General features: G+C 40.5%; 3 protein-coding genes and 1 non-coding gene across 5 annotated transcripts; 2 read left to right on the top strand and 2 right to left on the bottom strand.

The window, feature by feature from the left end:
• Positions 1 to 29,125: 29,125 nt before the first annotated feature.
• On the bottom strand, positions 29,126 to 29,197 carry Trnad-guc (transfer RNA aspartic acid (anticodon GUC)). Its single transcript has one exon. It is a non-coding gene; the product is annotated as a tRNA-Asp (tRNA).
• Positions 29,198 to 29,571: 374 nt separating this feature from the next.
• On the top strand, positions 29,572 to 71,177 carry Lta4h (leukotriene A4 hydrolase). Of its 2 annotated transcripts, XM_047551254.1 has the most exons (19): positions 29,572 to 29,816; positions 35,375 to 35,505; positions 37,096 to 37,216; positions 40,262 to 40,330; positions 41,873 to 41,977; positions 42,941 to 42,993; positions 48,466 to 48,538; positions 48,797 to 48,937; positions 49,770 to 49,793; positions 50,353 to 50,423; positions 55,648 to 55,759; positions 56,324 to 56,468; positions 58,292 to 58,395; positions 58,898 to 58,968; positions 62,889 to 62,943; positions 66,672 to 66,767; positions 68,760 to 68,842; positions 69,475 to 69,579; positions 70,959 to 71,177. In XM_047551254.1, the coding sequence occupies exons 1-19, from the start codon at positions 29,658 to 29,660 to the stop codon at positions 71,074 to 71,076; spliced, it is 1,836 nt and encodes a 611-aa protein (XP_047407210.1). In that variant the 5' UTR covers positions 29,572 to 29,657; the 3' UTR covers positions 71,077 to 71,177. The 2 variants fall into 2 exon arrangements, with proteins under 2 accessions (XP_047407210.1, XP_047407211.1); XM_047551255.1 differs by lacking the exon at positions 68,760 to 68,842.
• A 3,759-nt stretch (positions 71,178 to 74,936) lies between these two features.
• On the top strand, positions 74,937 to 96,957 carry Hal (histidine ammonia-lyase). Its single transcript, XM_047550154.1, has 20 exons — positions 74,937 to 75,575; positions 76,217 to 76,277; positions 76,381 to 76,408; positions 76,883 to 76,957; positions 77,057 to 77,129; positions 77,219 to 77,285; positions 77,567 to 77,604; positions 78,282 to 78,407; positions 78,847 to 78,986; positions 80,787 to 80,834; positions 81,452 to 81,599; positions 82,318 to 82,413; positions 82,509 to 82,567; positions 84,059 to 84,139; positions 86,931 to 86,996; positions 87,073 to 87,238; positions 87,934 to 88,068; positions 94,333 to 94,441; positions 94,541 to 94,610; positions 96,155 to 96,957. The coding sequence occupies exons 1-20, from the start codon at positions 75,329 to 75,331 to the stop codon at positions 96,290 to 96,292; spliced, it is 1,971 nt and encodes a 656-aa protein (XP_047406110.1). The 5' UTR covers positions 74,937 to 75,328; the 3' UTR covers positions 96,293 to 96,957.
• A 5,018-nt stretch (positions 96,958 to 101,975) lies between these two features.
• Amdhd1 (amidohydrolase domain containing 1) lies at positions 101,976 to 125,122 on the bottom strand. The gene is made up of 9 exons (XM_047551689.1): positions 124,786 to 125,122; positions 119,575 to 119,681; positions 117,760 to 117,824; positions 115,934 to 116,211; positions 113,924 to 114,149; positions 111,190 to 111,314; positions 104,265 to 104,358; positions 103,456 to 103,616; positions 101,976 to 102,636 (listed from the first exon to the last, which is right to left on the bottom strand). Exons 1-9 carry the CDS (start codon positions 124,920 to 124,922, stop codon positions 102,549 to 102,551), a joined length of 1,281 nt encoding a protein of 426 aa, XP_047407645.1. The 5' UTR covers positions 124,923 to 125,122; the 3' UTR covers positions 101,976 to 102,548.
• Between the last annotated feature and the right edge of the window lie 19,057 nt (positions 125,123 to 144,179).

Raw genomic sequence — 144,179 nt, 5'->3', positions numbered from 1 at the left:
ACCTGCTAGGACTGGTGTCTTACAAGATGAGGAAGAAACACATAAGACATGGTCTCTTTCTCTCCGTGAACAAAACAGAGCAGAGGCCTCTGAGGACCCAGCAAGGAGGCAGCTGTCAAGCCAGGGAGAGGCCTCTCCAGACATTAGCCCTGGTGCCACTCTGATGCTGGGCATCTGGCCTCCAGAACTGGGAGGAAATAAATGTCTGTCGTTGAAGTCATCCTGTCTGTGATACTTTGTCTTGGCAGCTGAATGATACATACTAAGTGGGGGAAAAGGAAAATGTTCATCACAGGAAAGAGCAGAGAAGGAGAGGCAGAGAGAAGAAAGGCCTCCTCCCCCTGAAGGTCTGAGTGAGGTGCAGCTCTGGGCCTCAAGTCTGGTGTCTGTGCTTCCTGGAGGGAATTTCGGGGAATTTGATAGAGAAGTCCAGTGTTCTGTTAGGTCCTTAAGTGAGTCTCTACTGCCACCTGGTGGCAGCATCCTTAGCCCCCATCATTCCTTCATTCAGAAACACCCGAGTGGCTGCTCTGGGCAGGTAAGTAAACATTGGTGAACATCAACAAACACCCATTATGTGCTGAGTTCTGCCCTAGAGAAATAATTTAAGCTTCATTACAACCTTCTGAGATAAGTATTCTTACCCCTGTATTACAGAGGAGAACAATGAGATTCTGAGAAGTTTGATAACTTGCCCATGAGTATACAGCTGATAAGTGAAAGAATCACATTTTGAACCAGGGAGCCTAACTCCAGAATCCTTTACAAACACATTCTTTGCCTCCGAAGATATTACAGGGTTTTTTTTTGTTTGTTTGTTTGTTTGTTTTTTTGGGGGGGGCTTGTCTTTATTTAAAGGTAGGTAATCATTTTAAAGGAGTTGTGTAAAAAAAAAAAAAAAAAAAAAAAACTAGTAATCTAAAATGGCAGTCTATCATTTTATGCCTTCAGGATTTTGGTTTTGATTTACTATCAAAAATTTTTCCCTTCAGGTAAAAGAGGTAACACTGAACTGACTCATTGTGCATCCACTAGGTTAGGCTGCTTCCCAAACTAAGAAGGTTTCAAAACATAGAAAGTCTACATTCTCTGGAGCATTTCTGCACAACAGAGAGGAACAGAGGAGAAATAAATAGAAGGCTGAGCAGGAGAGGGAAGACATAGAAGAAAGTTATAAAACTACACTATCCAATATGGTAGCCACTAAACATTGCTTAACTTATAACTGGCTAAATTGTGTTAAAATTCAATTCTTCAATTGCACTAGCCACAACTCAGGTGCTCAGTAGCCACATGTAATGCTTCCATAATGAAATATGTGAATAAAAACATGAATAAAAAACATCTCCATCTGTTACAGATCTCTTATCTTGGAGAATGAGGTCTTCCCCAGGCCTACTCACCCAGAGCCCATCTCCTAGCTGGGAGACTGGTCAATGTCAAAGTCGGAGCAGAAGCAATAATCCCAGAGCTAAATAAATGGGAGCTGTTTTCCTTCTGACCTATCTCAGGACCAGGAAGGGAGATGTTCAGCTTACACAGACTTGGCTACTTTCTTGCAGGAGATGATGCAAAACTAAGAAGGTCCTCATGCCTCCCTTCCAGAGTCCTGGAGCTGGTCACTGGGTGCTGCTGCTTACACCTTCTAGTGGTCTCAGGAGTGCCCTCTTCACTAGCGGTTAGAAAAGTCACCTCCCAGATTCTGTTTTGATCAGGGCCTTCCCCGGTAGCCGATGCTCCATGAAGTTGTCCAGGAGTCACCTTCACTGAAAATTGAATTATGTGGACCCCTAAACCCCCAGCCTTGTCCTTAAGAGGACCTGAAGGTATTATTTAACAAAAGCTCCTTTCTGTGATTTTCAGGCTCATTTGCTCATATGGGAATCTCAGATTCTCTAACATTAATTTTTCCATTTGTGATAAATTGGCAGAGATGGGTGATTAGACAGGTAATAACTGGCTGGCAAAAATAAAATTTTAATTTAGGGTGATTGCTAAAGAGAAACTTACTGAAATACACACAGACGCAAGCATGCAGATCAGGGTGGCACCCAAGCTTTAGCTATTGTTCCACCTGTTTAATATCACACCTTGCTAAATCTTTGTCTGGCCTCTGTCCTTCCCTTTCACCTTTCAACTTGAGAGAGTCCCGTGGTCATGTCTTAAATCAAGTTCATTAGCCTCCCTACCAATGCCCCTTATCTAGAATCAGGGCCTCAGAAAACACCCTCAGCTAAATTCATACCATAAATATTTAATGAGCATCTGCTGTCCTTAAAGAACTTTGGTCTAGTAGAGAGGCACATTGGTAGAATGAAAGAGCTTAGATATATAGACACATACACCATGAAATAAACATGTCTATTGCCTAATATTCCTGTAATTGCAAATGATAAAAACTCAAACTGGCATAAGCCAAAAAAGGGGATTTGTTAGTGCATAAAATACAAGACTCTAGCTTGAATTCAGGCGGCACATGATCCAGAGGATCCAGCAGTGACTCTCCCTCTTTTTCCTTTCTGGCTCTGTTCATTCTGGCTTCATTCTCAGGCATGTGGAGACAAGAAATCAACTGGCAGCTCCAGGCTTACAGTGGAAACTCATGTTTCTTTCCAGCAGCTTCTGCTAATTCTCAGGGTTCACTATAATTAGACAGATGTTGGTCACATGATCATTTCTGAATGTGGTGTTCTTGTTTTTCTCTTTCTTTCCCCCAACTCCTGCCTTTTCCTTCCTTCCTTCCGTTCCCTCCTTCCTTCCTTCCCTCCCTTCCCTCCTTTCTTCCTTCCCTTCTTCCCTCCTTCCTTTCTTCCTTCTCTGGAGATTGAACCCAGGGGCCTTTTACCACTGAGCTACACCCTCAGCACTTTTTAATTTCTTTTGTTTTGAGACAGGGTCTCAGTAAGTTGACCAACCTAGCTGTGAATTTGCCGTCTTCCTGCCTCAGTCTGAGTGGCTGGGGTACAAGCCCCCACCAGGCCCTCTTTGGCATTCTGATTGGCTTCACTTTCATCACATGAGCTACCACCTCCAAAGTACAGGATGGGCAGGTGGGTCACAGCACTGCTACCAGAGAAAGAAGACTGGAAGCTAGTGTTAAAAGAAAAACTTTAGATAAACTAAATTTAATGGAGCACCTTGGAGCAAAGAATGATTCATGATTCAGGAGCACTCAGAACCAGAAGGGGTTCAGAGAGTCCACTCAGCAGTGTGAGCAGAAAGTTTTCATAGGCTGAACAGAAAGAAGCATCTCCCTTATTTGGACATAACCTGATCAGCTAGCTGGTTGCCTATGAGTGGATTTAGACATAAGTTATTTATTGCAAAAATATATTGCTAAATTAGGTTTCAGTTTGTTAGGAAGGAACTCAAGAGTACAGAGAGCCTCAGGCCAATGGCTGATTTTTTAATACCAGGTAGACAAAAAGTAGCAATGTCTCTATGGTATGAGCAAGACATTAAGAACACAACCAACAGGGACCTAGATCTGTATGCAAGTCACAGAAGGCTTCAATCACAAGGTAAATCCAAGTTGACTCTCAAGAAAGAAGCAGGAGCTTGCTGGACAGGCAAGGAAGGGGTGAGAAAGGAGAAAGGGGATCCCAGTGCAAGAATGGCTTGCACAGAATCACAAGAGAATGAACTGTCTGTCTTTTTGTATCAGGTAAAAAGCCTGATTAAAAACTAGGCCCTGGAGTGCTTGCCTAGAACTGGGTTTGATCCTCAGCACTGCATATAAATAAATAAATAAAATAAAGGTCCATCAACAACTAAAATAAATAAATAAAATAGGCCCTGGAGCTAGGGTAACTGGCTCCGATTGCATCCCAATTCCAAAATTGACTAGCCATGAAATCTTGGCTGGTTATTTAACTACTCCATGCCTCAGTTTACCCATCTGGAGCTAATAGTACCTACCTCTCAGGGTTCTTATCAGGCTTAATTGAAATGTTTTAATGTGTTTAAAGCACTTAGAATAGACCTGGAACATAGAAAGTCCTGATAAAATTGTTAAATAAATACCATAAAGTAAGTATGGTTATTAATTAATGCTGGACTGTAACCTACGACTATTTGGTGCAATGTATTAAAAATTTGGTTTAAAAAAATCAAAACAAAAGAACAACAAAATTCTAACTAATGATCATGTATAGAGGTAATTTTGTACACATATTCCGCTTCCTTCTTATCTGTAAATTGCCCTCCATTCATACCATTGTCAAACTGTTATCCCCCAGTTCCACATTTTATAGGAAATATGGTTTGTCTTTCCGGCTTTTGTTTCTGAAGGTCTAATCTCACAGACTTATTTTAGCAAAATGTTTCTCAATTTAGCCCACCAGTTTTTGGGGGACAACAGCTGGGTCCAAACAATCAGGAAGAAGGGGAATTTAACAGAATGTGGACAACCTGTCCTGCCTTGTGTTCATTTGGTAAATTTCAAGCTCTGATCTTGGGTCAATCTTTTTGTTCTTCCCCGTGTGTATTTTCCCAGTGTGTGTGTGTGTGTGTGTGTGTGTGTGTGAGAGAGACTGTGACCAGATGTTCTCAGTATGTTTCATTCTTTGGAAACCCTCCAATCTCAACCCTTAAGTAACAAAGACTTTCAAAATGGTCTAAACAAAAGGAAATGTATTTCATTCGCAACATTTCACGCAGTGGGGGAAGAGAGGAAGTCAGAAAAAAAGGCCTGCGGTCGGTTGGGCCAGGGTGCAGGGCCGTGCAATAAGAGGATGTGGCCCAGGGTCATGTCGTCTGAGTTTGAGCCCTAGCTCTGCTGTTACAAGATGAGAAACTGGAGCAAGTTACTTCTCTGTTGGGAGTCTCAGTTTCCTCCTCTATAAAATAGGGGTGGTAATGAAATCTACCTCATGGCAATCGACAGCTCCCAAGTAGGCCCCAGAGATGGCCACTCCTTGGTTCCTATTGAATCAGGGTTGGTCTGTGTTACCAGTGGAATATGGCAGAAATGGTAGCATGTCACAAGACTCGATAATGTTAAAGTCTGGAAAGAGTTTTCTAGCTGCCATCTCCTCTTCTATGGGATAGGAAACCCCAGTGATTCCCTGTCCTGACTGCCACACCAGGGTGGAGTGGACAGGCTCAGTGCACATTGGTGTCTTGTGTAAAGTGTGATGAATTCATTCTCCTTCAGAAATATGCCTGGGAATTCAAGAAGTATGTGTTCATGCACTTGGGTTGCTATAACAAAATACTACAGACTGAGTGGCTTATGAACAGAAACTTATTTCTCATAGTTGTGGAGGCTGGAAAGTCCAAACTCAAGATGCCAGCAGATTTAGTATCTAGTAAGGACCCATTTCCTTGTCCACAGCTGGTGTCAGCTCACTGCTATGTCTGCTCATGGTGGAAGGACAAGGCAGTTCTCTGGGCCCTCTTTTGTAAGGGTGCTAATCTCATTCATGAGGCCTCCACCAAATGAATCTAATGAGTTTTCAAAGGTCCACCCTCCCAATACCATCACCCTGGGTTAATATTTCATTTATGAGTTTTGGGAGAACATAAACATTCAGACCATAGTAAAGTGTGTATTATTTTTCTGAAATTGCTTTTTGTTTCTATCTTTGCTCTTTACCATCAAACTCATTGGAAGTATTTTTCCCTTTCAATTTCTCATTCAAACTTTGCACATTCAATTCAGGAGAGGTTTTCAAAGTGTGATGGACACATGCATTAATTAAACGTGTGAGTGTAGGCAGAAAATATTATATCTCTAGTTTTGTATTCATAACTGGTCTATTTCACAGACATGACTTATGAGATATACTCACACACAATTATGTTTTGTTCTTCTACCACCTTTTAAGTTGTCTCAGTGAGATAATTTTTCCCCTATCCAGAATAAAACTTGGTGCAAATTCATGATTTTTCTGGATGTGAAGGTAAATCAAAGTTCTGTGGTCTTGTACCCCCAATCCAGAAGTTAGAATTAAGCATAGGGGTTTTAAAAATGGCAGACTAGGGGAGGTTGCTCTCCTGGCTTCTCCGTGGTATGGAACCAAGAAAGAAGACAGGCAGCTTCTCCACAAGGTGGGTGAACAAAAAAAAGTGGTGGGGTAATTTACTGGAATTTAAAAGTGGACATTCAAAGCAGATTGGGGACACAGGAGGTTGGGTATAATAAAAAAGAAAGAAATTTCCAGTGGCATAGCCACTGCCATGGCCGGGCTGGAAGCACCAGCCAGAGCAGTCCCTCCACAAGCAAAGTGGAGGGATAGGGAATTAAAAGAACCTGCATTTTGGGAGGCCTGAGGGGTATCTGGGTATGGAACATTTAAAGATCAGGGACATTGCCCACCAAACTGAAAGGCATGCTGCACGGTATCTTCATGAAGGAAAGAAGCTGCCAGCTCTCCAGGCTTCATGTGGAGGGAGCTGCAGCTGAGGGAGCTGATTCCTGGCACACTTGAGTGTGGCACAAATTACAGACCTAGTAAACACACACTGCATGACATAGGGTGTGCTTAAGCGACCAGGAGAAAAAAAAAAAATGTGGAGATTTACACAGGGGACAACTGGTCAAGGAAACCCACCCAGCTATACCCCTCCCACTCCAATCCGGCTGCTTGCAGGACTGGCTGGGAGACACATGTCTGGCCAGGAACTCAGAAAGGCATGGGTGGGAGAGAGTGAGTTTGGATACTGAACCAAAGACCAGGAAACGTGGGATCCACAGGTAACATAGGGGATTAAGAATTGGCTCCCCCGCCACACAAGCGGAACCCAGTAGCGATCCCCAGGTACAGTCTTCCGGCACGCATTGGCAATTTCTGGTCCCTGGAGGTGCACTGCTTTAAAAGCTCCAGACCAAATGGCATTCAGCTAAGAGCCAGGAGCCCACCTAAGCTAAACCCTGCCTCCAGGAGTTCAACCTCTGGGATGACGTCTCTCTCTCCAGCAGTCCAGAGGGTAGAGCACCATACTCCAGATGACCCCCCTACAACTGCTGAGAAGCTGAGAATCTTTTGCACTCCAATGGAAAGAATTCTTTAACTTTTCATCATGATTTTTTTTCTTTTTTCCTTTTTTAAAAAAGGTTTTCTCTGTTTAATTGTGACCTTAATGGTACATGGACATTTATACATATTATATTTGTTTCTTTTTCTCATTTTTAGCATTTTTGAAGTCAGTTATTTTTCATGGATAGTGTTTTTTGAGGACTAGGATATTTGATTAGTATATTTTAGCTTTGTATTCTTTTTAAAAAAATTTTACTTTATATATATTTTTCTCTAACCTGTTTCCCTTGATTCTTTCTCTTTTCTTCTGCTAATAGCCAATCTCTAATGTCCTCTCTTTCACTCTTCCTTTAATTTTTTACTTCTGTCTTCTCTCCTCCTCCCTCATAATCATCATATCCTCTCTCACTTCTGTTTTCTCCCTGTCCACCATTTGAAATTGTAAACCCTTTTACAAACTTGATGTTTTTATTGTAGGCAATAACTGGTCATATCATTTCTATTTATTGTGATAATTAGCATTGTAGATGTCACAGTAGGAACTCTTTGGTTTAGTGTTGTATATTGTTTGCATTAGTTGTTGTTATTACTTGCCTCCCTCAAAACAGTGAGGCACTAGAAACCTTCACGGACACTGTAAGTCCACAGGGTAGACACTCTACTGCCTCAGATCCATAACAACATGAAAAACATGGGAACAAATCACCCCAAACAAACCAAGATATTCCAATAACAGAAACAATTGACACCACAGTGGAAGAAATGTCAGAAAAAGAGTTTAGAATATAGTACATAGTTAAACTGATCTGCAAAATAAAGGATGGTATATGGAGTAAAATCAGAAAATACAGGAAATGAAAGACAACTTCAATAAAGAGACAGAAATTCTGGAAAAAAAAAAAACAATTTCAAATCCTTGAAATGAAGGAATGAATAAACCAAATTAAAAATTCAATTGAAAGCGTCACCAACAGACTAGATCACTTGGAAGACAGAGTTTCAGGCAATGAAGACAAAATATATAATCTTGAAAACAAAGTTGACCAAGGAGAAAAGATGTTAAGAGACCATGAAAAGAACTTGCAAGAAATATGGGATAACCCTTAAAAGAGAAATTTAAGATTTATTGGGATAGATGAAGGCTCAGAGATACAAATGAAAGGAATATACAATATTTTCAATGAAATAATATCAGAAAATACCCCAAACCTAAAAAAATGAAATGGAAAATCAAATACAGAAGGCTTACAGGAACCCAAATATGCAAAAATACAACAGACCCACACCAAGGCACATTATTATGAAAATGCCTAACATACAGAATAAGGGTGGAATTTTAAAGGCTGACAGAGAAAAATGACAGGTAGGGCTGGAGCTGTAGCTCAGCGGTAGAGCACTTACCTTGTACATGTGAGGCACTGGGTTTGATCCTCAGCACAACATAAGTAATAAATAAAGATATTGTGCCCATCCAGAACTAAAAAAGTATTTTAAAAAAAGAAAGAGAAAAGGCAGGGAAGAGGGAAATCAGTCCAGATCTTAGCTGATCTCTCAATCCAGACCCTCAAAGCTAGGAGGTCTTGGAATAATACACACCAAGCTCTGAAAGAAAATGAATCTCTAGAATACTACACCCAGCAAAACAAAGCTTCAGAATTGATGATGAAATAAAAAACCTCCATGATAAGCAAAAGTTAAAAGAATTCACAACTAGAAAGCCTGCACTACAGAACATTCTCAATGAGATATTTCATGAAGAAGAAATGAAAAATAAGGGCAAACAGCAAAGGGAGGAACTATACTAAAAGAACAGTGAATCAATGGAGAGACTAATGCAAATTAATAACCAGAAATAAAATCAAAATGGCCTAGAATACAAATCATATCTCAATAATAACATTGAATGTTAATGGCCTAACTCATCAATCAAAAGATAGACTGGAAGATTGGATTAAAAAACAAGACCAAACAATATGCTGTCTCCAAGAGACTCACCTTATAGGCTGAAGGTAAAAGGATGGGGAAAAAAGCATATCACTCACATGGATCTTGTAAACAAACAGGGGTTTCCATCCTCATATCAGACAAAGTAGATGTCAAATCAAAGTTAATCAGAAGGGACAAAGAAGGACAGTTCATACTGCTTAAGGGAATTACACATCAACAAGACATAACAATTATAAATATTTATGCCCCAAACAATGGAGCATCTATGTATATCAAACAAACCCTTCTCAATTACAAGAAGCAAATAGATCACAACACAATAATACCAACTGACTTTAACAGATTTCTCACCACTGGATAAATCTGCCAAACAAAAACTAAGTAAAGAAGCCACAGAACTAAAAAATACAATTAATAATTTAAACTTAACACACATATATAGAATATTTCATTCATCAAGGATTGAATACACTTTTTTCTCAGTAGTCTGGATCCTTCTCTAAAATAGAGAAGGATATCTTAGGCCACAAAGCAACTCTTAACAAATAAAAAAAAAAAAAAGAATAGCTTGCATCCTATCAGATTACAATGGAATGAAATTAGAAATCAACAATAAAAAAAAAATAAAAGCTACTCTAACACCTGGGAACTAAATAATATGCTATTGAATGACCAATGGATAGCAAAAGAAATCAGGGATGAAATAAAAAAAAATACTTAGTGGTAAATGAGAATAGTGATACAACATATCAAAATCTCTGGGACACTATGAAGGCAGTGCTAAGAAGAAAGTTCATTGCCTTGAGCTCATTCATTAAAAAAATAGAAAGTCAACAAATAAATAACCTAACATTACTTCTCAAAGTCCTAGAAAAAGAAGAACAAATCACCACCAAAAGCAGAAGATAGGAAATAATTAAAATCAGAGGTGAAATCAATGAAATTGAAACAAAAGAAACAATCCAAAAAATTGACAAAACAAAAAGTTGGTTCTTTGATGCCATCCAGCGGAGTCAATTTGGCGCGGGGGACAAAAGAGTAGCGAGGCTCTTGAATTCGGAACAGTTTATTGATGAATCAGGAAACCTGGGAACTGGGAACTGGAACCTCCAACCTCCAACCTCCAACCTCCAACCTCCAACCTCCAACCTCCAACCTCTAAAAAAACCCCCGACGCTCCAGGAGAGTTGGCTTATGTCCCCTCCAAGAGGCAAAGGGTAGGGCTGACGCCAATTATGCAAAGATTAGGCGAGAGCTAGCTGCCCAATCATGGTAAAGGTCAAAACAGCAGGCACGGGCAGGAGCACCTGTGCACATGTTGTGTGCATGGACTTAATTAGATACGGCCAATGACAAATCACCTGGGTGTGCTTATGCCAATCAACCTCCTCACCACCGATGTGATCAAAGCAACCTCTGGCTGGTTGCCAAGCCCCATCCCGGTGCCTTCCGCACCGCATAGCCCCCAACAGTTCTTTGGAAAAAAAATCAATAAAATTGATAAATCCCTAGCCATACTAACAAAGAGTATGGAAGAGAAAATTCAAATTACTAAAATTCACAATGAAAAAGGAAATATCACAATGGATACTACTGAAATACAGATGATACTCAGAACCTATTTTTGAAAATTTATACTCTAATAAAATAGAAAATCTTGAAGACATCAACAAATTTCTAGAGACATATGACCTACCCAAATTGAATCAGGAGGACACAGAAAATTTAAACAGATCAATTTCAAGCAATGAAATTGAAGATGCAATTAAAAGCCTACCAAGAAAGAAAAGCCCAGAACCAGATGGATTCTCAGGTGAGTTCTACCAAACCTTCAGAGAAGAACTTATACCAATCCTCCTCAAATTATTCCATGAAATGGAAAAGGAGGGAACCCTTTCAAACTCATTCTATGAAGCTAGCATCACCCTAATACCAAACCAGACAGAGATACATCAAGGAAAGAAAATTTCAGACCAACATACCTGATGAATATACATGCAAAAATTCTTTTTTCTTTTTTCTTTCTTTTTTTTTTTGCGGTACTGGGGATTGAACTCAGGGCCTTGTGCTCGTGAGGCAAGCACTCTACCAGCTGAGCTATCTCCCCAGCCCTACATGCAAAAATTCTTAACAACATTCTGGCAAACTGCATACAGAAACATATTAGAAAGATAGTGCACCATGATCAAGTGGGGCTCATCCCAGGGATGCAAGTTTGGTTCAACATATGGAAATCAATAAACATAATTTATCACATCAACAGACTTAAAAACAAGATTCACGTGATTATCTCAATAAATGCAGAAAAAGCATCTGACAAAATATAGCATCCATTCATGTTCAAAATGCTAGAAAAACTAGGGATAGTAGGAAAATCCTTAAAATTGTAAAAGCTATATATGGTAAACCCAAGGCCAACATCATTCTAAATGGAAAAAGATTGAAAGTATTCTCTTTAAAAACTGGAACACGACAGGGATGTCCTCTTTCACCATTTCTATTCAACATATTCCTGGAAACTCCAGCCAGAGCAATTAGAAGAAATTAAAGGGATACAAATAGAAGAAGAACTCAAATTATTCCTATTTGCTGATGACAAGATTCTATGTTTAGAAGACCCCCAAAACTCCACCAGAATACATCTTGAACTCATAAATGAATTCAGCCAAGAAGCAGGGTATAAAATTAACACCCATAAATCAATTGCATTCCTAAAAATCAGTGATGAATCAACTGAAAAAGAAATTAGGAAAACTATTCCATTCATAATAGCCTCAAAGAAAATAAATGATTTGGGAATCAATCTAACAAAAGAGGTGAATGATCTCTACAATGAAAACTACGTAACACTAAAGAAAGAAATTGAAAAGAACCTGAGAAGATGGAAAGTTCTCCCAGGTTCTTGATTAGGCAGAATCAATATTATCAAAATGGTCATACTACCAGAAGCACTATACAGATTTAATGCAATTCCTATTAAGGTTCTGATGATGTTCTTCACAGAAATAGAAAAAGCAGTCATGAAATTCATTTGGAAAAGATAAGAGGCCCCAAATAGTCAAAACAACCCTCAACAAGTAAAGTGAGGCAGGAGACATCACAATACCAGATTTTAAATTATATGACAGAGCTATAGGAACAAAAATGCATGGTATTGGCACCAAAACAGACATGAAGAACAATGGTACAGAATAGAGGACATAGAGACAAACCCATATAAATGCAGTTATCTCACACTAGACAAAGGTGCCACAAACATATTGGAGAAAAGATAGCTTCTTCAACAAATGTGCTGGGAAAACTGGAAATCCATATGTAATAAAATGAAATTAGATCCCTATCTCTCACTCTGCACAAAACTCAACTCAAAGTGGATCAAGGATCTAGGTTTTAGACCAATACCCTGTGCCTAATAGAAGAAAAATCAGGCCCAACTCTCTTAGGAACTGAATTCCTCAACAAGACTCCTAAAGCCCAAGAAGTAAGATAAAGAATCAATAAATGAATGCTATCAAACTAAATAGCTTCTTCACAGCAAAGAAAACAATCAATAACGTGAAGAGAGAGCCTATAGGATGAGAGAAAATCTTTGTTACTGCATCTCAGATAGAGCATTAACCTCCAGGATATATAAAGAACACAAAAAAATTAATACGCACCACAACAAATAACAACCCAGTCAATAAATGGGCAAAGGAACTGAACAGACACTCCACAGAAGAAGAAATGGTCAACAAATATATGAAAAAATGCTCAACATCTCTATCAATCAGAGAAATGTAAATTAAAACTACACTTAGAATGGGAATTCTCAAGAATACAAGCAACAATAAATGTGGGTGAGGATGTAGGGAAAAAGGCACACTCATACATTGCTGGTGAGACTGCAAATTGGTGCAACCACTATGGAAAGCAGTATGGAGATTCCTCAGAAAACTTGGAATGGAACCACCATTTGACCCAGTTATCCCACTCCTAAACATATACCCAAAGACTTAAAATCAGCATACTCTAATGATGCAGCCACATCAATGTTCATAGCAGCTCAATTCACAATAGCTAAGCTACGGAACCAACCTAGGTGTCCTTCAACAGATGAAAGGATAAAGAAAATGTGGTACATATACACCATGGAATATTACTCAGCCATAAAGAAGAATGAAATTATGGCATTTGCTGGTAAATGGATGGAGCTGGAGACTATCGTGCTATATGAAATAAGTTAATCCCCAAAACCAAAGCCCAAATATTCTCTCTGATATGTGGATGCTAACTCATAATAGCAGGGTGGGGGCAGGGGAGGAGTGGAGATTCACCAAATTGGACATAGGGAATGGGGGGGAGAGAGGGGGAATGGGAATGAGAAATACAATAAAATGAATTGAACATAACTTTCCTATGTGCATATATGAATACATGACCAGTGTGACTCCACATCGTGCACAACCACAAGAATGGGAAGTTATACTCCATGTATGTATGATATGTCAAAATACATTCTACTGTCATACATCACTAAAAAGAACAACAAAAAAGTACCAACAATGCAAGAGGAAAAAAAAAAAGAATTAAGCACAAGCATCTCAGTCAACCCAGACCACCATGACAAAACACCAAAGATCGAGTGGCTTAAACAACTGACATTGATTTCTCATTGTTCTTGAGTCCAGGAGGTCTGAGATCAATGCAACAGCAGATTTGGTGTCTGCCAGGGACCTTCTCCTGCCTTGCAGATGGCTGCTTTCCTGCTGTATCTTCACAGGGTGGAGAGAGGAAGCTCTGGTCTCTCTTCCTTTTCTCATAAGATCACTAACACAATCACAGGGGCTGCACCCCCATGACCTCATCTGAACCTAATTACTTCCCCAAACCAAAGGCCTTCCCTTCTAAGACCATCATCTTGGGAGTTAGAGCTTCAAAACATAAATTTGGGGGGATGCAAACATTTCATTTGGCCTACAACATTCTGCCCCTGGATTCCCCAAATTCATTTCTTTCTCACAAGCAAAATCACATTCATTCCATCCCACAGTGTCATAAGTCTTAATTCATTCTAGCATCAATTCTAAAGTGCAAAGGTCTCATCTAAATGTGATCTAAATCAAATATGTGGGACTTGAGATGCATCCTGAGGCCAAATGCCTCACCAGCTGTGAACCTGTGCACCCAGACAAGTCATGTGCTTGTCTGGTAGGAAAGGCATTGGACAGATAATCCTATTCTGGATAGAAGAAACAGTAAGGAAGAACCGGGTGATGGGCCCCAAGCAAGACACGAGCTAGCAAGGCAAACTCCAGTTGCCCTTAAGGCTAATAATCCTCTTTGGCTTAATGGATGCCCTGTCCTCCAGTCTCACTTCCAGATTTACGGGGCGGGTGTGCATCACCTCCATTGTTGGGGGGGCACGCCCACTTCAGCTTTGTGAAGCACCGCCCACATGGCCTTCTGGAAGGCCCCTCCCACATGACTCTGCTGGGGAGCAATCCCAGTCTGTGAAACTGAAGTAGAGGCAGCCTTGTACCCCGGGGCACAGGCTCTGGGCCTGTGCTAGGAGTAGCATCCCTGAGGATCTCTGAAGTGCTTTCTAGGTCATTCTTCTCTTTTCTCACAGGGGACTTCATATTCACAACTCTACCTCACCCTGTCTTGTTTTCTCTGTTCTCTTTAGTCTCATCTGGCACTTTTTGTTGTTGTTGTTCTAATTAGTTCTACATGACAGTAGAATGCATTTTGACACATTGTACACAAATGGACCACAACTTCTCTTTTCTCTGGCTGTACACAGTGCAAGAGTCAAACCTTTCGTGTAATCATACATGTACATAGAGTAAGAATGTCCATCTCATTCCACCATCATTCCCACCCCCAGACCCTCTCCCCTCCCCTCACTCCCCTCTGCCTAATCCAAAGTTCCTCCTTTCTTCCCTCCACCTGCTCCCATTATGGATCAGCATCCGCATATGAGAGAAAAAATTTGGTCTTTAGTTTTTGGGGATTGGTTTATTTCACTTACCATGATATTCTCCAACTCCATCCACTTACTTGCAAATGCCATTACTGCACTCTTTTTTAGTCTGAGTAATATTCCATGGTGTATATATACCACATTTTCTTATCCATTCATCTATTGAAGGGCACCTAGGTTGGTTCCATAGTTTAGCTATTGTGACTTGAGCTGCTATGAACATTGATGTGGCTGCATCACTGTAGTATGCTGATTTTAAGTCCTTTGGGTATAAACCTAAGAGTGAAGATAGCTGGGTCAAATGGTGGTTCTATTCCAAGTTTTCTAAGGAATCTCCACACTGCTTTCCATAGTGGTTATACCAATTTGCAGTCACACTATCAATGTTAGAGTGTACCTTTTCCCCCACATCCTCACCAATATTTATTGTTGCCTGTATTCTTGAGAATTGCCATTCTGACTGGAGTGAGAAGAAATCTTAGAGTAGTTTTGATTTGCATTTCTCTAATTGCTAGAGATGATGAACATTTTTTCATATATTTTTTGCTTGATTGTATTTCTTCTGTGAAGTATCTGTTCAGTTCCTTTGTCCATTTATTGATTGGGGTATTATTTTTTTGTGCTGTGTGTTGTTTTTTGAGTTCTTTATAGATCCTGGTTATTAGTGCTCTATCTGATGTGCATATGGTAAAGATTTTCTCCCATTCTGTTGGCTCTCTGTTCACGTTATTGTTTCCTTTGCTGAGAAGATTTTTAGTTTGAATACATCCCTTTTATTGATTCTTGACTTTATTTGTTATGCTTTAGGAGTTGTGTTAAGGAAGTCAGGTCCTAAGCTGACATGATAAAGATTTGGGCCTACCTTTTTTTCTATTAGGTGCAGGTCTCTGGTCTAATTCCTAGGCACTGTTTCCATGGTATCATCTCGTCTCTATTCCTGGCTTCTGTTGAGGTGGCTGATTTGGTCTATGGTTCACATTGGCACTGATCTCTTTCTCACAGGTTAAGTCAACCACACCTTGGTATTCTCTTATGAATGTGCTTTATCACTCTTTGCCTTATACTCAGGTTAAGAATTTTCCAAATCTTTAAGTTCTGCTTCCATTTTGCTTAGTAGTTCCTTCTTTAATTCATTTCTCTATTTTCACATTTTACTGTCAGTAACCAGGAGGAACCAAGCAGTTCCTTCAATGCTCAGAAATGGCCTCAGCTAACTATCTTACCTCATGGTTTATAAGTTCTATGTTCCACAAAACACTAGAACATGTACACAATTCAGGAAGTTCTTTGCACCTTTAAAACAAGGTTCTCTCCATCATCCAGTAACATGGCCATAGTGTCCCACTGAGACCTCGTGGGGTGCACTTCCCTCCCCCATACTTGTGTCAGCACTTTGCCCATGACCCCTCTTTCCTTTCTAAGTCTTGATCAGAAGCATTCTCAGCTTTTCCTAAAACATACCTCAAAACTCTCCCACCCACTTCCAAAACTGCTTCTTTGTATTTATGTATTTGGTACAGTAGTACCTACTCCTGGTATTGATTTGTTTTTATCAACCTGGGCTTTGATGACAAGCGATAATGAATAGGAAGCAAGAATTAATAATACTATTCCAAGGTGGGCATGTTAACAAACAAAATAATGATGTCAAACCAGATCTGACAAGAATGTGGCCAACCCCAGCCTTGTGCACAACATAATTACTAATAGCTATTTAAAGTAAGGAATTACATTTACTGTCATTGACAGTGAATCTTGCCCTCAATGAATTTTGTGCCTTGTGATATTAATTATATTAGCACATGTAAACAATTGGCAACATTTTTTTTTTTAAATTTGGCAGTGCTGGGGATCAAACCCAGGACCTTGAGCATGCTGGACAAGCACTCTACCAGAGTCACATCCCCAGCCTAAAAATTTGCAAACAAACATTTGTTTGGGAGAACCCCAATTTTTTTCTGATATGGATGAGCAGTTTACAAATTAGACACCCTCACTTTATATTTCCAGAAAGATGCCCACTGATTTTGCCATTGAAATCTGACAGTACTTATCCGCTTTTCCACGTGGATATACAGGATCCCTGACTTACAATGGTGCGGCTTAGAATTTTTCAACTTTATGATGGTGTAAAAGTGATATGCATTCAGTAGAAACTGGACTTTAAAATTTGAATTCTGATCTTTCCCCAGTCTAGCAATATGCAGTACCATACTCTCTTATGATGTGGGACAAGGTACAGTTCTCCCCATCAGTCATACAATCATGAGGATGAACAAGTTTTACTCTACAGTGCACTGTGCTATGAGGGGAGATGCTCAGCAGGTAAAGTGCATTAAGTGCATTTTTGACTTTACGACATTTTCAACTCATGATGGTTTCATTGGTGTAACCCTGTTTTGAATTGAGGAGTACTTGTGTATTTATTTATTCAGTCTCCCACACTGATATCTAGTGTTTTCACTTTACGGTCCCCATTTCCCAGTAAGCTTAAGAACCCCCCAGGGACACATGGGCATCCATGTGGCTTGATGTCTGAAGATGTCTGACGATGCCACAGAGGGTGTGTTTATGCCTCTGGAGTTCAGGAGTTGTAGAGTTAGCCCTCTCCAAGTGGAGACCAAGGGGTGCAGGAGCAGAGAGCCAGGAGAAGAAAAAGTTGAAAAACTCAAAAGAATCTGGAAGGTTCTGTTGGCTTCCATAAAAAGAAGATATAAAAGCCCAATCTATCAAAAATATCAATATTCAACTTTATATTATTGCCAGCTGGGTAATGTCACTCAAAAATAAAGAGGGAGCAGTTAAGGAGTGAGGGATTGAGAAATCCTGGGAAGCTCATTCTTCTCCACCAAACCACCACCTTGGCTTCCAGACATGCCTCTTCTTTGTGCCACCTTTCCTTTCTTTGTTTCTCCCTCCTTCCCTACTTTGTTTTATACCCTTCCTCTCTACCGAGGATCTACTCTGTGGTTTGTACTGATCTAGACGCTATTGGAGAATTGTAAGAAGCTGTTCACCTTAACTTCTTGGGAAAGAGGAAGACAGAAGTATAAAGAAACAAATCCACACTATCTGAAAGGACATGAAATGTGTGTAGCGCATTCTTGTGACGTGCAGTAGTGATATTCTATAAAGCTGCAGTACATGCTAAGTTAGTGAATCCTGAATCACTGCTCCCAGGGAAGTACAGCAGGTTCCTGTGAGCCTCTGGTCACAATACTTTCTTCAACTAATCAATACATAACCTCGATTGATGGGTGCTTCTGTTTAAAGAGACTTTATGTAACATCTAGCCTACTCATTAACACTGCACCCAGAGCCAGCGGAACATAACTCATGCCTGAACATGGCTTCCCTAACGTGTGTGTTCATCTGAAGCACAGGCAGCTTTCCTACACTTACAAGCCCTAGATAGCACTCAGCACTCACTTGGAGAACCATGCAAACAGTAAAATCACAAACAAAACACACAAAGATACAAAGAACAAAAAAGGCACTAGCCTGTAAAAAGGGGCACTTGTTTGTAATCAAAGAGCAGAAACAAGGCTGGTCTCACCGAGACTGCCTTTGGTGTCGTGAATCTTCACAGCTCTGAGTGTGTCTGTGGATGACCACAGAGGCTCTGGGAGCAGATTGTAGGATAACAAATAAGTTTCTATAAGTAGGCGAATTTGCAAATACCAAATCCATGAATAAAGCAGATTAGCTCTATATTTATACACATATTATGTAAAGTTCATGATCAGAAGAATTAAGGATCAAAAGAAAAAGGAAATATAGTGGGGAAATATTTGTGGAGAAAGAAGGCAGGGAACAGAGGTGAGCGGAGTGGGAACGGAGGGCCTTCTAGGATCATGACCCAGATGGGTAGAGCTGAGCCAGGTTCTGTGTCTGGGACAAAGGAAGGAAAGACACCCTGGGGAAAGGGTTGCTCTGGAAGTCAAGGGAAAGCATCTTGGCAGGGAGGTGAGGCCAGGTCTAGGGTCTGTGCAAGTGTGTCGCTCAGTCCGCAGGGTACAAAGCCTCAGGGGAAATAAGTTGAATTTATTTTTAAAATTGAGATTTGTTATACGATGTGCAAAAGACACTATGATCAGGTACTGCACATTTCAGTGTCACTGGGTAGGCGGATCCCAAATGTTCTTGTCACAGAAGGTGTCAAATGTTTGAGGACACAAATGATTGATTGGCTTGGTCATTCCACACTGTATTAAAGATTCATAATATCACTTTATGCCCCATAATTATACACAGCCATAATCTGTCAATTTATAAAAAGAAGGAAGGGAGGGGTGGGAGAGGAAAGGAAAAGAAAGAAGGAAGGAGGGAAAGAAGGAAGTAGCTAGTTTCTCAAAATAGTAGTTAGTTTCTCAAATGCAGATTCATAGGTGAGAAGAACATTTAGGAGGAAAGCCTTTTGGGTTGGTCTTCATTCACGAAAACATTCCAAGAGCAAGTAGAAATAACCTGCTCTGTAGGCAAAGCAAGAGAAATTGGGCCTGGAGTCGAATAATTCAAGACAGAAACATGGCTTTTGAAAGAGAAGCCATGACAAACCCTTCCCACGTTTTAGGTTCTTAGAACAAAAGGTGTAAGTTTCTGCTGTGAGGAAATATCATGGCTATTAAGTAAGAAAAGCACAAGCAGAAGAGGAATCTCTGAATCAGGAAACAAACAAAAAATGGTATAGCCGAGCTTGCAATCAGATGCACCTAGAAAAGAAACGGAGGTAACTGAAAGGAAAATAAAGTAGGGTATAGACCAGCATTGGCAAAGATTACTTTCTTTAACTTAAAAACAGCCCCTCCCCTCACTGGCTTCAGCCCAAGTTGGGGGGTGGGAGTGTGTGTGTGTTGGATTTGTAGAAAAACTACAGCTACAGAACCCAGTTGTTGCAATGGATGATTTTGCATTGGCGCAGCAATCCCGAAGGAAATTTCCTGGCATGGCTTCAGCTGTCCAAGCTTCAAAGCAGCACATCAAAATCTGGCTACAATCTGTCCACCCACAGACACACATTGGAATGTCCATCGCAGCGCCTGTCGGGAGCCGTGATTTGAATTGCGGTCTTTGAACTGTCCCGCCACAGGAGCGCGCCTCTACTGGGAACTCCTGGTGCAAAGGCAGGAGTGAGACTTCCCGGTTGCTATGGTGACACCCTGTTCAAAGGAGTTTCTGTGCTTGCCACAGGACTCATCATGACCCTGAATTTGGATGCCAGCTTCCAGGGGTAGAGTTATGAGCACAAAAAGTAAATTATAACTGGCTTCCCTGAACTTCGAACTTGGTCCTGTGTAAAGAAACTTTCTCATAAAAGATCCTTTCGGTGTTAAAAACCCACATAATAAACATGCTGAGCTGGCTTGTGTCACTGCATCTCCATCATGGTGTAATGATCCACCTGGTCTCAGTTTTCTCTCTCTGTGTGTCTGTTTGTCCTTTCTAATCCCCCATCATTCCCTGCCTGGTTTCTGAATTGACCACAGTGCAGGTCGCAGAAAGCACCACTCATAATAACCCAGAATCAGGCTGGGCACAGTGGTAGATGCCTGTGATGCCTGAGATTCCAGAGGCTGAAGCATGAGGATCGCAAGTTCAAGGCCTGCCTCAACAACTGAGGGAGGTCCTGTCTCAAACAGAAAAAAGAGCTAGGGGTGTAGCTCAATGGTAAAGCCCCCTGGGTTCAGTACCCAGTACCAAAAAAACCCACCAAAAATCCTAACAAAACCAAACTCCCAAAAAACCCAGAACCAGAAATTACCCAAATGTCCATCCACTGTAGAATGGACAGAGAAATCAACACCACACAGCAGTGAGAAAGCACAACCTGCAACCTGGAACTATACACGGCAATATGGAAGAATCCTATACACATAATGCTGAGCCAAAGGAGCCAGGTATGAGCATACATACAGGATGCTTCCACTTATATCAGGGAAATATAAGCAGGTCATATGCACACCACAGGCAGTGGTCACCCCTAGGAAGCAGGATGACTGGAAGGGAACCTATGTGGAGCAGCTAGTGGAGTGGAGTAATGTTTCTAATCTGGGTGCTGCTTGTACTGGTGTGCTCAACTTATAAAGTTCAGTGAGTTAGTCACACTAATGTACACTTACACAATGAAATTCCCCTCAAAGTTCATGTGTTAGAAACTTTATCCTCAAATTTCATATTAATGGTATCTGGAGATCTTTGGGAGATCATTAGGATTAGAGGAGATCATGGAGGTGGAAATCCATGATGACATTAGTGACTTTATAACAAGTTTTCACATTTGGTTAGCCTTGTACCTTCTGCCATGTTTGAATGAGACAAATGGACCCTCTTACCAGATGCCAGCACCATGCTTTTGGACTTTCCAGTCTCTAGAACCAAGAGCCAAAGAAATCTCCATTTTTACTACATTACACTGCCCCTGGTATTTTTAAATAGCAACAGAAAACAGACTAAGGCAGATAGTAAGCTTCAGTAACAATGCTTTGAAGTGTCTACCATTAGCAAGAGGGTAGCCAGTGCATTTGGCGTTGCAAGCAAATATACTGCCTCGTTGCATCAGAAGACAAGGGTTCAGAGGGCACCTTTTTCTTTGTCTCATGGTCAATACTGAGTAAGGCACTGAATAAGAGATTATCTAGAACTTCATATAAAATCTCATTCACTCATTCATTCATTCATTTACACATTTGTTCATTCATTCAACAAACAAGCTCAGAGAGGGAAAATACACAGTCCGGGGCTTAAGGACACGCCATCTAATAGGGGAGAATGATGGTTATTCCCAGTGTGGTAAGTGCTTTGCTGGGGACAACATTAGTTTATTAAGGAAGTACTGATATGGTGGTCAAGGGCAGTGGACCCCAAAAGAAGGGGTCCTGACATAACTGATAAACTCTTGAGTGAAATTTCTTCTAACTCCAAAAGTATCCTTTGAGTCTCCAAGGCAGTGGTGTCATTTAATAGACACACAGATCACCTGGGGACCTTAAAATGCAAATTCTGATTTGTTGAAATCGGTATTTCTGAGGAGGCTTCTAGGAGGTGCTGATACTGCTGGTCCTTAAACACACTTTGTGTGGGGAAAGAGATAAATCATGCTCAGGCTCCAACCCTGGCAAGTTTGACAATCTATTTCGCTTAAGCCAGTTCTGAAGGGCACAAGCAGAGAAACAAAGGCAGATTGTCTGGCAGGGATCACTGGTGACTGTAGAGGCTCTCCAGACTCTGCCTGCTGTCAATCATGGGCATGAAGCAGGAGTGGAGAGTTGGGAAGGGGAATCCCCTTACGCTGTTTTGTAAAATTGGCAGAACTTTTGTCTCATGCTTTTTCATTTCTGGCCTCCCCAGCTGCCAGAACCTTCTCTTGACACAAAGAGCAGATGGGAGACGTGAATATAAATATGGAATTCTTGCATGAGGCTGCACAAGCAAAAACAGATTTAACAGTAAAATGGAGAAGTGGGTCAGTGTTGCCTCCATCATTCCGTAAGCTAAACACAAAGAAAAAGGTGGCTTAAATCATTTTCTTTATTTCGTCACTCATTGGAGGGAGGAAGGGAAGGGCATCACCTGTACCTTATTCCCTTAGGGAAAGAGATTCTACTAGACTCCAGTCCAGACTGGAGGGAGAGGAGGCTGGAAGGGGAGGAGGACAGACCTGCCAAGGTTGGGGAGAGGGGTCAGAGGAGGAGGAGGGGGCACCACAGCCTCCAGGCTTGACTCAGAAAAGGCAGAGCGCATGGGTAAGGAGAGCTGGGTGCAGCTCACCCAGGGCTTGTGGGGCCATCTCAAGTGGAGGCTGCAGAGCGAGCTGGGCCCGTGCTAGAAAGCATGAGTAAACAAGAAGCCAGGGAAGGCTGTTTGTGTTTGTGGCTTCTGGCCAGTGACCTTTATTAATTTTTTTAATATCAATAAATAACTTTTTGGAATAGGAACTACATTCACTTACATCAAAACGCCAAAGGCTTAAAAGGTGATTCTGTTGAAATATCTATTTCTTGCCTCTGTTCCTTGGCCACCCAACTTCCATTCCCCACAAACAAATGATACCATGAGTTTCTTGAAAATTCTTCCAGAAACATTTTATGTGGGTATGGGCAAATGTTTCATATATTCTCTTCCCACCCTTCACACAAAAATAGCAAGTCATCCATAAACAGTATTTTGTCACTCCTTGGAACATGCTGCTCCCTTATCTTTCTTTAATCCTGACTCTAACCGTCTTTTCACCTTGTCTGTGGACTCTACCTCTTCACTGTCTCTCATCCCTCTGGGTCCCCTCCGGCTTTCATGCTCTTTTGGCTAAGTCCCCCCAGGCAGCCAAGCATGACTAGAGAAAATTCACCCAATAATGCTGGCCTGCTTCGTGTTAATTCCTAACCAAGACCCTCCAGCGGGCCCTTATGGGTGCTCAGCAACCAAACTAACCCAGTTGGCCTCCCATTCTCCTTGACCTTACACCTTCTCTTCTCCCCTGGAACTTCAACACCACACCATATTCTCCCCCAGCCACATTCTCATTCCTCCTTCATGGATAAAACTGACCCACCTGGCATCTGTGCCAGGAGCACTCCCCCTCCTGTGCTTGTGGTGACTGTATGCTCCTAGCTGAAGCCACTGTCTTCACTTATGGCCTGGATCACAAGCTCAGGTGACCTGGCAAGAACACGGCTCCAGCCTTTTCCCCCACTTCTCTCCTACAGCAGAGGCTCCACCTCAGCTGGAATATTCCGAACAGCCAACAAACACACTTTTATTTCTCTGATCTTAACTAAATCCCCTCACCAGCTATGATCCCATGTTTCTGATCTCCTTTACAGCCGAACTCTTCAAAAAAGAGTTATCTACATATACTCTAATTCCTGTTTCTTTCTTTTCTCCTCAAAGCTACTTCAACTAGGCTTTCATTGCCTGTGTTTCCCTGCCATCTGTCAAAATTGTTCTTGTTGGGGTCACCAATGACTTTCAGGTTGCTAAACCCAAAGGTCAATTCTTAGCCTTCATCTTATTTAGCTGCCAGCAGCATTTGACGCAGCTGAACGCTCCTATCTTCACTTTGCTTTTGAGACACATACTCCCTTGGTTTTCCTTCAACAGCATGGGCTGCTGTTCCTAGTCTCCCAAGTTAGTTTTTCTCCTCCCTGTACTATCTGTATGACAAGCTCTCAATTGGTATCTCAAGTTCTGTCCAGCTTTTCCTCTGAACTCCAGTCTCATATATCCAGCTGACTGCTCAACATGTCTCCTCCCATGATGGACAGACACCTCAAACTTACTATGTTGAAGACTGAACTCCTGGGTTGACCCTTCCCTACCCCAATCTATTTTACCACAATCTCCCCACCTCAGCTAATCAAACTACATTCTCCCAGTTTCTTGGACCCAAAGTCTCAATATCAGCTCTGACTCCTCTCTTTCTCTCATACTCCATTCCTAAACTGCTCAGACATCCTAGTAGCTCGTCCTTCCAACAGTACGCTGAATGGGACCACTACTTAGCAATGCTCCTGCTGAATCCTTGGTCTAGGCCGCCACCATCTCTCACCTTAGAACTGCTCCCCCTACTCTGTTTTCCTGTAATCATCACCAATAAAACTCTCAAAACTGAAAATACCTGCATGTTTGTCTTTTAAAGCAACAAGAAAAGAAGGTAAGTAGGAGAGGTAAACTTGAAAATTTACTTTTTCCTCTTGTTCACACACAAGAAATGAATTCCGTCTTTCATTTCAATATCACAAAAAGCACACAAATGTACTAATTATATATTGTTGATGATGGGTTATTAAAATTCTTGGACAAATTTTTCTTTTAAAAAACCTTACATTGACCTATTAATTCCTTGGATTGTATGTGAAAAATTCTAGTATTTGAAAATGGAGGGCTGGGGATGTACCTCAGTGGTAGAGCACCTGCCTAGCCTGCATAAGGCCCTGAAGTTCAATCTCCAGTACTCTTAAAAAGAAAAAAAAAAAAAAGAAAGAAAAGAAAAGAAAAAGAAAAACCCTAAATCAAAAAATATAGAGCACATCTGCTACAGATGTTGGTGAGACCTTGGAAGAATTTTAAGGAAGATTATTAAATTAAAAAGAATGTTGTAGTAGATAATATGAAAGACAAGAAAAAAGACCTATCTAATGCATAATAACATTTTTCCAGATGTATGTAGTAATCCACGACAAAGTGGTGGCAAACTGATAGACAAGGGCAAGTTCAAGGTATGAAACTGATAAACTCATTCAATTTTAACCAGGTATCTCAGTAAAAATTGAATTGCTTGTGAGTGAAAGAAAATAAAAAATAACACTGTCTTAAACAAAGGATGTTTACCTTTCTCCCAAATAAAAGAAATCCAGAGCAGTCCACATGGGGAGTCCAAGAGCTATTTTCAGTTCATAGCTCATTCTATCTTGCTGCTCCACCATCCTCAGTAGATGGCTCCAACCTCATGATACAACGTGTCACTTAGAGCTCTCCACCATCCTCAGTAGATGGCTCCAACCTCATGATACAACATGTCACTTAGAGCTCTCCACCATCCTCAGTAGATGGCTCCAACCTCATGATATAACCTGTCACTTAGAGCTCTCCACCATCCTCAGTAGATGGCTCCAAACTCATGATACAACATGTCACTTAGAGCTCTCCACCATCCTCAGTAGATGGCTCCAACCTCATGATATAACCTGTCACTTAGAGCTCTCCACCATCCTCAGTAGATGGCTCCAAACTCATGATACAACATGTCACTTAGAGCTCTCCACCATCCTCAGTAGATGGCTCCAACCTCATGATACAACATGTCACTTAGAGCTCTCCACCATCCTCAGTAGATGGCTCCAAACTCATGATACAACATGTCACTTTGAGCTCTCCACCATCCTCAGTAGATGGCTCCAACCTCATGATACAACCTGTCACTTAGAGCTCTCCACAATCCTCAGTAGATGGCTCCAACCTCATGATACGACCTGTCACTTAGAGTTCTAACCAACAAGTCTACCTTCCAGATAACCAAACAGGGAAAGAGGTTTTTGTTGTTGTTGTTGTCTGTTTTGTTCTGTTCTAAAGCTCCTTTTAAGGACACTTCCTAGGAGTCATCATTGGCACTTCCACTTATGTACCATTGGTCAGAACTTTGCATGAATGCAAAGGACGGGAAATGTACCCTTTTTCTGGGCAGCAATATGTCCAAATAAACAAGGACAAGTTTACTACTAAAGATGAAAAGAAATGGGGGACAAACAGATATATAATCTGTATGGGAAAGAAGAAAGGTCTATTATTAAAGAGCGTGTGCAGGCATTGGATTAACTAGTAGGGTTTCACACCCCCAGAATTATTCTTTCCCAAATACATTTCTGCTTCTGGCCCATTCCTTGATTCCTGTTATGTATACTTCCCCAGTCCCCATTCCTCATGCTCAATCCTACCATTTTTCCTGCTAAAATCCTTCTCATCTTTCAAGCCCCAGCTCAAATGCTATATCATCCATAAAGTTATTCCTGACCCTCCCCAAAAGGATAGAAGTTGACCCTCTAGAACTTCCTGTACAGTGTTCCACAGGCCTTTGCTTTAATTTTAACACCAAGCTGTTTAATGGCCTTGGTACAGCTGGGTCCTAGAGTGCAGATTATCCAGTAGGTAGAAGAGTCTTCCCCAACTCTTTTATAGGCAGCAAAGTATAGTAGAATGCACTTAATACCCATATTATCTGCAAATTACACTGAACATTTAAAAAAAGGACAGGACTATGTGAGGTGTGGGGAATGTGAAGAATTTATACCTTTTAAGGGAAGTGTCAATGAACCAAATGAAATTTCCTGTAAATGCATTTCCAAACATGATCTTGCCTATTGTTGCAATTCCTTTTTAGAGGCCTAATTTGGTATGACCTGCTTTGCTGGAGAAATATTTGTTATTTCTAACTTCTTAGTTCTTCCTAAGAGAAATATTCAAATTATCAAAACGGACTAAATGAAAGCCAATAGTTATGTCAACACTAGTTAACAGGTAACATGCACTCATTCACATTAATAATCTCATTTCATCTTTCAACAACCCCACAAGGAACAGGATCTCAATTATCTTGAGGGGATGGAGGGATTAGGTAATTTTCCCAAGTGAGCAGCAAAGTTAGAACACTTCCTGTTCATATGATTCAGTAAATGTGTGTATTATTTTTCATAGAACTTTATACAGATCATTTTTCTCATCCTTAAACATCTGCTTTGGTAGACAGGCTCTGATATAACCCTAATTTTATAGATATAATGGAAACCCTCATTTTTTAAACCATTCTGAATCTACCACTGGCCATAAATAACACTCTGATTATTTGTGAATTGCTATCATTGTACATTCCATAATCGGGAACCAACCATATCTTAGAAAATAATTCCCATTGTATAATTATCTTTTGATAAACCTATTAATCAGTGGAGGAATTCATCTGTAGTTATCTGTGGGTATTTTTTCTTGAACACAAGTAGTATAAACCCTTGGTAATCAATAATGGAAGATGATAATATTGTCATTCACTTCATTAAAATAATCTATTCTTTTTCTACACTAGGTAAGAAAAGTAATTTGATTATATATTATTCAATTAAATTAATTTTACTATATGACATTTGTTATTCTAGATTTGGTGACCTCAAAAAATGTCTGCAAATGTTGATTGTGTCATAGATTCTTAGGGCCTATGAAATTAGGACCTATGCACATGTAAGGTATTGGATTTTATAATTTGGAATGTTTTTTGTTTTATTTTGCTTTCCGTACCCAGATGTATGGCATCTTCTTCTGTTGCAGGAGCCAAATGTAATTGTTAGTCCACTTTTGATAAAGAACTGGACTGTACCAGGGATTGAGTTGAGCTCAATCCCTCAACTCTCCCTACACTTCAATTTCCTCTTCTCTGGAAACCTTTCACCTCTATACCTAAATATGTTCCAGTTTCTCTTGCCCCCAACAAGTAAAAACCACTTTCTTAATGCTGCCTTCCTCTCTAGCTACCCCTTTTGACTTCCCTTCTTACACTGGTGAACATCTTGACAGAGTGACTTATGCTCTTCTTCACCTTTTCTCTTCCAATGCTAAAGCCACTACTCTAGAGCTTCACCTTCAACCAAACTACAAAAATACATAAAACCACTGCCTTCCCTACCCTGACTATATGGCCAAAATCAAAAGAGAATTTTCACTCCTTCCTTTGATGGCTTTTGACTTTGCTGGTTGATTCTTTCTAGTTTATATCACAGGGTTCTCTTCCACTAGTTACTTTAAAAATTTTCCACTCTGGTGTTTTCTTAGCTTCTGACTTTTTTTTTTACTGCTATTCTCATAACACATTCTCCTTGGGTTGGGGTTACCCACTGTCATAATGCCACCCACCACATGATGGGACCTGATATTTCCCCAGAAGTATGTAACTATATCCACCTTATACTTTCCCAGAGTTGTGGATTTAAATATTCAAGTGAAAGGACATCTCTGTTTTGACTCTCATAGATTTTCAAACTCCATGTGTTCAAAATGGAACTCAGCCTCGTCCCTTTAAACCTGTCCTCTCCTTAGAGTTTACTACTGGTGAATGATTCCAGTCACTGATGCCAAAAACCTGAGTTGCCTTAAGTTCTTCTCCATCTGAGAATGCACTTAACCTCTTAAGTATTCACTTCTTCTTTTCCATCTTCACTTCTTCTCTACATTAGATCCCACCATCTTCTGCCTGAACTATGGTAGTAATTTCCTAACTTCTCTGAGACCTCATCTTCATTCTCTGAATACTCTTTGTAATATAAAGCTAACCATACATGCCACCCCCTTGCTTAAGTTTTCAATGTGCATTCAGGATTAAAGGCTCGGCTGTTTTAAAGTTCTTTGAAACCTGTTCTCTTCCGAGACTCTGTTCTTTCCAACCCTGAGGCTCCGCCATAAACACAAGGCATTCTTCACCCTCTGTGGGAAGGATCCCAGAGTTGATCCAAATGTCCCAGGTGGCACTCCCATTGCCACCGGAGCTTGTTTCTATCACAGAATTTTCGAATTACAGTTTCTAAAAGGGGAACGTTGGCTTATTCTGTTTTAGATCCCCAGGATCTGTAAGTGTGCACAAGAAACACTAAAGTATACGAAAAAGAGCTTACTTGTATCGGGTCGCCAGCATGGCAAACCAGCAAACAGTAACAATGTCACCTCTCCGTGAGGCAAAAGGAAAAAGTACGATCCGTGCCTCCCCGTCGGGGAATCGAACCCCGGTCTCCCGCGTGACAGGCGGGGATACTCACCACTATACTAACGAGGAGTTGCACAGGAGCGACTCTTCTGATAGGCTTTTTATCTCTCTCCATCCCGCCCCGCCCTCACTGCTACGGCTAACAGAAAAACATTCATTTGTTGCCGTCGTAGTTTCCACCGAAGTTGAATGGAACTAAAATGGAAGTGCTTTCTGTCTCTCGGATTCACTTATCACTCCCCCAGCCCACCCCTCCACTACCGCCCAGCGCTCCAGAAGCCCACCGATCCCCAGCACCACTCCTAACACGCACGCTCCCAAGTAGCCTAGCGCATGCCTGCTCGCGCTGCACCACGGGGCTGGTAGTTCCGTCCCGCCGCCCCTCGTTCTCCTCCGACTTGTAGGTACTACGTTTCCCGGCGTGCCCTGCGAGTCCCTCTCCCCTGCCTCCTCCGGCTCTGGTTCTCAGTCGAAGTCCGGCCGCTGAGTGTCTGAGTCCGTTTCGGCGTACGGCGGATCTCCTAGAGCCATGCCCGAAGTCGTGGATACCTGTTCTTTGGCCTCTCCGGCCTCAGTCTGCCGGACCAAGCACCTGCACCTGCGCTGCAGCGTCGACTTCACTCGCCGGGTGCTGACCGGGACGGCTGCGCTCACGGTCCAGTCTCAGGAGGACAATCTGCGCAGCCTGGTACTGGGGCTTCTGTGTGCAGAGGCCACTTCTCCCCGCCACCCTCTTCTCGCCCCCTCGCCCCTCATCGCGGTTGGCCTAGGGATCTCCGGCTCCCCTCGCCGCGGCAGTTCCCCAGCCCCGCGCGCGGGTCTACTCCTCCTCTTTACCCCAACTCATCTCAGCGTCCCCTTCCTCAGCCCCGTCAATCCCGAAGACCCTGTCCCCGGTGCCTGGTCACGTCCCCCGACGCCCGCCACCCCTCCTGAAGACCCTCTGCCCGGTGCCTAGGCACGTCCCTGCGCCCCTTCCATGCCTGTCTTCGCGCTCATCTTCGCAGCAGCCCCCGCTCTCCTCAGCGTCCAGTTTCCCAGCGCTGCCCGCCGCCCCGTGGCCTCCCGGTTTCCTCGGGCCCGCAGTCCAGAACTCCCTGCTCAGGCCCCAGACTGCTCTCAGCCCCCAGATCCCCTTCCTCGATCCAGTCTCATCCCGCTCTCCGAGCCCGTATCCTGTTGATCCCTGCTCCCACTAGTACTTCCCTCCCAGGCACCTTTTTTTGTAGCCAGCGGGTCTGCGGGTTACTCGCCCTGTTCCTCGATCTCTCTGCCTGTCGTTCTCAAGGCTCTTGGGACTGCCAGGCCCAGATCCTTCCTTCCTCCCTGCTTTTGAAAATTCCAATCTCTGCTTTCTAAGCGGAGGTGCAGCTGCTTCTCTTGAGGGTCTTTCCTACCTTTGCTTCTCATCATCCTTATCTTCTAGTAATTTAAGGGGCAGGATAGAGTAATCAAGTTTTCTAAGGATGACTCAGTATAATTTGTTAATAGTTGGTTCCGAGGAGCAAGTAATGACTGCACTTCTTGGAAGATAACGTGCTTCTGTAAGCTTTCTAACCATTTAAAGATTTGTATAGATTCATAAAATATTCAGTGATTTTATCTGTGCCTTTTAACCTATATTCAGTGTTCTTTCTCATATTGTCTGATGAAAAACATTTAGAAATAAAAGGGATGTGAAAAGACTGGCCATATTCTATCTCCTAACCAGGGCAGGATGGTACACGTTGTATTTTGCAAGGCAATATTATGTTATCTACTAAAGCACAGCAGTAAACCATCAGATCAGGTATTGAGGAGGAAAATTAGTGTCAAATAAGTGGACAAAATTACAAGTGTAGATAAGAATTGTTAGGGTTTTTTGTGTCTCTTATTTGTATAGTCTTTATTTTGAGTTCATTAATATGAACTAATAAAGCCCTTAACTTTCTTACTCTTCTGTATTGATATGTAATCATCAAAAGTACTATAAGAAAGAAAGAAAAAAAGTATTATAAGCAAGGAGGTGACTGTTTCCTTGTAGATTGCACTTTGATCTTCTTGATATACCATACTATCTTTTATTGCAGGAACAGCCTTGCCCTAGCAGGGCTGAAGTTAAGTCCTGTATCAATGCACCTCTCCTTTATTAATAGAAAGTGAATTTTGCTAGCTCATCACTGTTTAGTATGACCTTGCACTGCTCTCTCTTTTGTAAAAATCAAAAGCTTTACTTCTGTTCCATGAGTAAGCAAGAGTCAGTAGGCATAAACTTGGAAAACTTTGAAAAGAATATCCCAGTCTAAAAACTTGCCCCTTGTTTTTACATTTCCATATCTAGAGTAAAATACGATTTTAAAATAATGATTTCTGGTTAGCATGTCTGTTTAATAAATTAGCTGGAATTATATTAATGTTAAATTTTGTTTAAGGAAGATTATTTATAGTACACAGTAACATCTGTATATATTTTTTTGCATATTTATGACAATAATTTGACACCAAGAGCTTGGTTTTATTTATTTTATTCATTTGAAGTGAGCTCATTTCTTTCCTCCACAAGATTAGGCACTCTTGAATGTAGGGACTGTGTTTCATATCTTTTTATATTTTAATTTTATAGCGTAGCACTGGAAAGCAGAGGACACTCAGAAGTTTGGTTAATGGATGAATTCAATTAGAAAGCAATGCCTAAACTTAATATGTGCCATATTGATAATAGCGCTATCTTGAAGATGAGAAAGCATTAGACCTCACCACCACCCACAGCAGGACCCAGTACCGGTACTGGGTGAAGAGACATCATGTCTTCTTTTCTGTTCAATTCTGTGAATCCATGATGCTAGGAATCTTGAAGAAGCCTCTAAAAAGAACTAATTTCCAGCTTTCTAAAATCCTTTTGAAGTTTTGGTTTATTTACACTGAAGTTTGGTATTCAACATTCATGATAACTTTCAAGCATGTGTTTCTTTCATTGAAATTTTCAATTTTATTTAGGTATCCTTTCAGTTGATGACTCAAACAGGGCCAAAGTCACACATAATTAAATGTTGGAATCCAGGAATTGAGCATAGTTCTTTCTGACTGCAAAGCCCCTGATTTTCAGTATATGGCTGAACTGGGGCTTACATCAAGGTGGTTTTGGTTTGGTTGTGGTGTTGGTTTTAACACATAAGCCTGTGGTTTTTTTGCATCACTGCAGACTGTAGATAACAAGTAGAAAACATAGAGACTTACTAATGAAGCATAAGGATTTCTGTTTTAAACCCTGATTTGTGCCAGGAAGAATCTGAGACTGCTTAAAATAACACAGTATGATAAGATTAAAAATAATTAAGAAGTTTGGAGGCAGAGAAAATAAAGATAGTAGAAATAAGACACATGGTATAAAACCCTTTACACATAAGAAGAAGTGGATTACAAAGTTGACATGGAACTTCCCACCATTCAGTATGAAAAGGGAATCAATTATGTTCCATGATAACTGTCCAAGTAGTCAGAAGTACAATTCTGTTGTATTCAAAGAGGACACTGAGATATAGTAAAGTATATTCTCAATAACTACCTGCCATAAGTAGGGTTGTTTTTTATAACTATATGTACATATCTTGACCTTGCACATAGTTTGTACTCAAGTACTAATTGTTGAAAAATACTAATTCTAACATCTATGTAGTTTCCTTTGTTTTTCTTATTGTGTTTTGACCAATTTTTAATGGCACTTATCAGAGAAGTTTGAAGAGGAAATTCTTACATAATTTGCAAATGAAGATTAAACCTAACAGTTGAGATATGCAGCTTAAAAATTGCATTTTCTGTTTTCTTTTGGTCCAGAACCTGCTTCATGCATTAATTGAAATCTACTATTTTTCATGCACTGTACTGAACCCTGGGAATGGAAATCTAAGTAATGTTCTCTGTCAGTTTAAGCACCTTCAGTCTAGTAGAGAATGAATCATTATGACGCGATACAACAAGTACTATAGCAGAGTGTAGGCCCACTACTATGACACACATTGAGGATATGAAAAAGATTTCACAAAAAAAAGAGTTGGAATAACCAACTCTTCTGATTCTGAACAGATATGAAAAATTTTGGCAATTCAAAAAATAGAACATACTTCACTGGGAAATGATTCAGTTAATTTGTCTTTATGGTTATAAGGTCTGAATAAGATGGGTTATGAACATAGATATTCAAATTACATTCCTAAAATAAATTAGATACTCAGAAATATGTACTAGACTATGAAAAGCAAAGGAGTAACAATTATTCTTAAATAAACCATATATTTTGAACATGCTACTGTAGCCAGTTTTAGTTAGAGTTAGGGTAACACTTGAGAACCTCCAAAAGAAAGTAACCTGAAAGAAGTAATTGCCCATTAGGAGGAAAACAGATGATGCTCATAACAAATTTGACTGCAAAGGAAGGAAGGAAGGAAAGCTATAAGAAAATTAAACAGATGGCAATCAAATTCAGTGATTGCCCGTGTGATTTTTTTTTTTTTTTTTTTTTTTTTAATCTGGTCACCGATGGTTAACTAAAATTTTTAAGAGAGGTGGCTAGGAAATGGCTGTTTCTTGGCATTCTAATGCCCAGGGCTTTTCCAGGCCAGGTATCAGGGGAGGGGAAAAAAAAGATGCCAGAGGTAGGGAGGTGAGGTAGAAGGGAGTTCTACCAGGTCTGACTTAGACAGTGGTAGAAGGAGAGAAAAAAAATGTGAAGACAGTATGAAGAAAAAACCTGATTGGCTATGTGAGATTGGGAAGTGAGATTTACTGTGGCTTGAGAGTTTCAGGCCTTAGGTATCTTAAGGAATTCCACTGAAAGAATAAAAAAAAAAATCAGAGGAGATTAGGAAAATGGTTTCATTTTCGGAAGCCTGTTGAATATGAGGTGGTATGTCCCATGGAAATGTTGGGTAGGAATCAGCAGATGTATAGCTGACATCCTGGGCCAGGGTATAACTCTGGAAGTAGAGTGGTAGTCATGTGTGCTAAAGAGATATTAAATGAAGATGTGGACATGTGTAAGAGGCAGGGGGTGAAGAAAATGAAAGGCTGAAACATTGGGGCATATCTGTATTTAAGAGTTAGAAAGAACAGGGAGAGAGAAGCATTAGACAAGAAGAGGAACCATTTACGTGTAAAGGTAGAGAAGCCAAGGAAAGGGTTTCATCCAGGTGTCATGGTCCTCAAGAGCTATGAGTAGACAATAGGTCAAGGTCATTGGACAGATAAAAAGATCCGTGAACCAGGGAAACTGCCTTTTCAGTATCACAAGATCTAGACCCTAAACTGAAAAGGAAGAATGGTTGATGAGGAAGTAGAAGTGGCAGCCATAGATTGCACTTCTTTAGGAAGGAAGGAGGGGAAGTAGAAAGTTACTGGGTAGAAGGATCAAGTGAAGTTTTTAAAATATTGTGAGAGGTTTGTTCAGGTTGTTTGGCAACAGTTTCTGGTACAAGAAGGTTGAAGATTTCAGAACAAGAGATTACTTGAAAGATGAGGAAAGCATTTGGTTTCTGGGGCTCAGGAATGAAACTACTCAAGACACTGGCTGCATTCCTTCCTGCCAAGCAGTTGTTAATTGGCAGTAGCAAGAGCATAGGGTCATTTGGTCAGAGTTGCCTTATAAAACTTAGCTTTCACTAAATAACACATAGTGATACACAGTCCGTTTATCTGCCTAGTGAGCGCCAAGGTTTGTTTTAATTTTTGGAAATTAAGTACTTAAAGAGTACACTATTATGTATGAAAGTACACTGTAGGAGTTGGACTATATGAATTTTAGGAAGAGATGTATTGTAAGATAATATTGAGGCAGGATAAAAGAAACTTAAAGATTTTTTATAACAATTTCCAGGAAGGCTGGGGATATAGCTCAGTTGGTAGAGTGCTTGCCTCGCAAGCACAGGGCCCTGGGTTCAATCCCCAGTACTGCAAAAAAAACAATTTCCAGGAGACAAAATTAAAGGGATTTTAATTTAGATTGACTTGTACTTAGAGCCTAAAATTTGTGTGACTATCCTAGAATTACCTAACAATATGTATACCAACCTTAGATCCCAAAAGTTTTTAGGAAGTTTAGATTCTCAAGAGATAAACTTCATACTAATTTTTTTACTCCTATAATTTCACTCTATCTTTTTTCTCTATAAGCAACTCATTTTACAATCAATTATAGTTAACCTGTATCTTGTACTAGTTTCTTCTGATGGTTTAAAACTATTTTATTATTTAAAAATATTAATTTGACTTTAGATTTTGGATACAAAAGACCTTACAATAGAAAAAGTGGTGATCAATGGACAAGAAGTCAAATACACTATTGGAGAACGACAAAGTTACAAAGGATCGCCGATGGAAATCTCTCTTCCTATTGCCCTGAGCAAGTATGAGTGCTATCCTTTTTCTTTTACAGCTGAATAATGGCAAAAATGTATTTTAAGATAAATTAGACATTTTTCCTCTTTTGTGTTTGCTTATATATGTAATAATTGGTATGCTATTCCTACTGATCTGTTCAGATTTAAGTTTTGTAGTAAAAATTTATGTTCTTAAAATACTAAAGGAATTTATTGCATAAAACTCTCAAGAATGGGACTTTGGGCACTGTGACTTCTTTAACTCCTCATGTGGAGTAATGACAGGGCATGCCGTCCTAAGGAGGCCTTTCAGGGTAACCTGGAGCTGAGCACCAGCAGCACACTTCACCCTTGTCCCAGAGCCACCTGCTGTTATTAATGGAATAATAATAATGATGCCAATCATAGAAGTGTTAACTGTGTGCCAGTCTTGGGTTAAGTGTGTTCTTTAATCCTTACAGTAATCCTGTAAAGTATGATCTTCATTTTACAGATAAGAAAGGGAATCTCAGAGATTAAAGTAACTTTTGTCAAGAAAATGGCAACTGGAATTATCATATAAGGAATCTCTCTAAACCCTGGATACACTGGGGAGGGGAAAGAGGATGAAAACTATTGGCCTAGAACAAGGGTAATCTACCCCCAACTTCCAGTGGCCAAAGTTTTCTGGCCTTCTCTTTCCCTTTAAGAAAGAGAAAGGAGATGCCCAGCATAACTTATGAAAATATCATTAACCCCATTCTGCAGATGAAGAAACTATGGTGTAAAGAGGTCAAGTAATTTGCCCACATTTACAGCTTTAGTACATGGTGGAGTCAGGATTCAAACCCAGACTGAGACTGGACTGCTGGTCTCCAGAACTCTTATTGTTTTCTCATTAGCAGTGCTTCTGAAACTAGTGGGGTGAAGGACTAGTTAATATTTTCTCTAGCCTATCATAGACTGATGTTTTTGTAAAATGCAGTAAATATGAATTAGTAGGAAGAAGAAATGACGAAAGAGATTATATTATTAGATTCAACAGACAAAAATGACACTATGAGACTATAGGGGGTGTAGCTTAGTGGAAAAGCACTTGCCTGGCACATGTGAGGCACTGGGTTCGATTCTCAGCAGTGCACGCACACATACACACATACACATGCACGCACATGCGTACACGCGCATAATTCATAACAAACTTTAAAAAAAAAAGTTTCTAAATGCTTCCTCTTAATTTCTTGACTTAACATGTTGCAGTTTACAGATCAGCACTGCTTCGTATTGTGCCCTGGATAGTCAAAAGTTCCACTACCACTGTGGTAGTGGAGCTTCCAAAATTATTTTTGCCACTTCCTCACTGTCATAAATGTATGATAATAGTATCACAAATACATAGTATGTGAAACACTGTGGGGCACTCAACTAATACATCTTCATTAGCACAGTAGAATGTAAAGGACCCACAGAGTGGCCTTCTGGTAGGAAAGCAAACTTACCTAGGGTGTAGTATTTTTAGAACTTTCAATCAGTAACAAGACCTCATACGATGTTATTTATATTATTCACTGTATGTAATATGAATTCAAATTTTAGTTAGAATTATATTCTACTAATATGTTGATTTGTTTCATACAGAAATCAAGAGGTTGTTATAGAAATTTCTTTTGAGACATCTCCAAAATCATCTGCTCTTCAATGGCTCACTCCTGAACAAACCTCTGGAAAGGAACACCCGTATCTCTTTAGTCAATGCCAGGTAAAAAGGATTCTAGAATGATGTATTCTAGAATGATGCAGGAAATTCCCAGCTCAAGCAGTTTAATGAAGCAAGGCAGACAGTGGTCTTATGAATATATGGGTCTTATATAACATATTGTCTATTTTATGTTATAAAAACAAGATACTAATTTATATCTCTCGCTATTAATTCATGTATTTTTTTTTTAAATAAGTGTCCTTTAATTTGGAAACTATCTACATTGGTGTATTTGATCTTATTTATATTTACATCCCTTGCACCTAGCATAGAACTTGCCATAGAGTGGAAACTCAATAAACGGTCATAAAATGCAAGAAAAAACATTAGTAAAACAAAAGTAATAAGTACTGATCATGAAAATGCTAACAGTAAAATGGAGGAAAGTGAAAGATCAAATTCCTAACCATCTCTGGACATTATTCTCTGGAGGTAAAACACCATTAAGTTTGGAGTGCAGCTTTTCCAGATTTTCCTTATATGTTTACAGATGTGTTTATTATGTAAATATATTAAAGGTACTTTTAAAATGATATCATTTAACTACTTCTGTTTTCCATTTTCAAAGTAAAGACAGATAAACTGGGTATAGTGGTGTACACCTGTAATCCCAGTGACTCAAGAGACTGAGATAGGAGGACAATAAGTTTGAGGCTAGTCTCAGCAATTTAGTGAGACCTTGCCTCAAAATAAGAAAATAAAAAGTACTAGGGATGTGGCTCAGTGATAGAGTACCCTGGGTTCAAGCCCTACTTATCCCCAACCCCAGTTTAAAAAACAAACACATACTAAGAACAAATAACCATATAATTAGAGATAATCTGCCACAAGGATAGTAAGTATCAAACTGTCTTCTGAAAGAAAAAAAGATCTAATTTTGCTAATAATCAATTTATGATTAAAATTAAAGAAACTCACTTATTACATTTTACTGTATTTCTAGGCACTGTGTTAGATACTTTGCGTATTTAATCCTCCTCTTCCTGTATGATAGATATCATGTTAGGCTCACGTTTGACTCAAAGTATATAAACAATGAAACATGATTTAGACACATTTACCTTGTAGGGCTACTTAAAGTATCTTTTTAATCTAAGAAACATTCAGTAATCTGGAAGAGACACAATGTTCTAACAAGAATATACAAATCGTGTACTCTCTCTCTCTCTTCCTTTGTTTTGGCAGTAATGCAGATTGAGCCTAGCTGTGCTCTATCACTGAGATACATTCCCAACCCTTTTTATTTTGAGACAAGGTCTTATAGTCACTGAGGCTGGCCTTGAACTTTTGATCCTCCCACCTGAGCCTCCCGAGTTCCTGGGATTACAGGCACATGCCACCATTCCTGGCTTTATCTCTTAATAAGACCTGATTTTCAGTCGATATTTCTCATAGAATATCTATAAGTTAAAAGCAAGAAATGTAATATTTGTTGCCTGGGGTAGTGCCTCTGTGGGAGAGCACTTGACTAGCACATTTGAGGCACTGGCTTGATCCTCAGCACCACATAAAAAATAAATAAATAAAATAAAAGTTAAAAAAGCCATATAGATTTATTTTTAAAAAGGAAATATAATATTTGTGAGTAACTAGAATGTATATTTTAAATATATTTTTTCTTATTGGCAGTAACATTTGAAACATAGGAATGAGATTTCAACTAAGTTAAGGAATTGCAGTTGGCAAGAAACATGTAGATGTAATTTTGTTTAAAGAATTTGCTTACAGTTGTTCTTTATGCATATTTGCCTGGGTTTGTTCCCATCCTATGAAATACATATAAACACCCCCATCGGAAGTCCAGTTAGGAGGCCTGATCTTGAAGCCTTTTTTTAGGAGAGAGAACCAGGTGTATCTTCTAGTCCTTGTTAATTCATCTATAAGTACTCTGGGATCTCATGTCTTTGGGGAATCTCCTAGATCTGGTCAGAAGGACTGGAGTCTGGGAGTTTTAAGAAGTCAAGGATTTTTAACAGCTTCACAGAGGAGTGTTAGTTTTCTTTTAAGATCAGTAGACTGTCTCATTGAAACTGGGGTTCCTTTGCTTCTCAGAGATAGACACAGACTTATGATAATAGGTCAGCTTATGAAATTGTAGGTTCTCTGGCTTTTTTCTTGATAGAATCAGCTTGTTGTGGAAGCAGAGAAACATTTTACAAAATATGAGAATGAATATGTTTATATGGTATTCATAAATAGCATTTTTTTCTCCCTCTTTTTAAGTTTCCTGTTGTTACTTTCAAAATGTGCTGTAAGATGAAATGTCAAGATGTTAGTTTCATTTCTCAATGTTTTCCTCAGAACACTGGCATTTCATTAGATGTTAATAACTAACCAGAGAAAAATGGATTTCATGTTAAAATTAGTGTGAAGAATCAGGTTTCTTTCTTTTCTTTCTTTCTCTCTCTCTCTTTTTCTTTTTCCCCACTGCTGGGATGGAGAGGGCTGGGGAGATAGCTCAGCTGGTAGAGCGCTTGCCTTGCAAGCACAAGGCCCTGAGTTTGATCCCCAGTACCGCAAAAAAAAAAAAAAAAAAAGACCCCAAAAGACCACTGCTGGGATGGAACCTAGGGTACATGCTAGTCAGGGCTCTACCACTGAAGTACAGCCCCAACCCAAGCAGGTTTCTTTTTTTGTAGGTGTTTCTAGAACCTTCGGAAGGCTAATGTTCCTAGTAACTTTCTGAGACAGAAGTGTAATCTGCTGTGGTTGTCAAATTTATTTTGTTATGGAGTCCTAATTCTCCAGGTTCCTCAGAACTTCTCCCTGGGCACTGCTACAATACAGAACAGTCAGAAACACTGCTTAATAGTTGACTTCATGCTTCAACTGAAATGTGAGGGTCGATCCTAAATTAAACGGGAAAATCTGATTTTTTTTAATCCACAGATCTATTTTTGCTATTTTAAGAAACTCAAGAGATGAGAGAGCTAATTTTGTTTTTAAAAAGAATATTTCTAAGAACAGTGCTGTAATTTTAGTGTTTTCCTAATGACTCAGTTTAGGAGAAAGGGAAATAACTATTTCTTTTCCTCCCGCTCCCAGGCTATCCACTGCAGAGCAATTCTTCCTTGCCAGGACACCCCTTCTGTGAAACTAACCTACACCGCAGAGGTAAGCATCACAGTTGTTAACTGAATTAAATGAAAAGTAAATGTGGTTTAAGTGATAAGGACGATAATCAAATTTTTTGCACTAGAAATATCTACTTGAAATATGACAAGAGCCTATGGACCTCATTCTGAATCTCAGTTTTATAGGCAGTTTTAAACATTGAGTGACAAAAGAAAATGGATACCATTCTCATTTTATAAAAGGAATTCATAATTCTGGATCTAAAAACAAGAATTGAGGACCTTCCTTTTCAAACCTTTAAAAATTGACATTTGCAGGATTAAAAGTTTTTATAAATGCATTCGATAGCCCTGTAAATATCTATCTAGATTTCCTAATGGGCATATATTATGGGCTTCTCTCGATACATTTCCAATTTATTCCTGTTGGAGGTACTGCTAATCTTTTGGGAAAAAAGTAGACTGCAGTTAATAACACCATCCCAGAGGCTTGAGCTGCTTAAACCAAGTACAGAAAATGAGGCTCAATCTGTATTTATGGGGCTTCTTGATTCCCAGATCATCCCAGAAACCACATCTAGTATAATGCTATAGAATGTTAAACTTGGAGGCAAAGAACCCTAGGTTCTGGACTCTTCTTCACTGATGACCTCAAGCAAGTCTTACAACCTCACAACCTGTCTGTAACATGTGTCTATCTAAACAAAGAGAGGAAATGAAACCAAGTTAGTTCCTAAATGCTGATTATTGTAGCATTGGTTCAAGTGCTCCAAATTCTGTGCCTGTCTCCGTCAAAGTTCGGGGCCCTAAGTCATAAAAAAAGAAGGGACAGTCAGTCATGTGCTGGAATATATGCTTGCTAGATCTTAAAACCCAAGGGATAGTCCTTTATTCTGACATTTATAAGAAATCAAACTTTCAGAATCAGGGAGCTAAGTTACACACTTAGGTGACCCCATAGTTTACCCCATAAGTATATTTTCCATATAATTTTCCAGAGAAAATTGATGTCACCGTTTTTGGTAATAAATTTTAGTTTCTTACAGTTTCTACCTTCAAAAGTTCTATTATATAACCCCAAGTTTATGTTTTATATATAAAGTTGTTCAAAACTGTTCTGTCATACAATGAGTATAGCATTTGGCTTGGAGGTACAGAGGGGAGCTGAACTGGTGACTTCCATAGCCAGGCATGGTGCTGGGCTCTTCATTTCTATTATTTATTTCTTACAGCAAACCTGTGAAGTTTCACCCATATTTAATGGGGAAGTTGAGGCTCAGGGAGATTTTTTTTTTCCCCAAGTGTACATAGTAGATTGCAGAGCTTGGATTTTAATCTAGTTTGTACCAAAATTGTGCTCTTAATATGCAGAGATGGATGGTAGGTATTTCATGTTTGTTTTTAAAGAAGCCAGTTTTACATATTCTTTCTCTTTATAAAACTAACAAATATGTACTTTTGAGTTGATAGTCTGTTTACTATATGGATAGTCGAGAAGGAGAGAAAAGATTATTTTACATTATGTAGTTTGATACATAGGCCCTTTTATTTATGACTAGAATTGACTTTTATTTTTCATTAGGTGTCTGTCCCTAAAGAATTGGTGGCACTTATGAGTGCTATTCGTGATGGAGAAGCACCTGACCCAGAAGACCCAAGCAGGAAAGTATACAGATTCAGCCAAAAAGTAAGATCACAGCATCTAGTGAACTGCAAAGAGCTTTTACCCACCCAGAGAGCAAAAGAACTCTTGAAACGTTTCAAAAGTTTAAAGAACAGCTTTTTTTTTTCTTGTTTTTATTTTTCTTTCGTGCTTTTAGAGGAGTTTGTTCCATTTAGAGAAGGTGTTATGTTGAAGAAACAGGTTACTGGGTAGGCATAGCAAGAAAGCCCTGATTCCATTTTCTCTCAGTCTAGTCAGGAGCAAGCCTCCTCTTTTAAGTAGTTGCATGTTTGCTTGCTGTGGAACCACTGTGTGATCTTGTGGCTGTTTAGGGTGTTTACAAATGGAAGAGCTGTCTTAGACTGAGAAAGAGCTGTGTTATCATCCTGTAAGTTAAAATTTCTATGCAGCTGGTAATTGGACTTGTATCTTTGACCTTTAACAAACAGAATGTGGATGAATGTGTGTGTGTGTGTGTGTGTGTGTGTGTGTGTGTGTGTGTGCGTGCATGCATCTTTTAATAACTGATTCACCAATGGACAGTTTTGCTCCAAACCCAGCTTCTGGGTTTCTAAGTTCCTATAACTTTGGCATCCACTCATTGCTGGTTTAAAACATAAAGGAATTTTTTAAATTAAAAAAATGAAGTTTTAAAAGTCAAGAAAAAAAGCATGAGGAAAAAGTACAATTGCTTTCTTATGTTACTTTTTTGAGAAATGTTTGAAAGTACCTTTTTAAGGCTATGTACAAACATGGTTTTCACATGTCAAAAGCTTTCCTTTGTTGGAATAAAAGGAAAATAGATGTTTTGAAATGTTTTGCATTAAAATTTTGAGCTATTTGGCCCCTTAAAAATGAGAACTATTTGAGAAGTACAAAAGGAAATTTGAAAGGGAATTTACTTGATTTGAAATATGAATTGTCTGACCCTGTATTATTTTTAAAACACTAATCCAAGCATGTGGTATGTGTCTTTGTCCCCTTTAGGTTCCGATACCCTGCTACCTGATTGCTTTAGTTGTTGGAGCATTAGAAAGCAGGTGAGCTTTTGAACAAATTTTGAGGTTTATGGGCACCTTAAACCTCTGTCAGGATTGATAGGTAGCCCATTTGTGTTTTTCAAGATATCAAGCTGACAGCTCTAGAAAAATTCAAATCCAGTTGTAAAATGTTTGGCCACAAACTTTAAACTAAAAAAATCTTTACTACCTGCCTCTTACATTTTTCCAGGTATTATAGAATAAGGTAAGCATGCTCTTACCTTTGGTTTGACATCTACTTTCTAATATAAGTTTGAATGAGTCGTTTCTTATAATCTTCATTTTCTCATTCTAATTATAAATTTTATAATTATAAAATCTGCCTCTTCAGCCTTATAGGGTGTTTATATTAAACAAACAAGATAAAATACATTAAGGCACTTGGAAGCCTATGAATAGTATAGAACTATAAAATATTTTATTAAAAATTTTACCAGTAGCTAGAGTTTTACCAATAGCTAGAGTGCTCTTTCTTCTTGTTTGTTTTTTCTTATTTTTAAACAACTGAAGATTAAGAATATTTATAGTAACCATGATCTTTAAATTACTAGAAGTGTGGGCACAATAGAGAAGTCAGACAAACAAATTTAGGTCTCATCTCCAATTGTTCTTAGCTACATCCTTGGACAACTCACTGCCTCTTTGAGTTTCATTTTTTTTTTTTTTAACCTGGAAAACAGAAAATAATATGTATTTCAAAGAATTTTTGTGAGAATTAACAGACCTAACATATGTAAAGCAGGCTCTTAGTAAATGATCATTTTAGTAATTTTCATAGCAATTGCCCTTTACAAGCTCTTATATCCTAACTCTAGTGCATTTATCTCATTGTTTCCTCAACTCTGTGGAGTAAATACGATTATTTGTTTCTGTTTTACCAAGAAGAAACTGTTGCTCTGTGAGTTTATTAACACAACGTGGAAATGTCAGAGCCAAGACTCAAACCTAGGTGCAGCTAGACCTGTACTGTCCAGTAACCAGTTACACTGCATACATGATGTTATCGAGCATTTGGAATGCAACACATCCAAATTGAAATGTGCTAGATACGTGCTAGATTTCTGAAGCCATATAAAAATGTAAAATATTTTAATTTTTTTATGGATTGCATGTTGAAATGATAACATTTGGGGTCTATTGGATTAAAAATTGTTATTAACATTAGTTTGTTTCTTTTACTTTTTTTTTTTTTTTTTGTAAACAAATGGGATACATGTTGTTTCTCTGCCTGTACATGGCGTAAAGGCATACCATTTGTGTAATCATAAATTTACATAGGGTAATGTTGTTTGATTCATTCTGCCATTTTTTTCCCTTCTCCCCCACCCATCCCCTCCCTCTATACAGTCCTTCCTTCCTCCATTCCTGCCCCCCTCCCTAAACCCAACTCCAACCCCAACACTAACCCCTCCCACCCCCCATTATGTGTCATCATCCACTTATTAGCGATATCATTCTTCCTTTGGTTTTTTGAGATTGGCTTATCTCACTTAGCATGATATTCTCCAGTTTCATCCATTTGCCTGCAAATGCCATAATTTTATCATTCTTTATGGCTGAGTAATATTCCATTGTATATATATATACCACATTTTCTTTATCCATTCCTCAATTGAAGGACATCTAGGTTGGTTCCACAATCTGGCTATTGTGAACTGAGCAGCTATGAACATTGATGTGGCTGTATCTCTGTAATATGCTGATTTTAAGTCCTTTGGGTATAGGCCAAGGAGTGGGATAGCTGGGTCAAATGGTGGTTCCATTCCAAGTTTTCTAAGGAGTCTCCATACTGCTTTCCAGAGTGGCTGCACTAATTTGCAGCCCCACCAGCAATGTATGAGTGTATCTTTCTCCCCACATCCTCGCCAACACCTGTTGTTGCTTGTATTCTTGATAATCGCCATTCTAATTGGGGTGAGATGGAATCTTAGGGTGATTTTGATTTGCATTTCTCTTACTACTAGAGATGTTGAACATTTTTCCATATGTTTGTTGATTGCATGTAGATCTTCTTCTGTGAAGTGTCTATTCATTTCCTTAGCCCATTTGTCGATTGGATTATTTGCATTCTTGGTGTAGAGTTTTTTGAGTTCTTTATAGATTCTGGAGATTAGTGCTCTATCTGAAGTATGATTGGCAAAGATTTTCTCCCACTCTGTAGGCTCTTTCTTTGCATTGCTGATAGTTTCCTTTGCTGAGAGAAAACTTTTTAAGTTTGAATCTATCCCAGTTATTAATTCTTGCTTTTATTTCTTGTGCTATGGGAGTCCTATTGAGGAAGTCTGGTCCTAAGCCGACATGTTGAAGCTCTGGACCTACTTTTTCTTCTATAAGATGCAAGGTCTCTGGTCTGATTCCGAGATCCTTAATCCATTTTGAGTTTAGTTTCGTGCATGGTGAGAGATATGGGTTTAGTTTCATTCTGTTGCATATGGATTTCCAATTCTCCCAGCACCATTTGTTGAAGAGGCTATCTTTTCTCCATTGCATATTTTTGGCCCCTTTGTCTAGTATGAGAAAATTGTATTTATTTGGGTTTGTGTCCGTGTCCTCTATTCTGTACCATTGATCCACCTTTCTATTTTGGTACCAATACCATGCCGTTTTTGTTACTATTGCTTTGTAGTAGAGTTGAAGATCTGGTATTGCGATACCCCCTGCTTCACTCTTTCTGCCAAGGATTGCTTTAGCTATTCTGGGTTTTTTATTCTTCCAGATGAATTTCATAATTTCTTGCTCTATTTCTGTAAGGTACATCATTGGGATTTTAATTGGAATTGCATTGAATCTGTATAGCACTTTTGGTAGTATGGCCATTTTGACAATATTAATTCTTCCTATCCAAGAACATGGGAGATCTTTCCATCTTCTAAGGTTTTCTTTAATTTCTTTCTTTAGTGTTCTGTAGTTCTCATTGTAGAGGTCTTTCACCTCTTTTGGGAGATTGATTCCCAAGTATTTTATTTTTTTCGAAGCTATTGTGAATGGGGTAGTTTTCCTAATTTCTCTTTCTGAAGATTCATCGCTTATGTATAAAAATGCCTTAGATTTATGTGCATTGATCTTATATCCTGCTACTTTACTGAATTCACTTATGAGATCTAAAAGTTTTCTGGTGGAATTTCCTGGTTCCTCTAAGTATACAATCATATCATCAGCAAATAGGGATAGTTTGAGTTCTTTTCCTATTCGTATCCCTTTAATTTCTTTGGTCTGTCTAATTGCTCTGGCTAGAGTTTCAAGGACGATATTGAATAGGAGTGGTGAAAGAGGGCATCCCTGCCTTGTTCTAGTTTTTAGAGGGAATGCTTTCAGTTTTTCACCATTTAGAATGATATTAGCCATGGGCTTAGCGTAGATGGCCTTTACAATGTTAAGGAATGTTCCCACTATCCCTATTTTTTCTAGTGTTTTGAGCATGAAGGGGTGCTGTATTTTATCAAATGCTTTTTCTGCATCTATTGAAATAATCATGTGATTCTTGACTTTAAGTCTATTGATATGGTGAATGACATTTATTGATTTCCTGATGTTGAACCAACCTTGCATCCCTGGGATGAAACCCACTTGATCATGGTGCACTATCTTTTTAATATGTTTTTGTATGCGATTTGCTAAAATTTTGTTGAGAATTTTTGTGTCGATGTTCATTCAGGATATTGGTCTGAAATTTTCTTTCCTCGATGTGTCTCTGTCTGGTTTAGGTATCAGGGTAATATTGGCTTCATAGAATGAGTTTGGGAGGGTTCTCTCCTCTTCTATTTTATGGAATACTTTGAGAAGTATTGGAATGAGCTCTTCTTTAAAGGTTTTGTAGAACTCAGCTGAGAACCCATCTGGTCCTGGACTTTTCTTTGTTGGTAGGCTTTTGATGACTTCTTCTATTTCATTACTTGAAATTGGTCTATTTAAATTGTGTATGTCCTCCTCGTTCAGTTTAGGCAATTCATATGTCTCTAGAAACCTGTTGATGTCTTCGAAATTTTCTATTTTGTTGGAGTATAGATTTTCAAAATAGCTTCTAATTATGTTTTGTATTTCAGTCGTGTCTGTTGTGATATTTCCTTGTTCATTCCGAATTTTAGTAATTTGGGTTTTCTCTCGTCTTCTCTTTGTTAGTGTGGCTAAAGGTTTATCAATTTGTTTATTTTTTCGAAGAACCAACTATTTATTTTGTCAATTTTTTATATTGTTTCTTTTGTTTCAATTTCGTTGATTTCAGCTCTCAGTTTAACTATTTCCTGTCTTCTACTACTTTTGGTGTTGGTCTGTTCTTCTTTTTCTAGGGCTTTGAGCTGTAGTGTTAGGTCATTTATTTTTTGAGTTTTACTTCTTTTATTAAATGCGCTCCATGAAATAAATCTTCCAGTTTCTTTTGCTTTTTTTTTTTAAAAAAAGTGACTACTGGGCAATTTCAAATTATATTCATGGCTTGCATTCCTGGCTCTTACTAAATTTTATAGTGGTTAGCACTAATTACCATTGATACTACACTCATTGTTGTCTGCACACCAATAGCTTTGGCCTTCTCTGGGAGTTGGTTAGAAATCAAAATTTATATTTAAAAAGTGTCCCAGATAATTTATATTCACATAAGCTTAAGAAGCACTGTTCCAGAAACTCCTGCCTGTGGGGCAGAATGCCAAGGCAAAATCTTGTTTGAGATATAGTATCAAATAAAATGTTTAAGACAAAATTTAAATGAAAAAATACTTTTGAGTTCTAACACTGTAGGTGTGATACATAGTTCTGTTTGTTTCTTCTTCGTTGTCTTTATTGTAAAATATACATTTTAACCTTTTGTAAGTGTGCAGTTCAGTGGTGTTAAGTGTGCAGTTCAGTGGTGTTAAGTGTATTCACATCATTGTGAAACAAATCTCTGGAACTTCATCTTGCAAATCCAAAACTCTACCCATTAAACGACTCTTTTCCCTCTCCCCCAAGTATACTTTCTGTTCCTATGAATTTGACTACTTTAGATACTTCATGTAAGTAGAATCAGAGTATTTATCTTTTTGTGACCAGCTTATTTAGTGTGACATCCTCGAGGTTCATCCATGTTGTACCTTTTCTGTTTGTTTCTTATATGAGAGTGTTCAACTTTTAAGTGCATAACAATGTTTTTATCTTGTTCTGGAGTAATCTTTTTTGAGCTACAAGAAGGGTTTCCATGGTTGTGATTGAAAGAGGAAACTAGGTCCCTAGAGATCTTACAAGAGCCAGTAAGCTAACCTTTGGGGACACCTCATGTCTTGGTTTTTCTTTTACTCAGACTGGGCTTCCATAGAGAGCTGCATGTGTAACAGCAGGTTTGTATCTCAGGCCATTTAAACTCATCTCTTCCCAGGAACACATGGTCAATCCAATTCCACTTAATGAGAGCCTATGTACAAGATTTAAAGTCCTTCCTAGAACCAGGTAAATGATTTGCCTTGAATTTTTTTTTTTCATATAACTCTTTTAATTTTGCAGGCAAATTGGCCCAAGAACTTTGGTATGGTCTGAGAAAGAGCAAGTGGAAAAATCTGCTTATGAATTTTCTGAGGTTGGTCATATTTCTAAATAATTGTAGTAGACAGGAAATTGAAGATTTTGAATGTGATAGGATGGTTTTAAGTAATATAGTGAAAGAACCAAGAATGTCTTATTTTGTGTGAATTTGAAGTTACTACATTTTTTTTTATCACTTTTGTTTAAAATAAGCCTCGTTAACTCATAACCTTCATAGAAAGCAACATACACTTTTAAGAAATTATTTTGGCAACAATTAAGACATACAAATATGTATGCATTAATTTTTCAGACTGAATCTATGCTTAAAATTGCAGAAGATCTGGGAGGACCGTATGTATGGGGACAGTATGACCTGTTGGTGTTGCCCCCATCCTTCCCTTACGGTGGCATGGAGAACCCTTGCCTTACTTTTGTCACTCCTACTCTCCTGGTAAGTGTAAATATTTCTTATTTGAAATTCAAATTTCCTCAAAAATAAATAGGAAGAACTTTAGACTCCTAGTATATTTTTTTAAATATCTTTCCTTATTTATAGAACTCTTGTTTCTTATTTTAGTACTCATTTTGGTTATCAAATTTCACTCTTTGAAAGAATATGATTTTTCCATGTGAGGAAAGAATATTTTGTTCACGGTATTTAGATGTTGGGAGCAGGGATGCTATGTAACAATAGTCCATTGATGACTTATGTATCCAGAAAAAGAAATGACACCATTTACAATTGACACAAAGGTACTAGTAAAACAAAAGCAGAAGCTAAGTGCAGTATGTATAGGAAAGGATTAGGCCCACAGTCTCTTGCTGTATTCTATATGCCTTGTAAGCTACTTTGAGTCCTTCTAGAACTAAATGACTAATGGAGTAGCAGCTAAATAAAAATGAAATACACCACAGAATACAAAGAATCCTATAAGCTTTTCTGAAATATATTGCAGGTGATAAGGAGAGAAAGAACATGATGGGTAAATAAGAGCAGATATACAAAATGGAAGTTGAAGAAATTCCTGGAAGTTAGTGAGAAACCAGTATACTGGCCCTCCTGGCAGTAGAAAAATTTCTTAGGATTAGGAAAAGAAAGAATGATGCTGTTTTTTAGTCCTGGATTTTTTTTTTTCCTCAATGTTTACCTCTTTTGACCATTTGAACTGCCATAGTAGAGTGGGCTGTAAATGCCAGGATACTAGATGGAAGGTATGCAGTCTTTAAAATATAACCTGTAATTTGATTACTGAAATACTAAGATATTTTCTCTCTCTTTTTAGGCAGGTGATAAGTCACTTTCCAATGTAAGTCAAAATTTCTGATTATGATCTTTTCCTCAAGAAGTATTAAATAACTGACTATAAAATATACATGGTATTATAATATTTAACCTGGTTATGAAAGATAACTTGGGAATTCTCCTCACAAGACACTGTTATGCTAAGAATTAGATTTAACAGACCTAAGAAAACGTAATTCACATCAAATATTCAATGAGTGATACATTCATTTAACAATATTTTTTTCTTTTCTGATTATTTTAATTATGCCATATTTTTTTGGTTAAATTACTTTTTTTTTCTTGAACTGAGTAATTCCCTGAATGAATGAATAAATATACACACACATGGTTTTTTTATTTATTTTTTTCTTTTCTTTTCTTTTTTTTTTTTTTTTTTTTGGTGCTGGGGATTGAACCCACATGATAGGTGACCACTCTACCATAGAGTTTTATCCCCAACCCCTGATATATATTTAAAAGAATTGAATAATGAGGGGTTAAAAGAACAGGAATGCTTAAATAATAGCTTGTTTTAGAATAAGGCAATCAATTTTACTACTAATCAATACTATTTCCCTTAGGTTATTGCACATGAAATATCTCATAGCTGGACAGGAAATCTAGTGACTAACAAAACTTGGGATCACTTCTGGTAAGATTTTAAAAATTTATTTCTTCATTCTTGTTACTGACTGATTTCTTTCCCTGCCTGCCTCCCAACACTCAGTTGTTTTCTCCATGTCTCTTGTTTTTTTCTTCATCACTTTGATCACTTTGGCAAGCAGGGATTTTTTTTTTTTTTTTTAAATTCTGTAACACTTGTCATGGTATTAGATATAGTCCAGGTGTTCAGTTTATGCTTGTTTTTAAGTTCTAAACATAGTCACATTTTAATACATGGACATGTAAAACCAGAACCGTGGCTTAATTTTCCCTGTTGTCTGATGGGCTGAACTTCCCATTTCTGAGTTGACTGCCTAGGAACCACACTGGCATTTTGCTTGGTCATGTTTTATAATTGCTATCCATAGGAAAGCCAAAAAGAAAGTGGTTTTTTTCAAAAAATATTTTAATTGATGCATTAGAATTATACATAATAGTGGTGTTCATTTCTTATTAGAGTTTTAGAGTTATACATAGTAGTTGGGTTCATCCTAACAAACTCATGCATTCCTGGTTATCAGTTTCAATCCATGAAACCCACCTTTTTCCCTCCACCTTTTCCCCTTCCATCCTCCCTCCTCTCCCATTCTCCTTCCTCTACTCTTGATTTCCTTTTGCTCATCTGTTAATTTATATTTGATTGATTCTTTTTATTACCCTATCCTTCTCTTTACTTTTCTTTCATTTTACTCTAGCTTCTGCATATGAGAGAAGACATTCAACCTTTGAGTTTCTGAGTTTGACTTATTTCACTCAGCATGGTAGTCTCCATTTCCATCCATTTATTGGCAAATACCATAATTTCATTTTTTTGATGTCTGAGTAGAACTTCATTGTGTGTGTGTGTGTGTGTGTGTGTGTGTGCATACATATACATATACATATCATATATATATGTTTCTTTTTTTAATTTATTTTTATTGTAAACAAATGGGATACATCTTGTTTCTCTGTACACAAAGTAGAGGCATACCATTTGTGTAATCATACATTTACATAGGGTAATAGTTTTCGATTCATTCTGTTATTTTTTTCCTTCCCCCCTTTAATCTATTGTCAGTCATAATTTGCTCTTGTGAATTGATTCCATAAATTAGCAGTTGTGAATTGTGCTGCTATAAACATTGAGGTGGCTATGTTGCTAAAGTATTCTGAATTTAGGTCTTTTGTGAAAATACCAAAGCATGGGATAGCTGGGTCATATGGTTCCATCCTTAGTTTTTTGAGGACTCTCCATACTGCTTTCCAGAGTAATTGTACTAGTAAGCGTTCCCACCAACAGTTTACAAGTGTACCTTTTCCCCCACAACCTCACCAGCATTATTGTTTGTATTCTTGACCATTGCCATTCTGACTGGAGTGAGATGAAATCTTAGTGTAGTTTTGATTTGCATTTCCTTGATTGCTAGAGGTATTGAACATTTTTTCATTTATTTGTTGACCATTTCATTAAGGAGTTTTGTATCTGTGTTCATCAGGGATATTGGTCTGTAGTTTTCTTTCTTTGATATGTCTTTGTCTGGTTTTGGTCTTCATAAAATGTATTTGGTAATGTTCCATCTCTTTAAATTTCATGGAATAATTGAGAAAGATTGGTGTTAGTTCTTCTGTGAAGGTATGATATAACTCAACTGAGAACCTATGAGGTCCTAGGTTTTTCTTTTTTGGAAGGCTTTTAATTTCTGTTTCAATTTCATTACCCAATATTGGTCTGTTTAGGTTTTCTATATCATCCTAATTCAATTTAGGGAGGTCATATGTATCTAAAAGTTTGTCAGTGTCATCTCTGATCTTGTTCATTTGCATCTTCTCTCTCTTTTGGTTAGTTTGGCTAAGGGTTTGCCAATCTTATTTATCTTTTCAAAGAACCAACTCTTCATCTCATTGATCCTGTATATATATATATTTTTTTTAATCCTCAATTTCATTGATTTTGGCTCCGATCTTAATTATTTCCTGTCCTCTACTGGTTTGGGGGTTAGTTTGTTCTTTTACCCAAGGCCTTGTGGTGAAGCATAAGCTTATTTATTTAGGCTCTCTTTAATTTTTTAATGTAGGCACTCAGTGCTATAAATTTTCTTCTTAGAACTGCTTGCATCCTGTCCCAGAGAGTTTATTATGTTGTATCTTTTTTCTCATTCATTTCTAAGAATTTTTTCATTACTTTTCTCATTTTTTCTTTGATCCATTTCATTGAAGAGAGTATTGTTCAATCTCCATGTGTTTATATGGTTTCTATTATTTTTCTTGCTATTGATTTCTAGCTTCATTCCATTATGATCGGACATGGGATTATTATATCAGGGGTTTTTTTGTATTTGTTGGGGATTGTTAATTTTGGGGGGAGATTTGTTTGCCTGTTTTCTCAGGTTTTCAGACATCTTAGACTTGGATATCAATTGAGGTAGATTCTCCTACCTCTCTTTTTTTCCCCCCTGTGTTCTTTTATGTATAATTATCTTATTTGTCCTGGGACTTCTCTCTGTTGTTGATATATGAATAGATGCTAAGGAGTGGGACCTGAGTTCCCTCTCCGATTGTTCCTCCTTAGGTCCTTTTGCAACCTCACAGAAAGGGACAAATAAATAATAGTAACAACTGTTGCAAACAGTACATAGTGTTAAACACCTAGTTCCTACTATGATGTATTCAACATTAATTATCAGCAATAAACAGGAATAGTGGTTTCAGCAATAGTCAGTATTAAAAACAGTAACTGTGGTAGCTGGAGTTGTGGCTCAGTGCTAGAGTACTTGCCTAACGTGTGAAGCACTGGGTTCAATCTTTAGCACCACATATAGGTAATAAGATAAAGGTCCTTCAACAACTTAAAAAAAAAAAAAAAAAAAAAAAATATATATATATATATATATATATATATATTTAAAAAAATAACCATGAACTAAAGCTTCTGGTTTTAATGTAAACAGAAGGTGTCAACTATATCCTCCATAGCAGTAATAATTATATTAGCATTAATGGTGGGAGCAAAAGTTACATAAGCCAATTAGTTCTGAAAGATGGTAAAAATATAGTTAATTTGGGGGAAAGAAAATGTGTTAGGAAGTTAGAAAAGAGTTTATAATTTCAAAAAGTGAACATTAGTATGCAGAAGAGATGTATCAGGCGATGTTTATATGGAAGGAGGGGAAAAAACAGATTAAGGTCTGGGAGAGAGGGAGAGAAAATAATAGAATTTGGCTGTTAGCAGAAGAGAAAAAGAGAGACAAGAGAAATAAACAGATGAAAATAATGCAAAACTAAACCAAAGTGTATAATCCAAAAAACCCAAAAGACAATGCTAGGAAAAAATAATTACATTAAAAATGCTAAAAATGAGAGGAAAAAGAAACAACTAAGTGTATGTATTGTGTATATATATATATATATATATATATATATATATATGTATATGTGTGTGTGTGTGTGTGTGTGTATGTATCCCACACAAACATACACAGAAAGAATAAAAAAATAAATATTTTTTTAAAAATCCACCAAAATTGTAGAATGAAGGAACTGTCTCCACTGAGGTAGTCAAAATAATTGACCAGATTGGGTGGTCACTGTCTTTGTCCAACAGTGCTTCTAATTCTTCCTGAGTTTTGTAATAATGGAGCAAGGGGCGGGGGTTGCTAGCCCCTTCCAGTTGTTGTGTTGCCAGTTGGAACAGCTTAAGATTGAAGCTACTTGATATAAGACTCCGCTTCCCTTCTCACTAGAGGTGGGATAAATCAGGAAGTACTGTCAGTTTGCATTGTGTCCATTTGGACTAGTTCTGTGCCCTCCCAGGGTACAGCTTCTGCAGCATTTTGTGAGGTGAGTTCCAGCAGGTGGAGATGAAGTCTAATCAGTCCTTGGGGCTGTATTGGGTGGGGCCTTCTTTGGAGAGACTAGATTGACCTGTCCTTAGGGCTAGATAGTAGGTGATCTCTTCTGCAGGTCTGGTTCTCAGGAGCCTCAAGAAATCCGGTCATGGGGCAGGAGGGTGCTGGTCCTCCTGGGCTGAGTTCCTGGGTGTATTCTTCCCCACCCACTTAGACTCCTGGCCTGCTTCAGCTGGTCATGTAAGGCTCCAGACACAAAGAAGTGAATTGGGTTCCTTCTTCCTTCCCACTCGAATCCCCTTGGGTATGGTCTACTCCACACCTGTTTTACTCAGACCCAGCCTAGGTCCCTCCATAGGCACCTCTTGGGATATCGTGACTGCATGTGTGTGAGTGTGTGTGTGTGTGTGTGTGTGTGTGTGTGTGTGTTTTGATCTCCTGGCTTCTGCAGTCTCTACGGTGGAGCACTCACCCCGCGGTGGCTCCTACCTCAGCTCTCCATGGCTAGCTGAGATAGAGTCCACTTTTCAAGCACCAACGTGCATTGCAACCTGGATCACTAAGATGAGGCAGCATTTTTGATTTCAGGTTTTTCTGTACCAAAATTGTGTTCCACCTGCCTCTGTGGTGGATCTGTGTCAGTGGTGCCTGTGGGGCCACTGGGTTGGCTCTGATGTGTTCTTTCTTCTTTGTTGATTGTACCCAAATTTCTGAGTCCCAAGCCACTTTGAGCATCCAGTATTACATTTTAGTGAAATCACTCTGACCTACCTTGCTGAGAAACTGAATACTGCTGCTTTGGTCCCTTGCCACGCAGGGCGCAACTTGGGACGCAGCTTTAACCTCCACTCTACTGACTTCTGTCTCCTCCCCACCCAGCAGTGGGATTCAGTATGAGATTTGTACATGCACATAACATAATTTTCTCAATCTCCTTACCCAGTACCTTCCTTTTCCCTTCCCTTCTCCCTCCCCCATCCTGATCCACTTGCTGTACTCTAGTGATCTCTCTTCTATCATCATCATCATCATCATCATCATCATCATCGTTTTAAAGAGTACATTGTAATTATGCATATATAAGTGGAATTCATTGTGCTATGTTCGTACATGGACATAGCACAACTTGGTTGATTTTATTCCCTGGAACTTCCCCATGCTCTCTCTCCCTTCCTTCCCCTCCATCTTCTTCCTACTCTACTGGTCTCCCTTTAAAAAAAAAAAAAAAGTATCTTTTTTGTATGTGTGTGGTACTGGGAGGTGCTTAGGTGCTCTACTACTGAGTTATATCCCCAGTCCCCCAAAAGAAAATATCTTGTTGATTAAAATGTCTTTTCCCTGGCTATGATAGCATTTTAATTTTTTTTTAAAAAATCTTGTTTTCAGGTTAAACGAAGGACATACTGTGTATTTGGAACGCCACATTTGTGGGCGGTTGTTTGGCGAAAAATTCAGACATTTTCATGCTCTGGGAGGATGGGGAGAACTGCAGAATTCGGTAAATAAATTGAACTTTTAAAAGCATTCATTCAAAATTGAATAGTTGTTAAAAAATTGAATTTGTAAAGTATCTCTAGCAACAAGAAAGTCATTTTTATAGGTATGGAAAATGAAGCAGATGCTGCTAAAATTCTGTTGGTATGTATCATTGAAGTAGTGTTCATGTCCTGACTTGAATTAGGATCTATAGGATCTCATTGGGTCTTTGCTATTAATATGGCTGGATATGTGTTTGAATTTATTTCATATACTTATGTAATTTTTAAGTGTTTTGTTCTAAGAGCTGAATTTACTGACCAGGCATTGAATCGTTTTTCTAGCCTTTGGTAACAATAATGCCTATTGTTGGTGAGAAATATCATAGTTACATAAGTGTCAGTTCTCTTCAAAAGACTTCCACAAGTTTTAACAACATATCTCGGTATTTCCAATCAGTAATTTGTTGGGGTTCTGGAGTCCCCTGAAGTTATGCTACTGAGTGAGCAGTACTTCCTTACAAGCTTGTTTGCATGGTTATACCTATCTTTACATATGAATGTTCATGGTACTTCTTGCTTTGCAGATAAAAACTTTTGGGGAGACACATCCTTTCACCAAACTTGTGGTTGATCTGACAGACGTAGACCCTGATGTGGCCTATTCTTCAGTTCCCTATGAAAAGGGCTTTGCTTTACTCTTTTACCTTGAACAGCTTCTTGGAGGACCAGGTAAATGTTGGCGTTTTCTGAATTTTTTTTTTTTTTCCTTTTGGAGGATAATATGCGAAGAATAAGGAAGAATTGTAAACTGTTGTTTTCCTTCAGTTTATACTTTCAGGTCATTGACTAGAGAAATCTGTATTGCTTTCTAAGGTTAATTCTATACTTAAGGACTTTGAATAACCACTGAGTTCTATATAATGCTGCTTGACTTTAAAAAAAGTATTTTAAGAATTAGCATGGTATTATATACTTGTTGAAAAATTCCTATTTTGTAAGAGTAGCAAGTGAGAGCACATCAACCCCTCCCACTCCCAAGGGTGGTGCCAGTGTTAGTTATCAGTCTGGTGCTTGGCTCCAAATCATTTTCTTTTTTGTTCTTAAATCACCCCAGCTTTCTTGAGGCATAATTGACAAATAAAAATTGTGTATGTTTAAGGTATATATATATATATATACACACACACACACACACACACACATATATATATATATATATATATAAAATGATCTGATATACAAACCAAGCTAATCAACAAATCCATCACCTCCCATAGTTACTACTTTACACCTCAAAATTAGTACCTTTTGACTAACAGCTTCCATTTCTCCCCCACCCAGCAGCCCCTGGCAACCACCATTCTACTTTGTTTCTATGAGCTTGACATTTTAGATTTCACATATAAATAAGATTATACACTTGAACTTTCTGCACCTTACTTATTTCCTTAATGTCTTCCAGGCTTATCTATGTTGTCACAAGTGGCAGGATTTCCTTCTTTTTTTTTTTTATTAACATGTGAACACATTCCTTTTTTATGCATTCTGAAAGTCCTTGTCTTTTAATTGGAGTCCTAAATCCTTTGGCTGAAATATATTCAGCCTCATTGCTGTCACATCATGGTACTTGACATTAGTCTCATTCTTTTCTGTTACTTTTCCTATCTCTGCTTCTTTTTACACTGAGCTTTTTTTCCCCTCATTTGTTTTTTCCAAATCATTTTCTAAGTGTAGATAATCAAGCAGACTAATAAATACACAGTCATTACCATTACAGAAAAGTGGATCATAAGGAGTTTCCTCTTATTCATGGTTCCACTTTCCATAATCTCAGTTCCCAGCAGCCCACCATAACAAAACTAGCATGGGCCAGGCACAGTGGTGCACGCCTGCAATCTCAGCGGCTCGGGAGGCTAAGTCAGGGGGATCGTGAGTTCAAAGCCCCCCTCAGCAAAAATGAGGTGCTAAGCAACTCAGCGAGACCCTGTCTCTAAATAAAATACAAAATAGGGCTGGGGATGTGGCTCAGTGGTCGAGTGCCCCTGAGTTCAATTCCTGGTCCCCCCGGCCCCCCGCCACCACACACACACCGTTTTCACAGTTTCATGAACAGAAGATTCGTCCTTACTGTAGATCCTAGCAACCTCAACATACAACTTTTGTCTTTCCTTATTAAGCTGAGAATGTTCACCTTTCCACTTAAAGGAAGCACTTTATGACTTCTCTGTGACATGTTTCAATTACCCTCTGGTCATAAGAGGATTGTTGCTTTTGGAACTTTTGCTGTGTGTTCCTGTTCTGTCCTCATGTGTCCTTCCCTTACCTGTAATAGGACTTCTCTTCTCCCTTAAAATTACATGTTCTCTTCAAGGCCCAGCCCAAGTCCTACCTCCTATTTTGAACATTCTTTTACTCTTGAAACCCTCATTGGTTTCCCTATTCTTTGAGTGTTCTCTAGTCTTTGTGGCTAATAGTACAATGCTAAGCACCAAAAGTAAGTCAAATAATTACTTTTCTGTGAATTGATTGCTTTTTCTCTTTCTTGCTTTTAGAGGTTTTCCTAGGATTCTTAAAGGCTTATGTTGAGAAATTTTCCTACAAGAGCATAACCACTGATGACTGGAAGAATTTCCTATATTCCCACTTTAAAGATAAGGTTGGATTTTAAAAAAATATTTTATTTTATTTTATTCACTATTTGTTAGGCTAATTTGAATCTCTTAATAGTAGTATTGGTCCAGGATTTGCTTTTAGATGCATTCTTTAATTGCATTTTTTTTAAATGTGATCTCAACAACATGAACTAATATGTAGAATTTTCCTATTTCAGAGAGATCCTCAGTAGTGTGGTTCAAAATTTTATTTTTTGTGTGTATTATTTTTCTTATTTTAATTTTTTAATAGAACACTAGTAATGGATATGTTTATTTTACATAGATGAGGTAATGCATAAATAAATTGGCTATATTTAGTCATTCCACATTGCATATGTATATAAAAAAAGTACCCTATAAAAGTACACAATGATGATCTGTCAATTAAAAAATATTAATTTAAAAAAGGAAAGAGACTTAGAAATTACCTTGATATGGCAGAGTAGAGAAAATTATAGACTCAAGGACTTGAAAGTTTTAGTTTTTTGGCCTTACTGTTCACAGGTTGATATTCTCAATCAAGTTGATTGGAATGCCTGGCTCTACTCCCCTGGCCTGCCTCCTATAAAACCTAAGTAAGTACCTCTCACTCTCCTAAATCCTAAATAAATGCAAAATATCTGAAAGGATTTTATGCCTTCCTTAGCCTTTTACTAGAATGTTGACAGCAGAGTTCCTAGGTTTTTAGACCCAGAGGCCTAAAGAATAATTTCTGTGATTTATAAACATAAATTAGTTCATTCTATTGCAAGTAATTATTGAGTGCCCCCTTTGCACAGCAGCAACAATGAGGGACTTAGAGAAGAATAAGCTAGTGTCCCTTCTTTAAAACTTTTGTCTTAAGAAAAACAACATATGTTGATCATTATAGCAATATCACAAGTTATTATTCCCATTTCCAGAGGAGGCAAATTAGGTTTAGCGCATTTGCCCCCGCTTCCCTGAGGTTGCCTGAGTAAGTAGTAGGAGTTGAGATTCAAGCCCTGGTAGTCACCCCTTCTAATGTATTCCCTTCTAAAGTAAACACCCTACTCGAATCAGTCACCTGGACCCTGGTTCATCAGTCACATGAGGACTTAGACTTCTGCGCGTTCCAGCTCCTTGCTGCTTTCCTGTGGGCCAGTGAAACTGCTTACCAGCTACTCATACATAAACAGCCTAGTGTAACTGATGTGTAGGGAAGTAGCAGGAAATGAGGTAGAAAAGCAGATGTCACGGTCATGTGTTTTTGGAAAGCACCTCAAATGGCCAGGCTGGGAGGAGTTTGGTTTAGGAAGATAACCAGATAACCAAGAGCATGAGCATGGAAGAGAGGTAACCAGAGCTCCACATTAGCCAGGAGGTCCTGGGTACTGTGAACTGTGGTGTGAAACAGGCGCTCTGAAGCGCGGGGGAGGGGTCATTTCAATAGTACTGTTTTTAAATTTTGTTTTTGAAAGGCAGATGGCATAAATCATCAGTATACTTTTTTTTTTTTTTTATTCTAGGGATGAACTTAGGGGCACGTTACTACTGAACTACATCCCCAGCCAATTTTTTTTTTTTTCAGTTGTAGGTGGACACAATACCTTTGTTTTATTTATTTATTTGTTTTATGTGGTGCTGAGGATCAAACCCAGTGACTCACATGTTCTAGGCAAGTGCTCTACCACTGAACCACAATCCCAGCCCCAGTAAATTTATAATGTCTACAGTAAGTCACCAAAATAATGCTTTATATTTTTTCTAACACTTCCTAGTTTAAGAGGTGCCATCATATTCATTATCCCATTAAATCTTACCGGAGATAATGAGGGCCTGAAGTAATGCAAGGCAAATGGAAAAAAAAAAGTAACTGAGGTGAGAGATGTTTCAGGGGTAGAATCTATTGGCAGCTTATCATTGACCATGGTAAGCAAAAAAAAAAAAAAAAAAAAATTAAAACCAATGGAACAGTGATGTCTTAAAGATTCAGTCTAATCCAATACACACTTAGTGGCAGGCATTATTATGATGGATGATGAATAAGGAACCCACAGAGCAAATACAGATGTATCAAGTCATTATAATACAATGGAAGTATTTTTAAAATATTTATTAAGTGCTATGAATGAGGAAAGTATTACTTTAAGTAGTTCTGTATTTGGACATCAGCCCAAAGATGATTCAACAAAGAATAATACAAGAAGTAAAGTGTAGAACCTTAGTGGATCTCCATTTGAGAGCTAGGAAAGATATGAACAAAATTAGCTAAAAGTCAAAAGGAGCTTGCAGAGATTAGCACATTGGTAAGAAAGTTGTGGCAGGTAGTAATTTAAAAGTGACAGAGTGGGCAACAGTGTAGTGTACTGTAAAATTAAGAGGGAAAGAGGAACCAGAGGGGAAAAAAAGCATAGAATTTAAAGTTAGGCGTCTTCTAAGACTTTTAGTTTCAGTGCCTGTTTAGTGCAAAAGAGAGTTGCAGAAAGTTGAGTGAATCGGTTTCTTAAATTGGTTTGAAATTTAAGAAAATATGGGTGTAAAATAAGTTCTTAAGGAATGTTTTTCTGCTGTCCCTGCTGCTATAGGATCCTTTTGGGGTCTTGGTTCAGTCTAGATTCCTTAAGATTACTTCCAAGTCATACCAGAGTGCTGGAGGAACCTTGGAATCATTCATACACTCAGGGATCTTGTAAAGAAAGAGATTCTTTGAAAACCCCAAAGCACAGAAAATGCTTTGATTCATTGTAGCACAGACTGTTGGTTTCCAAGTCCACTGATTCTTACGTATTCTCATCACTGGCCTATGTTTAAGTATCTCCTCAGGTCTATCCACTTCACTCCATCTTCACCACCAACCCTTCAGTTCAAATCCGCGTCATCACCTCTGCCTGGAAAACTGCTCTGGCTGTACACTGTGTCCCCTCTGCCCCTCCCTATCCTTCTCCACACAGACCTTCAAGCACACACCTCCATCATGCCTCCCTTGCTTAGCAATCTTCCCTGGCATCCTGTCGCTTTTGGGCTAAGGCTGAATCCTTTAATGGCCACTACAAGGGTCCTCACACTCTGCTCCTTTTGCTTCAGTCAGAATCTCTCAAAACTCTCCACACTTCCTTGACCATGGGACCTGAAGCAAACTATTCTTTCCACCTCAGTCCTCTTCACCCAGTTAATTGCAGTCTCTGCTCAAGAACCATTTCCTTGACCTCTCCTGGAAGCATCTCTTGACTTCTGTGACCGGTTCGGATCTCTCATTGGAGAGCTTCTTGGTGCTGTGTATCGCCTCTTCATTGGGTTTCCACAGTTGTAACTTTACATTTATTTGTGTGACTGTGAAAATCTTTCTCTTCACTACATTGTAAGGCTCATCTCCTGTTTTGTATATTACTTTTCTTAGGATTTTACAGAAAATAGGGATGGCTTCTTTTCCCTGGGCTTATCTTTAACTTAGTTCTTTTAATTACACTGGGAAGAAAATTTCAGGATGCTAAGCCAAAAGTTTCCCTCAGTCCTGTTGTTGTTTAAGAAATCATTGCTGAATAACATTCTAGTGGAAGGTGATTTACTGCCTGAGCTGTGGAGAATCTCTGATCCCACTTGTTCTTAAAGGCAAACAGTGGTTTGCCTACACCTGCAGCCTGACCACTGCATGAAGATAAAGTAACTGCTGCTTCAGAAGAAAGAGGTGTGTTGACCTCTCTGTTCCGTCCCCTAGGAAACTCACAGGGAGCCCAATCCCAATTCTTTTTAAAGCAGGTTTAGTAGTAACTTGTAATTAAAACTTCACTTCACTTAGACCCTAAATGGCAGGTGCGCCCCTTTTCTCTAAAGATATTTCACAGCAAGCAAACCTGATTTATGAACAAAAAAGGATGTTTCATAAGAATTATTACATGTTCTTTTGCTATAAGGTATACTATTTATTTTCTAAATTGGGAATATACATATTTTGGCATAACTCAGTTTGCTTAATTATCACAGTGTAATTCCACTTGCTTCTGAAAATGAAGGAATGCACTCATCACATAATGATTTTGGCTCTCTCAAGGGTCTAGCATACAGAACAAGTGCCTGTTGCTTATTGGGTACTTGCCAATCTGCTGGATGATGAGACGGCTGGAACAACAGAAAGTAAAACCCATGAGAGTAGGACTTTGTGCCTCATGTCGTCTTGAGTGTCTAGAACTGTTCTCTCCAGAGAGTAAACACTAAGTGTGCTTGGTGGATTCCGACTACTTTGCCATGTACTCCTTGAGCCTGTGACAGCCTTGTCCTGGGCTGCTTCAGCATTCCCTCAGGATGGTTAGGTTCCTTCATGTCCACTTGGATCTATAAGTGCTTAGATAATGCTGTAATACTTAAAGTCAGGTCAAAACTTTCCTATATCCCTCACTTTGGAGTTGTTTATTTAAAAGGAACTTTGGAGAGTAAGTGCATTCTGTAGCTCTAACACTGCATTTATGCAAAAACGTGCATGTTTATAAAATTTAATCTTTAACAATTATTTTTTCAATATTTATTTATTTTTTTGCAGCTATGATATGACTCTGACAAATGCTTGTATTGCCTTAAGTCAAAGATGGATTACTGTGAGTAGTAATGTGTGATTTTTGGCTCCTTTTTGAATTGTACAAATATGTCTCTACTAATGGGGGGTGCTGTAAATCATGAACAGAAAGGTTATTTGAAAGTTAGGTTTGATCAGGCTGATGCTGTCTCCACTCTAAGTGTATAAAATTAAGATTCATGGGGGGAAAATTCTTTTCCTCTTAAACCACTGATAAGATACTACTTTAGATACAGCAATTACATATACCAAGTGAATCTAAAATGATCTCGAGTAACTACAGTGGGAAGAATTAAGAGACTTTTGCTTGTCATTAGCTTTGTTCATTTCTCTAAAACTTCCTAAAGAGGAGCTTCTTTTTTTTTTTAAAGGTTTTCATTTTCTTTTTTTTTTTTTTAATTGGCAAAGAACCTTTATTTTTTATTTATTCATATGTGGTGCTGAGAATCGAACCCAGTGCCTCACACATGCTAGGCAAGCACTTTGCCACTGAGCCACAACCCCAGCCCAAGAGGAGCTTCTTCATGTAGGTACTGAAACATAACTCTTAAGAGAAGTGGAATGAGGATGCACCCTGGATAACTTTTTAATGGAAAATAAGAAAAAAAAAAATTGGTAGTAACTTTATTCCAATTATTTGCAACAGATTTTGGTATTGCTGTTTGAAATTTGTTTTGGAAAGTTTATTCAACCAATATTTCTTGGCAATCTTCAACATTCAAAATGCTGTTATGTACCACACGTTATGCAGGATATAAAGACGAACTTGCCTTTGGAATGTGTGTAGTTTAATTGAAGAAATTAGATTCCTACATAAATAACTGTCATGCTAAGCAGTAAGAGCAGCAGTAAGATACAGATGAAGTAATAAGTAAGAAGATGCCATTTCTTCCTGCAAGGGGGGTATTGGCATGAGGGATTGCTGCTTACAAGGCAGAATATTCCTACTGGTTCTGATATTCCTCTTTTCATCAATTTAATTGTTACTAGATAAGATATCATCAGTCACAACTGATGTGAACACAGAAACACATACTGCTAACTTAGAGCATCAGTGAACAGGGGACAAACACAAATACCAGGAGGCAGCCCACACATTCTGAGCATTTCATGTGCTCTGAACATAACCCAATTCATTTTGCAGAGGGAACAGGAAAAACCGGTTAATTTGACACATTGTCTATTCTTAGTATAAACTCATTTAAAGAAAGATTTTGCTGTGTTTGTTTACTTCCCTGGTTCTTCTAATAGACTATAAGCTTCTTGAGACCAGAAATTGTTTTTATTCCTCTCTATATCCCCAGGGCCATCTACATTTTTTCACTGTTAGATGAATATGTGAGTTAGTAAAAGAAAAACAAGGTTAGGAAAAGAAATAGGTTTGTCAGGCCAAGGATTAAATCATCTGTAGGCATTAGTGGGTCCTAGAATTCATTTTGAATTGTAAATGAAATGACTAGTTTTATGCGAGATACCACCATTAACCTTTCAGTACAGTTGACAAGATCAATTAAGATGGAAAAACAAGCACTAGTAAGGATAACTAGGAGGGTATCAATAGTAATTCGGGGAAGAAGATTTGAGGGGTTTAAACTAGAACAAGAAATACTGATAGAGTTGAAAGATTTTTGAGGTTTAATTTTATAACTGGTTAAGAACTCAAAGGGACTAGGATGTAACTCAGTATAGGGCTTATGCTCAGCATGTGGGAGACCATGGGTTCAATCCCCAGCACGCCCCTAAAAAAGAGCTTAAAATGGATTAGATGTGGAATGTAAGAAAGAGGAGTATAACGCTCCTGGTCCTGGGAGAAAACACTCAGAGTTAGAAGAAAAAAGAGAAAACAAATCGGGAGTAAGCAGATGAGGAAAATGGAACTAAAAAACCAAGGAGAACAGATACTCTAATATAAGATACTATAAAATATAAACATCTTTTTGGAGACTTTCATATCATTATAACAGAGGTAGAAGATTACTAACTATATCTAAGGTCAATTTTGGGGGGAGGGGTTTTGTTTGGGTTTTGTCTTTTTTTCTTTTCTTTTCTTTTTTTTTTTTTTTTTGGCAGAAATTTATAGTAATGAGATCTTCTAAAATAGCTACCTATCAGAGAATTGGCTGATTTTGCATATAAGTTTCTTTTCTGGAGTGACTGGTGTTGAATTTTGATTTCATAGTGGTTTAATTATGTGTTCTTTCTAAACAATTTAGAAAGGCTTAATTATATCTGTCAAGGAGAGAAATCTGGTAACATATCTTGCTCTTCTATCTATGTCTTGAATATTGTTTTTTGTGTAGTTCACACATTCATAGAGAAAAGAGTGAGAGATATCTGTGGGAAACAGGATTTCTTAACAGTGTGAGCCTGTTTGAATTTGAAAAGTATATTACAGCTTACCTGGTACTAGTTACAACCACTGCTGATTTCTGCTCAAATATTCTTTTAGGCCCAACAGCTCAGGTAAATAATTAAATTATAAATAGATCAGTATTGGTGAGAATGGGTAGTATTGGGAACAGAAGGAGGACATGGGAATCATTGTATTCTTTTTTAAATTGTTTTTCTTAAATAAAATGCAAAAGAATGTATACGTAAAAATGTACTAATGAGGAATAAAAACTGTAAAACAATACCCATGTACCCCACCACAAGCATAAGAAATAAAGCCTCCAAAATACTTTTGGACCAATCTTCCCTCTCCGCTCATCTGGCTGACCCGTTGAGGTGACCATTTCCCTGAATTTTGGCTTATCATTCCCTGACTTTTAAGGTTTTTACCTTAACTAATACATAATTAGATTTGCAGGTTTCTGAGCAGAGAATGAGATAGAGCTATCAGTTCTGGTCTTGAGGTGAGGTTCTAAAAGGGAAGGAAGTTCACATATTCAGGAGAGTTCTGAAGGGGGAAGAATGTACAAGGTAAATATTTCTTCAAAAGGACATGTGTATATGTATGCACTGAAGTTTCTGGAAATATATACAGGGAGAAAAAGAAAAGGAATTTCTCATTCTGTCTTTCATTTTTTTAACATTTGCATATCTCTTTTAAAATTAAAAGTCTCTCTAGTTCAAAAGAATTTAGAATGAGTTTTAAAAGATTTTAAAGCACTTCTTTTGATAAATTTAATTAATATTCCTTGATCTTATTCTCAGAAACTTTTGGCAGTGAATCTGAATTTTTAAAGTACAGACTTGCTTTTCTTAGGTGATTACTGGGATGCAGTGGGGAACTCAGAATGTGTGTGGCAGTAGAGGGGAACACTGGTTTATGGCCTTACCAGGTCCTTAGGGTGATAGTAAAAAGAATATGCAGTTTGATCTTTTTACCCACATTTTCAATTGGCCTATAAATTAGTTGGCATGATTTTTGTAATGTTTCTTTGCTTTGGAAATTGACATACCTCAAATGGTGTGTGTGTGTGTGTGTGTGTGTGTGTGTGTGTGTGTGTGTATTTTTTTTTTAAGAGTGGCTATTCCTTTATTCTTACTATTAATAGTCTGTTTTTTCTTAAGCTTCACACTTTACATTTTAGGAATTAGCTTTTTAAGTTATAGTAACATAATCTCAGGATTATATAAGTCACTCAGGTTTAAATTTATTTTATATGATGTTCACCTGTGCATTTCTGTCTTTTTCTTAATTTTTACTTTTATGTCAGATAAACTAATAATATTATTAAATTGTATACAAACAAATAACAAGGTAACATTTATTTATTTATTTATTTATTTATTTATTTATTTTAGGCCAAAGAAGAGGATTTAAATTCATTCAATGCCACAGACTTGAAAGATCTCTCGTCTCATCAGTTGAATGAGTTTTTAGCACAGATGCTCCAGAGAGTAAGTACTAGCTCAAAAAAATGAGAATTTAAAATGGGTACAAAAGCACAGCATATATGTTGTACCTACCTTGGGAAAATCTTAATGTAAAAACTCAGAAAAAACAATACACATAATTCTTTATTTTAAAAAGCATTTATTAAATGCCTAATATGGTTAATATTGGACTACTTACTAAAATAGGTAAGAAAGAATACACCCTTCTCAAAAAGCTTGTTATCTAATAGGAAGGGAACATACTTAAAATTGAGCAATAAAAGGAAATGTATTTTAGTTATAATTTGAGAAAACTTATTTAGTACAGAAGAACTCATTTCCATTCAGGGTCATCAGGGAAGGATTTTTGAAGGAGTGAGGTTTGATTTGGAGGGAGGGAGGTATTCAAATTGGAGAGAGCATTAGGTGCCCAGTGTTGAGGAGCAAGCCAGCTGGGTTGGGTGAGGAAGTCAGTGAAGTATCACGAAAAAGACTGGTGAGGGTCAGGTGTGATGAGTCTTGAGCGCTAAACCAAGGAGGTTAGATTTTATTCTGGTCAGTTGGAAAGGATCTAAAATTCTTAATAGGAGAGTCGCTTGAAGGAGTGGGTCATAAATACTAATGTGGTGACCTGAGGGCTACATGGTTGTGAGTTAGCTGGGTGATGTGAGGAAGCGAGCTGGTGTGGAGGGAGAGACCAGGCCAGTGAGAGAGATTATGCAGGATGAAAGCACAGGTTTCATGACTCACTGGATTTGAGGGTTAACAGGAAATAATTCAGGCAGATTTTAAGGTTTTAAACCCAGGTAATTAAAAGAACTCATGAGACTAGAAGGCGGTGCGTTTTGAATGGTAGATAATGACGGGGTCTCTGTGTATTATGTGAAGGGGAATTCCAGTTTAAGGATTCAGGGAGATGGAGATTTGAAACAGAATTTTCTTTGGGATTGATGCAGAGATGAAGCTTAGGATTTGGAGGTAGCAGGGGTCCCGTTGATGTAAGATACAACCAGTTTTTGGTGCATCAAGTCATCAAGGTTTCATAAATTTCTATAGCACTGCTTTCTGACCTAGGACCAAGAGAGAAAACCTGAGGGGGTGACTTGGGAATGGGTGCAGCAAAACCTGGGGAGGGTCAGGAAGCCTTGAAAGTGACCTTAACCGCTTGGCATACCTGGGTGTACTTGAACTTGAACATGCCCACAGAGGAGCTGATAGACTAAATATTTTGGGATAGGCCTAGCAGTTTTTGAGAGATGGTGAGTGTGAGGCGAGTCCTGTAAGGTAAGAAGACCATGACTGGAGAGGAGAGTTTCTGTCTTCTAGCAGCACCTCTGCCTGTCCTCTGTGGGCACCTCAAACTCTGCCTGTCCAGACTGAACTCATCTCCTTTCTTTCCTTCACCCAAACTTGTTTGCCCTTTTAGTGGGTTAACATGAGCACAGGAGTTTCATGAGCCTCCAAAATTGTATAAGAAGTTTGTATTTTATAGTATACACATTTCCTTCCCCTAGGGTAGGGGTGCAGCTTATTCATCAGCTTGCAAAGGGTCTGTAATATAAAAGTTTAAGAACTGACATTTTGTAAGTATACAGGTCACTTAAAAGTGATTTCAGAGGACATACATAAAGCCAGAGGCAGTCAGTGAAGAAAAAAATTAAGGAACTAGATTTAATCTGGAGAAGTGGAAAAATTTAAGCTATATAATATGTAGGGAAGTACTAGAAAGTCTGGAAGGTAATATTTATGCTAAAAAGTCTGAGGAGAATAATTCTCATTTAATTCTTTTAAGTACCTTACAAAGTAAATTATCCCTGTGTTCCTAGTAAAAACATCCAGAATAAGTTTGCACAAAACTTATGTTAGTATACATTTGTTTCTTTTACTTTTTATCTAACTTACTTCTCTATTATAAAATATTTAGGATTTTAATCTGGCTAAGAATTTCTCTCCAGCTCCTTTCTTCCAAGGAATCCTGTTGAAATGATACGCTATGCTTCTGTATTTTGCTCTTAGGCACCTCTTCCATTGGGGCACATAAAGCGAATGCAAGAGGTGTACAACTTCAATGCCATTAACAATTCTGAAATACAATTCAGGTACATCATTTTAACTTGTCTCTGTGGAAGAAAGCAGAACACTGATTTAAAATCTGGAGAAGGAAAGCAGAGTACGCAACATCCATGGGTCTTGAGAAATCCTTACTAAATTTTCTGCATTGATATAATTAATTATAGTGGTATTTATGTCTATAAGACGAGAATATTCATCTTTCATTAGACCTTGTTCTAAGCTTTTGGCCTTAAAAAGAAAATTAGTATGAAGGATTCAGTGGTAAATGGGCTTTCTTTCTCAGCCAGCTAAATTGAATAGTTGGGAATAGTTAGAAACCTATGATTCTATTATATATTAACCTTTCTTAATTCAAATTTGTAGTGTGAGGCTTAAATGAAAAGTTCAGTTCCTTGAGAAATTGCATTGATAAAGCACATGAGCACCTCCATAATCTAGACCTTTTAAAATATGATCTTTTTTTCAAGAACCAACTCCGCTTCCTTCTCTTCTCCAGTAACTAAATTGTATATATATTCGGGTGTGAGTGTCTCAGAGTAAAGTCATAAAGTGGTGTACAATACGACCATAATGGGGTTATTCATCTTTACATTTCCTTTGTCGTTTCCTGTTCCTTCCTTATTTTCTCTCCCATGCCCCCTAAAAATCTACCTTTCAGATGGTTACGGCTCTGCATTCAATCGAAATGGGAGGAAGCAATTCCTTTGGCTCTAAAAATGGCAACTGAACAAGGAAGAATGAAGTTTACACGACCCTTATTCAAGTAAGACCACATCAAACTGTACTTCATATTTACACATGGAATTGGAAGAACAAGCTAAAATTTTATTGTTGAAAAACTTTGTAAAATGCAGTGTTTAGAAGTTTTTTAATTTGTTAAAGTTTATTATTATAGGTCTAATTTTGGAAGAAGAATTCACACTTCTAATTATTTAAAATTTGAGATGATTTTATTAGCTTTTTTAGAGGCATTATATATAAATTATCTGTTATTGGCCAAATACAGTTAATGATGAAAAGGAAATAAATCGAAGATGGTCTTATGTACAGAGAAGGATTTTTAAAAGAAGTGAAGATATTAGTGAATAGGTATGGACCAGAAAGAGTCTAAAACATAAATGCGGGGAGATAGATGCAAGCAGATAAGGTAAAGTCTTTTTGATTCAAATGTTGCTAAGAAGTGCAAGAGCAGGTTGCTTGACATAATAAAGGCTGCCTGGTACAAGGGGAAAGTCATATTTTGACAGCAAGGTATAACTTGAGAATATCTTTGAAGTGCTTTTACTGTGTATTTGGTCTATGTTCTGAAAAAATGTAATCATGACATAAATATCCATGATTAATTTGTTTTTAATTTACTTCACAAGTATAAAATTTGGCAGTACAAGTCATTATCCATTTTTTATGGCCACAGAATTCATATTTTAAGTAAAATATTTCATCAAAGTGTATTTCACTAGAGTTAGTATTTTCACTCTCAATTAAATTGTTTGAAATTTTCTGAAATTCTTTTTCTAAATTTGCTATTTTTGTACTTTAAAAATCTTAATGAAAAAATAAACTTTAAAAAAAAACAATTTTTTGCCAGGCTTGTGGTGCATGCCTGTAATCCCAGTGACTCAGGAAGCTGAGGCAGGAGAATTGAAAGTTCAAAGCCAGCCTCCGCAACTTAGTGAGACCCTCTGTCTCTAAGTCAAAAAAATATAAAAAGGACTGTGCATGTGGCTCAGTGGTTAAGTGCCCCTAGGTTCAATCCCTGGTACCAAAACAAAAACAAAAAATAGCCAATTTTTTAAAAGATAGTCTTTAAGGTACACCCTCATACAAGACCAATATTTGGCTAGGAAGTGAAAAGACACTGTTCAAATAATAAACTACTTGCATGCTGCTTGGTAAAAAGCCACCATCCCTGCCACTCTGGCCCTTCCCTATAACACCCCCAAATATCTGTGATCTGCCAGTTTAAGGGTCAACCTCTGATACAGGATTGGCACAGGGCTATCTAATGGGCCAGGATTTGTGCTTTATTTGGGTGATATTTAGCTGTTCCTATCATCACTTTTAATTTTACCTCTGATATTAAGTTAATGTTCTCCCTCCCCGTCTCCCTCTTTCCTCTTCCTTTCCCTTCTTTCTTGGCAGGGATCTTGCTGCCTTTGACAAGTCCCACGATCACGCTATCCGGACCTACCAGGAGCACAAGGCAAGCATGCACCCTGTGACTGCCATGCTGGTGGGCAAAGATTTGAAAGTGGATTAAGGATCTGCCTGTTACTGATTTCTGAAATTCCCTTTTTTAAAATTGAATTCATGAAGAAATTCAAAGCTTCAGCTCATGTTGTAATTAAAAATGTCTTTTTATTTGTGGTGTTTTATTGTTTTGTCAGTGACTTTGCCAAATTTTACTTCCTTTTTAAAAAACAGTGGTAAATTCTTTGTAAAGTAAATTTTAATGAACTTTAATCTGTTAATTTACATGGTATAAATTTTTAAATTAGTTTCATTATCAGTTATTTTTTTCTCCATATTTTTTACTGGTGCATTATATTGTCCATGATGTTGGGATTCATTGTTACAATTTGTACATGCACACAATATAACAATATATTATTATTAGTTTTCTAAATATGATCACAGAATATGCCAAAATATTCAAAATATTATATACCAGATGTTTTATCAAAGTTCTTTAATTTGAATCTGCTGCAAATCAAAAATTTAGCATGATGAGGGTTTTGCTTTTAAAATAATCTTAAACATGGACACTCAGTTGCACTTGCTCACCACCCACCTGGTGAATGTAGATAGCATGAACTCCCTTACCAAACTGTGTAAACTCTGCTCCCCAGCTCTGGGTCCATCCAGCTGATCCAGTGGACTTGTCTCCCTTCTTAGGGGTCAGATGAGCACCCTGGGCATGAGCACCTCCATCAGTCTCTCAAGTAGCCTTCTGATAGTCACCCAATGTGCCTCATCTGTGGCCAGCTAACGCTCTTCACCCATGGAGCACACAGCAAATGGTACCACATACTGAACCATATTAAAGGCAAGCATAAGAGCACCCTTGTGAATGCAGTGTAGTGCCCCACGTGCCTTGGCACACAGGTTGGGAACCACAGCCATATTGGTTAAGATTGTTTGACAGCAAGTAATGACAACCCAAATGACTGGAAGTCAACAAGAGAAGAGGAAGATTACTTAATGATGGGGGATAGAAGTTATCAGGACCCAGGGACAGGAGGCTGCAGAGCCATCCCTACTCCTGCCCGTCTGCTTCTCCGGTCCACATGGTATAGTCAGGTGCCCCCGGCTCCGCTGTTGCAAATGACTCCTACCATGTGGAGAGACCAGCACAATTCCAAATTCCCAGACATGAGACTGACCCAGGTTGGGTCCACCCTAGCCACAAATAACTGGCCAAGAGGAAATGTCTTGGAGTGTAAGCCTGGATGGGGGTGTGACATCACCAGACAAAAGTGCTCAGATGGGGACTAATCTTAAAATAGAAGTGAACAGGGAAGATGAGGCAGGTATTGAAGTTCCTGTCCCTCCAGGAATCCTCAGATGTCTCCCTTGCTCCCGCTTGCCCTACTAGTGCTGTCCTCGGGGACATTGACCTTCACTGCAGTGATTCTGTTTCTCAAGGCTCTGTTCTCGCTTTTTTAAGGAATGCCAGAGCAGCAAGTTCAGTTCAAGTGCCCTAGTCATGTTCTAAGTGCTTAGACTTGAACAAAATCACACACTCAAAAAATGCTTTTTAAGGTTTCTTCTGCTATATGAGTTTAAAACTGTAAGCTAGTATCATATTTCAGTGATTGCTTCCTTAAATGAGTGAAAGAACTGGAAAAAGGGGTGCTCAAAGGGTGGGGTGGGAAGGCACTATGAAGAAGGTAGAGGGCGCTAAAGGCAAACTCCCCTACACAGGCTTCCCTGGGACAGCTCAGTGGAGTTCACACGCACACTGCAGCTAACCTATGTTGAGTGTGCCAAGTCAGATACACACATGATTACTGGATGAACACAGATAAGTAATTTCTATATGATGCTAAAATTTGGGGAGGGAAACCTGGGGCACCATGCTGCACACCTGTAAATTCCAGCTACTGCAGAGGCCGAGGCAGGAGGATCCCAAGTTCAATGCCAGTTGGGCAACTTAGTGAGACCCTGTCTCAAAAAGAGGTAGGGACGTAGCTCAATGGTAGGACTCTTGTCTAGCATGCATAGGTTTTCCCAGTATTATGCAAAGAAAAGGTGGTAGAGGGAGGTCAAGCAGCCTGGAAAAGGGTGGCTTCACCAGCCCAGCAAGGAAGGGTTTAGGAAATGCTGCCCTGGAGAAGAGGCCTGCACTGAGACTTCAGGAAAAAGGCATATCTATCAAGCAAACAGAGCTGGGAGGTGTTGGAGAAAGGGCAACAGGATCAAGCTGGCTCTGCAAGGTCAAGGGCCTGATGTAGATCACTGAGAGCTGAGGTCATCTCAGAATTACTCAAAAGCTGAGCTCAGCCGGGACTGTCAGCAGGAGCGCCCAGGAGTTTGGGTGTTCTTCTTCTAGCAGGGAGGGAGTCGAAGTCTGTATGCATCCCCAAACAGTAACTGCCATGAAGGCAGAGTGTGGTTATATACATTTTATCCCGGCACCTCCCGTAGAGCTTGATGCGTAATAGGTGTTCAAGAATTATATGTTGAATGAAGGAATGAATGAATGGAGGTGGGCAGAGAGTAAGGGTGAGTCACACCTGAGGACCTCGGTTTTCCCAGAGATGAAGATGTTAGACTTTCCTCTGAGAATTAGACGAGGTGAGTGGACACTCTCTGCGGGTGGCAGGGGGGCAAAGGGCAGTACTAGGAATCTGCATGATCTCAAGACTTCTGTAGTGAAGTCTTCTGCCTGGGTAAACAGGTGGCAGTTAGCATTGAGGACCCAGGGCATAGAATAAGGGGTGCAAAGGACCTTGAAAATGTGTAAGAAGTGGGGGAGTGGAGGGAAGAAGGGACTGACCAGAGGTCAGGGCCAAGGTCAGAGATAGTCCAGGTAGACGTGGGGGAAATTGGAAAGTTAGAGGGTCGAGTCAGAAGGTGGATTACTGGAATTTAAGATGACGTATGTGGGTCAAATTCAGGCAATGACAAATTCCAGGGCACGGTGAGGATGTGGATTGTTGAAAGGCAAGTTTCAATTACTTGCAGGAGGTTGTCCAAGAAAGAGACTGTGGGTGTGGGTATGGCTCTTTGTTGGCAGTGGTCGTGTCTCTATTTCCAACAAGTCTGTTGTGGAAACATACTTTTCAGAATTTTCTGTTACAATAATCAAATCTCTATTAACTGCCTTTTCCACTGAAGTGCTACTTATTTAAAGTAGTGCACACATTTTTTGATTCCTTCATATGGACAGAATTTCTCAATACTAAGGGTAAGGAATTAGATGCAGGGAGCAGTTACAGTGGTAAAGAAACTTAATTGATTGGAGATATCCAGCTCCCGAGACTAAAGAACATTGACAACACATCAGAAGTATTATGAGTCCAGAAGACAGTAATCACAAATATTTCCATAGCATTTCCAGCACCAGGGGCTGCCCTAGAGGTTTTACATGTATAAACTGACTTCATCCTCCCAATGGCCCTTTGAGACAGGCACTCTCCTTATTACCAGTTTACAGTGAGGAAACTGAGGCCCAGAGAAGTCAAGTAACTTTCCTGGAGGTTAAACAGCTAGAATATCCAAAACCAGGATTTGATCCTAGGTAAATACTGCAAATTCTGCAATGAGGAGTTAGTCCCTTTGCCTTTGCAAAGGAGACGAAGGCTAATACCTCACTTGCTCCAGGCTAATAAGTCATGGACCTCCAAGCCACGGTGGTTCATGTGTCCAGGAGATGACCTTTGCTTGTGAAAATGATCTCTGGCCTTCACAGTCTTCCTTTGTGGAGCAAGAGCTTCAGAAGAACTTACCAGTGGCAAGGAGTAGTTGCTCAATAGGTGTTTGTGGAATAAACAAATGAATGAAGATTGCCACACTCCCGGGTGTCACAATTGGCCAATAGGATGCATTTTACAGTTGAGTAATTCCAGATAAAGACAGGAACATGGTGTTTATAAGCTGCCCTTGGTGTAGGAGAATGTGAAGAAACAAGGGGAAAGGGAGAGACTGGGGACCCTGACCAGAGGGGACTTGCAGAAGGTGGCAAAAGGAGCTGAAACCACCAGGGTGGGAGCCCCTGCCCACAGGGCTGGCTTGCAGATGGGCAGAGTTTCAGCGGCTGACATCTTCATTTCCTGCCCCTAGCTTGGTTTCAAAAAACCAAAGGGACACCTGGGGCCCTCAATAAATATTTGTCCAGCTCATGAATGAGTAAAGGCGAGGCAAGGGGTGTGTTTTGAAAGCCCATGCTGGCCAACCACACCCCAGCAGTCGCAGCTGGATAAAAACTCTCCCTCCCGAGGCCGACTCCAGGGAAGAAACTCTCAGGTTGCAGCGGCCTCACTGGGTCACAGGACTGCAAGAGCGGAGCCATGCCCAGGTACACGGTGCACGTGCGCGGGGAGTGGCTGGCAGTGCCCTGCAGGGATGCGCAGCTCACGGTGGGCTGGCTAGGCCGCGAGGCCGTGCGGCGCTACATCAAGAACAAGCCAGACAACGGTGGCTTTGCCTCCGTGGACGCCGTGCAATTCCTCGTGCGCCGGTGCAAGGGCCTGGGCCTGCTGGACAATGAGGACCTGCTGGAGGTGGCCTTGGAGGACAATGAGTTCGTGGAAGTGGGTGAGTGGCCTCAGGGGAGGGGAGCAAACTGATGGCAAGATAGCTGGACTTTGTCCTTCTAGGACTGGAAGGAGGCTCTCTTGTCACTCCCATCTCAGGGGAAATGATAAGAAGAGGAGCACTTGTTGATTCTTGGCTCTGGGCAGACACCTGCCAAACTGCCATGCCTCTGTGAGAGAGGTCGGCTTCTTGTCCCCCTTTGACAGACAGTAAGTCAGTCAGCCAGTAGCACTGCAGTCAGGGATCTGGAAGTGACAAAGCCTAACTTGAACTCAAGACTGCAGGTTTGAATCCCTTTGCAGTTAACAAATCATTTCAAAGGTTCTTTTGCCGGTGGAGAGACCTCACCAGGCAGGACCTCAGGGGCACAGAAGAATCAGAGGTTCAGATTTAAAAGCACAGCCAGGAGCCAGGAAGGAGGTGGCAATTAGATCTTGAACTTTCATTTAAACACCTGTATCTCTATCTCTCTGCCTTTGCTCTCCGGTGTAAAGATGCTAAGAGCACTTGAAAGCACTGGAAGTTGTTTTAAAGCAGCTGTTCCTATAGACTCCAAGGGCAATTGATGGACTTTTCTTGGTTTAGCAGCAGCCCAGCTGTAAGTTTTGGGCCATAAGGCTCTCTCTTGCTTGTCGTTTCAGTCATAGAAGGTGATGCAATGTCCCCTGACTTCATTCCCTCTCAGCCAGAAGGAGTTTACCTGTATCCTTTCCTGCAGGATCTTGCTCAGCTCTGGGGGCTACTGGGCCATAGTGGGGCTGGGGCTTTTCCATGCTCCCCAATCTTTTCCTTTACCTGGTTTCAGATACAGCAAATACCGGGAGCCTGAAAAGGTAGGCTGCAAACCACTTTCCCCCTTAGGGCTTTCCCCAGCTCTGTGTATTAGGGAAAGGGAGCTTGGAAATGCATTACTATGCTTTTGCATTTCAAACCCTCCTTTTCCAGCCTCTACTTCTTTTTTTCCTTTGCAGTACTGAGGATTGAATCCAGGACTGTCCACCTGCTAGGCATTGAGCTCCATCTCCACCTCTTTATACCTTATTTTGAAACAGGGTCTGGCTAAGTTGCCTAGGCTGGCCTCAAACTTGCGATCATCAGCTACTCAGCCCCTGGCGTAACTGGGATTATAGGGGTGCTCCACCACCTGGTCTCCAGCCTCTTCTTAAGCAAGCTGCTTCTAAAATTAGAACATTAATGTTTCACAGCAGTAGAAAGATCTCTGGAGTGTCAAAGTTCAATCCTCCTGGAGGCTTCTTGGTTGGAGCAAGTAAGCTGTTCATACCCACTGAGATTCCCTTCTTTTACAGTACATTGACTTAGATGGGGACAGTCTGACCACAGAGGATCTGGTCAACTTGGGAAAGGGACACTACAAAATAAAGGTATGGTGGGAGAGAGGGAAGGACATCCTTGGGCCATTTCCACCGAAGTCTTGACATGGAAGCCTTCAACATGCTCAGTTCTGACCAACGTTTTCCTAGCTCACTCCTATTGCTGAAAAGAAGGTGCAGAAATCCAGGGAAGTCATAGACAGCATCATAAAGGAAAAGACTGGTATATTTTTCTCTTTATGTCATGAAATTTTTTTACAGTCCAGAAAACCTCTGGCATCTAATTGCATAATGTCTGGTTTTGTATTCTAGTTGTTTACGGCATTACTACGGGTTTTGGGAAGTTTGCCAGAACCGTCATTCCTATCAATAAACTACAGTAAGTTTGAAACACACGTGCACTCACCTTCCGGTCACCCCTATCTTTGAATTTTTTTTCATCAGAGGAGCTCACTGATGTTTGCCCTAACTTACAGATGAGCAGGGTGAGGCTTGGGTTAACTGGCATATTAATTGTTCGTGAAAACACGGAGTGGCCGGTTTCTTTCATTGCATCTGACTGCCCTTCTAAGGAAGTTACTCTTCTTGCCTTGTCTTCCCAGCTGGGGGCACATTTTCACCTGGCGCTAGCTAAAGGGGTTTTTAACTTTCTCTTTCCAGGGAACTTCAGGTCAATTTGGTTCGTTCCCATTCTTCAGGTAAATTATGCAGCGCATGGGGTGCTTCCAAGTTCTTGTTTGCTACCTGAATAAAATGTAACACCATATGAGTCATCTGGTGACAGCCGTGAACAGTTAGTGTGTTCCAAGGACAAGGTGCTGGAGTGGAGGAAGGAAAAGTGATGGCAGCAGATCAGACGGCTTTTAGGCTGAACCTCAGAAAAAGGAATGGGCCAGGTGGAGGTGTGGGGTTGGCACTCACATTTCCCATCTTTCGGAGACAGGGGTGCATTCAGGAGAGGAGATGAAGATGGGAACTCAGGGATTGAGTTAGGATGGGTGAGATGAGTGGCGAAGTCTATCAAGACTCAGTGCCCATCACGCTGAGGACGAGTTCCTACTGAGGAATCACAACACTGTGTATGTGGTTGGGGGCCGGGGATGGTGCTGGGTAACACCATTCTAAACGTTTTTGGGAGGCTGGGGTTCACTGAGGCATTCTAGGGAGGGAAATTGAGAAGGCAAATCTGAGGCTTTGCCTTTGTCTGGAAGCTGAGGCTTCGAGAAGCAAGCCAGGTAGCAGAGAGAGCCAACCAGCCAGCTACGGAGAGCAACAGGAAACTGGAAGGACGAGGGGAAAGACCGGAGAGAGGAGGCAGCTGAGAGGTAGGAAAGGGCTCGGTTTTCTTGGGGAAAATGTCCATTCTATTTTGCAGGTGTTGGGAAACCACTCAGTCCTGAGAGGTGTCGGATGCTCTTGGCCTTAAGGATCAATGTCTTAGCCAAAGGATACAGTGGCATTTCCCTGGAGACCCTCAAACAAGTTATTGAAGCATTTAATGGTAAGGGAATGAAGCCCCAGACCAATCTTCCATGGAGGCTGGGCATGTCTCACACAGTGGACTTGATTGACTGAGGAGTCAGCTAATGAGACAAAAACGTCTGGTAAGAAGGAAGAGGGCTAGAAGAGGCTCGGGGAGCAGAAGGGGTGTCAGTTCTTCCTGTGAACTTTAACCTACCCTTCAGCACCCTTCACACTCAGCACTTGGCATCTTGAAGACTAGAATATGCCCCTCAAGTCTGCACTAAAATTCAGGACTAGACAGAACCTTCCATTAGGTTGTTCCTGAAGCCCTAGCTGTACTTGAGGAATTGACTTTCCTTATGCCATAAGGTGAGGCCACACGCTGCCTGGGGTGGAGGAGTTCTTCCCTGGCAAGGTCAGGATAACCAGAGTGAAGGAAGTGCCCTTTAAGCCCCTGGTGGCCACCTCTCTTGCAGCCTCCTGCCTTTCCTACGTTCCAGAGAAAGGCACTGTTGGTGCCAGCGGAGACCTCGCCCCGCTCTCTCATCTTGCTCTTGGGCTAATTGGAGAAGGGAAGATGTGGTCTCCAAAGAGCGGCTGGGCGGATGCTAAATATGTAAGCTCTTTACAACAAATTCCATCCACAGCGACTTCCCTAGGCTGGATGCCGGGTGTTCTCGAGGGCTTTCTGTCCCTTCATCCTTACGACAGCCCAGTGAGGGAGTCACGGCTATGCTTATGTTATAGATGAGACAACTCAAACTTAGAAGTCACACTAGCTGAGGCCATTAGCCTCCCTACCCATCTGTCAGCCTCCTGGGTTTGGGGATCACCTTGCTGAAAAACTATAGCTGTTAGTGTTAACTAGGAATTGACTCTGCACCCATAATACTTCTGGTGATTTCGGGGAGGTCTAACACTGTCCCCGTTGTCTTTAGGAACTGGTTTTAGTAATGCAGAACTGTGGGCCATTGCACTGACTATGTGGCCTCCTTCAAACTCCCTCCCTGGTGGTTAATCAGAAAAGTGTTTTCAAGAAAGCTTCAGTGTTTTCTCATCCATCAACAAATTCCGTCAGAGCAGCCTGAAGTACCATTTACTGGGAGGTCCCCTAACAGTGAAAGAGACAGAGGGTCAAGGAGGAGGAAGAAGTTCAGGGGCTAGGTCCTCATGTGGGGTCAGGTTCTAGATCATCCTTCCTGCATACTGCCTCATCTTGATCATGGACAGGGTTTCCCCGGCCACCTTCACACCACAGTCATCCTGGCCCTTCTAAACCACAAATCCAAGAACGTTCTGCTTAAAACCGGTAATGCCTCCCATTGTCTTTAGGATAAAGTGTGAACTTAAGGTGGCTTCCGGGGTCGTGTTCATCACGTGACCCTCTAATCCCCCTTCCCAGGGTTCTCCTCACAGACACCAGGTTGCTCGCAGCTGGAGTGTGCGGGCACTTGGCAGAACCCAGCACAAGCACAGCCTCCCACCTGCCTCACTCCTATTTCTCCTTCTGGAAAGTCCTCTAGGAATCTTCCCTCTGTGCTCCTCTGGGCCTTTTCCTTACCCCTCGAGTCCCTCGTGCCTGTCCTCGCTGCTTTCCTGGCAGCTCATTGATCTCATCCCAGTGTGCCCTACGCACTTCCTACATCCTGGGAGCACGCCACATGCTGTTGCCCCTGCGTTTGTCTGTCTCCATTTTTCTATCCTCAGCCCCAGCCTCACCTGGAGAAGAGAATCCGGCATGTGATAGGTACTCAAATCTTCTCGTGAGAGGGACTTAGATACTAAGTAGTATTGGCGCTATCTTTCTCCTACTTCCTCTTCCTTCTTTCCTTGAGTGACCTTACTTAGTGACTCTCTTTACTTGTTTTGTTTCAGGTAAAGGTTATTCTTCCTCTTTGCTGCAAGATTCTGTCTCTATCTGGTGGAGGGGATTCCATAACCCCCTCTTCATGGATGCACACACATTTATCACTCAAGCCCTGTGCCAAGTTCTGCCAGGGGTAGAGAACGGAGAGATGAGAGTGGGAGATGGTTCAGGTCAAGCTCAGAGGCAGGGACAGACATAGGTCCGGACAGATATACCTGCCCAGACATAGCCTAGGGCAGGTATGTCTGGAGCCAGCAACAATAAAAGTGAGTCACAAGGTATAAAATGAACACAAAGATCCTAGAAACCAAAATTCATTCTGTAAATGACAGAGTCCCTGGTTTAAGTACAAAAAATATTTGAAAGACAAGTCTGTCTTCAGACTAAAGAACAGAACTAGAAAATATGAGCAGAGCCAATTCATGCAGGTCTATTCTTTTATAAGGTGGACCTTTGGCCTTAAAGGCCTTTTATTGAATCCCAAATGAAATCAGAAATGGGCTGGTATTTCACTTAATAATCATTTTCATACTTTGAATCAATCTATAGGTCCTGGAAGCTCATGGATTGAAACCAGTTGTCCTGAAACCAAAAGAGGTAATGAGATTCAAGGGAAATTTGTTTGCATTAGCAAGTCTTTACATGTGCACTATCGTCAGTGGACCATCACACTCTCTGAAACAAATGTGACTTACGTGTCTGTTGGATGTTGCTTTCTGAAGAAAGAGCCCCTCTGTGAACATGTAAGATTCTTCATGACACAAATGCTTTGAGTTATCCTAAACTTCAAATCTAGTTCTCTAAGGATTCCTAAGAGATACTCTCAGCCCAGGTTCCTTAAGATGCTCTTAAAAGATGTTCCTTAAAAGGCTTGAACCTGGCTTTGTTTTAGAATGTCTCTTCTACAACAGTGAGAAACTAGAGAAATGCAGCATAGTAGAGTCAAAAGATTGTATGTGCTGTCTACACTCCAGAGCTACACGGCTGTCTTGAGAATGGGGATACTCAACAGGTATTCCATTTCTCAGATTTGTACTCACATACGATGGCACATATTCTTCAATCGTTCAAAAAACATTACTGCCCTGCTCTTTGGAAACATGGATAAACAGTTCAGTCGACTGACTAATATTTCTCTTCCAAAAGCAAAAGCCATTTTTATTTAGGTCCATTATAATAGATACACTAGAAAACTTTTCTCTCCTTCCCCAAAGGGCCTGGCACTCATCAATGGGACACAGATGATCACCTCCCTGGGCTGTGAAGCTGTGGAGAGAGCCAGTGCCATCGCCAGGCAGGCTGACATCGTGGCGGCCCTGACCCTGGAGGTGCTGAAGGGAACCACCAAAGCCTTCGATACGGGTCAGCGAGTTCTTCCCTTCAGTGGGGTTCATCCAACAGAGCTGGTGGGGCAAGTTGGCGGCAGACTTTAGGCATGGGAATTGTTGGGTCGGAGAAGAAAGGGAAAACCCAGATGCCCACGGTGCACCCAGTACTGCCAAAGCTTCCACTAAGTTATGCCACACTTGATCCTTGCAACGACCTTGTTTACAGACACTGACCTTGGGAGTTAAGTGACCTGCCCAGATCACACAGTGCATGTGTCAAACTAGATATTGTTTGAGGAAACTGTTTGCAGGACTTTAAAACTAGAGTAGGATCAGGATTGACCTCGATTCGAAAATTGGGAGAGAAAAAGTATAGGAGTAGCTAGTTGAGAAAGCAGAGAATTTTAAAGAGCCCCTACTATATAAGAAGTAGGACAGAAAACTATCTAAAACTGACTTAGTTAAATGAGCCCACTATTTGAGCTCCCTGCTATCATTAGCCCAGTTCTTTGGAGTATCTTGCATTCAATTCTTAGTGGGATCAACATGTAGCCTGCACTCTAGTATTTAAAGTACAAAAGAATAAAGTCAATAAGGAAAAAATTTGCTTTGGGAATTGAGTTTCTAATTTTGAATGTTGGGAAGGACTCCTGGGACTTTTGAGGACTGTGGCAACTTGAATGGTCCTGAGCCGTGGATTGTAGTTTATTCTAATACCATTTCTCAGATCTTTTCACCTTCCTCAATTCTAGACATCCACGCTGTCCGCCCTCACCGGGGTCAAATCGAAGTGGCTTTTCGGTTTCGGTCACTGTTGGACTCGGATCACCACCCTTCAGAGATAGCAGGTGTGGGCATGTTTATGTGAGTGAACTTATTTGCTTGGGTGTTCTTGCGGGAAGAATGGGTAAGAGGTTCCCTTCTCCTACCCCCTCTTCCACAGAGAGCCACAGGTTCTGTGACCGTGTTCAGGATGCATACACCTTGCGCTGCTGTCCACAGGTAAGAGAGAAAGCAAGGCCCCTGACCAAGTTTCTTTTCTTTTCCCAAATTCAGCAGACAAAATGGAAACAGAGGTGTTAGAAACCCATGTCATGACCAATTATAATCCAATTTTCTTTAGTACCTGTATGAAAAATTATGTACATCCTGCCTTCATTTCTCCAGTTATTAAAAATTCTGCTCCTGTGCTAAACCAGTTTCTTCTAAAGCGCTTTCCTTAACCTGCTTTCAGAGTCCAGTAGACAACTTGCTTTGTTGATTAAGCACAACAATTCAATAGAGTTAAAAGACTTTTACTGGTTTGCCTTGTTAGATAAATCTTGAACCAGCTGGTTAAGCATGTGCATGGGAGGGTCTCATTCTACCTTTCAAAATTCAAGTTCCAGTCCATGATTATACCTTATCTGCCTCTTATGTAAATTATCATAAATTAATATGTGAGTCTTAACTTTAAAATATGCAGATGAGATGCGCTGGTGTTAGCCATCCTGTTTTGCAGATATATTAATTCACAGGATTTGATTGAGAGATTAAAAGGCATTTCAAAAAATTATATGTCAGTTTGTGCCAAGTTCCAGTCTAAAGTATACTACTGAGTCCTCCTTAGGGTAAATACTGTCATTTCCTTTACTCAGCAAATCCTATTCTGGCTAGCTTATTACATAGAACAAAAATATTTACAGGAAAGAATTGCCAAACTAATTGGTTTAAGGACTTTCTGATAGTCTAAGAATGACAGCTGACTCTATGTGACAGGCACCACAATCAGTGTCTTCCATGTGTTAATTCCTTACATTTTCCCGTTTAATCTTCCTATGAGATAGGTACTTTGTCCCCTTTGGCAGTAGGAACTTAGAACAGAATTAAGTACCTTGGCTGAGGTAGCTCAGCTAGATCTTTACTTCTTGACATCTGGAAGAAGCCAGATGGCAGGTGCTGGTGCCGGGTGGCCTCCTTGTGTGTGAGTATCTTTTAATGTGATTACTTTGTGCTCCGTAAACTTAACCTGTTTGGATAAGAGCCATCATCTGAATGAGCTCTGTGAGTCACGTCTAAGAGTTTGCCTGCCTATCTTGTTTACTTCTCACATGCCGTAAGGTGAGTTTTATCATCTGTTTTCCATTTCTGCTTCAATTATAAACTTAAGTAACCTGCCCATGTGCTATCACATCCTCCCACGTCCTCCCACGTCCTACCTGAAAGCCAAACCTTCTATACCTGGAGTTGACATCCTTTCTCCTACACCCTGATGTTTGGTAATCAATTGTTCTGATGTAAATTCATATTATAATGCATTTATTCTAATTTGTTTTAATGAGAACTCAGAAGATTTATCCAGGCCCTTTTCCTATTCTAAATGAACCAAGCATAATTTTCATGGTTGTAACTTTGAAGCACTTTTCTGGGGAAAGACTGAAGATGTTATCTTAGAAGAATATTGGCATTCTTACTGGAATTAATTTGTTATATATTATTTTGATTGTATTTCAGATCCATGGCGTGGTGAATGACACCATAGCGTTTGTGAAAGACATCATCACCACAGAACTGAACAGTGCAACAGATAATCCTGTATCTTTTGAATGTTGCTAATCTGCGTTTATAGGATACCAGGTGGTAATTTTAGGATTTGCTTAAGCAGTCATTTTTCAGAGCATTTCAGTTCTATCATTTCAATTCATAGGTCCCTGAGGCTCAGAGGTTCAGGGACTTTCTCCAGGTTGGAGCTGGTAAGTGACAGAAGCAAACCAATGTCCCATAAAGCTTAAGGGAGGCATTTTCGGCATTGGCTAAGATGTTTCTCACAGGCTTTCTCCCTGCAACCCACTGGTGAGGTTGTTGGTGGAGGACGAAGACCCACATCACAGACATGATTGAAGAGGCCTAGTAGGCAGCACGTGGCCTACATTTCTGTGAACCTTTCTGGGTCTAATGATGTGAGGATGCATGAAACAGAAGGCAACATTCTCACAAAATGACTAAAGGTTTATGACTTTCTCCCTCCAAGTATTTATTTTGGACTTGACTCAAGTCAATTCTTCCATATTTGTACAAATAATAGTAAGAATGTTTCCTTTCCTCCAGGATATGGATCTTCTTTCCTTTAAAGGAATTGCTTATCTCAGAGTTATGTCAATTTTGCTATGGGATGTTCTGATGGTTTCATTCTCTGGAAGATGAGGTGATCTGTCAGGGGTACAATATTCACAGAGACAACACTGCCTTTTAAGACAGGCAACCCCTTAGGAATCTCTTCTTCCCATTCCATGTCTGCCTTCCTAATTAATGCTGGAGAAAATGCCGAGTTAACACCCTGAAAGCAGTTCATTGCCTAGGTTAGCAGATGGTCACACAATACCTGTGCAAGTTTTCTCATGAGCATTTTTAGTGTGTTTTCTGACAAAACTATCTTAGGATGTGTATTTTAGATTCTCTTATATTGCTTCGCAGTTAATTAAAACTCACACTAAATAATCCTTGGGATTGTGGATCTCTCAGCTCACCTCAAAGAGCCCCCCCACTCCTGGCCACCAAAGTGGAATAGTAGTGTTGGTGAACTCTGCTGAATCTTATCTCATGTATCCATTCTTGCATAGGGGAGAGGTATCTATTCTACACTACATAATTTAGACCTTAAAGGGCACTGTATAGAGTTTTTGAAAAGACAAGAAAAAATTACTATTAAATTGCTGGATTGGGGGAGGGGATAAGTTTTTTATTTTCTCAATGAAAGACTTCATTATGAATTTTCAATAGGCTCATAATTGGGAGTTCTCCTGAAAGAATATATTCCTTAATTTTCTTTTCTTTCTTTCTTTTTCTTTCTTTTTTTTTTTTGATACCAGAGATTGAACTTAGGGGCACTCAACAACTGAGCCACATCCCCGGCCCTATTTTGTATTTTATCTAGAGACGGGGTCTCACTGACTTGCTTAGTGCCTCGCTGCTGCTAAGGCTGACTTTGAACTCAAGATCCTGTTTCAGTCTCCCAAACCACTGGGATTACAGGCGTGCGCCACTGCACCTGGCTATTCCTCAATTTTCTATTTCAGATCTAGAACACCTGTTACACAGTGCGAATATTAAAGTCTAATTGCTATAATTCAATAGCCAACAGATAAATTCAGAACAACTCGAGGCCAGGCCTAATCAGTTTCTAGTTGAATGCATAGAAAGAGTCACTCCAAACTTGACTAATTTAATGTAACACATGCAACACCAGCTCTTTGAAGGTCAGAATGTTTCTCACACACAGTAAGTTCCCCGTTAATAAGTAGTGAATAATTGTCCCTCAGTTTCCATGGGGGACTGGTTCCAGGATCCCCCTGTAGATACCAAAACCGGCAGATGCCCAAGTTCCTTTTATATAATGACATAGTATTTGCACATAAACTATGCACATCCTTACATGCACTTCAAAACATCTCTAGGTTACTTATAATACCTAATATAATATAAATATTGTACTGCATTATTAGGGAAGAATGACAAGAAAAAAGTACGGACACATTCAATACAGACACAACTTCTTTCCAAATATTTTCTTTTCTTTATTTTTTATTGTTATTCTTTGGTAGTAGGGAGGATTGAACCCAGAGCTTGGTGCATGTTGGGCAAGTGCTCTGCCATTGACCTATATCCCCAACCTTCCACATATTTCCAAACTGAGATCAATTAAATCTTCAGATGCAGAATCTGGGTATAAGGGTCAATTGTATTCTTTAGTCCAGTAGGTGAAAATGAACTCTTTGGAACTTGGAAAGAGGATCTGTCTTTGCCTGGATGCTTGTCGGTTTATGAAAGGCTGGAATTATCTCTGAGTAACACTGTTCAGTGAGTCTAATGTTGCCTCTTACTTGAATGGATTTGGGAAGATCCATTGTTTGCCAGCTGTTGTTGAACACTGGCACAGGATTATCGATTAAAGATTCCCAGCATCAATTGTTTCAGATATTCTGATGGTTGCTCATCAGCCCTGTCTTCCATTCAACAGATGCTTCCTTGGGGTACAAGCTCACAGTAGCCACTGAAGATACAGAATTTACTTTCAAAGTTTCAGCTTATGCAGTTTTTGAGTGCAAGTACCAATCACCAGATTAGGACATGATGGTGCTTGGGAATCTCTGACCTCAAGAGAAGACACAATTTCATACTCCATGTTTCTGTGGCCCCCAGGGTGCGTACCCAATTTACCTTGAATTTTTTTTCTTTTGTGCTCTTTTATGTCAACGTGATTTCAGGAAGACTGTCTCTTTCCCTTTACCCCACATCTGTACAAGGACTACCACTTCAATGTTAAAAATCAGCAGGTAGGGCAGGAGTTAGACTTGAAGCTCCTTTCAACCTTAACCTGTTTTCAAAGATGGTCTTTGCCAGCCGGGGAGAGACAATTTCCGGAGGAAATTTCCATGGTGAATACCCAGCCAAAGTAAGCTCTTTAAAATCACACCCAACCCAGAATGCATATTCCAGTACAGGCCAACTGAACTGCTAAATTCTTTCAGGCCCTCGACTATTTGGCCATTGGCGTCCATGAACTTGCTGCAATTAGTGAAAGAAGAATCGAAAGGCTGTGTAACCCCTCCCTCAGCGAGCTGCCTGCCTTCCTGGTGGCTGAAGGTGGTCTGAACTCTGGTTTCATGATAGCCCACTGCACAGCTGCAGCCCTTGGTGAGGACCCTGCCCTTTTGGAACTCAAGTTCCTTAAACTAGGTCCCTGAAGCTTCAAGTGTAGTCCTGGGTGCTTATTGGAATCCTGGGACTTCAGGACCCACCCCAACCTCAGTATTTGCATTATAGCAAGATTGCTGAGACTTGAATGTGCACAATCAAGTTTGAGAGGCCCCAGCGAAGGCTTCCCTCACCTCCCAGAGATATCTCTGCCCATCACCAAACCCTTGCTTAAACTCAGAATGTTCACTTAGGTCATGCTGAGCATTTTGAACTGTTAAATCTTCTTGCACAAGACCAGTAGGTCCAGCCTCAGCCCTCAGACACCACACCTGAATTCTAATTTTGTTGCTTCTGCTTACACAGGCAGGCAGGTTGTTCTCCACTAACTGAACCTGTTCTCATGTCTTTTTTCTCCAAGTCTCCAGGGCATACTAAATGCTTCCAGTATTTTCAGTTTGGCCTTGCAATCAATCTGAGGGTTTCAAATGCTTCATCCCTGCCTTACCTCAGAACTCACTAGAACTTTAGAGTCCGTCTCACTTTGGGAGAAAATTGACTTGTTTCCTTTTCCCAAAGTAATTTCGTACCATCTGGTGCTCGGGTCATGGCCAAGAGCTCGAGGAGACCATCTTCCATGCTCTGAAGACTTTGGGGGAAGCCACATGTCATTAACTTGCACTGGTCTCTTGCAGTTTCTGAGAACAAGGCTCTTTGCCACCCCTCATCTGTGGACTCCCTCTCTACCAGTGCTGCCACGGAGGATCACGTCTCCATGGGAGGGTGGGCAGCCAGGAAGGCCCTCAGGGTCATCGAGCACGTAGAGCAAGGTAATATACTTATAAAATCCCCACCAGTAGCAGCAGCAGCAACAGGAAACTCATTAGAAAGGCAGATTCTCAGATTCCCTCCCAGACTGGCTGAACCAGAAACTCTAGAGAGAGGACAGGAGCAACTTCTGTTTAAAGAGTCTGTTTAAAGAGGTGACTGATGCTTGCTGAGAATTAAGAACCAAGGAACTATGCCAAGATCAACTGGTTCCTTGGATTTTTTAAAAATGAAACTTTTAAAAAACATTCAGAACTGGAGAGACTAGTACCATGAAGCCTTGGCCAACAGCCAACACGATTGCTTCATCTTTTCTTTCACTTTTCCTGAATTATTTTCGAGCCAATCCCCAGGGTCATTTCATTTTATTCCTTCATCCTTCCTCTCTTCAGTATGATGCTTTCTTATCTACCAAGATGCCATTATCACATCCAACACCATTCAATGTTAAGTCTTGGTGTCACCTCCAAATGCATATTCAAAATTTCCCAATTCCAGGGTCTCAATGTCTTTACAGTGGGTTTGCTCAAGTCAGGATTCAAGAACCATGTTTTAAATTTGGTTGTCATGATTTTAAACTTCTTTTAACACTCCCTCGTTCTTCTTTATTTTCCCCACCTTGTGCCTAATGGAAAAGTCAGGTTAGTTTTCCTGTAGGAAGACTGACATTCTGGATTTACTTGTTGGCTTCCTTGTCATGTCCCTTTGAACCTGGCATTTGTCCCAGGCATTTCCTGTACATTGCAGTTGACTATAAAGAGTCACTAAATTTTAGGTCCAACTTGTGTGACAAAGTTGCATCATGGAGACAGCACAAATACTATTGGCTGGTCAAAGAATATAACTATTTTAAGATAAATGTAAAGACTGAATATTCTTTTTTTGGAGGGAGTAAGAACTGTTTTGAGATATTTTCACATATCTTACAATTCACCAATTTCAAGGGTACAGTTCAGGGATTTTAGTGTATTCACAGAGTTGTGCAACCATCACCATAATCAATTTTAGAACACGTTCGTCAGCCCAAGGAGAAACCCCAGACCCTCTATCACCTCCCATTCTCCCTACTCCCTTTAATCCTAGGCAACCACTGACTTGCTTTCTGTCTCTATAGATTTACTTATTCTTGACATTTTGTATCAATGGAATCATACAATATGCAGTCATTTGTGACTGGCTTCTTTCACTTAGCCTAATATTTTCAAGATTCATTTATGTTGTAACAAGTATGTGTTAGCTGTAGCATGTATCAACACTTCATTTCTATTTAAGGTCAAATAATGTTCAATTGTATGGATAGGTCACATTTTGTTTATCATTTCATCAGTTGAGGAACATTTGGATTGTTTCTACCTTTTGACTCATATAAATAATGCAACTGTGAACCTGTACAAGTTTTTGTGTGGACATGTCTCCGTTTCTCTAGAGTGGAGTGCTGGGTCAGATGCTAATTCTGTGTTCATTTTTTTGAGGAACATTCAGTATGTTCCAAAATGGCGGTACTGTGTTACATTCCCACCAGCTGTTTTTTTTTATATTATTTTTTTTATTTTTACAGACTACATTTTGATTCACTGTACACAAATGGGGTACATTTTTTCAATTCTATGGTTTGTGCACGATGTAGATTCATACCATTCGTGTAATCATACTTGTACATAGGGTAATGATGTCTGCCTCATTCCACCATTTTTCATACCCCACCTCCCTCTCATTTCCTTCTACATAATCTAGAGTTCCTCCATTCTTCTCTCACCCCCACTTCCCCACCCTCATTATATATCATCATCCACTTATCAGGGAAAACATTCAGCCTTTGATTTTTGGGGATTGGTTTATTTCACTTAGCATGATATTCTTCAATTCCATCCATTTATTTGCAAATGTCATAATTTTATTCTTCTTTATGACTGAATAATAGTCCATTGTATATATATACCACAGTTTCTTTATCCATTCATCTGTTGAAGGGCATTTAGGATGGTTCCACAATCTATCTCTTGTGAATTGAGCTGCTGTAAACATTGATGTGGCTGCATCACTATAGTATGCTAATTTTAAGTCCTTAAGGTATAAGCCAAGGAGTGGGATAACTGGGTCAAAAGGTGGGTTCATTCCAAGTTTTCTGAGGAATCTCCACACTGCTTTCCAGAGTGGCTGCACCAATTTGCAACTCCACCAGCAGTGTAAAAGTGTGCCTTTTCTCCCACATTCATGCCAACATCTATTATTGTTTGTGTCCTTGATAATAGCCATTCTAATTGGAGTAAGATGAAAACAGAGTTGTTTTAATTTGTATTTGTCTAATTACTAGAGATGTTGAACACTTTCTCATATATTTACTAATCGCCTGAATATCATCTTCTGTAAAGTGTCTGTCCAGTTCCTTGGCCCATTTATTGATTGCGTTCTTTGTATTTTTCCACCAGCAGTGTTTGTGGTCCAACTTCTTCCACATCTTCACCAGGACTTGTTATTATCTATCATGGTGCATTTAGAATGTTTACTCTTCAGACGCTTCCCCCATTGCCCATGTTGCTTGGACCAAACGCTTGAAGAGTTGTCTTTATCTGTCCTCATGTCTTCTCTCCATTTCATCAGCAAATCAATCCTACCTTCCAAAGATACCAAAGCAAACCCGTCACTTCCTATTTACTCTCTTTGTTTTCACTACTGTTCTTTGGCAGTCAGCGTACACGACAAAACAGGGTGAGCTCTGACAAATATAATTCAGACCGTACCATGCCCCAGCTGAAAATTTGCCAATTACTTCCTAGGGCTCAAAACAAAATCCAGCCCTTTGTGAGGTTAATGAAGCAGGTTGATTTGGCTCTGTCTCTCATTGCCTCTTCTCTTTATCGCATGCTCTACTCTGGAGCCAGTTTGTCCTTGTACCTGTTAATGAGCACATCCTTACCTCTGCACCTTCCTGGATCTCCTGGACTTCATGGGGTTCTCTTCATCTAGGTAGCTGCCTAGCTTTCATCTCAGATGCCTTCCCATCAGCAACTGCCATCCTTTCTCCTTTTTTCTAATGGAGCGTTAGTAATTCTGTTATACTTAGGTTTATTCCTCTTTCCCAGTGAGATTCAAGTTCTACCAGGGCCAGGATCTTTGTTTGGGTCACATCCCTGAATGAGCCTGGAATTCATAAAAAAAAAAAAAAAAAAAAAGGCCTGCTATAGACTTGACATGTAAACATTTGCATGGCTATAAACTTGGCACTGGTCCAGATGATAGATCTAGCTCATCCAATATTCTCTCCATTTATATCAGGGAAGTGCAATTGGGGGGAAAAAATGACCATTTGTATTACAAACATGCTCATTACTTAAGTTGGTTTTGATTACTGATATTTAATAAATACCTTTAAAACTTGGAATCCACTGGTGCTAGATAAAAAGTATAAGATAAGAACTTACCTATTTATCACCCACTGATTATTTATTGTACAGGTAACTAGTGTGGGAGCATGGGAAGAAAATGTGCCCACCTGGTTGGAGTAGACATGTGTCTACCACTTGAGCACAGTGGGTTAAACAGTGAATGAGATGGACTTGGCTCCTGCCCTCTTGAAAATTTAAGTCTAGACAGAGAAGCAAACATTGGACAACTTGGCAACTCTTTGTAGCACTTAAGAAAATTCTAACTGAAGAATAGAGTTGTAGGGGAATATAATTGGATCTTATCTAGTCTGAAGGGACCAGAAAGGACATCTCCAAAGGAGATTAAGGATTGAATAACACATAGGGCCAACAAATGGGCATGTGGGAGGAGGTGGGAGTGGTACTAGTTTTGCAAGGGAAAGGAGGGGGTGTATGCATAAAATAAATTGTTTTGGGTTGGAGACACTTATAGGACATCCACCTACAGGTGCCAAAGTCCAGGTAAGAACTGGGATCAATGGTGAAGGTCAGGGCTATATGCACGGAGGTAGCAGAAGGCTATCTTACTGGAGGTAAGAACAGAAGAATAAAGGAAGAGAGCTTTGAGGGATGGTTGCATCTGGGGGAAAAGGGACTTGAAAATAGCCTACTGGAGGAAGGAAATGGCTTCAGGTGCTCGGGTGGGAGGAGAGAAGGGGATACACAGTCAAGAGAAGCATAAATTAGCCTTGAAGGCAGATAAAACAGAGTTCAAACTTTAAAAACTTGAGACTATATTTCTAATATATCTAAACAGAATACATTTGCAATATAAGTAGAACTGTTATTTATTTGCGTAGGATATAATTTATATGAATTATACTCTGTCAAGATAAAGAAAATAATCATATAAGGTCAGGTACTTCCATGATTCCTCAAATATTTTTATTGTGCTTAAAAAAATTTTTGGAGGGTTGAAGGTGGCCAGTAGGCTACAGGATATGAGTTTATTTCAAAATAATGGCAATCATATAAAAAAAAAAAACCTAGTTAAGTCAAGACATATTGAACCCCTTGAGTTTGTAACTATGAAGTGTATGTTTTTTAAAGCCCTAATCAATGGCTTTAGGAAAAACTGCTGGGTTTGAATAGCAAAATGCTATAGAGGTGTGACTTAATCTTTTTCTGAGATGTTTCATGTTTATCTTGCAAATATTTACTTCTCAGTTTTTTTCTCATCTTTGACATTATCAGCTCACCCTTCTTTTAAGGTAACATCATATCACTAACACTTATTAAACATTTGCAGTGTGCACTTAGTCTTGGAACTCATTTGATCTGCACCATAACCCTGTAAGTATTACTACTGTGCCAATATCAAGAAGCCAAAACAGAGATTAAAATAATGTGCTATACAGCTTTGGATGCCAATGCTAGGACTTATTCCTGATGGTTGGTTCAAGTCCACTGTCTTAACCACTCCCCTATACTGGTTATAAAAAAATGAAACTGCATCCTTGTGATTTATCACTCCTCCACTTACAAGACTATTCTATATGTGTTCCTGTGGAAGTTAGCTCAAAATGAAATCTCTGTGAGATGACAGTAAATAATTGGAGTCACATCTCTGTAATATCTGTGAAGTTGGGGACTGGGTAATGAGGTTGTCAATTAGGTAATATACCATGATTTATTCCAATCTGCTAAGTGACTTTAGATGAAAAATATTTCTGCTCACTCATCAACTCCCTATTAAACTTCTTTGATCATGATGAATGACAACTGTTTCCTATTTCCACTTTCATATAAATTTCAAATTGTGTTTAATCTTGCTATTCTCTTTGGCTTGAAACACCTGGCACATAGACCTTTGTCAAAGTTTTGAAGGAATCAGTTAATAAGCAAGTGAGTCTGTGGCTGCCCTAGAACTGATTATATGATGTTTATTTCAAGTCTTTGGATGTAAAGACTCCCAAATTTGTTAAAACTGAAATTCCTTTATAGAGAAACATAAGATACTAATTTATCTTGCCAACTTTATGTTCTTCCATAAAACAATCTTTATATGGTCTTTCTTAGCTAAAAACTCATTAAATGTTTTTAGCTAAGAATATCTTGCAATAAACCTGGAATCTTGAAATCTACATTTTTCTATGTTTGATATAGTCTAAATTATGAAGTTTAATTGAATATAATTCAAGATTAAACTATTATTATTTGCCAAGAAAACAGTTTAGAAGCTTGAAGTTGGTCAGACCATTTAAGTGGTTAACTCGAAGAGAATATTAAAAACATTTAACCTCTTGTCTTCTAATTCACAAAGCACATTATGAACTCTGAGTAGTACAGAAAGGTCACAATGGGACAGGACAAAGAATTCACTGGACCTGGAAGAAAGTTGACATCTTCTAACTCAGTATCCTCATGACACACATGTGGGGTTGGAAACTGGAGAAGTGAGGCATCTTGATAAACTGTAGATTGACTTCATAGGTCTGGGGCTCCAGATCAGGGATGGGTATTCTTTCTGACTTCCTTCCCTACCCACATGACACAAACCTGGCTAATAAACCTTGGTTAGAGGATATGAATGGAGGAAATGGCAGTTTTCCTGAGTATAGTTTACGAAAGGGCAGCTTCCTAGGTAAGTTAGGGAGTCTCACAATCTTTCCAGGTAAATGTCTCAGTTATCCCCCTCTCACCATTAAAGATACTTCCACGGGGTCAGAAAAGCAGGTTTAAAATGATAATGGATACCCAGGCAACTTCCTTCCACCAATAGACAAAGAAACAGCTACCTGTTAGTTGGCTATTGATGACTGTTGATGTTGGGTGATTTCTGTTCTTCAAGCATGAAGTCACAGGCTTTAATCAGCCATTGTCTTGGCATTTTTGTTTTAGTGCTGGCTATTGAGCTTCTTGCAGCCTGCCAGGGCATAGAGTTTCTACGGCCCCTGAGAACAACCACTCCACTGGAGAAGGTCTATGACCTGGTGCGCTCTGTTGTGAGGTAAAGCCAACAGGTTCCTGGAAGTCACACCATTTCAGAACTGTGAACCTTGGCAACACTAAACATTTGGCTGATGGATCGATATGGTTTCCTCTGTAGGCCCTGGATAAAAGATCGCTTCATGGCTCCAGACATTGAAGCGGCACACAGGCTGCTCCTGGAGCAGAAGGCAAGTTGGCTACTTGGATTATTTCTTAGTTTTTGGTTGTTATGAGAAAGTAAGGTGAGAGTGGGGAGGTAGAGAAACATTGTCATGTTCTTTTGTGTCCTGCATTCCTTGGAAGTGAACACAAAGATATGGAGGCAACTTGCAAGGCCACACAGACACCATTGGATAATCCCTCCAGTGTCTCATGTTGCACGCAAACATTGATTACCTAAGGCTTGGAGGCTGAAATGAATTTTTAACAGAGTTTTGAGACCAATATTCATGGGGAGAAAAATTAGATGAAAGGTTCATAGGTCATCACCCTCTCCAAGGTGTCCTTTTTTATTCAAAAGTACTTTCTCTTTCTGGTGATGTTGGCAAAACTACCCCACCAAGTGCAAGGGTTCACAGACCTGGGGGAAATGAAGTCCCAGGTTCTTACTTCAAAGGAGCTTTGAGTCCATCTAGTATTCAGGTGCAGCCTTGTCCCATCTTGCTGGCTGGGTTATAGGTTTTCTTTGCTGCTTATTTTCCTCTGGTTACATTGACCATAGGAGTGGATGACTGAGACAGTCTCCTAGCATGCTGATTCATCATGTGTTATATATATATCACATATATAATATCAAACTTTTGGAATAATTTGTATCATGTTCCCTAAAATCACTTGATTCCTCCCAAAACAGTCACTCTACTTCAGGAAAACAGATTTTTCTCTTTGATCCCTCATTTCTAAGTGCACCTTGTACTCTGTGAGGGGAGGCACTCACCCTCTACGCACTTTGGTGCTAGGAGAAAGGTGGAGGAGGAACTAGCTTCTGAAAGAATACATCTTCTAAGGTCAGAGAGTAGGAAAGACTTCTTGGATGTCAGTGGCAATTAGATAAAAAGCAGCTGCAAACCAAAAACTAGGTCTTAACTTGAAAAGATGTTATGCTTAAAAGAGAAGAGATTGGTGGATGGAGGAGAAACTAAGCCAGGATCTGAGGTGGTGCTTCTCAAACTTGAATGTGTACATGAATCTCCTGGGCATCTTGTGAAAAATGTATGTTTAGATTCAGTAGTTTTGGAGTTGAGCAACGAGATTCTGACCTGTCTTAGGTAATACTGATGGGGATCTGGCACAGGTCATATTTGAGTAGCAATGGTCAAAGGTACAGAGAGATAGAGCCATGGGAAAATTCAATGAACTGCCTTTTATCATTTAAGGCTTTGTTAGAAAGCACATAGTCATGGTGCACCCTTGAGCAACCATCCTTGACTATGGCCACACTGAATTTTCTAGGTTCTATTTGTTTTGCTTGCTTGTTTTGCTTTGGAAGAGAAAGCAGCTTAACACCTTCAAAACTTTAGAAACGTTTTGGACTTTGTGTTTTTAAAGTCTTTAATACAGTCAGCAACTTATTGACATAGATCATGTATCAAATGATTCAAAATAAAGCAAGTGAACAGCCACTCAGTTAGTCAGGCATACAGGATATTTTGACTTGGGAAGATGTTGATGTCTTATTGCAGGTGGAAACAGTGTTATTGATCTTTCAACTTCCTCTGTCCTCGCTGCTCAGGTTTGGGAAGTAGCTGTACCCTACATCGAGAAATACAGAATGGAGCATATTCCAGAATCAAGACCTGTTTCTCCAACAGCCTTTTCACTGGAATCTCTACACAAGACCACTAAAATCCCAGAGTCTGAGGATCTTTAATGACTTTGTCAGATCAACTTAGCAGATCAGATGACCCTTAGCTCAACACAAAAGAGTACCATATTGGAACTTTCCTGGGTAGATCAGCCCATTATATACTGCAGATCCTCTGGATCATGCTCTGGCTAAGCTGGTGGTACTATTACAGATGCTAAGTCCTGTGGTATGTTCCTATTGCTACGACTTGAGATGTTCCAGGTATCCTCAGGTGTCCACAGGTTTTAGAACTTTTCTTTCTTTCTTAACAATATCATTAGGCTACTTATTCTTAAGAATAGCTACAGTTGCAATGGGTCTAGTTTTAACTCAGTGTTAGATGAACTCAAATTTGAAAACAGATTGATAGCATTTTTTTCAAAAAAAAGAAAACTTCATTGATGAATCTTACTATTATTTTTTATTCATTTCCACAAGCTCTCTGCTAGTTGACTTTCTTTAGCTGATTGCATTATGTTATATGACAAGTGCTTCTTCATATGACCTTCTAAACAACCATTTTAAGTCGTAATTTGTTCTTAAGGTGCTATTCCTTCTATTAGTTGAATTACAGTAAAGAATAGTTCATAGGTTTTAAGCAATTAAGTACAGAGTTGGTAAAAACCCACAGGGAGTTTTATATGGAAATGAGTTAAGGAATGAACATAAAGATTGCTATTTGGGTGGCCCTTATTGTACTGTCTTTCATATTTATCAAGTAACATTACATTTATCTCTTAATTGTTCATTCATATGCTAAAGTTGAAGTTTGAAATTAGTACCTATTCACATGTCGATAGTGACCCCACCAAAATGACTCCTCATTTCACAGATAAAGGATCTGTGGAGTTGACCAACCCCCTCCCTCTAATGGTAATCATTAAAGTGAGTCCTATTGACAAAGGTCAGATGGGACTCAGGATGTGTTACCCAATCTGTTTTCCTCTCAAGAAAATAAAGAACCTACAGGGGACGCTTGAGTGTCATTGTCTAGGCGAAGAATTGGTCAGATGATCTCTTGGCATCCCAAGGCTAAGATCTGTGACTTTGCACACATCTGTACAAATGTGTGCAAAGCACTCCAAGTGCAGGTGTCTGAAACCCCGGTTCTGAGGACTGTGACTGGGAAAAGAAAAGGACAGACACACTTGCCAGTTTGCCCAGCTGAGTACAGCCTATGGTGCGCCCAAGCGTGGGTCACAGTGAGCTCTTTAGATTGTCCCTGTCCACAGGAAAGGTGGAGATCTTAGTGAAAACTGCAGCCTACAGCAGTTGAAGAAGCAAAAATTGTGCTGAGGTACTACTGGTCTACCGCAGCTGTTCTTGGTGCTATTGCTAAAAATGAAAGATGTTTATATTTCACATAAATGAAGTTTAACCATGCTTATACACAAGCTCCCATCGAGCTGGTAAACCCCAGCAAATGACTGCTCTTCACTCCAGTTTGGGGAGTGCTGGACTCCATCCACCCCTGAGGTCCCAAAGGGCACCAGGACATTTGATGCAACTCTGTTAGTGACTGACATCACCTATCTTCAAGAGATTTTCAAGGTAAATATGGAATAAACTGTTTCAATGGTATTGTTGTGGCTTTATTCTTAGGTCTATTTTTGGGGGGGAAGGAGTGGGGAGGTGCTGGGAATCAAACCCAGAGCTTTGTGTATCAAAGCACGTGTTCTCTCACTGAGCTACACCCCCAGACCCTATTTTTAGATTTTTGTGACAAAGTTTGTAACACCTCTCTAGAGAAAGGCTAGTCTAAATGTAGTTGCTTTTCATTTCTAGAAGATTCAGTCAACAAATGTTAACATGTTTTAGAAAATGTGGTGAACTCAGCACACTTTCTTTCTCTTTCTGATTGAGTAGTAGCAGCAAAAGAGGCTGAGGTGTCAGGATTCCTGCCCCCAGTGGCTCACCTGGGCTCCTTCATGTCTCAGGGCAGCCAGAAGGGCCAGCCCCAAAGCACGAGGACTTCCCAGGCTTCTGCTGCATCATATTTGCACAAGTCCTGGTGACCAAAGCAAGACACATGCCAAGCCTAGCGTCAGTGTGAGTGATACTCCAGGGCACGGACTTGTATTTGGTGTGTTTCACGGTCATTATCTACCACATATATAAAATCCAATAAAAAGAAAATAAAAATCCAATAAAAAGAGATGCTGCTCATACCACTTTAAACTCTTGTCTTATTTCTGGGCCTGGTCAGTGGATTTATATCTTTTTACTAAACACTATGGCTATCTCATAAATAGTATGATCATTTTGCCATTTTGGTTATCTCTGTTAAGGGTACTAATTTATTAAATGTCTACATTGAAAATATGCCCCCTCCCCTCCAGAAAAAAAGAAAAAAGAAAAGTTGAAGGACCGTCTTTCTGCTCAGTCATAGTCTACTGGTGATCTTGTTCCCGTTACCTAGTGTTTCAGGTCAAGAAAGGGCTGGAACAGATAAGCACACTGGCACACGCCTGTAATCCCAGTGACTCAGGAGGCTGAGGCAGGAGGATCAAAAGTTTGAGGGCAGCCTGGGCAATTTAGCAAGAGCCTGTCTCAAAATAAAAAGGAGCCTGGGATGGAGCTTGGTGATAGGGTACCGCTGACCTCCATCCCCAGCACCACAAAAAGGAGAAGGAAAAAAGACCCGGATGGCGATTTGGGTCAGTGAGATGGAAGAGATTTATCAGAGGCTTCTGAGAAAGCATTTCCCTCTGAGAGCCACAGGAAGTCATCTTTCCCCTCTCCTGTTTGACCTAAATGAGGAGACAGAGCTACAACTGTCAACCGCCAGCCAGACCCAGAACATTGAGGGATGACAGAGCCGCACAGAGGCAAGCAGGGAATCTGGGTCTTCCACATCATCGAGCTGCTGGGTAAACCAATCCTGAAATCTGCCCTGCCTCTGAATTTCTAGTGGTGAACTAAGAAACTTCCTGTTTTTAAGATGATTTAGCTTCGTATTTGATACTCGTAGCCAACAGCATCCTAGCTAGCACAGCCACTGTGCCTGAGGGGCTGAGCCAGTGCTGTGGTGTGTCACCTAGTACACGTGATCTTGTCTTCAAAGACCTTCCATCTAGTTGGGGACCTACCATGACAACCTCCGTATCCGAGAGGAAGGAAGAACTGCATCTCCACGGAATCATCAGGGCGGCCTGGAGGGAAGTGGGCTTTGCAGGATGGAAGTCAGAGAAAAGGGGGTAAAAGGAGAACGCAAGGTGCATTTCCACGTGGAGGCATGCATGTCAGGAAACCACGTGCTTGGCCAATTTCTAAACAAATGGCTTTGGTCCTTGCCCTCACAATTTGTAGGTTAAGCACAGGGTCAGATGAGAAAACAAACAACGGCAATGTGTAGACACACCATGGAAAGCAGGAGAGAGCTCAGGGGCCTGGAAATGGAGAGCAGAGGTCATGCTCATGGTCAGTAGGGGAAGCAAAATGCCAGCATGGAACACCCCTGAGCTCTTGAGTGCGCATATGCAGGAACAGATGGTGGGACTCAGCGCAGTCTCCACCCCTTGGGGTCCAGGTGCCCCAGGTCTACAGTAGCCTCCATAGGAACAATTGGGGGGATGAGAGGCTGGCATTGGCTTTATGCTTCACCTCTTATTGGGAAGGCCAAGATGCTTGAGCTTTGGGGGAAATCTGACAAAAGTAATTTAAATAAGATATTAGTATGTTTCATTAGAGTGTTATTCTTTTAAGAGAATAAACTCTTAATCATGCCTGGCATTGAGTCCACTTTTTAATGTCCATCTTTCTGCTCTAACTGGATTGCAAATTTCCTGAAAGCAGTGCCAAACTTAGGACCAGAAGTTCATTTTACAGATAAAGAATTCAAGATAAAATCAAAGCCCAGATTCATATCTCCTTTAGCATTTCATATCAGCTCACCTGTTCCTCACAGTATCTAATGCATGCATCTTCATCTCACCAGAGCTGATATGGACCCCAAAGGGGTGAAAATTGGTTCTTGGCAAGCAAAAAAAAAATTATATATATATATTTATATATATATATATACACACACATATATAATTTAATAACATATATACATTATATATACAATATTATTATAATATATAATATATATAATATATTGTATAATTATATATTATATATAATATAACATATATATTATATATATATATATATATATTATAGTGAATTGTGATCCTGTGATCCTTCAAAGTTTGACCCTACCTGACAAAATCTTCTTTCTTAAGGGGAAATTTAAATTTTCTGATAATTTTAAACAGTTGAAAGAGCTGCTGTTGTTGCTCAGTGAAGCACACACTAGGGGTTATCACATCTTACTGAGCCATCTTTCTGTCTGAACTTCTGAACCTTCTACTCTCTCCACCAAAGAATCTGATCAGCTTTATAGCTGAATCCATTCACACAACAAATATTTGAGGGTCTACTATGTCCGCTAAAGCCAGATTAATCTTTTTACAAGACTCTCATCCTGGTTCTACCCTGTTCAAAATCTTCCATGACTTCTTCCTCTGGCCTTAAGCATGAAGTTTCAACTCGTCTCTTGAAACTTCTGTACGCTTCATGACCTTCTACCCCAGCATCATGGAGTTCTTCATCTGATCAAAAGGCTTCCCAGACTTCAAAGACAAGCAAGGAAGCCCTCCCTCCACCATTCAATTGTTCTTTGGTTTTACTTTTACAGTTTACTTCCTCATGAGCATCATCCTTTGACATTTTGTTAGGAATTCGAATGCTCTTTCCCACTCACAAATAAGCATTTGCACTGCATCCTGGGTGGGCCTGCTTAGCAGTGTTTGGTTTTTTTGTTTTGGTACTGAGATTGGAACCCAGAGGCACTTTACAGTGAGTCACATCCCCACCCCTTTTTATTTTTATTTTGAGTCAGGGTCTCACTAAGTTTCTTAGGGCCGCACTAAGTTGCTGAAGCTGGCCTAGAATTTGCAACCCTCCTGGTTCAGCCTCCCCAGTCACTGGGCACCACTGCACCTGGCTTAACAGTGTATCTTGATAAATAATTTCATTTTATTTTTATTGTATTTAAAAAATTTTTTTAGTTGTAGATGGACACAATATATTTATTTATTTATTTATTTATTCATTTTTATGTGGTGCTGAGAATCGAACCCAGTGCCTCACACGTGCCAGGCGAGCCCTCTACCACTGAGCCCCAACCCCAGCCCATATTTCATTTTAGTAACAAATATGGGCATCTTGATTTGGTTTATGCTGAGTATAGTAAAGTTTCACTAGTTGTTAACCTAAATGTGTTAACCCAAATTTGATGATAATTTGATATTTCATGTTTACTTGTCAAATTACTTTTTATAAACAGGACAAAGTTTGACTCTGTAGTTGTGCTTGCAAAGCTAACATAAACATTTTTAAAAGATTTCAGTAAATTCACATGGCTTTAGAAATACCCATTTATATAAATAAATCATTCACTCTGCCAATGATTTTGTAATTTGTTTGTTCAACTTTGTTAAAACAAACAAACAAAAAACTATTATGGACGACACCAGTGATCTACACTCAGGGCTGTAAGGAAACAATAGTAACAGCACCAGCAAATATTTATTGAGAGTTATAAAATCTTTTTATAAACTAGTGAGAATCAAAGAGTTAACAATTTTTAAAAACTACATTATTGGGGTTGATCAAAATGCAAAAGGCTCCTATATCCCTGTGTAAAATGAGGAATCTTGACTTCTGCTGTGACACTTTATTGTTAGGGTTGAACACAGTAGAAATGGAAGGACACCTTCCCCTGGGGACACTAATTCATCTGAAGAGCATCTAGAAAGACAAACAGTGTAAGGAAAGAAAATACTGTTTGCTTATTAGAAAAGGGTATATTGTAGCTTAATTTGGGGCATATCACTTGGATTTCCTTCCATCTCATTATGTTCACCAAATATAATATTAAAACTGAAATTTGAGATGCGGAAACAAAAAGGACACTTCAAATCAAGTCTGCTTTTCCCACAAAGGCGTTTTTGTGATTCCCTCCTATATTAATCTTCAACATATTTGTAACCAATCTTTGTGAAACCATTTAATGATTTCAGATTATCATCACTATAGGTTTATCTTTTTATATGTCCATGTGCACATGCTCAATTCAAATCAATCCCTTGGGGGTTTCAAGTGGATTAATAATACAATGAAGTATATTTAGGCTTAAATGACATGATCCTGATTAACCACTAAGGTATCGTCTCTTATAGATATATTGACTTATTTGATTCAGTGGAAGTGTCTTTTCTTTCCTTCCAGGCTATCATTTTTTATAGATGACTTTTCCTTTAGTGATAACATATTCGATTAATTCATGATGGCCTCCAAACTGGTAAATTAAATGCTCCCATCTAGAAAGAAATCAAACATTTTTTTTCAATGAATACAAGTCAAAATCATCTCTGTAAATGAACTGTAAATGCATTTAAAAACTTGATTTACAGTAGGCCATTGGTATTTGAGCTTTTTAACAAAATGTTAAATATCTAACTGGTCTATGATAAGTAAAGTGTTGCTTAATAATATCATTTAAGAACTTGATCTTATATTTGCTTCATTACATTATGCACGAATGGTAACATAAACATAATTTTTAAAGGAAGGAGTGGATTCTGACCATAATGGCCACTCTCCTCTGTTGAATGTGGGGTCCAACAGCTGTGATAAGCATGGTGAGGGTCAAAGAATCATAGCATGTGCAATTTTTGGATTTAGAACAATAAGACCCAAGTTGACATAGTGGAGGCCCAGGTAGCAGCAGACCCATGGAAGATTTGGAGATGGAGTAGGTCTCAGAAGTCAGAGAGGGAATTAATCAGAACCAGGATGACAAGCTGGAGCTAGCTGGGAGCAAGCAGAAGGTCGGGAACCAAGCAGATAAACAAAAACACATGCCAGAGGACACTAGAGTCCAAAGTCCAAGTAAACAGAGCAAGAGCCTAAAAATCTATGAAAGATACAAGACATGATGAGGCCTGAAAACTTGGTCTATGTTGAAGCTTGGGACGGGGAGGCAGATGTCCTGGTTGGAAATGGGTAAAGATAGAGGGGAGTGGGGAGTGTTTGAGTGTAGACAGAGCCTGATACTAATAACTACTGGAAACAGGATTTAAACCTCTTTACATATGTCAGTGGGCATAAAATAAAACGGCCAAGTTGAGTACTCTCACCTGGATGAATTGATGACAAGGAGGTCTCCCTGTTTCCCAACTTCCAAAGATCCATGCGTGTGAGACTTTCCCAGTGCATAAGTGGCATTGATGGTGGCAGCAGCCAAGGCCTCCGGCATGGACATTCTCATGTTCACACAGGCCAGGTGCATGACCATGGGCTAAGGCGGGACAAGAAAAGCATTGGGGGAAAGTAACAGAATAGCAGCTTCTACTCAGGACATTTCTCAGCACAGTACAGCAAATAAAGGTGGATAAATGTCCAGGCTGAGGATGTGGCTCAGGGGCAGAGTTCATGCTCAGCACCTGGGCTTGATCCTGCACCCCATCCCCACCAAGAAATGTATAGGTGGAACTTGCTAGATTGCTATGGGAAAATCTAAATGTACACATGAAGGTTGTTATGCTTTGGGAAAAAAAATCTTTTAATAACTGTGTTGTTAATATTTATTTCCAACTCCTCAAGACCCTTCTGTAGAAGATGAATCTTCCATTCACACAATTATTAAAACCTTTTTGAGTTTCTGTTCTGCTCCAGAGAAGGAAAATGGGTTAATGTAAAACCACAGTGCTCAAGGCTGAATCAGAAAATAATGCAAACAGAAGCTTCTCTCTTCTCTTCAGGCCCAGAGGGGTTCATGTGGTGCAGGAAAAATCCAATTTTTCTACCATGTACACTTCTTCTTTCTTGTTTGACAGGGAAATAGTTTCAGAACTTCTATACATTTTAACAGATGGTGAAATATTTTTGAGTTATTTATATGCTTGGTAGATACTCTGCTCTGAAAAACACATGAAAAAGTAATTACCATTGAAAAACAATATGCATTAGGGTTGAAATCACTGCCCAGAGCAACTATTACCCCTTCATCTAACATCTTCCTGGCTCGAGGCTGCTTCAATCTAAGGGGAAAAAGAAATGACAGTCAGTCACAAGAGTTGGAACTTTCATAGGACAGGTGTTTAGAATGGAAGAGAACTTGAGACTGTCAACCCCATCATGTTCTGGAAGAAGAAACAGAAAGTCAAAGTTAGGTGATTGGTGGTGGAGTTAAGCAGAACTCTAGGACTCTTGGTTTTTATCATTCTGCTTTTGGAATTACTTGACTATTACTTAATTTGTGATCATTTATCTTGGCAATCTTCATACACATATTCAGATATTGTTGCTAAGGGAGAAAAATATCATTTATAACAAACGGTTTTCGATAAACTAATAAAATTTTCTAACAAAATCTGATAAACTTTTCATAACTCCAAAATTAAACAACTAATGAGGTTAGAATAATGCTACTTTTTTATTTTCCATTTGCCCCCCACCCTTTTTTTCTTAAGTTTCAAACATTTTTAGTAGGCCCTATTTTAAAGTTCCAATAATTTAATGTGTAAAATGTTTGTGTTTCTTTCTGGATTAGGCATCTCCTGGGTCTCCTGGGCAAGAGTCTACATTCTTTAGGATATAACTCGAAAGTGACGTCAAAAATAAACAAACCAGATACTAGTTAAAGTGATGAGAGAGATTGAGTTCAATAATAACTATTGCAATAGGGAAGAGTACAGTATGCACTTAACCAAATTTCCATTTGTGCAGAGGTAACTGGAGGTCTTAAAGAGAGACTGAGGGAGCAAAGAAGGAGCAGTAGCAGGCACTCAATCAGGGACGTGGTAATTGGCAAAACAGCGGAGGGGGGCTGGTCAGTGAGATCCGGGTTCCTTCATTGGTGCTTATCTGGAGGAGATTCAAACTTGTACCTTTATGCAGGAGGCAGGGGCCCAAGCCCTGGGAACAAAAGGAAAAGTTTTCTGCTTGAATGATTGCCTGTCAAAGAGATGGCTCGGCGCAGGTTCTTGAGAAGACAGTTCTCTCGGTTGGAGAAGATTTACATCTCAAAGAAGCAGAGCAAGAACTTAAAATCACAAGCTTTTCAAAGTAACTGCTGTAAGAGGGTCTCAGGGGCCCTATCTGCCTATCAACAGATTTTAGACTTTAACAAAAAATACTTTCTCCTTGCAGCCTTGAGCTTTCTCAGGCAGGCACTGAAAGGAAGGGAGGGACAGCTCTAGGGATAGAGCTTTTCAGAAACTATTGGAATTTGTTGCAGCCTCTTAGTGGCGGGCATAGGTAGGTGGATGAGATCATTTGTGCTAAGTCAGCAGTCCCGTAGCCCATGGTGGAGGCCTAAGCGACCTCCTCTGGGAAGACTTCCCAACCATCCCTTTTGACTACCACCTCCTCTGGCCTCCCAGTGCATCCCCTACTCCTCGGTTAGCCCTTACAGCGCTAGCTTGCTTGCTGATGTTTCATGATAACACCTGGATTGCAACTCAGCCTTGATGGACCAGTGCTGCTTACTGGTTGTTAAATACCGCTATTGAGGGTGACCCCAGGCCCTCTCCTGGCCCTATGTCCATTTATTGGTTGGCGCCCTCACTGAGCCAGCTGTCAGGTATTTTTTAGGCCATGGCATCTGCCCCTCTTGCTGACAAGCCTAGCAGAGGCCAAGAACCATGTGCAGAAAGGCCTATTTTTTTTTTTTTTTTCTTTTAATGATGATGTGTTTGTCCCGGGGCTTCCTACCCTTGGTTTTAACCAATATGTTTGCTTGAATAAAGGATACCGTGATGTTCAAGGAGCGTTCTGAATGCGGCAGAGGAGCATAAGTTTATAGCCATGCCCAAAATAGTTACAAAGTCCACCTAAGTTTGGCATTTGAGGCCCTCCACAAACTGAGCCCAGCCTCCTCTCAGGGCCTCATTGCCCATCCCCTACCTGCTGCTGCACCCCAACCACCACCGTTTCCTGTCTGGATATTTCTGAGTTTGCCATTCTCCTTGCCTAAAATGCCCAAGATGCAGTCATCCAAATCCAGTCTACATCTCACCCTTTCCTGCTCATTTTCCCTGCCACTGACACCTCCATCCCCCTGCACCAGCCAGAAAGAGTAGCTCTCTTCAGAACTTTTCTAGGTTTGTTTGCATTTACCAGAATATGTGCATTTAGACTCAAATTCCTAAAGGCAGGAATTACCTATCTGTCTTACTCTTCAATGCACCCTCAGCGCCAGGAGAGTGTCTGGCACAAATAGCTGCTCAATAAAGACTTGTTGGAGGCATCCATTAATTTTTCATGATTGCATTTTTGTTGCATTAATCTTTTATTTCCTTCCCCAAATACAGGCACTTCTTTGTAGTTTCAATGGAAAGCGTATGCATCTCATGTATGGTGCCCAATAAAACGTGATGGGCCATAAAAGCAGCCAGTCATTCAGAAAGCCTCTAGTTAGCAAGTGCTGTGTGCCAGCCTTAGAGTCATCCTTGACTCCTCTTCCCACCCCCTCGCCCCCTCACAGGGCAATTCATTAGAAAATCTTGCTGGCTCCATCTTAAAAATACATCCAGGTTCCAAATATTATGCAGACCCCCTGCTATCTCCATGGATTCAAGTCACATTCACCTCTTGCCAAGATATTTGTAAGAGCATCCTAATTGGTTTCCCTGCTTCACCCCCACCTCCCTAAGATCTACAGCCACAGGAAGCTTTTGGAAAAATAGGTCAGATCATATCACTGAGCTATTGAAAAAGGTTCCAGTGGCCGCCTGTCGGGGTTTCGGCCGGACCCCTGGCCCTAGGTGTGGCAAGGCCAAGATGGCGCCTGGCAGGATGCCAGTGTGGTTGAGTATAGCTAGCTTGTGCGCAAACAACTGATGTCGCTTGAGGAAGTTTCAGTGATTGGTTGAGGCCCCCTCATGGACACTGCATGCCTGTATATGCTGCCTGTATCTGTCCACGCTCTCCCCTCGTGCTCTGTATGATGATTGGTCGCTTGGAGGCATATAGTGAGGTGTAGCTTCCCCCAAAAGAGGAAGAAGAAGCAAGAAAGAAAACCACGGCAGACGTGCGCAATAAAGAGCTGAAAAGAACCAGGTGTCGTGTCTCTCTGCGGGCAGGGAGTGCGATAGGTGGTGCCGAAACCCGGGAATCTACAGGTAAAGTAAAAGGTAATTATTTATTTTCATATTAAGACCTTGAGTCCGTCATTGGTATTTCATTTATGACTTTGAGTCCGTCATAGGTAGTTCATTTATGACCTTGAGTCCGTCATTGGTAGCCGGCAGTGAAGGGTAAAGAACCCAGAAAAAATTAAAACTTCATAGATAGATGCAGTGGTACCAGATTGTTTGTGTTGTGTGTGTTATTTTTGTGTTAGTTGTGTGGTTTGTTTTTGTACTTGGATTAGCTCTTAGTGTTGTGAAATTTAACCATGGGAACAGAACTGTCTAAAATTAGAATGCAACAGCCTCTCAGAGAGCTGCTGAAAAATCACGGAACTCCGTTAAAAGTTAAAACAGCTAGAACGTTTCTTGATACCATAGAAAAGGTTTCTCCGTGGTTTTCTTTCTTGCTTCTTCTTCCTCTTTTGGGGGAAGCTACACCTCACTATATGCCTCCAAGCGACCAATCATCATACAGAGCACGAGGGGAGAGCATGGACAGATACAGGCAGCATATACAGGCATGCAGTGTCCATGAGGGGGCCTCAACCAATCACTGAAACTTCCTCAAGCGACATCAGTTGTTTGCGCACAAGCTAGCTATACTCAACCACGCTGGCATCCTGCCAGGCGCCATCTTGGCCTTGCCACACCTAGGGCCAGGGGTCCGGCCGAAACCCCGACAGCCGCCCACAGGCTTGCAGTCTGCACCAAAGCCCTGTCAAGTCTGCCCTTCCTTCTGCCCTCATCTCATGCCCACTCCTTGCTCAGGCCTCTCCGGCCTCACTCTTGCTCCCAGCACACCCATGCATTTCCACCATTTCACTGGCCATCTCAAGGGGCCCAGAACACTCTCCTAAACAATCCCCCTCCCTCCCCTAGACATGGCTCACTCCTCCACTTCTAGGTCTCTGCTGGAACATTCCTCATCAAAAACCTATTCTTGACCAACTTAAGAAAATCCCAGCCTCTCCCCGCCAGGGCTCTCTATTCATTTACCTGACTTTGACTTTGACTTTTTCCTAGGACTTTGCATCACCTGATATTTTATATATTCAGTTGTCCTCAGTACCTTGTTTATCTCCTCCCCTTGGAAGGTAAGCTCCTTCAGGACAAGGACTTTGTCATGTGTTCCTGTATCTCCAATGCCTAGAACACTGCCTGGCAGAACACAGGTTGGTACATAAATTAATAAATTATGAGAAATGCAGAGATGATTGCTGTCCTTGAAGCACTCCCAGGCTGGGCTGATAACTTGTAGGACCACTGAAAATGTTTCCCAACTATGACATGTCAGTGAAGCAGAGGTAGGGTATAAGGAAAGGGGAGCAGCGCCCCTATCCACAGGTGATACATTCTGAGAACCGAGTGGATACCTGAGGTCTCAGATAGTACCAAATCCCAATATCAACTGTACTTCTTTATATATATATACATATATATATATATATATATATATATATATATATATATATACACATATCTATGACAAAGTTTGATTCATAAATGAAGCACAGTAAGATTAAGAACAATAATAATAAACTAGAACTATCATAACAAAATACTGTGATAAAAATTATTTAAAACTTATGAATTGTTTCTGGGATTTTTTCCATTGAATGTTTTCAGACCACAGTTGACCAGGGGTGAGCAAAATCTCAGGAAGCAAAACTGCAGATAAGGGGGACAGTTGTAGCTTTGAACTTTCCTGCAGGTCATTCCAATGGCCTCCTGCTCCCTCCTACTTAGGGGGACAGGGTGTGAGCCTGTAAAAGCTTAAGGAAGCTCCATTAAAAATGAAGGCAAGGGGCTGGGGATGTAGCTCGGTTGGTAGAGTGCTTGCCTTGAAAGCCTAAGGCCCCAGGTTCAATCCCTAGTACTTCCAAAAAAAAAAAAAAAAAAAAAAAGGTAAGTGTTTCCTGAATAAATATTATGTGCAAATATATTTATGAACTTCATGGTTAAAGGAAGAACTTTAGTGGCACTAGGTAATGGTTGTTGTCAAAATGAGAATCAAGAAGGAGCTCAGGGTATAAGGAGCTCAGAGGACCCTGCAGCTCTCTCCTGGGGAGATCAGAAAAATCAGAACAGAAGTCAGAGAGCAGTGAGTCCTCTTTAACTGCTCCTGTGGTCTGAACAAGACACAAACCAATCAGGGCCATGGTCTCAGATTTTACTTCATGTTAAGAAAGTAAAAACAAGGAAAAGAAAGCCTTTTTTGGTGCACATGAAAACTTATTCCTTGAATGGTGGAGAATTAGCCATATTAAATATTGACTGATGACTTAGACCAATGACTATGGAGATGTGTAAGAGAAGCAGTTGGTCAAATCAAGAACAGCATTTTCTGATTGTAGCCTACATTGCATCTACTCTTACACTAAGTGAATATTAATAATAATCACAATGTGTATGTGTGTGTGTGTGTGTGTGTGTATAAAATCATAATATACTGAAGAAAAGCACTGAAATATTCCTTTCTTTTCCCTTCCAAGAGTATTCTGAAGCCTGGCCTTTCTCAGCCTCAGCACAGTTCATGTCTTGTTCTGGATAATTCTTTGTGGTCGGGGCTGCTCTGTGCACCAAGGGATGTTTAGCAACATCCTGGCCTCTACTCATCCTGGTCAGTAGTATGCCCTAGTTGTGGCAAGCAGACATGTCAATGTCCCCTGGGAGACAAAATTGCCCTGCAGTTGAGAACCACTATCTGAAAACTGTAAGCCCCTCCTACCCCAGAAGACCACATAACCTAACCGCACAGAAAGCACCTCGTCCTAAGAGAAAATAAACAGACTCTTGAATGCTGGCTTCCCAGACCACAGACTCGGCAGCTGTCATGGAAGTGGTACCAGGGAGAGGGTCAGAGGACCTCAGATCTCGTGTCTAGCAGACCTAGGTCAGTGGCAGTTAGTGGACAAGGAGTACTAGGTTCATCGAGCACCCACAGCAAAATCTCTGGGGAGTTTTTACAAAATATAACTTCCATGTGTCCTCATCCTGCCACTCACAGGGGTCAGAAGGCTTCTGGTTCCCAATCATGGGACTTCCAGCATCCTTTTAGAAAACATTCCTTCAGGTTCTGAGTGCTGCTAAGTATCTCTAACATCTTATGCACATTCTAAAAATCACAGAACCTGTTCCATTGTTTTCTTTTTTTGGTACAGGGGATTGAACTCAGGGGTGCTTAACCACTAAACCATGTCCCCAAACATTTTCAGTTTTTATTTTGAGGCAGGGTTTCGCTACGTTGCTTAGGGCCTAGCTAAATTGCTGAGGCTAGCTGTAAACTTGGGATTCTCCTGCCTCTGCCCTCTGACCTCTGGATTACAGGCGTGTGCTACCATGCCTGGCTAACCTGGGGTCTTACACCTGCTAGGTAAGTGCTCCACCATTGAGCTACAGCCCTGCTATTTCATTATTTTCTAATTATAAAAGTAATGTATGTTGATTTTTTAAATTGGAAATTTCCAAAATCCAGGGGGAAGAAAAGAAAAAGAAAGCATCACGTTCCTCGATAATCCCACCACTCAAAGGCAATTTGGGCTAAGCTCCTTCCTGAGGGTAATTAATTTAAGAACATTTATCTAGAATTGGCATCTTCCTGAGCTAGTTGCCAACATCTGCATCTTTCAGGGACCATGCATTTTTTGTGGGGACCATGGCATGACGTTTAGACACCTCAGAAGTCTATGTCCTCACAGCTGGTGCCTGGTGTGTTGGGGTGAGTAATGGTCTTCTCACCTCAGCATGTATGCCGTGGTTGGCAGAAGGACCGCAGCGCACCTGGCCGTTGCCATGGCAGCAATGCCTGCATCGCTCACTTCTTCCAGGTGACTGATTGCCTGGGCTCCCAGTTCAGCTCCGAGCTAAGCAGGATGGGCAGAGAGGAAAAGGTTTAACAAACAGCAACAACAAAGGATACAGCACCCTGAAAATGGTTCTCCTACAAAAAGAAAGCAACACTCTATTTGTAAGCTTTCTTGTCAACTGCCTTTCATAAGCACAAGCCCCTCAAGGGACACAGGATTTATAATTGATGTATATTTGAAAATTAGCAGGGCGTTCCTTTTTTTTTTTTTTTTTTCTACCAGGGATTTAATCCAGGGGTGCTTTATCACTGAGTCACATTCCCAGCCCTTTCTACTTTTTCTTTTTGAGACAGGGTCTCACAAAGTTGCTGAGGGCCTCACTAAGTTGCTGAGACTAGCCTCAAACTTATGATCCTCCTGCCTCTACCTCCCAAATTGCTGGGATTACAGGCATGTACCACCATTCCTGGCCGCTAGGTGCTACTTTTAATACTAGTTTTAAACAACAAATGCTTTCAGACAGTTTCTGAAGCAGAAAATTTCATGAACCTTACAGATCAGAATAAAACGTTTGAGTAAAACTGGTAATAAATTATAATTGTCATAGTATCATAAAAACACAATAAAGATGGGTACTTTGGGAATGCCATTGCATTCTGTGAAAACATATCAGTTAGAAAATGAACTTTCAAAATGTGGAATTATGTGAATAATTTGAGACTATCAAACTGAACTTGATTTCCCTCCAGGCGAGAAACTGGAGCTAGATTATTAGGTGGAAGCATTGCTTTAAAGTGGATTCCATTGAACTGAGTCTCATCATCTACCATATTCCCAACCAGTTGAGTTTGCACACACAAGAGCCCCAAGCTAACAGGTGACGTGGGGAGGACAGTAGACTGACATTGATGTGACCCAGGGAGGCTGTATTGCCACATCCAGAGCAGAGAAGAGCTGACCCCTTGGTCAGCAGCTTGCTCAGGCTTGAGAAATTTTGAACTGGGGCTCTGGGGAGTGTGGTGACCCACAGGACTGATTATGTTCTGCGGGGAAGTTTCTTCCTGACCTTGAACTCACCCCCACTCTTCCAAACTCGATTTGCTGATTAGGGGTATTGACTTCTATAACCCATCAGTCGCTCTTTGTAACCGAAAGTATCTCGGTGACCATCCAGTTTGTGTTCATTCAACAAACATTCAACAAGTATTGATTTACAAAAGGTCATCTGTACTCTGGCGCTGTGCTGACTTCCAGGATTGGCTGAGGATTGGGCACAATGCTCAGTATGCTGTAGTCCTGTAGGGGTCACTGGGCTTTAACCCAATGGGGAAAGGACTGGGAGAGGCCATAAGCTACTCTCAGGGAGGGCTAGGAAGAAGTCCCAGAAAAATAGCTAAGATGAAACATGCGATTTAGGACTAGTTAGAGAAAGGGGAGTTCAGAGGAAAAGAACAGCACTTACGGAGGCATCGGGTAATAAGAGTAGTTTTTTTTTTTTGTGGCTGGTTCATGATAGAGAGGCTGGTGGGAGTGAAAAGGGGAAGGAGCGAGGTGGGCGGGAAGATGGGCAGGTAAGGCAGGGTCAGATCCTGGTAAGACACACACTGCGTGTGGAATTTGTCCTACGGGAAGGAGGGACATGAAATTTAAACTGCAAGGGGAATGGGTTAAGGAAAGGGATTAAAGTGGACGCTAGATTGAGGCCAAGAGAACAGTTATGGAGGAATCCAGGTGACAGCTGAAGGTGGTTTGAACCAGGCAGTGAGGGGAGAGAAATGGATGCGGGAGGAGAATCGGCAGGCTTTGGTGATTCGTTGGAATATGGTAGAGGAGGGGAGGGAGGCGTCAGAATAATGCCCAGGTTTTTACTTAGGCAGCAAACAGAGGATGGCGCTGGTCACTGGGGCAGAAAACATAAGACAAGACCGGAAGTGATACAAGAAGGCCTGTTGGCCAAGCTGTGCCCGAGATGCAGGTGGAATATCTGCAACTGTATTTACATCTCAGAGCAGTTATATTTTAAGCAGCAGAGCTTAGAAGAGAGATGTCTAAATTCTCAATTGTAGGGACCGTCTTATTCACTGCTGAGTTCCTAACACCTAGAACAGTGCCTGGCACACAGGTTGAAAGGATGAATAAATCACTCTGGGCAAGACATGTAGATTTGAAACCATCCTGTGACTGTTCATGGTGTGTTCCACCAGCATTGATCCAGATGCTGCCACAAGAAGATTCTAGAAGCTACATACGAAATTACAGTACTGTGATAGTGTAGCTTGGTACCAAAGTATGTTGTGAGTTCAGTAACTGAAATCACAGAGATCCTCCCCCCCATTAGTATCAACAGTTAATCATAAAAGTAAACGATCAAGTTGGGGATGTAGCTCAGTGGTAACGCACGTGTTTAGCGTGAGTGTGGTCCTGGGTTTAATCTCCAGCATCAAAAAGAAAAAAAGAGTAAATGATCTGCAGGGGGAAAAAAAGTAAGATTCTAGTAGAGGTCAGGGTTTCCCAGCCTCAACCAGAGCAAACTGCACATTGTTCAGATTTCCCCACTCTGTCTTTTCAGAAGGTGACTCTTAACTTTGAACAAATGGATTAAGTTTTCCATGGCAGGAATGTGCAAGAATGCATGTTGACAAGGACCTGTCCAAGGTCAGCCGTACCTCAGCAGCCTTCACTGGGTGCAGCTCATCCCCGTGGAAGTTAATCTGTAACCCCATCTCTTTTCCACTTTGAAGAATCCTCCTGGTGGAATCCAGATCAAAGACGCCCTTCTCACAGAACACATCTATATTGTCAACGTGTATTTCCCCATCTCTGCCAAGTTCCTTCAGCTTTGGGAGGTGGTTCTTGATGATGTCATCAGCAGCTTCCTTGGCAGTTTTTCCTCTGATGGAAGAAAATAAAATTACCATGAGGGGGAATATATATATATATATATATGTGTGTGTGTGTGTGTGTGTGAGTATAAAATATATATGTATATATATATATATATACTTTAAAATATATCCTTAAATATATATATATATACATACACACACACACACACACACACACATATATATATATATATATATATTTTTTTTTTTTTTTTTTTTCTTAATGGAGAAACAGTCATCCGGCATTTGGAGAACCTGAGAAACAGTATCGGTAAATTACCTCAAACCTTCAAAGGGCTAAATCTCAGGATTCTTAACTGAGCCATGCCAGACAGCAGAGGTATCAAGGTTTCTTTATGTACCCATCTTACAGACAGAGACACAAATTTCTCCCCCATACTAAAACACCCATGCTGTTTGGGGATGCCAATAAGGCCACCTGACGGCAAAGGTGAATTTCCCCATCAAGGACCCTTGTACGACATCCTGGATGCTTCCCTGAAAACCCAACTGTGGTTCCTTCACCTAGTACCCAGCTATCACCCTGCCTTTTCCTTCCTCTTTCTCCACAATGTTTCCTGAAGCATCTGCTAAGGCTTCCTGTCTCACTACCAGGGGACATGGCCAAAGAGGACAACAGGAGACCTTGAAATGCTTTCTAAAAATTTGGGGTCATTCCATCTTGGAAAGGGCTGGGCTTTTAAAATCCGATAGACACAGAGCCCCACCTCTTGCTGGCTCCACAACTTTGGACTTATTAGGTAGTTGTGATTTGCACCTTAGGGAACTGAGACACAGAACTCTGAGGGTCACTGGCAGATAGAATTTTGCAACACCTCAACCCTGTACTGGGCACATGGAAAGCTCTTGCTCTGTGTCACCATTCAGAAAGTGGATATAGGTTGAACATGAGGAGATGGGTGCTTACATAAATTATTTCTATTTCTCGAGACAATCCTATGGAAGATGATGTTATGCAGTTCTGTGTACAGATTTGTAATTCATGTTCAAAAAAGCTGTCACATCCTCAAAGTCACCCAACTAGAGGGGGCTAAGCTGGATTCGAACTCAGGTTTCATCACTGCAAAGTCAGAGACCATACCACACTGTATTTCTGTGTGTGTGTGTGTATGTGTGTGTGTGTGTGTGTGTGTGTTTGTGTGAGGGAAGACTATCATACTTTCTATTACATTTGGGGATAAAAATCTACTCTTTTCTATAAACAGACTGTGTAAAAATGTCTCAGTGCAGTTTTAAGTTTTAATAAGTTCAGAAATATAAATGCTAAAACTTACAATAAAGATCACTGGGATATTTATAGTTTAATTTTTTTTTTTTTTTTTTTTTTTTTTTTTTTTTTAGTTTCTTTAACGTTGGGGGACTCTTCTGAGTCACCTAAGGTTTGCTCTTTCTTCTATAGGGCATTAGTATAATCTCTTCTTTTATGCTACTTTAGTGCTTTTATGCAAATTAATTTACCAGAGGAGATTATTCATATTAGCATCTACACTTTTAAAGGACTACAAAGGGGTCATTTCTTTTTGCAAACTAAAAGAGCTTGAAACGTCTCCTCTTATCTCATCACTGATAAAACTGATGGGGCTGGATGTAGCTCCATCCTAAAACCACCTGTCCAAAGTGGCTGGTCATTAGAAGCTGAACATCTTTCCAAAGCCTTGTTTCTACCGGTCTCTTGCAAGAGCTAAAGTACAGATGCAACCTCCGTCCCCGGAACGCAGTCTGCGCTTCGTTCCCATTAAGTTCCACCCTGGTCCCACCGGCTGAGATTACTTGGGCACTGAGTGAGCCCCGCAGTAAGTGGCCGAGATGCCGACGCGCCCCTCTCGCCGGGCACGCTCGATCACTCGCAGCATCTTGAGCTCCGTCTCCAGGTTGAGGCCGTATCCGCTCTTGCACTCCACCAGCGTGGTGCCAGCCCTCATCATGCACTGAAGCCGCTGCTGGAAGGAGCAGAACAGCTCCTCCTCCGAGGCTTGGCGGGTGCGCTCCACCGTGAAGTTGATCCCTCCCCCCGCCTGGTGAATTTCCATGTACGTGGCCCCTGCCAACTGAACACACGGCTCATTCAGGGGAGGTCGCAGACAGGCATCGAACCTACCTCCAAGGGGGATATTTAAAAACGATTAAGAAGCAAGAGGGCACAAGCACCAACTGACCACACCAGAAAGGATGCCCATTGTCCTAAAGCTGCACTCTGCCAGGCACCAGATTGAAGGGAGCTGGGGAGGGGGTCCCAGGAAGGCGCTGGAGAGGCAGAAAGGGGAGATATGCTGTGTAGGCAATTGGGGTCCCAGGGAGGCAGCAATCAATTAGTGCTGTTACAAGGGAATTTCAATATTTTAACAACCCTAACCCCAGTGTGTACCAGCTGAGTCTCAGTCCTCCATACATGTCTCAGCATGTTTGAAACAACAAAGGGTAGGGGGTTCAGGGACCATCACTACAATTATTCAAACCTCCCCTAAAGAAACCCAGAGCCATTTCCATATCTCGATATTTGGGCACCAGAGTTTGGAGCCTGACGTTTATCACTCAAGAAAATAGAGAGGCTCTTCCTGGGTCCGGTGGCTTCAGTTACTCTGTACTGCAGAGTGTGGGCCTGGATCTCCTGGCCCGAGCTCTCAGCCGGCTCTGCCAAGCTCAGCGGGTGACCTCAGTCAACACCCTCCCTTCTCTGGACCCGACTTTCTCCACCTATGTAATGACAGCCTTGGACTGCACATCTCCAGCGCTGCCTTGGCTCTGAAATTCTTGACTTAATAAAATGGTCTTAAAAAGAGTTTTAGTTTGTTGAAGAAGAAATATACTTGAAGACGTTTTTTCCTTTTTTCTGAAATAATTCTACTCAGCTGCCTTTTTTTCTTTTTTTCCTTAAACAATGTGAAAAGGGCTCCAACCAAGGATTTTGGATAATACTCAACTAGCAGAGACTTTTATAATTCTTAATAAGTCTCTTTTTTTTATTAGAAAAGAGAATAGCATAATACTTCTTATTTTTGTGATTATTTTGTCATGCACTCTTCCACATATGGCCCCATGGAATGGTGATTTTCAAACAGTTTCAAATGCTACTATAAGCTGGGTGCAGTGGCACACGCCTGTAATCCCAGCGGCTCGGGAGGCTGAGACAGGAGGATTGCAAGTTCAAAGCCAGCCTCAGCAATGGTGAGGTGCTAAGTAACTCAGTGAGACTCTGTCTCTAAATAAAATACAAAATAGGACTGGGGATGTGGCTCAGTAATAAAGTGCCCCTGAGTTCAATCCCCAGTACCAAAAAAAAAAAAAAATGGTACTATAGGGAGTGACTTGAAGGGAAAAAAAAGGAAAAATCAGAGGGTCAGATGCTCAGCTTTGTTCTAAAAGGAGGGCACGGCTAAGAATTTTCCAACGCTATTCTACTTCAAGTGTTTGCCAGTCTTACACATGATAGAAAGATCTGGGGCGGTTATAAATACATTTTGTTGTCATTTGTTTCCCTTACTCAGGCAGATATATTAAAAAGACACATAGACTCGTGTGGCAAAGGTGGACAGCCTGTGACTCTTTAGAAAAAGGACTGTACTTTATTTGGATTTGCCATTATTCAGTGCACTTACCTTCATTGCAAACTCGTGGACTCTCTCCCCAGCCCATACGGGATGTGTGTGGGCATCCACCAAACCTGCAATCAATAAATCAGGTCACCACAGAGTTAAGAGCAGGAGGCACTTTGACAGCAGGCAATCTGCCCCATGCTGCTTTTAGGGAAGCATGGTGGCCACCATCCAGGAGGGCTCCTCCGTCTGGCTCATTTGAACCTTCTAATGCAGGAAAGTAGCTCAACCTGGTGACAATAATCCTCACAGATGTTTTTGGCCCAGAAAGTCCATGCTCAGCAAACAAGCCTTTAAACCAGGTTATCAAAATCATTAGTTGAGCAAAACCAAGGACCGTATCACCAAGGAACAATGATACAACTCCCAACCCCCGCTGCAACTTTGAGAAGGAAAAATACAAAAAATGAATCTATCTTTAAGAAAGAAAAACTTTAGCAATCACTTGGAACTTTTGTTTAGCCAGTACATTTTAGTAAAGTGTGTCGTTATCAAATACTTAAAACAAGCCAGGTGTGGTGGTGCATGCCTGTAATCTCAGCAGCTCAGGAGGCTGAAGCAGGAGGATCTCGAGTTCTAAGTCAGCCTCAGCAAAAATGAGGCACTAAGTAACTCAGTGAGACCCTGCCTTTAAATAAAATAGAAAATAGGGCTGGGGATGCAGCTCAGTGGTTAAGTGCCCTGAGTTCAATCCCCAGTAACTCCCCACCCCCAAAAAATTTAAAACGGCTCATAAATGGTTTTGATTAGACTAAGTTCAAAGCCCCTATTCAGATTGTTTTCTATCACGTTCTTCTTTTTCTTATAACATTTCACCCTGACTTTGTATCCTGACCCCCGAAAACCAGAACATAGAGGCTCATTCAGATGTGTCTACATACTTTTTTTTTTTTTTTTTTTTTTTTTGAGTACCGGAGATTAAACTCAGGGGCACTTGGTCACCAAGCCACATCCCCAGCCTTATTTTGTACTTTATTTAGAGACAGTGTCTCCCTGAGTTATTTAGCGCCTCTCTGCTCCTGAGGCAGGTTTTGAACTTGCGATCCTCCTGCCTCAGCCTCCTGAGTTGCTGGGATTACAGGTGTGTGCCACCAAGCCTGGCTCAACACACATTTTTTAAATACAAAAATTTTATATAAATTAATTATATTAAAATGTATATATAGTTTTATATAAATAAACTTAGATATAAAGCCCCTATGTTTGTGTCAAACTCAAAATTTGTGAGATTTCTCTCAAGTGGTCACCTAAAATCATACTAGAGAGATAATGTAGATGATAGTTAATAAATTTTTTTGTGTGTGTTAAAAGTGAACTGCAGTGAAATCTCTCAGGTGTCTCTAAGTCTTCATACAAATTTAGAGTATTTATGGCACTAGAGACAGCTGCTGTACTACTTGCCTCCCCTATGCATTGGACTAATAAAGTCATCCTAACTGTTCTGGAACTTAAACACAATGCATTGGTTTCTCTTTAGCATGTGAGTGGGAAGAAGTAAAAGAAACGAAGGATTTGATTCCCTGTTTTTCCTTTACCTGCTCTACAGTCATGGGTAAGATAGTTCACTAACCTCCAGTTTTCTAATCTGTAACACATAGACAATGACATCTACCTCACGAGGTAGTTATAAGGATTCACTATGAACTCATCCTTATAAAGCAGCTAGACATTCAAAGAAAAATTCAATCCATGGAGCCATTATTATTTTTTCATACTACTGTAAGACCCTGTTTAAAACAAGCTAACCTTCTTCCTTTTTATGTTCCTGCAGTACCTGTTAAAAATGCTTTCAGATCTTTGTGAAAAAGAGGCAAGTACCTGGTAGGATGCATTTCCCAGAGCAGTCAATTCTTTCTTCGAAAGTTTCTTCAGAAAACTGTCTTTGAATCACATCAACAGGACCAATAGCTTTTATAAACCCATCACTGAAGTAAAATTAAAAAAATTAGTAAATTTAGGGAAATCTTGTGAGAAATTTGATTATTTAAACTATGTTTTGGATTTCTTGATGTCAGTCAACATTTATTTTGTTTCTCTCTTGAAACTTGAGTCTTTGGGAAAGTGAGTCAAGCTACACTGAAGACAGAAAGTCAAACCACGTGTAACAAGTTTGCTGCTTGTTCCCAAATCAATGTTCCCCTTTCCCACGGTACTAGAACCTTAAGCCATGACCATGCAGAATAAAAACTACATTTCCCAGGCTCCCCTCAGCCATGTGTGGCCATGTGACCACATTCTAGCCAGTAGGATTGTTTTCAGCCCCTGTTCTCATTGGCTGGAATGTAAATCCATAACTAGAGATGGAGCAGCCATCGTGAATCATGGAGTCTCTGTGAGAAAGCTGACCACAGACAGTGGAGCAAGGTGGTCAGGGCCTGGACCCTGACAACTCCACAGAGTGCTGCCATCAACTAGCCCTGTGTCTTAACTTCTGAAGTTTTATGTAGCAGAGAAATAGACCTCTATTCTATTTTAGCCACTGTTAGTTTGGGTGTTTACAAATTAGTGTTTCCAAAATGGAGGTTCAGGACTGTCATCCTGAAAGCTGAAAAGGCATGAAAAGCAGGTGAGGGTAGGAGATTCAGGAATGGAAGTGGTTTGGGTAACCTAACAATATAAGAGAGGAGGAGCAGAAACTGGATGAAAAGGTAGATGTTATAAAAGGGGAGGAAATGGTTGGGGTTATGAGGAGGACACTTTTAGGGATAGAATAAGAAATTAAAATTTGAAATTTGGTTTTATATCCTATGAATACAATTCTTTATCATTAACAGCTTTTATCTAGCCCAATTCAATGGTCTTTCCTACTGTGCAGTGAACCTGGCGGTGGAAAAGACCAGCAGGGTTAGAATCTGACCAAAGAGAATGTTCTCGGGACTATTTTTCTCCTTCTCTATCAGATCTGTGCTGCACTTGGCAGGAAGTTGTAGTAACCAGAAGCCATTGAGCGAAAGAGCTGACAAACTACCCTGCGGAAAGCGTTAATAACTGACCGGCTCTAGGAAGGATTGTGTTTTAACAGGGTCAAACCTAAGAAGTAAATCTCTGACAGCTCAGTCTGTGCAGGAGGACACTTTTGAGGGCACTGGGTCCCTTCCTGACTATACTAATCACGTGATTATCTACAATCTGTGGCTTCTCATTCATTGGTGGTTTCCAAAAATGTTTGAACAAAGGCTTGTGTCTGCAGACAGTTATCAAAAGAAATAAAAGTATTCTCCTAAAAATGTTTTTAAGTAGCTATTAAATATGACAAAGATATCTATTAGTGTCATCTATTGGTGAGATTTTCACTGTTTATTACTAAGTGAACAACAACAAAAAAAAACAAGAATATAAAACAGTATACCTCCATTTCTTTACAAAACTGTATGTTTATGTATTTCTATCTGCATAGAAAAACATCTGAAGGAAGAAGCACATAAATGAAAACACACACACACACACACACACACACACACACACACCACATCCCTCTGGTAGAATTTAGGCTCCATGATAATCACTGAGATATTTTTAGGAACCAGTTGACACTGGCTCACCGAATGTTGGATTTGAGTGATTGGTTTTTTTTCTTCTTGTTTATTTGTATTTTCTCACTTCTTTTTTCCCATATTTTTTATTGGTGCCTTATACTGATACATAATGCTGGGATTCTTTGTTACTTCTCACTTTTTCCACAATAAATATACATCACAGGTCTTTTTTTTTTTAAGGAAAAAAAAAAAGGAACAGGTAAGTGTTGCTGTTGTTTTATTTACTTCCTGTTTTGAAAAGTCTAGAAAGAACAATTCTACAGAATCTTCTGAAAGCAGCAAAGCAAACCAGCAGGCCCGCTGCTTCATCAGGGCAGGCCTCACGTGAAAATGATAATGAGTACGACTGAGCAGCTCAGCACTTCTTCCAGTGGCTCTCCAAATGCTCTGTGAAACTTTGGAATCGACACATAGATCGTCTCAATTCCTAAAGCCTAAAAGCGGCTCTTATTTTACGGACAGATAGATCTGACACCTCTCCCATTGGTTAGGTGGCCCTTTGTACAGTTCTTAAAAGCCCCACCCTGCACATACTGAAATGGAAAAATAACCAAAGTAACGCCATTTTGTTCTGACCTGACTCCATTGTGCGCTTGCTTATCATGTTTTCCTTTCAGCCTCCTGAAGCTGCGTCTATGTGGACAGTACAGTGGGATCTCTCACATTCCTGACCGTGGGGCCTGATGTCTAACAAAAATGACTCTGAAATGTGTAATCAAAACTATTCTCTCATGTAATCAAAATAACTCTCTACAGGGTCTTTCTGACCTACATGTGCCTCAATTGTCCTTGTGGTTTTTGTGAATTTTGCCTTTATAAATGCTGTACTTCCAAAATTTAGGGGCTGGGAATTCTTTGAGGTATTAGCCTGCTCCCAGCCACCGTTTGCCTGGCTCATTAAAAAACCCTTTTTTCCCTTTCAATTTGGCTCAATATGCATGATGGTTTGTGGTTCTCATGCACCCCATAACAATACTCTCTACCTTTGCCCTTACCATACAGTGTTACAATTATCTTTTCCTGCATCTTGTCCCTTGGTAGACTCAGTTCTGTGAGAGCAGGACCAGTCTCAGCCATTTTGCACCCCAGTGCTGACCACCATCTAACAGCTCAGTACATGTTTGATGAATGAATGGAAAGACCCTGCTTCTTTTAGGTTCGTCATCTGCTTGACTCTTACTGGCCTCCAAGAGGGAGGACAAAGCACTCATCAGTTTTTGCTTCAATGTTTTCCTTTTCCTTTTCTTTTTTTTTTTTTTTCCTCTCTGACAAGCTATAACAAATTGCCCTTGTGGATGAATTTGCATTCTCATTCCTTCTTTTTTTAAAAATCATATTTTTAGTTGGAGATGGACACAGTATCTTTCATTTATTTATATGCCCAGTGCCTCACACCTGCTAGGGGGCGCTCTACCACTGAGCCACAACCCCAGCCCTCCCTACTTCTTTTGTTCATTATGACATTTCCATCTTGGTTTTAGCCTTTGGATGAGACACTTGTAAAGAAAGTGACAGTCAGTGCTTCTCTTCCTACCTTCTGGTGACAGAATCAGAAGCTTCTTTAAGATTAGCCACCAAACACACACACACACACACACACACACACACACACACACACACATATACACACCCCTTTGGTGGAATTTAGGTTCCATGGCAGATAATCACTGAGATATTTTTAGGAAGGGGGAGTTTCTGGAATTCCTCCAACTGTTTTCTTTTCTAGAGCCTAGAAGGAATTGACTGTTGGTAATCTTGCTGAGATTCAATCTAATCAGAAGACACCACTAAAACTGATCCATTTCAGACTTTGAAATGGAACTTCTTCCATCCTCAGCACACCTCTCCCTCCCCACCCCCAACTCTCTCTCCCAGCTTGCTCTCTTCTTGGCTACCAAAGGGAAGCAGGATCAGGTTGACTTTGGACACACAGGTTCTGCATAAGGAAAAGAATGTGAAAATTTGAGACAATTACCTAAACGATTCACCCTGAAAAAGTTTTTAACTTAAAATATTCAAATAATGAAGGCAGGAAACAAATTTCAAAGCAACTGCAATCACCAAAAAAAAAAAAAAAAAAAAAAAAAAACAAACTATTTCAATCCCATGATTTATATTGCATGTGTCTAAAATAGTGATGATAGTAAGTGAAATAAAAACCCAATCCAGTACCAGTCATTTCTGAGCAGTAAAGTTCTGAATATTCCTGTGACTGTATTTTAATATAATAAGTCCAACAAGTTCTAACCATGAAGCAGATTCAAATCAAGAAAACCACCAGCCAGACCAAAGCCAACTGCCTCCTTTTCCTTTTCTGTTTTATGTGGTTTTGATGTGAACATGATATAGAATGTCTTGGAATCCAAGACATGTTGGTAGTATTAGTATAACTTCTATGGAGTCTCTGTTTCCCAACCTGAGTAAATATTTTCTCAACTTTCTAAGCAAGTGTGCGATTTTGATTTTAACAAATTTTCGAAAGTGACGCTGTTTTCGTCCATATATTAATTGAAAACAAAACCAAAGTCCCTAAAATCTGAGCTCTTAGGCAACCCTGAGCAGCCTCAGATAAGCAGAGGTCTGTTTGCCACATCCGGTTCAATCTTGGCAGGAACCTGGGGGATAGGATGCAAATCCCTATCCAACCCCCAGTCCTACTCCAGGTGGCCTTCCCAAACTTTGTTCTTTTATTCACGTTTGACAGGGAACAGAAGGTGAAGAGAAAATAACCGAAAATAACCTCTTTTAATCAGGTCAAATCCCGATCCCTATCACCCAAAGTCACTGCCATTTGTCTTCCCGTTTTTGGACTTTAAGTGTGCAGACCGCAGGGATCCGAGAGGTTCTTTTAAAAATGTTCAGGCTTCAGAACTCCATCCCCAGAGGTGCTGATTTAAAGGTCCGGGAATGAGATGAATGCAGTGGTGCACCCCTGTCATCCCAGCGACTTGGGAAGTTGAAGCAGGAGGATTGAGAGTTCAAAGCCAGCCTCAGCAATTTCGCGAGGCCTAAGCAACTCAGCAAGATCCTGTCTCTAAATAAAATATTTAAATGGGCTGGGGATGTGGCCCCGGGTTCAATCCTAGGTACAAAAAAAAAAAAAAAAAAAAAAAAAAAAAATCCGAGAATAGAGGGAAGGAAAGAAGAAATCCCAGCCCATCTGACAAAGGTGATCCCTGGTTGCACCTCCAGAAGAGGACACGAAACCCCTCTGATTGTTGGACAATGGTATTTTAGCGACAGAAGCGGGGTCCGGATGCATTCTAATGGAGTCGTCAGCTTGAGAACTTTTTTTCACCGACGGCAACCCAAAGCAGTCCCACATGCTAACACCAGGCGCCTAAAGGACCGGCTTGCCACTGTCTCTTTAAGTTGCCGGGAAACTTTCAACTGGTTCGGCTGAAAGTACCGCAAGCTGCGGAGCCTATGCGGATCCGCGCCTCAGCGGAGGACTCCGGCGCTGGCAGCCCTCCCCCGGGCGCCGGTCACTTACGTGCCCACCACCAGGCTGGCGCCCTCCAGCACCGCCAGGCTGCGCAGAGCGTCGCCGGCCAGGAAGCGCTCGCCGCGGGCGCACACCAGCACCACTTGCCGCGCGTTCTCCAGCAGGAGGCGGTGGCCGCCCGCCATGTCGCCGCGCGTCGCGGGTCTCGCGAAGGCCACCGGGCTCCAACCGCGAGCGGGATGGCGGAGTCCGGCGCGGGGCCGCGAGCGGAGCCTCCGGAGTCCGGAGCGTGGGGCGGGGCGGGGCGGGCACCCGCGGACGCTGCCCCTAGGTTGCTGCGGGCGAGAGTTCAGGCACAACGACAATAATAATACCAAGTTTGACGATTACCAATAAACTTGATCACGGACTTCAGTCTTTTTAGGTCGCCTTTTCACGCTTTGGGTAAATAAGGTAGAGCTTATGTCCCTACTTTTCACATAAGGACGCTGCAGCTCGGTCACCTGCAGATCAGGGCGGGATGCAGGGATCACTGGCCATGGGAAGGGGGTCCTCCAGGGGTGCGGGCACCAGGACGGTACGCGAGAGGTCCGGAGGGCCAGGGCGAGAGCCTGGGCGTAGAGTCCTGCCGCAGGACAGGGGGACCTCTGCCCGAGGGGTTGGGGCGGGATCCCGGGGATAGAGCCCCCAGGGGAAGTGCTGAGAAGGGACCTCTGTCCAGGGGCAGGTGCGGGAACCTGGGGATAGACCCCCTGGAAGGATGCAGGGTTCGTGGGAATCCTCTGTCCCGGAGCAGGTGCGGGAATTCGGGGGTAGATCCCCCGTGGTGACAGCATGGTGGGAGGCTCTGTCCAAGGGGCTGAGACTGGAACCTGGGGCTAGAGCCCCGGGAGGGGACAAAGTCGGCAGGAAACTCTGCACAGGGGGCTGGGGCCGCGGAGGGCAGCGGACGGAGGAGACGGGAGCCTGGGGGTGGGGCGGAGGGGGATGCGGTGGCGGGGCGCCTCGTGGGTCCCCGCGGCAGCGAAGCAGGGTGGCGGGTGCCGCGCACTTTTCGGTTGGCCAGTTCTGCTGTAGGTCCCCAGGATGAAGGGGTACCGGGGCAGTGGAGGCTAGAGCCTAGATTTAGACAGTCGATTGGCGCCTCTGCCCACTTTGTCCCCAACGCCTTCCCGAAGGATAAATCGGAGCGGTTCCCGGATCCAGACGCGTTGAGGTAAAACAGGCTGGAGCTCGGTGGCCGCCCCGCCGCAGGCCAACGGCGTCTGGTGGGGACTGCACCGTCCAGGTTGGAGACAGAATCGAGTTAGTTTAAGTGAGATGGTGTGTTATTCTCACCCCGTTTCTTCCTGTCCATCAACTGCTGGGAGAACACTGGCAGGCACCAGATTTTGTTTTGATTCTTAATTACTTTATTTGGTTTATGCAGTACATTTTTATTAGAAAGTGTTAGGTCTTATGGAACGTAAAAAGACAAGAAAGACACTTTCCCTGTGCAGCACAGATTAACAATCAAAAAGAAGACAGATGTGAACACAAATAATACACCATAAAAGCAGGCTAAACCTGTGAAACGCAAAATACAAAAGGAAGTTAATTTTGTGACATTTTAAAGCCGTTTTACAATTAAAAACAGCAAAAACTCCTTTGAACGAACACAATAAAAATATACTTTAGCATTATACTATGGCCTCTAAGTGACAGAGATTAGGTAGGAAAGAGAAAGAAAGAAATTGGAAAGGAATTAAATAGACAATATGAGTGAAAGAGATCCTAAAAGGGGAAAAAAAAACCCTAAATTATCCACAAATTAGCTCAGATACACAAACAGAGGTGTGTGTGTGTGCATGTGTGTGTACACAGTTTTAAAAGGACAAATGGTAGGGAATAGAAACAAAGTCACTAAGTCATAGAAAAATACTAAAATTTTATATTATAAAATTTAAAAGAATTTTTCAATTATAAAATTTTACATAATAAATTTTTTTTGCTTAAGATTTCACTTTTCATTTAATATCTAATTTAACTTTTCAATTTCAGGCATATTTGCAGATTTATGCAATTATAAAGTATAAAAATATAGAAAAATAGAAGGCTTTGGAATTCAATAAACTTGTCTTTATTTCCACTTCTGTTACTTAAGATCTGCTTGATCTTAGGAAAATTCACTAATATTTTCCTAAATCACAGTTTTCTTATCCTTATTATACGGAAAGTTATTTCTGCTTTACGGATTTGTTTGAGCTTTAAGTAAAATGTAAATCACTTAACCTAGTGCCTTACTCTGAACAGGTACCAGGTGTGATTATTAGTAATAGTTTATCTCAAGTCCTGCTAGTCAGTTAAGGACTAGATTTCAGATAGTAGAACTAATTCCTCTCCTGATTCAAAGAAGGTACCATGTACTGAACTTAAAGCTTACAAGTTCCAGACAAGTCTAAATAACTTACATTTCTTTTTCATGGACATTGATACTTGTGGATGAACTGACTGCATCTGACTGACAATCCAGATAGACAACATTACCCAGGAAGCAGCTGCAAACAAAAGGTTTGCAGAAGCAGGAGGGATCAGAGCAATTTGTCTCCTTGGTTACTGTTCAGTGTTACAAAGGGATAAGGAGCTCAGAATTTTCCTTAGTAATAACCAGCATCCCTATAGCACTTCTTACTTTACCAAGTACTTTTCACAGCCTGGCTCACATTTCTGGATTCCCTTCCCCTATTTCTCCTTCACCTTGACCTCTATTTATTTTTCTCATTTTGCTAAAGAGGCAATCAGAAATGTCAATAGAAAAGTCCACAGAAAATACTAAGCTTGACGTGAGCTGGGACTTAGAGGTCAGGCTGAAAGTCAGTTTCTCATCCTTGTTTCTGCCCTGACCTAATCAGAAGAGGCAGCTCATGCTGCAGGCCAAGGACCTAGTGGCTTCTGGCTGTTGGGTAAACAAAAAACTGCTAGCTGTGGTGTCCCCACACCATCCAAGGACAAAGTTCACAGTATTTGTCCAAGGTGGGCGGGGAGGAGGTGGGGAAAAAAGTGTGAAAGGTATTGGGTCTGAGAGAACCTGTCTAGATCCTTGTATGGACATGGGAAATAAACCCAGCCTTCTATCTCATGATGAGTCTGGAAATCCATTTACACTGGGTTGTAGGCAGAGAGTTGTGAAAACCAAACACATACTGCCTTCAATAATATCTGGGAGACAGTGTTATTGTTAATGATATTTAGGACTGGCCTATGACTTTAGGATTGGGCCTTATAAAACCCAGGTCCTCCTCCCTCACTTCCCCAAGTTTGGAATGTTAAGACTCTGTACTCATGTGGGCCAACGGCCCCAAATTCACCCTGATGTTGGCAGTAGAGTCCTCCCTAACGACTAGGTTTCAAGAATTTTGATTCAGGGTGTTTCATGAAAGTTAGTTGTCACTTTACCTCCTACTCTTGTCAAATGCTGATGGCTATTCACAAGTCAGAGTGGACTAGAAAGAGGACAGATCTAGCCAGTGCCCAGTTTGAAAAAAGTGTAAGCCATCATTTCCCCGTCAACCCACTGTGTTTGAAAATTGCAACCAACCTGTAAGAAAGGTATTGTGATCCACGTTTGGTAGAAGAGATGCACTAGGCCTGAGAAAAAGTGCTAAGTTGGGGACAGGAGTCACCTGCCTGCTCTCCAAGGCTGGGGGCTTTCCATAGTGTCATTCTGCTGTCCCTAGGATACCATTCTTCAAAGATCCCAACTCACCGAACAGATATGACTGGGTAACTGTCAGGGGAATGTAAGAAGTGGTTAAATTAACCAGCAGGATGTATTTTGGACTCCCATGTCCTACTGGATATCTAATAAATAGCTCAAATTTACCATGCTCCACACTGAACCTCTGATCTTCCTAACCATCCTCTCCCCCCCAGTGTCCTCTGTCACCATTGATGGCAACTCCAGTTTTTCTTACCTCATTTCCTTATTTCATACTCCACACCCAAACCATCAACCAATCTTGTAGGTTCTCCTTTCAAAATAGATCTATCAGATCACTTTCCCCCACCTCCGCTATTGTCCAAGGGACCCTATTATTTCTTGCTTTCCAATAACAGGAACCCCCTAATAGGTCTCCTTGTGTGACCTTCATTCCCTTATATTGTCTCTTCTCAGCTCAGTGGTCAGAGAGATTCATAGAATGATTCTCCATTTCATCGATAAGTGACCTACATTGATCTCTAGAACATCTCTCTCTGGCTTTATCTATCACTGTCTCTGGTCACTGCGCCTAAGTCTACTGGCCTCCTTTGGGCTCTGCAGTCATGCCAGGCATCTTCCCTCCTTTAAACTCTTTTTTCCACGTCTTTACAGTTACATAGTACTTACCATGCATCTGTGCCATGTCTAAAAATTATGTTTTCGTTGGGTTCAGTGGCACACACCTGTAATCCTAGCTACTGGGGAGGCTAGGGCAGGAAGATTGCAAACTTGAGGTCAGTAAGTTAGTGAGAGCCTGTCTTAAAATAAAATAAGAAGGGCTAGGGATGTAGTCCTAGGTTTGTGGTAGATCACCCCTAGGTTCAATCCCAAGGACTGCAAAAAAATGAAAATTAAAAATTAAAAGATGGCCTACAATCACACTCCATCACTATGTATGTATGTATATATGTCTGCATTGGCACTGGGGATTGAACCCGTGGGTGCTTTATCACTTAGCTACCTCCCAACCCTTTTACATTTTTTTTTTATTTTGAGACAGGACCTCACTAAGTTGCAGAGACTGGCCTTTAACTTTCAATCCTCCTGTCTTAGCCTCCAGAGTGTCTGGAATTACTGATGTGCACCACTGTGACCAGCTCTCTCCACCTGATATTTCTGAGCTCATTGGATTTGAATATGTATTTAAGGTGTGAGTTTTCAGGCATTTTGGGAGCAATTTGGTTCTCTTTGGATACAGAGCCTTCATTTAGCCATCATGCTTTGTTATTTACACAATAAGCCTGTCTTCAGCTTTTTGGTGGTTGGAAAAGGAAATTTATCATTTCTCCCTAAAAGTAACTGGTTATCTTCTCCCTCCCTTTGGTTCTCCACTAACCCTTCATCAATACAGAGATTAATCCATATAGAAGTACAGAAGCATTATGAGTTCTAAAGACTGCTGACTCCATTTATGTGTCCTATGAATCACAGGGGAGATGGAATCAGAGCAGATTCCTGCTATTTGCAGTTTACTTAGAGGAATAGGAACTTTGGTATTTTTGTTTGTTTGTTTTCTATTTTTATTTTATTTTTAAATCTTTGAGTGGAAAGGTACCAGAAGTCATAGATAAAGATGCTCATTGCAGATAGTCTTTTTGGATGAGAGGAATGGGGGTGGTGAAGGGGTGAATGTAGATAGAAGGATGGAGGGAGGAAAAGCTTGACAAGAAAGAGGCAAGCAGATGGGCTGGGGAGATAGCTCAGTGGGCAGAGTGGCTGCCTTGCATGCATAAGGCCCTAGGTTTAATCCCCAGCACCACAAAAAAAAAAAAAAAAAAAAAAGAAAGAAAGAAAGAAAAAAAGAAAGAGGCAAGCAGAATCTTGAGGGGCTGAGTGCACAGCATGGAATTTCAAAAGACTACAAATCTTTAGTACTAGCCACCCAAATTCCAAATACTTATCAAACCAACATATTTCTCCAAATTTTTCACCAACCCTTCTTTTGGACTGTTGAATGAACACACCTGGGGAAAAATCTTCAGCGATTTGAAAAAGTTTGTTGTCAAAGGTGTAAGTTTTAAATTTTTTCTCTTTTCTAAGCTTCACATAATATTTTTCTCTTTGTTTTTAAAAATACTAGAAGTAAAATCTCATGCTAATGAGTAATCATTAGCACATAATGCCACTTACAGTGTGTGTTATTCTGTATACTGGACTTCCTGCTTGGTTGTTTAAAATTCATTGCTTCATTGATATTAGTTGGAACTATTATTCCCATTTTATGGTACAGGAACCTGAGACTCGGAGATGCTAGGTGATTATATAGACAATAATAAAGACAAGACATAAAGAATTGGTTTTTGTCCTTCCGTCTTATCTTTTTAAAAATTTCCCTGTTTCCTGCAGCTAGCACAGTGCTTGACACATAATAGTTAAAAAAAAAAAAAAATCTGAAAGTTAAATGAACTTGCTCACACATCTGTAAATGCAAACCAAAATTTGAAATCCAGCTTTTCCACATGAATGTCTCTGTTTTTAATCACTTGCTGCTGTGCTTAAATATGGCTCTTTGAGATTACTGAGGCATAAATTTAAATGGAAGTTTCATGCTTCTGTCATGGGAACACTTTTATTTATTTTATTTATTTGCAGTACTGGGGATGGAACCTAGGGTCTCACACAGCTAGGCAAGTGCTCTACCACTGAGCTAGGTAGCCAGTGACTTTTAAAATTTGTTCTGAGTCAGGGTCTCACTAAGTTGCCTACGCTGGCCTTGGACTTGTGAACCTTCTGCCTCAACCTCAGAGTAGCTGGGAGGCATATGCCACTCTATACAGCATGAGCACATGTTTTTCCTAAGAATTCCTGAGTATCCTTTTCCCCAAAAAGATACATATCTCTATAACTTTTCTCATTGTGAAAGATACACAAGCTCAGGGAGAAATTTGAATAGTACCCCAAAAGTATAGAATCAGAATAAGAATTAAGGTGAGGCAAGGAGCCCTCTGCCTTAGGTACAAATTTTAAGGGGGAAACAAAAATTCAGTAGTCAAAAGAAGCGATATTTTAGTCTACCATTTCAAAAAATAAAAAGTAGCACAAAAAATCTATGATGAACAAAATATCACAAAATTTAAATAAAGACAAGATCTGTGGGTTGAGATCAAGGTGAGGCAACTTGAGAACTTACTCTCAGGGTCATACAAGTACACAGTCAGATATGTCTGTATTTATAATTTTGATATTGCATTCAATGTGTTAGCTTACCTTTGCTACAACAAAATACCTGAAGTAATCAACTTATAAAGATAAAAGTCTTATTTTGGCTCAAGTTTTGGAGGTTCCATTCTTTGATCAGTTGGACCCAGTGCTTTGAGCCTGTGTCAAGGCAGCACATTGTGGTGGGAGTGTGTGGCAGAGCAGAACCATTCACCCCAGGGACAGGAAATAGAGAGCAAGAGGACGAGACTGGGGTCCGAGAATAGCATCCTAGGGCACGCTCCCAATGCTCTAAAGCCCTACCACCTCTTAAAGTTCCACCATCTCCCAACAGTGCCACTCCAGGGACCAAGACTATGGTATACATCACAGATTTTCTCCTGCAGCAATTTGGAATTTAAAAATACTGTGTTAACATATTATCTATCTTGATAACTGAGTTGTTGTTTTGGCAATTCCTTAAATTTTACAGCTAAGGTGAGTGCCTCAACCATCCAATTCCAACCTCAGCCTAATCAGAATGAAAGGAGAGATTCTACCAAACCAGAGGTGGTTCCTATTCATGTCTGGTGCACAGCTTTTCGAACAACTCTCGGGATGTGTGTGTGTGTGTGTGTGTGTGCGCACACATGAACATAAGCACATATATATATATACACACATATATAATGGGCATTACATAGTTAATCAACTTCTTATTTATTAAATGGCACTGCACATAATTCTGTGCCTGGTCATTCTATCGTTTCCTTGGGCTAAGTGCCTGTAACTGGAATCATTACATTGAGGAATTTGTGTGTGCACTGCTTTTAAAAGCCAGAAAGTTCATTTGGGAGTCACTGGCAGTTGAATTTAATCCCTTTATAAAATGTTTACAAAATTCTTAAAAGTGCATTTCCTGTCCTGTGAACAGGTCCAGGAGACAACATGTCGTCACATGCTTTGCCAACAACACCGAATTCTGGAGGTAAAACGAAATCCGTCAGTGCGTCCTTGCTTTGTGCTTAGTACCGCTAGCAAGTCCCAGGCACTGGGAGAGTAGAGGAGAGCGCTGCGCGAGAGCCTGAGGTGTGAAGAGTTTATAAACTGCCTGCTGAGAAGACGGTTTGGCTTTTTGATTCTTTAAAATTCTTCAAATCAGGTGTCTGTTCGATTGTCACAATTAGCTCAGTTTTCTGTCACAAGGAAGGACACAGATAACTAAACTTTACTGAAATTTGTCCTCCTCTTTCCTTCACCACCCTTCTCTCTTGATTCTCCTGCTTCTTTATAAATGTACAAGGATTTAGAATTTATTAGTATAACAGGAATAATTTTGTTTTACTTATAAATCTGGTCAAGATTTAACGACTGCGTAACACCAAGAATACCTGTAGGTCCCTGGCACTCTCTACACATCCTGTTTAGAGGACAATTTGGCACTCTGTATTTAGAATTAATATGTGTGACTGTGAATGACAATATATATATATACACACACACACATATATAAACCAGTGTTTTAAATGTACGATAGGGGTTTTCGATACTCTCTCAGGTAAACAGAGTGAGTCCATGTAGAGGGTCACATCAGGAGCTCACCTTCTAGCTTGAGACTGGGCTATATTCTTGGCCCAATTTGGCTGCTTCTGCACATTCATCACATCCATATTCCTACCTGTAAGGATGGAAAGGGCATGTGTAGGGGATACGATTGCCACTTTCACTAACATCCCCTCGGCCAGAACTTAGCCACATGGCTATTCCAAGGTCCAGGGGAGGTTGAGAAAAGTAGTCTCTACTCTGGGGGCCCAGATGCCATGATAGAATTGAGGCCTCTATTTGTATAGAAGGAGGGAGGTGGATACTGAGACACCACCAGTAGCCCCTGCTCCATTACCAAGTTTTTCAAAAAGGATTTAGGAAGAGCCATTTTGGGAATTAACTTTACAGCTAGATTTGCACAAGTGGTTAAAGATGTATGTATAAGAATATCCAATGCAGTATTTTTTATAATAGCGAATGACTAGATCAGTCATAATGTCTGCAAAACAAAAATCATGAACAAGGTTAAAATGAAAGCAGTTTTATTCAGGTGCAGAATAGATCTGCAAATCAGGAGACACAAGTTCTGGTTATAAACCAAACAAGTGTTCCAAAGAGACTAGGCCCAATGAGGCTTTGTGGCATAAAGCAATGGGGCGGGGGTGGGGTGCACCGTAGCTCAGCATCGCTGGAGATGGCCAAGGTCTGAGCCAGTCAGGGGGTGGGAAACTGAAGGGAGTCAGTGAATTTTGCATATCCATTCACATGTCCATGCTATTTCAGTCAGCTTTTTTACACTGCTGTACCCAAAAGACCTGACAAGGACAACATAGAGGAGGAAAAGTTTATTTGGGGGCTCATGGTTTCAGAGGTTTCAGTCCAGACAGCAGGCTCCATTCCTTGGGGCTCAAGGTGAGGCTGAACATCATGGTGGAAGGGTGTGGTGGAGGAAGGCAGCTCATGACATGGTACCAGGACGCAGAGAGAGTTGCTTACCAGGGACAAACTATAAACCCCAAAGGCATGCCCCCAGTGACTTACTTCCTCCAGCTACCCCCACCTGATTACAGTTACCACCCTTTTAATCCATATCAATGGATTACCCCATTGATTAGGCTACAACTCCCACAATCAACCATTCCACCTCTGAACAATTCCTGCATTTTCTTACACGTGAGCTTTTGGAAGACACCACAAATCTAAACCACAACACAGGATAGACTGTTCACTCTGGGATCTTTCCAGATCCACAGAGGATTGGAAAATTGTTTCATTTTCGGCATCAGTGCAAAATCTTATCTGTGTCAGCAAAGTCTCAAAACTTTGACTATTCTGCAACCATTTTGACTTTTGTGTTATCCGTCCATCGGTGTGGGATTAGTTCATAATATGATACATCCAGGAAATGAGATGCTAGGCAGCTATCTTTTGGATAACATGATTATATTTGAAGAACTCCTTAGAATTGCTAACTGGAAAAACAATGTAGAATGAGAGAAAGGTATATATTGGATGATGCCTTTTTTATTAAAAGATTTAGATTACTTTGTCAAGAACTGTGAAGGGTCTAAGAGTTTCTCCTCCTCGCAAATTGTTAAGTTATCCAGTTTCATGGATGCCAAGAAGGGATTCAAAACTTTTGGATCTGAGACAAAGATCTTTATCACTCACAGCACAGTAGGCAGCATAGGCATTGACATATTTGGTACCAGTTCCTTGATATCCATGGCCCTATTTTTAAGATATATATTAATAATACATATGGACCTCTGAATCCATCAGAACCCATGAAGACTAGGGTCTTGACGGTAAATTACATCATGACAAAACCTACACACCTGTCTCTCGTCATCTGTCATTTGAGGTAGACACCATGTTGAATCCTGTGTAGATTATTACTGGAGTTTTATTATTATCTTATCTCTCTGTATTCCATATGTAGTCTTGAAGAAGACATTTTTTTACATTGGCTCAACTTTTTAAAAGGATAGCCTACAGACTATCATTTCGAAAATTACTTACATTGTACATGGTAGTTCCTGTGTTTTGACCTCTGTGTATCACAGTGTGTGAAGAATCCACAGTTCATTTGTTGGCTCCCTGAGAGCATTTGAGTTGTTTTCAGCTTTGGTAAGGCAGAGGGCTGTGGCTTAGGTTGGAGTCTGATGCTCATCAGGAGCACAGGGTGATGTAGAAGGTTGAATGTGGTCCCCAAAAGATACATTTGTAAAATCGTGAACTTGTTTAGAAAAAAGAGCCTTTGCAGAAGTAATTGAGCAGGGATCCTGAGAGGAAATCATCTTGGATTTAGGGTGAAATTGGCTCAAGTACTTATGGAGACTAAGTCCCACCATCTGCCATCTGCAAGATGGAGACCCAGGAGAGTTGGTGGTCTGATTCAGTCTGAGTCTGAAGCCCTGAGAACCAGAGGAACTGATGATGTCAGTCCAAGTCTGGGTTCAAGAGGAGATGAGATGTCAGCTCAAACAGGGAGAAGGAAAAGAAAGAGCAAGTTCTTCCTTCCATGGCCTTTTGTTCTACTCAGGCCCTCAGTGGGCTGCTCGATGCCTCCCCTCTTGGGGAGGGCAGTCTGCTGGATCTACTGGTTCAAATGCTAATCTGGAACCACTCTCACAGACACACTCAGAAATAATGTTTGACCTAGGCACTCCTTAGTCCTGTCAATGCATAAAGTCAGGCCTCATGGCCACCCGGCCCTGGGTTCCCTTGGGTTCTCAATCTCTGTCATCCTCTGCGAGGCCCCAGCCTTTTCTGTGCTCCTTCCTCCTCCCTCCTCCTGCTGTCCTCAATTCCAGCTGCTGGACCCGCCCTCAGCTGTCTCTGCTCCACAGGATGACCAAGGCCCAGAATGTCCAGGGCTTCCAGGACGTCTTTGAGCCTCAGAGAGCCCCAAAGACCCAACCAGGGGGACCCCTGCTCTTTCCAGGTTTGGCCCCCAGCCCAAGGGAAGAACTCTCCCCCCAGCTAGTTCCTCTACCAGCTGGACAAGCCACATGTCTCTGAGTCTTCAACCTCATGGGTTTCACTTCCCTGCCAACCCACAGAATTACTCAAACGAGTTGGTCACATCCTGCTATGGGAACTTGGGGACACTCCCCACTCTTGTTACTACAAACCCTGCCCCCCACTCCGCCTGCTGTTTCACTCTGCTCTGGAATGCAGTCCCCTCGCGTGGCCGTGAGTCAAAGACCAGGGCTGTGCTGACGACTAATCAACTGCCCTCCGTCTCACCTGTCAAGTGCAGGGTGTCCTGTGCCTGCCATCTTGTGTTGTTTGAGGCTTGGAGGTCCCTCCTTCACTGTAGGGGTGGACAGGACAGGACTGAACCCTCATACTCCACTTTAAAACCAAGACCTCACTTGGTGATTTCCCCTCTCCCTAACCCATGACCCATCCAAACAATAAACATAGCAAAACAAAACCAGCACGTCTAGGGCTTCTGTGATCGCCGGCACTGCGATCGCGGGTCTTGCAATGGCCTCTCAGGCAGCAATGAAGTTCCAGTCCACAGCACAGTACAGCCACCTGGGGCCTCTCAATATATCCCAAAGCTGAAGCTCTGAACCAATTAAGCCAGAACCCCTGTTGAAGCAGAGGAACCAGAGTGATTCAGGGCCAGAACCAAAGTTCCTTCATAGATCCTTGACCTGCTTGGAAAAATTTGGAGACTGTTTTTTTGTTTTTTGTTTTTTTTTGGTGAGGTAGAGATGGAAGGGGTAAGGGGTGTGGAGTAAGGGGTGGGGCACCCTTTCTTTTTCTCTCTGATTTAAGGTGTCAACTCCAAGCTTCCACTATTCCTGGTCTTGGTTTGGGGTTTTTAAAATCAATATTTCAGTCAGATGTGATTATGCAAGCCTGTAATTCCAGCTCCTAGGGAGGCTGAGGCAGGAGGATCACAAGTTTGAGGCCAACCTGGGCAATTTAGTAAAACCTGGTCTCAAAATAAAATTTTAAAGAGGGCTGGGGATGTAGCTCAGTGGTAGAATACCCCTGGGTTCAATCCCCAGCACCACAATAAATAAATAATGTGAAAATCCCACAATGTCTGTCCCCAGCATCACACCTCCACGCAATAGAAATAAGGACACAGAAGGAAAGGCTTTTTGCCCTTTCAGATTCAATAAATAAAAACAAAAAGTCCATTCAGATATGTAGTTGTTTTTCTATTTTTAATGATCAGTCTTCTTTTTTACTAAATAAATAAATTCATGGTTTTTAGTGTTTTCATAGGTATATGCAGCCATCACCTTGGCAAATTTTAGAACATTTCATCACCTTAAAAAGAAACCCTGCATCCCTCCAAACTCTAACCCCTGTCCCCGCTCCATGCCTAGGCAACCCCTAATCTCTCTGTCTCCATGGCTGTGCCTATATGGCCATTTCATATAAATGGAAGATACCCATATGGTCCTTTGCTACTAACTTCTCTTGCTTAACATAGTGTTTCCCAGTTTTATCCATGTTGCAGTATATATTGTACTTCATCTCTTTTCAAGCCTAAATAATAATCCATCATATGGATATACCACATTTTGTTTATCATTTTTCAGTGTTGAACACTTGGGGTTTTCTTCTTTGTTTTTTGTTTTTTGTAGGGTTTTATTTATTTATTTATTTATTTGTACTGAGGATTGAACTCAGAGGTGTTTTACCACTGATCCACATCTCCAGCCCTTTTTAAAATTTTGAATTTTGTGATAGGGTCTTGCTAAGTTGCTTAGGGCCTTGTTAAGTTGCTGAGGTTGGCCTCAGCCTCTGGAGTCTCTGGGATCACAGGCATGCACCAGTGTGCCCAGTTGCATATACAAGTTTTTGTGTCAACATGTTTTCCTTTCTCTTGGATGTATGCCTAATGTTAGAATCAGCAAGGTATATGACAACGGTTTGACATCTTTAGAAACTACCAGATTATATTCCAGAATGTCTGCACCATGCTCCATTTCCACCAGTGGTGTTTGAGGGTCCAGTTTCTCCACATCTTCACCAGCACTTGTTAATATCTTTGACTTTGTTTTCTAAGACTGTCTCATTTGGACTGAGGCTCTTCCTAAGGGGACTGGCGGTGTGCAAGCTGCAGTAATGAGGTGTAAGGGTCACAGTGGGTGTGTCTGTAGTGGTGGGAAGAAACAGTATATTCACATTCTAAAATATGATCCCATGATTCTGCTAAAGACCTACTTTTATTTTATTTTTTACTGGGGATTGAACTCATGTACCCCTGAGCCAGGTCCCTAGCCCTTTTTGATTTTTCTTTTGAGACAGGGTTGCACTAGGGCCTCACTAAGTTGCTGAGGCTGGCCTTGAACTTGCAATCCTCCTGCCTCAGCCTCTAGAATCTCTGGGGTCACAGGTGTGCACTAACACACAGGGCAAGGTCTTTCTATTTTATCAACTCATTCCCCAAGGACTGTGCTTGGTGCCACAGAAAACAGAGGATCTGTGGATCTTGCCCAAGAGATCCGGGTCCTGCATCTCCAATTCCAGCTGGGGAGGCAATTTCTGTCTGCATCCCACTTTCTCAGAGATCCCTGCATCCCACTCACTCTACCCCAGTTGGTAGGAGTTTTATTGTTCTGGTCAACAGAAGAAGAAGAATAAATCTTTATTTCTTTCATTCAGATAAAGAAAAGGATGACTCAGTCAAAAAGGACAGACCTTATAAGATCTTTTTCAAAGATCTCTTTCTTTTCAAAGAAAATGAAATGGCAGCAAAGAAAAGGGTAAGCTTTCATTAAAATCACAATTAATGTTATAATTGTGTCCTCTTATCCATCACCCTTATGAATTTTTATGATGTCAGATATGGGGACTCACATGGTGTGTGCACCACACTTCTGGGGAGACTATGTGAACAACCAGCCAAGCGACTCCCAGCACATGGCAGGGACACGCAAAGATCGCCACCTAATGGCAGAATGCAGATATGGCAACTACAACCTGCCCTACTTCACCCACATTTTTGGGCTACCATTGGCCATGCATAAGATGGTAGTGCTTGCTTGCTTGCTTTTTCAGCAGCAGGGATTGAACCCAGGGGTGCTTAACCACTGAGCCCACATCCCCAGCCCTTTTTATTTTTTGTTTAGAGACAGGGTCTAACTTACTTAGGTTCTCGCTAAGTAGCTGAGACTGGCTTTGAACACATTATCCTCCAGCCTCAGCCTCCTGAGCCCCTGGGATTACAGACGTGTGTCACCACACCCAGCTAATGCTTTCTTAGAGTTGACGGGCTACAGTAACTGAGACATGCAAAGGAAACACAGAGAAAGGCCAGCCCACCTTTACTGGGGAGGAGAGAGAGGATGGGGTAGTGGTGTGTAGGTAGACTTCACTGAAATAACTGGAGCAGAGTCTCCAAGAGGTCAACATTTGCCAAGGTGACATGGACAAGACAGTGTCTGTGTGTGCTGAGGAGCAGGGAGGAAGGAAGAGGGAATAAGAGGAGGAGGGGCACCATTTCAGAATCACCAGGTACAGAGCTAAGTCCCTGTGTGCCTTGTAGGGTAACTGTCACTGTGCGGGGTCATGGTTTACATTTCACAATACCTTTATTTTTACGTGGTACTGTGGATCGAACCCAGGACCTCAGGCATGCTAGGCAAGCACGCTACCACTCAGCCACAACCCCAGCCCCACGGCTTACATTTCAGATTTACTTTCCTTCCTCCCAGAGCAAAGGTTGATAACAGGACCTTCTTAGCCTCTGTTAGAATAAAGAAAATATATAAAAATGCTCAGCAACTGGTTCATCTGTGAGTGATGGTTTCCTGCAGGTGTTGTATAGTTGTGTTGAACTTAACCCAAAATTGAATTGTGAAAATAGGGTGAAATCAGAAGCCTCATTTATTTTTTAAATGTCCACTGGAGAGTTCCATTTTCTCTCAAGTTTTTAATTTCATGGAATCAGCACTTGGGGCAAGACAAAATTGTGAAAATATATAAATAAACGCAGAAGGATATTTCCTAGTCTCATATTTGTGAAATATAATTTTTAAAAAATTAATTTTTAAATATATTTATACTCAGTTTTCTATAGGAAATTACACATTCCTTCAAAGATAAGAACTAAGGGTTGCTTGTTTAATGATAATATCTTTTATTTTATTAAATGGCATTTTTACATATGATCTCTATTTGAATACAAGATTATTTGGATATATTAAAAGTTCTTTTAACTTTGCACCTGGGCAGGAAAAACTTTTGAACCGTAGCATGAAAGTCTACCAAAAGTCTACTTTTTCATCCCGAATGAAGAGTCGTTCACACCTGAGCCAAATAGCTGTTCGCTCTGACAGAGGGGATGGCCCATTTGGAAAATATGGGTTAGATCCAATTCTTATTCTCAGATTAACGGAAGGTAAGTCTAAGTTACTCTGGGATTCAGAATATTGTTTTGAATATTTTTGATTTCAAGCTGGGTGCTTTTCTGGAGATGAGAAAAACAAAGTATGCTAGCTTATAATTGGGGGGCAGTCTTTATAAATGGGAGTTGAGAGTTGGGAGAAATTCTATTTTAAAAATAAAGTATATTTGTCCAAGAAGACTGTTACTCATTTTTATGACTCTCAGAAAGATAGTCACTGCCAAAATAATACAGTAATAAAATTGGCAAAGGTGGAAAAATATAAAACGCTGGCCATTCATAGTGAGTTTTATATGTAGAAATACAGAAGCTTTCTAAGAATGGAGTAGCTGTAGAACTCATATATTCAGAACCAGGAAACTAATAGAACTAAATAAGCTTGCCTACTGTTACCAAAAATGTACCTGGCTTCATGGCTTTTGAAGACAACATATTAAAATACTCCAAAATGATGGTAATTTACTCTATGAAAGAAGGCACTCTGGGTATCAGAAATGGCATGAATGTTCCCTACTTATCAGATCAAGAAGTATATACAACGACAAATACTAAAATGATAGGGTCACAAAAACTTTTCCCCAAATGAATCTTTTCCAATTTTTTAAATTAAAAAAGAATTTAAGGAAGGAAGGATGGACAGAGAGACATATATCAAGTGGCCAGGATTGGCTGTAATAACTTAAAAAATGTTTTTTCTCTGGCTCCCAAAACCTTTTCACTTTCCAAAATTATGAAAAGAAAATCTTGAGAGAATAAGAAAACTATTTAGAAAAGGACTCTGAATTCAATAATCAAAACAGAAGTCATGGACATTAGTCAGCTTCTTAGGGCTATGATTGAAATACCAGACAAGAAAAACTTTCTAAGGAGGGAAAGTTTGTTTTGGCTCACAGTTTCAGAGACTCAGGCAATAGTGAGCTGACTCCATTTCTCTGGGCCCAAAGTGAGGTAGAACATCATGGAAGATGTATGTGGCAAAGGGAAGCTTCTCAGGTCCTTGTGGCCAGGGAGCAGAGAGAGCAAGGGGAAGGGCCTGCAGGAAAGATGTAGCCTTCCAGGGCCACCCCCAGCGACCCACCTCCTCCAGCCACACCCCACCTGCATACAGTTACCACTAGGAAGGACTGGTTAGGTTACAGCTCTCATAGTCCAACCATTTTCCTCTGAATATTCCTGCGTTAACACAGGAGTTTTGGAGGAACATCTCATATCCAAAGCATAAAGCCAGGCTAAATGGTTTAGAAAATCTGATAGGTGCATATATAATTGTATGAAATTGCAGCAAGCAATGCCGGAGACTTCACAAGTTCTTGGGCATGTCTAAGTCTTATCTTGTATCTCAGAATTTGCCTCTGTAGAATGGTAAACCCAGGACATCAAGGGCATTTAAAATGACATGTGACAGGTGCGGTGGCACATGCCTTTAATCTCAGCAGTTTGAGAGACTGAGGCAGGACCCTGTCTCTAAATATAATACAGAATAGGACTGGGGATGTGGCTCAGTGGTTGAGTGCCCCTGAGTTCAATCCCCGGTACCCGCCACCCCAAAATGACACGTGGCATGTGATAGAAAGAGTTCTGCATGGTAGTGACTGATTTCAAGAATCCTTGCCACTACAGTAGTTCCAGAATAACTAGGGGAGTGTAGCTGGGAAGACAACCTGATTCCCCACCATCGCTGTTTAGCAAAGACGTTGCTGCTCTCTTAGCCACAGGGTAGACTCTCCAACAAAGGAAATGGTGAACTGAGTATTGTCCAGGGTGTTAGCACAAAAAGACTGGGCAGGACACTAGCCTCACGAGTCATCTCAGCTGTTTATTGGGGGGCAGGGTGCAAGAATAAATAGTGCCCGTGGACCCACTCTCCTGGTGGCAAATGAACCACGGTAACAAAGAAAGGGACTGGGTTTATATAGGTTATTTTGCAGGGTGGTCTAGTGAACACAGCCGTTTACTTGGACACTCAGGGATGTGGCTTTATGGTCAAGGTCTGTGGACAGAGTCTGGAGAGGATCTACTTTGGAGGAGATTAACGCCTCCCAGAGACTGTTTCCTTTAAGGGTGATAAAACGCCTCCTCCCTACCTGCAGCTGGCTGGTGCCTGGAAGACATCTGTCCTGGGAGATGAATCTGTCAGTGCATGGCCTTCATTTTTACTTCCTCCTTTTCAGGTCTCATTATCTTGGGGATTTTTCGTTCTCCATATCCATTACAGGGCAATCTGGGCTCCCTCAGCAATGGAAGCAGGATTGTCCATTTGTGCCGATTGTACAGATGAGACATTTGGACTCTTAAAGAAATCTCCCTCTGACTGTTTCCAATCAGGAGTTGATCTGAATGATACTGCTACCTTACGCTCCCTGCCTGAATTCAGATCGAAAACAAACCTATATGATGGTAATAATATTAGTCAGCAACCCCATTTTGGCAGCTTAGGTTATTTCATGTCTGTGTACTCAATAGTGGCAAACTGCGAAGTCACCAGCAAAGGAAGTCCACAGGCAACTCCGTGTCATGGACAGATCATCCGCCCACATGGCAGAAGTGCCATTTCCTCTCTATGCGACTGGCAACCTGACTTTGGTTTTGCCCTCAAAAGGCAGCACTGAATGGCTTGATCAGTGGCAATGCTCCATAGTCAGATCTCAGACTGCTCTTCACATCTGCAGTGAGTGACGGAGGTGCTCTGGGGTCGAGGGACACCAGCACTTTGAGGAGGGCTTTATCATCTAAGTTCTCTTGGTTCAAAGATCTGTCTGATAACTAGAATAGCCAAAATGGGAAACCCACAATTATGGGTCTAATTAAATTGGAAGGATAAAATTCCATTGGCCCCGGCAATCAGTTACCATGTTAACGTAGACTGAGTTAATTTTTAATAAGTTGATAGCACATAATTTTTTTAGGATAGGGACATTTATTTTCCACTGGGCTGGTCCATCATAAGTGACCAAATGAAAGCTACAGTGAGCACTTTCATTTTTTTTCCCATTAAAAATGTTTGACTATACTGAACCTGAGTTTAACTGAATAAATATGGGGGTCCGAGCACCATGTTATATAATATCATGAGGATGCAATATACCAGATCCATTATGTGGACAATTCTACAGCGAAATCCACCTGGTTTCTTGAACAAATGAATGGTATGGGGAAAAGTTAATAAGGGGAGCCATGCCCATCAGTTGATCTTTGTTTAAATTTTAATTTTTTTGGCGGGGGAGGGTGGTACTGGGGATTGAACTCAGACATTCAACCACTGAGTCACATCCCCAGCCCTATTTCGTGTTTTATTTAGAGACAGGGTCTCACTGAGTTGCTTAGCACCTCGCTTTTGCTGAGGCTGGCTTTGAACTCATGATCCTCCTGCCTCAGCCTCCCAAGCTGCTGGGATTATAGGTGTGCGCCACCACACCTGGCTAAATTTTAATTTTTAATATAACTGTTTTTAAGACAACTGGAAAATTTTAACCCAACCTGGCAATGGGATCACATTAAGGAATTAGTTTTGTGAAGGGTAAGAGTGGTATTATGGCCATGTTTTAAAACTTGTCAGGAGTTCATACTATGGTACTCATGGGGTGAAATGATCCAAGGGTGTTGATTTTTTTAAAAATATTCCAGTGAGGGGAAGAA

This window comes from Sciurus carolinensis, chromosome 4, assembly GCF_902686445.1.
Source record: "Sciurus carolinensis chromosome 4, mSciCar1.2, whole genome shotgun sequence".
NCBI classification, from domain to species: Eukaryota; Metazoa; Chordata; class Mammalia; order Rodentia; family Sciuridae; genus Sciurus; species Sciurus carolinensis.
The sequence above is the reverse complement of the archived record's forward strand: the minus strand, read 5'-3'. Positions and strand labels throughout refer to the sequence as shown.

What these genes read in the sequence shown, in the direction of transcription:
- Lta4h (XM_047551254.1), top strand. Translation starts at nt 29,658, where the DNA reads ATGCCCGAAGTCGTGGATACCTGTTCTTTGGCCTCTCCGGCCTCAGTC. An exon ending in ATCTCTTTAGTCAATGCCAG is followed by an intron (nt 37,217 to 40,261) that starts GTAAAAAGGATT and finishes TCCCGCTCCCAG; the next exon opens with GCTATCCACTGCAGAGCAAT. An exon ending in ATTCCCACTTTAAAGATAAG is followed by an intron (nt 58,396 to 58,897) that starts GTTGGATTTTAA and finishes TACTGTTCACAG; the next exon opens with GTTGATATTCTCAATCAAGT.
- Hal (XM_047550154.1), top strand. Translation starts at nt 75,329, where the DNA reads ATGCCCAGGTACACGGTGCACGTGCGCGGGGAGTGGCTGGCAGTGCCC. An exon ending in ATTCCTATCAATAAACTACA is followed by an intron (nt 77,286 to 77,566) that starts GTAAGTTTGAAA and finishes TTCTCTTTCCAG; the next exon opens with GGAACTTCAGGTCAATTTGG. An exon ending in CACCAAAGCCTTCGATACGG is followed by an intron (nt 81,600 to 82,317) that starts GTCAGCGAGTTC and finishes CCTCAATTCTAG; the next exon opens with ACATCCACGCTGTCCGCCCT.
- Amdhd1 (XM_047551689.1), bottom strand. Translation starts at nt 124,922, where the DNA reads ATGGCGGGCGGCCACCGCCTCCTGCTGGAGAACGCGCGGCAAGTGGTG. An exon ending in GGGGCTCACTCAGTGCCCAA is followed by an intron (nt 114,150 to 115,933) that starts GTAATCTCAGCC and finishes TTCTTCCATCAG; the next exon opens with AGGAAAAACTGCCAAGGAAG. An exon ending in CTTGTCATCAATTCATCCAG is followed by an intron (nt 102,637 to 103,455) that starts GTGAGAGTACTC and finishes ATTTCTTTCTAG; the next exon opens with ATGGGAGCATTTAATTTACC.